The sequence below is a fragment of the Aythya marila genome (assembly GCF_965140915.1).
Source record: "Aythya marila genome assembly, chromosome: 2".
NCBI lineage: Eukaryota > Metazoa > Chordata > Aves > Anseriformes > Anatidae > Aythya > Aythya marila.
The window spans coordinates 107317205-107442627 of NC_139043.1; the positions used below are offsets into that span (position 1 = coordinate 107317205).

At 41.8% G+C, this 125423-nt stretch overlaps 1 protein-coding gene across 2 annotated transcripts; it reads left to right on the plus strand.

Annotated features, from left to right (window-relative positions):
• Positions 1–14612: 14612 nt before the first annotated feature.
• COLEC12 (collectin subfamily member 12) lies at positions 14613–112826 on the plus strand. Of its 2 annotated transcripts, none has more exons than XM_082753110.1 (10): positions 14613–14803; positions 25144–25194; positions 91514–91636; positions 97663–97761; positions 100293–101339; positions 102737–103225; positions 103669–103805; positions 104596–104705; positions 106404–106549; positions 107743–112826. In XM_082753110.1, exons 1-10 carry the CDS (start codon positions 14791–14793, stop codon positions 107760–107762), a joined length of 2235 nt encoding a protein of 744 aa, XP_082609236.1. In that variant the 5' UTR covers positions 14613–14790; the 3' UTR covers positions 107763–112826. The 2 variants fall into 2 exon arrangements, with proteins under 2 accessions (XP_082609236.1, XP_082609237.1); XM_082753111.1 differs by having other exon boundaries at positions 14613–14797.
• The last annotated feature ends 12597 nt before the right edge of the window (positions 112827–125423 follow it).

The following is a 125423-nucleotide window of genomic DNA, read 5'->3' on the forward strand; positions in this document are numbered from 1 at the left end:
AGACTTTTTTCCAATTCAAGTTACCTTTTGCTAAGAAAAAACTCATTATGACAACCACCACCACCACCCTGAAAAAGCTTCCAGTGGAATAAAACGCTGCAGCCTACTTGGTTAGCAAAGCAGATCATATCCTAGTGCTGCATTCTTCACCTTTGGATCCCACCATATAAGAAATCTACTTCAACATTTCTTGTCTGGTGATCAGATCCCCACAGCTATATCAGCGGACAAATTTATCTCCAGGATAATTACCTTCTGCAGCAGTTGTGTTTCTGAGGCAACTACCAAAGTCAGCAAAGAGCTCCAAGGTGCAGAAAATGGAGGGCTCATGGGAGAGTGTCTGCTTTTAGCTGGATAGTGGAAGCTGGATCATGGCCATCCTACGTAACACAGGACTATGTATTGTAAATGGGATCAGAGTAGAGAGAATTTTCATATTTGCTAGGTCAGAAGTTGAACTGGGACAGGCATCTATTCTGAGAAGACGTAAAAGGATTACAGTCCATATAACTTATGCAAAACACATGTTCTTGATTTAGCTTTGTTCCAGCAAGTTCCTCACAGGCACCTACTCTGCAGAGCAAGTGCATTTAAATCAGTTGAAACTGGGCTATCACTGACTTCCTTTCTAAATGCATAACTCTTCCCACTCAAATAAATACCTCAAATGCTATAACAAGATGATTTGTTTTGAATAAATGGCAAAGAGGGGCTTTACTGTAACTATTATTTTTAAAAAAAAAACTACTTCGGAACTAAGATGTTAAGGAAGTGGGTACATGAGCAAGCCCAGATAAGCACCCAAATGTATGGCTAAAAAACTGGCATTCTGGTCTTGTTGCTACTTGGGACATTTGTCAAGGCAGGGAAGTGCTGTTTTCTGAATGCTTATACACATTTAGAGCCTGGCCGTCTGTTAGTTCATCACCATTGTCACTTCTTCTGGAAGATGTTGAACATTTTTCCTAAATTGGAGGTTGTAATTCCATGTCCCTTTCCTTCTCCCCAAGAATACAAAAGGTCAAAGGCATCAGGAAGAGTTACCAGAAAGCATTGTAAGTCATAAGGAGCTCACTCCCTCCAGGAGGAGGAAATGAGAGATGGCTACAGTTACGTCCAAGGATCACTTAGCTGACTGTACTTGCTGGCAGCAGCTCAGTTCCTCTCAGGCAAGCTAATGTTTGTTTCCATAGCCAGCAAATACAACCAGTTCTCACCCTCATCCCCAGAGGCAATGAGCTGCTGTTGAAGCAAGGCTCCACAAAGACAAATGAGCCAAAAGGGAAGGGGCAGGGAAGCAGAGACAGCTTACGTTCATAAGATGAGAAACACAGAGAAAAATTACAAAAAGGACAAAATCCATATGCACATTGGAAGGTTCTTCCATCAGCAGAGCCTGGGAAGTCTTTTCCTACCAAGTAAGTCCTCATATCTCATCCAAGCCCCAAATTTCTCTCTGGGAATGAGCATGGATGGGGCTTTTATTTCCCCGTGGTTAGTTTTGAATGACTCAAAACTTTTCCCTCCCTTTTCCCGTGGGACTGAAGGGCTACATCAACCACCAGCAAAACTTTGCATTCTGTGTTTCATTTCTGTGAAAGAAGAGGCATCTGGACCAACATGACATGGCTTACAAGGCTCAGCTTTCTTTAATTGCAAACACAAATGCTATCAATATGTAAAACAACACAATGACATAAAGTTAAGCCCTTTGGTTAGGTTGAAGGAGGCTTGCAGGGGAAAACAGAAATGCATGGTTTCATAGTAGATTCACTCTGTGCTGCCTTCACTACAGCATGTATATACTATTGCTTCTATGAGCTGGGCCAAAGCAAACTGCCTCAAAGCACCCTTTCTGAATTGCCACAAATGTCCTATACCTAATGTACATTAACATGGGCATATCTATAGTGAGTTCTTTTTTGGACATGGCTGGTAAGGTCAAGGGAGAGAAGACCACTGTCAGGAGCACCTGACAGTCTCCAAGCTGGACCCACAGCTGCATGTAGATGAGTCAATAGTAGCACATGCAATTAAGGCCAAGGAATGCCTTCTTCTTTACTAAGAAGGTTTCCCAGGCCTTTGAACCTAGCAGGTCAGGAAAATAAATAAATAAATAAACAAATAAACAAATAAAACTCTCAAAAGTGGCAAACAATTGAGTCAGTAGTCTCTTGGGAAACCTAGATGCATTCAAGCCCATGGAAGCAGATAGGGTTTCTCCAAGGGTCCCAAAGGAGATTGTCATGATGTTTCGTTGCACATCATCTTTACCATTTTTGAAAGGTCATGGAGGTAAGGAAGTACCCAATGGATGGAGAAAGACAGATGTTTCATCCAACTGTAAAAAAGGTAAGAAGGACAATCTGAGAAACTACAGGCTTGAAAGCCTTTTTCTGATCTCTGAGAAAATCCTTTAGCAAGTCTTGTTGGCTTCTGGGCAGCTAAAAGAGGGGAAGGTGACTGGGGACAAAGGATAAATCATGCCTGACCTCAGTGCCTTATGATGAAATGACCATACCTGAGGATGAGGAAGCAGCAGTGGATGTCATTTACCTCAATTTTAGCAATGCTTTTGACATGGTCTCCCACAGCGTACTTATTTTAAAGTTAAGATGCTGTGGTCAAAGTGGGTGGACTGCTTAGATGGGTGAAATACTGGCTAGATATCCAGCTCAAAGAGTAGTGGTTAATGGTTCCAGCCCCTGTCTAGACATCACTTAAAAGTGAAGTCTATCCTATTTTATACATTTATCACTGACCTGGAGGAGGTGATGGGGTGTAATTTCATAAAGTCTCCAGATGAAACCAAACTGTCTAATCACTGTGCACAGGAGCAGTGCTGGGTCCTAGGCAGATTGGAGGAATGGCTCAACCAAAATGTTTGGAAATTCAAGAACAAGTAGAATATTCTGCACATGAGATGGACTAACCCACTGCAATGGGGTGGGAACTGGTTTTCCAGGGAGCAGTTCTATGGGAAGGGCCCTGGAGGTTGTGGAGGACAGCAAGCTGAAGAGTTGCCCGCAGTGTGCTCTGGCAGCAAGAAAGGTTGTAGTGTCTTCCTGGGCTACATTAACAGGAGGACAGGCAGCAGATCAAAAGGTGCGATTTTCCTCTTTATTTGGCACTCATTAGATCATATCTGGACTACTGCAACCAGTTTGGAGCACTTTGGTACAAGAAAAGAAAGTCAACTAGAGCAGTTCCAGTGGAGGGCCATCAGGATGGTCAGAATGGCCAGTCCCCTCCAACCGAAATGATTCTGTGTTCGAATTTTGTCATACAAGTGAATTTTGTTCTTTGATACTTCTTTAAAACATTTCTGTGTATATTTCAAAATTTGTTTCTTGGCAAGTACTTTGACAAGATCAATTTACTGAATAGAAAAATGGGGCTTTATTGCACAGGTAAGTATCTCAAAGGGAAAAAAAAGAACATTGCAATCAAACCAGCTGCCGGTTACCAATTTTAAAGTACATTATAGAAAGTAATACAACACAAAAAGAGTAACCTTAAATTCAGAATATTAAATGGCAACACAAGAACCAAACTCCCCTGTACTTGAACCTGTAAATTGGCTCCAGGAACAGGAGTCAGGTGGTGCCTCTGGTGCCTTGTCTTGTTTTCATTGCCTGGGAAATGTTTATTGCTTGCACTGCGAATGGCACATGGGCTGAACACTGTCTGCTGCTGCTTCGTGCTTCACACTCCTCCCTATTCTTGTGGTTCACCATTGACCAGAAACCCCAGAGATCTCCAGATCATAAAGGAAAAGATTGAATGAACAGGTGTTCACATACTTGTTCTGCAGTTCATGCTGATTTTGGCAGGTTTTGACCAAAAATTGCTCTGTCAAGGAGTATACCTGTTCTCTTTCAGTGAAGAAAACAGTATTACAAATGGCAGAATGCAACCTCTGCCCTTAATTATTTTTTTTTATTTTATCAATGCATACCAGAACTCTTCTCTCTCTATCACAACTATCCCTGCAGTAACAACAGAGCTGGTGAGTAATAGGGAGCCAGCAGAGGCTTTGCTCTTGTGTCTGTGCTTTTGCCTCTCTGAGATCACTCCTAAGTTCACATCCTATAGCTTTATCCCAGGCCATCCATCAGAACTGCTTGCTCAGAAAACAGTCCCTGCCAACTATAGCCACTTAAGGTTGATCTCCATCTGCTTTGGGGCTTTCTCCCAGGTCACCCAATTTCACAAGCTCTGTGCATCAGCCAGGCTGGAAAGGGGCCTGCAGTGGGCAGAGAGCTCAAGTCCTCAATGTGCTCCCTGAACAGCTGCAGATGTGTTGCCAGATCATAAGGGAATTATTTTCAATCCCAGTACTCCACTGGAGCACCTGCATTGAAACGGGCTAATAACAGTGCTTGTTTGCTGAACATTAAACCAAAACGCATGGAATATCCTGTCCACATATATATGAGACTTTGCAAACCAGCTGTATGTTGAGAAGTCATCTTCCAAGTAGAGAAAAGGATGGTCTATCTTCTGTCCTGGTAGGTATGGATGGCTAACGTAAGACCAGCTGCCAAGAAAGGTGGTGTCATCTGTCATAAAGCAGTGGGTAAATAAGAGACTGGGGAGGACATGACTGGGGACCAGGAATTTCAGGGCTGCCTGTGACCAGCTGTGTCCTTAAACACTGTGACTCAAAAACAGCTCATGCAGATAATCTTTTGCTCAGGTAGGCTTGTGGGTAAGTTTAAGTGGATTTCAGAAAGATATGAGTGCACGTATGTCATTTCTCATATACTTCTCAAGTAGATGAAGCTCACTTCTCTGCTGGGGACATAGTTTTGTTGGCCTTTCAGAAAACCTGACAGCCTGGAGTGACAAGAGAAAGGTAAAAGTCAGTTTGTTCCCTCATGTCCTTTCCACAGATATCTCCAAACACATTTTGGGCTCTATCTTACCATTACAGGACTGCATGATAGATGGAAGATTAAAATCTCTGTCCACCATGGTCATTCTTTCTTCATTCCTCAACTGTTTTTGGCCTATTACTGAAAGTTACCCAATACTTTCCATTATAAGGGCCTTAGAGCTTTGCCAAAGTTCAGTCATTCTAGCTGTAATTTCTTCTGCTGGCTGGATGCCTCTGGCTGATTTTGTTTGGACCTCTTTTGATAATTTTTTTTTGGAAATTTTTCAGTCATTTCCAAGAAAGAACCTAGGGGAAAATGTATATATTGTTGCCTATGTCAAAAACTAACAGACATTTTCTCTTAAAAACTCTTATTTCCCAGGCTTTGGAGCACAGTCCTGAAATTTGGTGAGTAGGTGATCTTTGCATCTGGAATGGCCTTTCCTCTTTCCCAGTGGAAGTCTGCAGAGCGTAGAGGCAAGATGCAAACCACAGAGTTGTATAGCAAAGAAAACGTTGAGTCTTTAAGAGCTCTGAGTCACTTGTTTTAAAGGTCGAAGAGTGTGTATGAGGGATGAGGGAGAAAAGGCAGGGGAAAAAAGAAATTATTGTTTTCAAAGTTGGTGTCTTCAGTGCTAGAGAACAAGACTGACTCTGCCAGAGGGTTCCTGTGTGTTCCCCGGAGAGTCACTGTGTGAGTGACTGTGTGGGGTCTGCTTGGGATGGAGTTCATTTTCTTCACAGTAGCTCATGCAGTGCTGTGCTTTAAATCTGTGACCAAAACAGTGTTGATAACACCAAGGTTTTAGCAAAAGCCGAGCAGTGCTTGCACAGTGTCAAGGCCACCTCTGTTTTCCACACTGCCCCTTCAACAAGTAGGCTGGGGGTGGGCAAGAGACACAGCCAGGGCAGCTGACCCCAAATAACCAAAGAGATATTCCACACCATATGGCATCATGCTCAGCAAGAAAACAGGAAGGTTTTTTTTCCAAAGCAGTTGCTGCTCAGAGACTGACATTAGTCTGCTGGTGGGTGGTGGTGAGTGATTGCCTTTGCATCATGTTTTTTTTCTTCTTTTCTTTTTTTTTTTTTTTTTATTTTTCCCCTTCACTTACTAGACTGTCTTTATCTCAACCCACAGAGTTTTCTCACTTTTTCCCTTCCAATTCTCTCCCCCATTCCTCTGGGTGGGAGCAAGCAAGCAACTGGGTGGGTGCGGAGCTGCTGGTTGGGGTCAAGCCACCACAGCAACTCACCAACAACCAGCTCATCCTAGCTTGTCACTACCCATGTTTTTCTCTACAGTCCTGGCAGGAGTCCTATGGTGTTGTTTGTAAGTACTCACTCCTGCCATGGAAGTCAATGGGATCTAGCCTGCAAACCTGTGAAATACCATATATGACAGTAGCTGGATTGCAGAGTTTGTGTCATCTGCAGCACACAAATGTCCCAATCTCTCCATCATCCACACGTGAGACTTGGCTCAGAGTATGTCAGGATTGCTTTCTGTAGGTTTCACAAACATGGAAAGCAAGGTGAGGAAGGGCAGAAGCAACATTATGTGTAGCTGAGTTTCATGGATTCTCATGGAGTTGTGATTAGGGCTTTTAGACAGCCTTGCCAAGTGGAAGGTGGAAGGTGCCCTTGGGTCCATAGCTTAAACATTGATTGTAACCCTGAGTACCCTGAGAAATCAAAGAGTTTCACATGAGGCACTACCTATAAGAGGACAAATTTTAATTTTAATCTTACTGTGGTTCAGTCCTATAAAATTGAGGTAATAATGCTCCTTATTGCTTGGAAAGACATTTGCAAAGTGTAATTAACATTTGTGAAACATACAAATGCTACATTGATGATAGACATGGAGGAAATCAGTAAATTTATCTTCAGAGCAGAGCCCGAATATTAAAGTGAATGGGACCCAGAGGAACAATGAAGAGAAGATAAAATACTGAATGGGTGTTCACTAAATGGGTTTAGTCCCTTCTCTGTACTGAATAAAAGTGAGTACACTAAAGTAACCTAACATCCATATCAATACTTTTTATCAGTAGGAATAAATATGTCTTGTCAATAATCCCAAACACATTCAGGTAAATTAAGGTCACATGGGCAATCTTTCTTCTGACATTTGCTAGCTGCTGAGTGCTTGATTTCACAATCTCGGAAATGTTCTTTGACAGTAATTCTTTGTGTATGGTATTTATGAAGTTTGACAAAATGAAAAAGATATGGGATGTCTCCAAAGCTGTAATTAATAATTCAAGTGAATATCTAATGCCATGTAATCTATCTGAAATGAGACAGAAATACTTCATAGGAAGCAATTGTTGATAACACAATCTCAGAAGCTATTTATCATTACCTATCATTTGATTAATCTGTTCTCTTTGAAGACTGTTTAGCCTAAAATACAAGACCAACATAAATGCGGGGAAAAAAAAAATACTTATTAGAGTGGCTATGATTTATTGTCATTTGGTGATCATTATACCCCAACAAGCAAAACGTCAAAGGTTCAACAGTCTCTATAAAAAGTAATTTACATACATTACAGATGTGTTCTACATAGTAAGCAAAATACTTTACATTTGGAATCATGGTATTCCCAGATTTTCAAAGGTTTTTTTTTTTCTGTTCTTTTTGAGCTAAACTCAGAGATGAGGAGTTGTAATTCAATATTCCCTTGGACCTACTTACACCCACTTGTTGAAGCGTCAGGGAGTCCTGGTGGGTGTAACTCACATGCTGAAGAGCCAAAATACGTTGCAATAACATTAACTTAGTGGAGGGAGGATACACTGCCTTTTGATTTGCTTTTCTTGCTGTGTTCATCTCCTGTGGCCAAGCAGTGTACAAGGCATACACACTTAGCATCTGTGTGACTCTGAGGCCTGAGGAGAGAGGTTAGGAAGACCATAAAATTAGATGTGCTATGTGGCATTGGCATAACCAGTAAACTTTGGGAGAGGACACACAATGCAGTGTCACATTGGGGTCTGATAAAAAACTAGACTACACCAGCTCCCACTCTCTGTAGTGTCAGATGGCTTTACAAAGACACCTCTGCACATCACCCTACATTTAGGAGAACTTGCACAGCTGTACAGGAGCATGCAGAACATGCCCACCCATCTGTGAACTATAGATAAAATGCATGGCGTGTAACCAGAACTGTAGGATGCTCCTCTGGGCTGAAAGAGCCAAATTCTGAGGATATTGCTGCTTGCAGGCTCCCACTGAAGATAACTAGAAGTGGAATGTCATTGGCATTTGAAGAGCCTCAAAAAAAGACAAGATCTTTACCTCCTTCCGTCAACATGAGTCAAACCATGGCCAGTATTATTTTGATATACTCCAGCGAAAGAACTGATACAAACAGACCTTGGGCAGTGAGAAACTATTTCTGAGGAAATCAGAATTATTTTACTTTGTGTGTTGAAATAAATCAACACTATGAACAAAAAAAACTGTTATTATTAATCTATAAAAAGCTACTTCTGCAAGCATCCTAATAAAATCTAGCACTAATTATTTGATCTTGCGTTTGCTGTCTTCAACAGTTAAGTATTCTAGCAGTAATGGAATTACTTTTTATTATATGAAATCTTGGTGCACAAAAATCAATTTTTATTGGCTTAAGTATTAAGCAGATGCAATAGCTACAGTTGTTTTCAGTAATTTTGACAAAATACTGTGCAAGGAAATTGGTCTATAAATTGCCAGAATATAATTTCCCAAACTTTCTGACCTGGAATGAATCACCCTTCATTCAAAATGCAAAACAAGAAAAACAAAAACATAATGATGGTGTGTTTCATCAAATATAAAAAAATATGAAAAATAGTGGTCCATAAATATTGTCTGCAGGTAATAGTCATAACTGTACTTTTCTTTGCATTCCAGCAGTTTGTTTTTCTTTAAATGTAGGGCAATGTAACCATCTAGTCCATTTTAGAGCCCTGTCATGTTATTCCTCCAGGAATTTCAGCTTCTAAAAGAAAAAGATCACAGAAATCAACAGAATAAATAAATGAATAAATGAAATGGCATGTGGGCCTTCACAAGATCAACATTCAAACCATACCTAGAACACATACCTAGAGCAAAAGTCTGTCTCTCTGAGTAACTTTGGCATACTTAAAAGATAACCAGGTGTTTTGTTGCTTTCAGAATTTTCTTCAGCTTCCCAATTAATCAAAACAGTAAAGGAAAACAAACAAACAAACAAAAAGAAACCACTTCACTTGTCAGAGGCAAGTCTAGATAAATAAATACTTTCAAATTATGATGCTAATTACCCAGAATAAGAAAAGGCTCATTTTGTGGATTTAACAAAATTATTAGTAAATAACTTCAGCATTTGTTCAGTATCATTTACAAACTCATCACCCAGATCCAAGGATAATATCTTTGCTCTAGGCACAGATCCAAAATGGTCATTAACAACAATATGAAACTGTTGTGGAGAAAAAGATTTATCATTAAAATATGTTATAATACTCAACTCTTACTTTTCAAATGCACATTTTGTATTGAGCCCAAATGGTATTTACTTCAGACAAATGATCTCCCACATATGGTTCCTGCATTACATGCAATTCTTTTCAATGATGCAGTCAAATTTTCTTCAGATTTTTTTTATTTAATTGTTGCCCTTCACATTGCATGTGGGCTCAGGCAATTAGAAGGCTGCCATTCAAAGAGAACGGCACACATATCTTTACATGCGTGGACCACATATTCCAGCATCTCTCTAAGATGCGCCAAATAGCTTGTGGTTTGAGAAGAAAAGAGTGATTCTGAAAAAAATAAATAAATAAATAAAAAGGAACCATGTACATTTTGTTATTATATCACTTGAGCAAATTTTGCACAAATTGTTCAAAAATGTAAATAGAGAGATAAAATTTGCCTCTTTTCTTTTGAATCACCGACAAATTTGAACATGTTTTGCAGAGTAGAATAGAGTGTGAAATTGTATAAATGAACTTATTGTTATTCAAGAGAAGACTGTAGCAAGGAAAACAAGACCAGCTAACACCTGGTTGGCAAGCGCTTAAGGTCACACTATGCGACAGCAACTGTCAAGTTCTCACTTGGGTACCTCATTTCAGCATTCCATGAATACATTGTAATAGTTCTGTGTAACCGAGACATGTTAGATGGACATAAGATTTTCTAAACAAGGACAATTTGTTTAGATCCTCTAGATTCTGGCTGCAAAATGGGATCACTTTGTGACAGGCTGCCATGGCAGACTTGCAATAGCACAATTTTGTTAGTTTTTGCTATTGGATTAAAAAAACAGGTTTCATAGCTTTTGTCCTCAACTAGAGTAACAATAAGGTCCCTAGAATTAAGTATTTTTGTGAATGTAGATTTCCTAGGACACAGCCTAAATACATGTAGGTTCTTAAAAAGGAAAGAATAAGAAAATATGCTTGAAACTTTTTCTGAGATCAGTGGGTTTAACCAGAGAGGCAGTGGAATTGTGTTTGGCAAATGCCACGGCTTTGAATGAAATTTGAAAAACATAAAAAAGTATAAAAAGCTCAATATGCAGGACTGGGGACAATGCTCACAGGGCATAGGAAGAGAAAAGGAAAAGATGCCCACCAACAGGACCACCACACCATCTAGCTCTGAGCAGCCCCAGTAGTGCGATCTCGTTCCACCCAGAAGTGGTTCAAACCCTGGGACCTGTGATGCCACTTCCAACAAAATAATTCCTGGCAGGTTGGCTGCAGGAAGTGCCACAGGGACTGCTGTGTCTCTGTCAGCTTTTCCTGCTGCAGTACTGTCCTCCTGTACCTTCACTGTATCCAACCCTAGGGGACTCTAGCAGCCCTATAGAAAACTGCAGCCCATAACCCACTGCCCGAAGGTAGGATGGGGTATTTGTAGCCAAACTAAACATAAGAACTGTCCTTTGGAAGTACAGACCATCAATTTAAAGTGCTCATCCACCAAGAGCTGGACATTTGGGGTCATTTGGGGAGCTGCGTATGCAGGCAACTGAAACAAAAACAGTGGAAAGGAGACTGGAGAGCAGAGTCTATTTAGGGATAGAGACATGCTCTCGATGATTTTTAAAGCCAGTATTTCTAAGCAATGGTAGTAATTTTACACCAAAGGGCAGCTAAGAATCACCACACTGCTCTCTCACTCTCCCACCTCAAAAGGACAGGGGGAGAAAATATGATGAAAAAAGCTCATTGAGTTGAGATAAGGACAGGGAGATCACTCAACAAGTACTGTTATAGGTAAAACAGACTCAGTATAAAGGAGATTAATGTAATTTATTGCCTACTACTAACAGACTAGACCAGTCAGAAACTAAAAGCAAACTAAAACCACTTTCCCCCCATTCACCCTCTTCTATTTCCTCCCCCCAAGCAGTGCAGGGGAACAGGTTATGGGGGCTGTGGTCAGTCCCTGATGTTTTGCCTCCACCGCTTCTTCATGGTCCCTCTCTGCCCCTGTTCCACGTAGGGTCCCTCTCACATGATGCCATCCTTCACAAACTGAACCTGCAGGGACTGCCCACAGGCAGCAGCTCTTCAAGCACTGCTCCCACACGGCTCTGACCCACAGGGTCCATCCCCCAGGAGCAAACTGCTCCAGCACGGGTCTCCCACGGGTGGGCGGCAGCTCCTCCCAGATTCCTGCTCCTGCGTGGGCTCCTCTCCACGGGCTGCAGCTCCGGCCCCGGGCCTGCTCCTGCAGGGGCTCTTCATGGGCTGCAGCCTCCTCCAGGCCACATCCACCTGCTCCACCGGGGGCTCCTCCACCCATGGCGGGGCTGCAGCGTGGAGATCTGCTCCATGTGGGACCCATGGGCTGCAGGGGGACAGCCTGCTCCACCAGGGGCCTCTCCACAGGCCACAGGGGAACTGCTGCTGCCTGCCTGGAGCACCTCCTGCCCTCCTGCTGCACTGACCTTGGGGACTGCAGGGCTGCTTCTCACTCCTCTCTCCCAGCTGCTGTTGCACAGCACGCTTTTTGTTTGTTTGTTTGTTTGTTTTTCCTATCTTCAATCTGCTCTCCCAGAGTCCCACCCAGCATCGCTCCCTGGCTCAGCTCTGGCCAGCAGCAGGTCCCTTTTGGAGCTGTCTGGAGCTGGCTCTGATCTGACATGGGGCAGCTGCTGGGCTCTGCTCACAGAGGCCACCCCTGCAGTCACCCTGCTAACAAAACCTTGCAATGTAAACCCAGTACAGTCATGCCAGTTGTTTGTTTGTTTGCTTGTTTTGATCTTCCGGAATTCCCCAGTTTCTTCAAACTGTGTTTGATGAAAGAGAGTATATGCTCCATAACATCAGCAATTCATTGCCATTAGGCTTGATCAACTTCCCCATGTCCATCAACCATCAGCAATCAGGTTTCCCTTTTTTGTGGGTTCATTAACCCTAGGGTTGATAATAAGGGTTGTGACAGTGTCTAACAGCTCTACCTTCTTCTGTCAGATGAAGATGAGTCAGTAGAAAGAAGGAACACTTCAGAAAAGGAAAAATAAATGCTTGGGTTTAGAGGAAAAATTTGACACATGAACAAGAGTGAAATGCGTCAATGAAAATGAAAACAATAGAACAGTTCACAGCTCATCTGAATTTCTTTGCTAACAGAGAGTTTAAAATTTTATCAGTAGAAGATCATCAACCATTTTAATATAGAAAGTATTTATGAGAAATTTGTTATGAAATACAAGTTATATGAATAAAAGAGGATATAGAAGCATAATTTAGAAATATGAAGTTTCTCACTATGTCTGTAATTATTAATTATTTTAAAGTCACAAGAATGGAGGTAGATTTGGGACCTAATGAATCAATCATAAATTTCTATATTAATTCAAAATACTCATAATTTTTCTTTCAGCTAGTAAGGAACACATTTTCTTCAGACACAGCAGTTCACAACTCACAGACCCATAAGTCTCCGCAATATTTGGTTGCTATTGCTTCGTTCACTAAAGCTGATCTCTGAAGAGTTAAAAGTGTTATCAGTAACTGCTTTTGAGGAATTTTCTAAATTCCTGCACATTCCTGCTCCTTGTGCGTTCCATGGTATCACAGTTTTAAAGTAATGCTCCTTTTCCTTTTCCTTTTCCTTTTCCTTTTCCTTTTCCTTTTCCTTTTCTTTTTCCTTTTCCTTTTCCTTTTCCTTTTCCTTTTCCTTTTCCTTTTCCTTTTCCTTTTCCTTTTCCTTTTCCTTTTCCTGCATTCCTTCAGCACTCGGCTTTCAATTAGAAATAGTTTTCCTTCAGAAAATGGGGCTTCATTATTGGATTCATCCAGTCCATGAAAATTAATGGAAAGATTTCTACTTGGATACATATCCATGGGCTTTGGCTCAGAGTCAGGATAGTTTTGTAGTTTGTGAAACTGAACAATATTGATTCTTCAAAACAAAAACTGTAAATTAAATTAGGATCCAAAATAAAACACATAAGTGACCAAGCATTATTTGGTCCTATAAACATTCTGAGTGCTGCTGTCCTAACCCAACACTCTGCTACAGGACATCCTTAACTACCTCATGACTACATTCAGATTTAAGTGTTGTACTAACGACATGTAGCAAAAATAGATATTTCAGTCAACTGCCAGTGTGCAAACTAAAAGCTGGGTCAAGTCTCTTTGATATCTGAGCCCTGCTTTAAAGTAGCAAATGGTTACTGCAGCTGGTGCACAAGTATTTTCAGCAACACCACACTGCAAGAGAACAGGTATCACTTCAGAGACAGCAAAACTCTCTCAAGTAATTGTCAACGCAAGGTAGCAAAAAAAATGAAGGGTCTTGAATTTCTAAATCCAGGCTTTAATTTTTGCTCTACAACGGTTACTTTTTGTGATTTTAATCTTCTGCTCCTTGCTCTGGTGAGACCCTTCCTGAGAGGTTTCCAGTGCTGTTTGACCTGGTGTTAAAGTAATGTTGGGGTACTGCACCATGACTGTTGCGGTACACATCGGAAACGTAGGCTGGCTGAAAAGACTACACAGCACAAACGCTTCTTTGGGCATCCCCCCATCCAACAGGCTGTGATACCTCTAACTGCAAAGCTGAGGTGATGTTGCCTGCATCTCCTTTCTGCAGCGGGAAAGCCTCTCTGACACCTCCATGACTTTGCTCATCCCCTGAACAAAACAGTGTGCATTGGTCGAGCTCTGCTTCATCAGCACTGACGTTAATTGTTAAAGCTGGACCATAAAGTGTTATCACTGCCTTCAAAAATCAAAAAAAGAGTAAGTTTGCCGAAAATCAGTGCGCCTCCCATGCAAACAGGAGTTGGTAGATGATCTGCTATTCCTGGCAGCATCCACAACTGGAGAAATAAAAGCCGCCTGGCCTGTCTATACCCAACCCCACAAGCATTCACACCCAACCTTCAGTCCGCACCCCGCACACGACCCCATGGAGCTCAGCAGGAGCCAGCAGGAGCTCAGCACGCCCCGCAGCCCCTTCCCAAGCGATGGGCGCTGGGGTTTCACCCAAAGGTCCCCCCTGGAGAGGGGAGACACCTCCGTGCGGGGAGGGACGTGTGACACCAGGTGACACCAGAATGACCGTCGGGAGGGCAGCAAGCCCCCCCAAAGCCCAGCACAGCCCCGCCTCGGGCTCTGCACGGCCCCGGCCGCGGCCCCTTCTCCCCGGGGCGGAGGGCGGGAGGCGGGGCCGGGCCGCGGCTCGGCGGGGCCGGGCCGGGCCGCTCGGGGCTGGCGGCGAGATCGCGGTGCCGCCGGCGGCCGAGGAGCCACGGCGGGCGGCAGGGGCAGCGGCAGCGGCAGCGGCCGGGCGTGTATGAGCAGCGGCACGGCGCCGCCCGGCCCCCGGCATGGCCCGGCTGTAGGCAGCCACCCCCCGCCGCGCCCCGTCCGTCCTATGCGAGCCGCCCCGGCGCCAAGATGAAAGGTAAAGGTAGGGAAAGCAGCGGGGGGAGCGCTCCGCCGCCCACACCACACCGGGAACCCAGCACCGGGAACCCAGCACCCGGCAGCGGGCACCGGGCACCGGCACCGGGCAGCCCCCGGAGCGCGGCGTCGCGGTGTCCCCTCGCCGCCCTGCTTTTATTCCCCCCTTTCCCCACCCGCCAGGAGTTTCGTTTCTCCCTCTTGTATTTCTTTATTTCCATCTATTATTATTCATTTCTTTTTATTATTATTATTATAACTTCTTCTTGCCGGCGTTGCGCGATGTTCGCGGTGTCGCTGCTGAACATCTGGCAGTGATTAGGTGCCAGCGGAGGCTTGAGCTGGCTTGTGAAATGCATTTGGCATATTTCTCCTCGACGTCCACCGACTGGAAAATATTTGGGCTTCGCTTTGCATCTGCTAAAGCTGAAACTTCGTCTCTTTTCCTATTTCCTTCATCCTCTTCCCCCCCTCCCCTTCTCCATTTAAATGGGTGAAGTGTGCCGCTGCTGCCGGCTGACCCCATCCTAAAAAGTTGTGACTGAGGTGTAGCTGGTAACAAACACGGCAAATTGCTACATCGTAGCCTAGTCAGGATATATCGGGGAGTTGCAAGGAAGCCTTCTTTTTATGAAAATTGGTAGCCCTACGACAAAAGGCAGAGAGCCCTTGCACGCCAGGCGATAGCTACGATGAGAACATCAAAGGACGTTACGGAAAGTTTAGGAAGTGCTGGGAAGTTTGGGAGGGTTGGGTCTCGTTTTGCTTCGGAGACAAAAATAAACTGGAAGGGTGGAAGGGAAAAAACACACACACAAGAAAATTGCTTTTGGGCACCAGTGTGCCTGTGCTTGGATTGCAGGGGTTGCTTCCAGATGCCAGGAGGGCAGTAAACATCATGATAGTTACCCTGAGTTTCCAGAGCCCGGGACACCAAATGATGTGATTATTTATTCACATGCCAGAGTAGCTGCCCGAAGGGAGGAGAAGCCTTTATTTTTTTTTTTTTTTATTTTTTTTTTTGGGGGGGGGGAGCTGTTTTGGGGGTTTTTAGTTTTGCAAGCCCCCCCAACCCCCTTTAAGTTACTTCTTGCCCTGTGATGTGATCTCTCCGCAAGACATTAAAAATAATGTATTTATAATGTTCTTTATAAGGGTACTCGTGCCAAAAGTTTTGTCATCAGCTTGTCATTATCAGCATAACTGTAGTGGCAGGAACAAGCCAAAACAATGGGAATCCAGGGATATAAGACCACGGGTGTTATCACTGAAAGCCTTACTTTCTGTTTTTGCTGGGGCTGAGACCCTGCTGGTTGTGTGGGGGGAGGCAAAGGGCAGAGGACAGCAATAATGTTTTTGGGTAGCCACGTGCTGTGATGCATGGCGCCTGGGACCAGGGTTTGAATCCGCTGAAACTAGTGAGCATTTTGTTGTAGTTGTAAGCGGGTGTAGGACATGGTCTGGCACAATACAACTTCAGTTTCCTTCTGCTCTGCCTCCGGTGCTCTTTGCAAAGTGAAGTGGCGTTTGGAGGGGCGATGTCACCCCTGCTGCGAGCACGTGCTGATGCCCGTGCCCTAGCGAGAGGGAGATGCTTCATTCTGCCTGCTAGCCATTGCCAGTCAGCTTCCCCGAAAGTGACCACAGCTGTCTTATTCTTCCTCCCTCACAGAATTACAAAAATCAGTAATAAAACATGCAAAAAAGAAGGTGACTGAGCTAATAACAAGAGAAGTGTAAGCCTTCAGACAAGTCGTCAGGTCAAATGCTATTGCCGGTCTTATGGAAGCTATAGAGCCACAGCAAATTTTGACTCTGTGTTTTCCTTTTCTGGGTGCATATTTGGTTTTCACATTTTCTCTTTGAACTCAATGCTGGTGATAATTGTAGGACCTTAGAAGTCAGTGTAGCTACACATTTTTCTCAGTAACAAGATGATCTGTTGATTGCAGCTGTCTCTGTATCTACCCTCTCTGGAGAACAGAGGAATATCTAAATAATTACATCACTAAGTATCTGTAAGGAATAAATTATATTTTCCATTGCTGGGATTTGTAAAGTGTTATGTTTTAAATCAGTAAAATAAATTGAGGTTTATGCTTAATACTCTTGCAGTTTTATTTCCAGCAAACTACACTGAGCTCACAAACTTTGTGATACATTTTAATAATAATTCATCTACTTTATAAAGGGACTCGACTGCTTTAGGGTCAGATGTATCTTTACCAAGTGATAAGTTTTCTTCAAAGTTTTAGTTATGTATTGGGGTGCGAAGCGGTATTTGTCGCCTAGGAAACAAATGAAAACAGCTTCCTCGGAGTCAAATAGCACTGCACGTTCAAAAACATTGGGCCCAATTTAAGGCAGGGATACGTGTTGTTCTTTCTATATATCCATTATGTATTTTGTAATTTGTATTGTAAACCAGATCTGCAGTCAGTGCAGGCGTGGCTGCTGTGGTTTTGCCATTTGAAATGTGGGTTTTGTTTGGGCAATGACAGACTACTGATGACACAGTCAAGGTGGTCCTTTGGGGCTCTTGCTCCGGGGTGGCAGCAGTGCTCCGCGGTTCGTGGCTAAGGCAGCCCAGCTGCTTCTTTCCACTGATCCTCCTCTGACCTCTTCCTAAGAGATCAGCCCAGAGTGCTAAAACCACCGCTTATGTCTCTTAACCCAGAGCCTGGATGTAATCTGCAGGTGGAACCTCCGCTTTCGACACTTGAACGTGCACTCAAAATTCTCCTGTTCTCTCTTGACTGCCTTGAAAATTCTTAAAGTAAATAATGCCTTTAGATGATGTCTGTCTTCTTGACAGATTTTGTCTTCTGAACCGTTTTGATGCCACTGCTATTTTAAAGAATAAAGCTAAATTTTCAAATGCTGGAGAAATGTGTCTCTCTCCCTCTCTAATCTTCTTGTGTATGAAATCAAATGAATGGTTGTCTGCAAATAGGTCTTCCCTGGATAGAAACAGCAAACTGCAAATTTCAAAAAAATCCAGTCCAGAACATTTTGCAGAAGCCAGAAGGCATCTGAAAAACAAGGATTAGAAGTGGAGTGATCCAGTAACCTCTACTTACTCCAGTTATAACAGAGTTTATATGAATATAGTGACATAAACATGAAACATATGCAAAAGCTCTGAGTGGTGTGTGTTGGACATGTCACAGGACCCTACTACAGAAGTTCAAAGGCATGAGCAGTTATAATAAATGTGTGATACAACGCAGAACAAATCCCGAGCAATGCTACTATACAGCCAGTGTATCCTGAATTGGCTGGTAGCAATAGAGGATTTTAAATGTGTGTGTGAGAAAGATGATCAGGCACGCACGTGTCAAAGGATATTCTCCTTAGCCACACAGATGAAAGAAAGCAGAGTTTTAGAAGCTGTGAAAATGCAAGGGAAATCTGTTACTGCACAAGTAGAAATATGACTGTACAACAGTAATGGCTCTTAAGCAGAATTAGCATATAAGCTATTTAGTATGGGGTTATTTTTGGTAAGAAGTTGTAACTGTGCATCTTAGCTTTCAATACTCTACTTTTCCCAGACACGTAGGACCAGGAATAGCACTGGGGAGTCGATCTGAGTGAAGAAGGCAGTTGTTTAAATCTCTCGTGGCTCTTTCTTCTGCTGCTTTGGAGAAGAGGAATTTATTCTAGGCTGGTTTTGCTACAGCTGAGAGCTGAATAGAGCCCTTTTTGTCACAGCGGCTTTACGCTTGGTTTACATCCATAGCCAAAGGCCATTGTGCTCATAGGTTCAAACACCTTTGCTGGCTTGGCTAGCAGGTAGGGAGGGAAACAGTCTTGCACAGAGATACAGGGCTTGCAGAGCAAAAACAAAGTCAAAGAAAGAAAGGGAGCTGGAAGAAATGTCAAGGATGAAGGCGATTCAGCACTACGAAGGATGTGTGCCCAGTTATCTTCAGATTCACAAAACACTCCTTATCCTGAGGTTCTCTCATGTCAAAACAGAGATTTCCCCGACGGAAAGCAAAATAAAGGCGCTTTTTAGCAGGCACTGAAAGTGAACATGGTCCTCCTAATAATCTGAGTGTGGTCTGTGTGAGAGAGGGATCAGCGTAAGATGAATTGTCTTTGGAGTTTGACTGCTTCCACCTAAAATTGCAATCCCTTTTGGTGCATAAATTTGAGGTGAAGACTGGGACGTCGCTAGGAAACAAAGTGGATGACTTATGGGAGGCAATATAGAAGTATGTTGTTCAGGAATGCGTATGCTGTTTTAATGCTCTTGTTAATTGCCTCCTCCAACATGCAGACAGGGAGGCAAGAGTTTTCAGCGCACTAATGAGAACAGATCTGTTTGCCCTTAAATCATTACACTGAAATATGATATGATTTAAACCTTTAACTTCTAAGGTCAGCCCTCTGCACCGTGCAGCTGGTCCTGGCCCCAGCCGTGCAGCATTGCTCTGCAGCATTCATAGGCTAACAAGTTTTGTTCAGGAAAAAAAAAAAAACACTAATTATTCTCTTCATTTTGTGCCTAAAAAGCAAAACTAGAGCCATCATTCTTATACCTGAATCTCTTAATCTTCTCTTTTTTCCTTTTTTTTTTTTCATTCTTATTGTGAGCTCTCACATTTTTTGACCTTAGGATTTGGGGTGTATACCAAGACCATAACACTGAAATGCTCCCATTTGCCATGACTGTTTTTTGTTTGTTTGTTTTGTTTATGCATGTGTTTGGTGATGGGGGATACAATCTTAGTCTTGGACTGTAAATCTCAAGGGAAGGTCTATGATCTGCAACCTCGCCTCTTGCTTTATTGTGGTATGAACAGCGGACCAGTTCCCAGATCTGAAGGACAGGGGTTGGGAAAAGCCTCAGTCTCCTTGCCAGGATCCAGGCTGAAGCGACATCCAAAAGGATGCTTGGGGATGCGTGGAGGTGGGCTTTCTTCCAGGGCTGCCTCAGCTGAACCTCTGCCTTAGCTTCTCCAAAGACCTACTGGAGCCGGCTGCTCTGCAGATGCCGAATATATATAACCCCCGTCCGAAGGAGCTCTCCCAGAGAGGAGGCAAAGGACTGGATGGAAAACATTGGTGCTGAGCTCAGAGCCAGCCATGGCAACGTGTTGGCTTGGGACTGCATCAGCAGGGAAGGGTTTTCAACATGGGTTGGGTTTTTATGAGGGAAAGCTTGTCAAAATGGAAGCAAAGAGGGAAAGATTTGAATATGAAAAGCATCCGTAAGGAAAAGGGAATGGAGAAAATCATAAGAAGAAGACAAGTGAAGTGAAGCATCTGTGAAGACAGAGAGGTTACATCCCGTTAGCAAAAGTAGGAGACTGTCCAGAGTAAAAGCTATGAAAACCAGTGCAAACCAATTAGGCTGATGAAGTCATCAACATCTGAAGGCTGCAGCTGTTTGCCGTGCTTCTGCTGGCTCAGTTTCACCTCTAGGTCAGCACTTTGAATGTAGGCTCCATTAATAGTGACCAGAAATGCATATAAATCTGGTCACTGCTCAAAAAGCTTTTGAAATGTGATATGAGAAAGATATTGGTGCTCACTGTGCTCTTCTGTCTGAACACATGTTAATATTACAGAAACCTCACAAGTGGACAAGCCTAGTGAGAGGGCTGAGATGGAGAAGGTGAGCAGAAACAGCTTTAGGATGCTCCAGAAAGTCTCTCCGGCCACCCTTTTTGCACGCATCTGAGCAGCGTTCTGCATTGATGCTGGTTTATGGGATAAAGAGAGGAATATCATAATTTTCAACTACTGGGCATGGTGTCTTTCCAAATGGAAGGAGAGGAGAGGAGAGGAGAGGAGAGGAGAGGAGAGGAGAGGAGAGGAGAGGAGAGGAGAGGAGAGGAGAGGAGAGGAGAGGAGAGGAGAGGAGAGGAGAGGAGAGGAGAGGAGAGGAGAGGAGAGGGAACGGAAAGGAAAGGGAACGGAAAGGAACGGAAAGGAAAGGAAAGGAAAGGAAAGGAAAGGAAAGGAAAGGAAAGGAAAGGAAAGGAAAGGAAAGGAAAGGAAAGGAAAGGAAAGGAAAGGAAAGGAAAGGAAAGGAAAGGAAAGGAAAGGAAAGGAAAGGAAAGGAAAGGAAAGGAAAGGAAAGGAAAGGAAAGGAAGTCTTCTTGATAATATTACGAATTTTACAGAGTTGCACTGGTATATAGCTATACAGCTCCCATTAAGCTGGTGGGAAATGCAGCACCCTTAACGATTAAAGCTCTTTGAGAACACACATTATAGAGAGATTTATTTTAAAGGAAACTCTTATACTGGATGTCATTGTTGCTGCAAATTAGTCTCACAGTCCCGAGTTCCCAGCATGGTACTTAGGGGTAAGTTGTAATGCGCTGTAAATCCAGTTTTCAGGGGGTTATAAATTAGCTTCTAAAATCTGAGGTGAAACTTGGCTCAACGATTTTCAGCCTGGATGCCTTCTTCTCTCCTGAAATATATTTCCATGGATTTTGAAATTTAGCGTGGAACATTTGTGCCTTTCCTTAATTAAAGACTTGAAACAAAGGTTCCTTTTTAAACCCGTGTTTACCACACAGAAAAGTTGTAGGAATAGATGAATACTATATGTCTGTAGCCAGCACACGACCCAGCATCTCTATAGTTCTGAGGTCCACTGAAGTTCAACATGGCTAAGTGCTGGTTCCTGCACTTTGACCACAACAACCCCATGTAGCACTACAGGTTTTGGGGCAGAGAAACACTACAGGATCTGGGGCAGAGTGGCTGGAAAGCTGTGTAGAGGAAAAGGATCTGGGGGTGCTGGTCGATGCTCGCCTGAAAATGAACCAGCAGTGTGCCCAGGTAGCCAAGAAGGCCAACGGCATCCTGGCTTCTATCAGGAATAGTGTAGCCAGTAGGACCAGGGAGGTGATCATCCCCCTGTACTCTGCTCTGGTGAGGCCGCGCCTCAAATACTGTGTTTAGCTTTGGGCACCTCACTACAAGAAGGACGTTGAGGCCCTTCGAGGCACCTTGAAGATGTCCAGAGAAGGGCTATGAAGCTGGTGAAGGGCCTGGAAGTCCGATGAGGAGCATTTGAGGGAACTGGGGTTGTTTAGTCTGAAGAAGAGGAGGCTCAGGGAGACCTTGTTGCTCTCTAAAAGTACCTGAAAGGAAGGTGTGGGGAGCTGGGGGTCAGCCTCTTCTTGCAGATAACTAGTGATAGGACAAGAAGGAATGGCCTCAAGTTGCACCAGGGGAGGTTCAGGATGGAAATGAGGAGACATTTCTTCTCAGAAAGAGTGGTCAGGCATTGGAAAGGGTAGCCCAGGGAGGTGGTGGAGTTACCATCCATGGAGGGGGTGTTTAAGGAAAGGCTGGATGTGATATTTAGGGACATGGTTTAGTGGGTGATATTGGTGGTAGGGGGATGGTTGGACCAGATGATCTTGGAGGTCCTTTCCAACCTTAATTATTCTATGATTCTATGATTCTATAAGTTAATTATCTTGAAATGGCTGAGCAGGGTGTGCTGTTAGAAGGTGACAGCTGGACATGTACATTAGCAGCTTTGCAAAACACCTCCCATATGCCAAAAAGGCACCCATTAAAGGAAAGGGATAAAATGAAAACATTTTCCCTAAAATCACACTGCACCAAAGACTCCTCAGGTCCTGTGCTGCTCCAGAAGGAGTGAGCAGTGCAGTGGTTATAGGACCTGGGTAGTCCCAGGGCCGATTTAGCATCCTTTTTGGCTCCAGGCCAGCTCTCTCTTACTTGACCTCAGCGCTGACTCAGAAGTGGCCCGTGATTAATTTATTTAAGATTTAAGAACAAGAACCAGAAATTACACAGTTCTAGTCAACAGATTTTTGCTTCGCCTCTAGCAAATTAATCAAATGAGAGTCCAATTTGTTTTAGATTAAATGAATTCCCTCTGTTCGCTGTGTTAATCCCCAGTTGAACTGCCTTCTTATAATTTCCACTCCCTTGAAGCATTGTACTGTAACTTATTTAACTCTACAACTGTATTTATTAGAGGTGTTGCAGTAATAATTTATAACTGGGAGGCAAGCAGTATTTGGCATTTGTACTCGGTGTAGCGTGGATATTGCCAAAATATCTCAAAGCCTTTTTTAGAGGGGATCAGAGCTCTTGCTTTGTGCTGACTACCTACAATATTTGAGGTACTCCTGCTCAGCTACAGGTAGATAGCCACTTACTTCCAGCAGTTTGCTGTAAACTCCAGGTGACAATCTGTTGTAGGCCTCCAAGGAGACTCTTGTAAACCTGAGGGAACAGGAGGTCTCCAGTGGTCCTTCTCCTGTGCGGTTAAATACAGTTGGCTGTTTACATGCATTTCAGTTTCGCCCAAAGTTCACTTTTTTTAATGGGCTTCATTCTGCCAGAGCTTAGCAGAAGTCAGTGGAATAAGAAATTGCATTTTAACCAGCTTTTCTTTTTTCTTGTACTTTCCTGGTCTAGATTCTCTCTCTTTCAGCTTGCAACTCTTTACAGCAGCCTATTCCTAAACTATGGCTGGTCTTTCCAGCACCAAGGAGTAAATTCTTCTACCTGGGACATGAAAACAGATACTGCTTCATTAACTGCTTCAAAGAGGAGTCTGCCCTTCAGATTTTTCACCCAGGGAGATATTCCTTGCCTGTATATAAATCTAAATCTATGTCGCAAAATGTTGCATTCATTCCAATCCTCTTTGGAACCAAGAAGGGTTAATTTAAAATCAAGTAAATTATTTCAAACTTAACCACTTTTGCTATGTCAAACAAAACTCTTACAGCAGTTGCAACTGTAAGTTGCCCATGCAACTGTATGGGCAGCACTGATGTAAAAAGCAAAATTTTTTGGTTTTTAATACCAGCCACAGTTGCTCACAATTCATGTATTTCTTCCACTCTGATCTCTGATACTGTCTTTAAAATCAGAAGTCACAGGCGCTTGGGGTGGAGGCACTTGATGATAGCCCAGGAGGAAAATCTTGGAGCTGTGGTGTGGGGTGAAGCCACAGGATCTAAGCACAGCCTGGCTGCATAAGTCAGATGTGGATTAGATAAACCACGTTGCCCTCCAGAGAAACAGGAGGTGATTGTGTTAGCAAGGGAAGGCAGGAAGCTGAGGGCTCTGGTGCTGTTATCTTTTTTTGTGCAGCTTTTATCTTTTGTGCAAGAAGGGAAGATTTTTACTGAGTAATTCACTGTGGGGATGAGAGGCTTGCTTGTTGGCTGTTAATAGTTGCTTGGTTTGTCAGGATTTGTCATGTTTTTTCAGGTGACTGTGTCTTCAGATAAGGTTTAGTATGATTGTGAGGTGTTGGGTTTTTTTCAAAACCAATCCTGATCAAAATGAGGATTTTGACCCTCATTTTGATCCTAAGGAGCTTCCACTGGTTCTTGCATTTCTTAAATGTACATCTGAAATGAGGGTCCAGCTGAAGACAGACAAGAGCACCTCTGACAGCGAGTGAAATGTGTAATTTCTGGTGAAGAACACAAGTTTTGAGCTGTTTTGTCAAAAGTGCTGTCTGAGCAAAGGGTGACGTTGTGTGAAATGATGCAACATCTTTCTTGGACTGCAACATGTCAGAGGGAGGCGTGGGTCAGATTTGTTCCTGGTCATACACCCAAAAATTTAGATTTTGCTGAGCCTGGATGAGGACCGTATATTTTCTTCACCTATCCTTCCAAGGCTGCAATGCAAGTGAAAGCATGGGTGCAGACGGATTTTGGAGGGCAGGGCTTGCTGTCAGCCCCTGGCATTTTCCGCAGCATCGAGGCAGGCTGGCACCCCTTGAGAAGCAATGCCCTAGGTGTTGATTTAAGAGGGCCCTGGAGGCTTCCCCACTACATGAATAGGTGCATGCAGGAAGGGGAATGTTCTCTTCTTCTTCCCCCTAGAAATCAGGAATCTGAGGGCAACCTGGGCTTGGGTAGAACCTGGTTCAGGGAGCAGGCAGAGCTCTCACTTCCCTCTGCCTCAGCAGAAGGAAGGGTCAGGTTAGTAGAAGGAGGTTGAATGCACAAACACAAACATCCTTTTTATTAAAAAAAAAAAAAAAAAAAAAGTTGTGAGTGTATTTTTTCTGCTGATGCCAGCTTTTTCCTTTGTGTAATTGCTGCTGGAAGGAAGCGAAGAGAAATCGAGCTTCCGACAAAATACATTTGTGATTATTAGCATTTTACAGCTTGGTAGCTGGTGAAGATGAGAACAAAAAGGCTGAAACAGTTTTTATATTTGTCATCTGTTTGAGTTTGTCAGCTCTGTGTCCCGCCATTTAGGGGATCTTGCCTCTTTGGGCAAAGCTAGTGCACCTGTAACAAACCCTTCCCATCTTTTTCCAGTCGTAGTAGTAACCTGGTGCTGTATATTTCTTTCTTTCTCCAGACGATTTTGCAGAAGAGGAGGAGGTGCAGTCCTTTGGCTACAAGAGGTTTGGTAAGTGACAGCAGATCTTTCAGCTCACCATTGCTGAGTGCTTATGTTAAGTGAAGCAACTGCTATTAAAATCTCCCTTAGTGTCAGCATGAAAACATAGAGGTACAGGCCCATCATCAATGCCCATTCAGTCTGATGTCTGCCTAGCAGCAGGTGTGATGAGAAACAAACCAATTAATTACTGGATCATTGCATGAAGTAGTGTTATGAAAAGCATGTTCACACTTCAACAGAGAAGTGTGCTGGCTGTAAAAAAAGAGTCTGAGCCTCTGAAACATCATCTGTGCCTTCCTTAGGCCCCAGACCGATGCACAGCATGGTCTGTAGGTATCTCCAGAGCAGTTGTATGGGACCTTCTGCACGCTCTCCAAAGTCATCATGACAGCTGAGCCAGGAACTATTCCAGTACTATTCGTGACAGCTGATCTCAAAAAAAAAAGGAAGCAAAAGCATACAGTATAAATGCATTCTGATATCAAAATACAGTCCTGGTAACAAGAATCCCTTACCACAGCTCTATCTGCCCCTGATCTGAGGGATATGATGATCTGGGTGTGTTTGATTTAACCAAAACCTGGTTAAACTCTCCCATGTGGTGTTCAGGGATTGAGCATGTTCTTTGTTGTGCCTCTGTTGATGTAAGGGAACTTTTTTGCCTGTATTAACCTTTGAATGAACCCAAAGGTTGGACTTAATACGCTGCAGAATAATGTTTTATACACTACACTTTAAGCTAAAAAATTCCATATAGATAAAATCTTAAAGCAATGTTGATCAATATTTTTTTTTTCCCAATGCTTGTTCATTGAAAATGGCCTTGTTGTGGGAAGAAAGCAGGGCCATGTGTCTCTGAACAGGGATCAGCATCCTTCGAGACTGGAGCAGGAGTCACTTTCAGCAACCCCATTTGGCAAACAGATAGGAAAAGCAGGCTGAATTTAAAAAGAAAAAAGAAAAAATGTCAACAATTCCCTCCAGCCCAAGAGGAGCAGGGGGAGACACACTTGTGGCATAAGGAGTTGCAGTGGCTGGGAGGTGGGGATCACATTCGCATGACCTCTTCTACCCCCTGAACTACTCCACCACTCCCTGCTGTTGAGCTTTATTTTGGATAGGTCAGCCAACCACAGAGCCAGCATCTGTGGCTTGGAAAGTCCTGCCATACGGCTGCACATAGTTTGTTTCTTGCCTTTTTTTTTTTTTTTTTTTTTCTGGATTAGGCCCCGGAACAGCAAAAAAAAAATCTTGAGAAATGGGAAAAAGAATTTATCTGTTCATTTCTGTCACCTCCAGCTGAGGAGAATAAGAAATATTAGGGTTCATTAGCACCTATAAAAACAGCTTCCCTCTGTGTTGCCCACTAACTAACAGCCCCGTGTCAGCATGCTCTTGCAGTGAACTGCGAGAGGTTTCAGCAAGGAGTGTGTGTCCCACTATCCTCACAGTAAGAGTAATAGTTGTTGTGACCTGATGGGGTTTCTGGGTCTTGACTTGCTTTCCTCCCTTTCTTTTTCTTTTGCCCTGGGTAACATAGTGCTGCCCACAAGAGGTAGGTCAGATTTATCTGCACTTGTCCAGGAGTGCTGTTGCTCTTCCTAGGGCAGAGGGCAGGAGGAGAATGCCAGCATTTGTGGAGGTACCCACAGGGCACAGCCCACCTACAGGGTTATTTTCCCTCCCTTAGAAATCCTGATTTGATGCATTCCCATTTCTACAGTGACTGCTGCATCTCCAGCCACCCTCCAGGCTACATCTGGGGGGAACAGGAGCCATATGCCCTCAGCAGTGTTGGCTCCTCCATTCAGGAAGGTGACATGCACATCTTTTGGAAACCTGAAATATGCTAACCATCAGAAAGGCATTTCATGTGGAGCACCACAGGTTGCTATTGGGCATGAAATACAGCCAAGTAGTTTAAGACCAGTAGGAAGTGTTATGCCTGCTGTCCCAGCTTGTGTTCCTTCTTGGCCCTGTGTCCTCATTTGTAATACCAGGTAATATTGGGAGCATTCAGGTAATTAAAGATATTATTAAGGATAAAAGGAGAAGGATAAAGGAGAAACACACTATTACTAATGCTGGGGAAGAGGAAGGATGAAATATGCCTTTCATACCATTGAGAGGTTTTACATATCGCACTAAGGGATGTGGCTTGGTGATGGGACTTGGTGGGTCAGGTTGACACTTGGACTTGATCTTGAAGATCTTTTCCCACTCCCATGATTCTATGATTCTATGTTTGGAGAAGCCCAAGGCAAGAACCACGCTTTGTTATGCAAGCCTTTGACAGAAGGTCATTTTGAAAGGAGGCCTGTCCTGTCTGCTGGGTGGTGCTGTAGAAATCTCAGCACTTGTCGTATATAGCCACTGGAGTGAGCTAACAGCCGTAGCTATTTTGTTTCAGGAGCCATCACATAGCAGTTATACGAATATATTGTGACCAGAGGAGTCCCTGTCCACCCTGTTAGCACAAGACAGGGTAGGAAGACTGTGACTCAGGTGCCTTTGACTCCATCTTTTGTAAGAGGGAGGCTTTGTCTGAAGCAAAATGTGTTCCGAGAGGGAGATGGCTAAAGCACAACTTGTTCATAAAGAACATGGCTTGTGGTGAGTCACTGCTGGCAGCTGGGAACATGTGTTGGTCAGCATCTGGCACGCAAAGCCTTGACCAAACTGCTTTCCTCGAGTTCAGCTGAGGAGTTATTATTAGCTGCCTTGTTGCTGGAGCCTGTAGTTTGGTTCAAGGAAGGAAGAGATCTGTGAAGGGCAGGAAGCACTCTCAAGCAATACTCATTTTAGGGAAGAAGCTTTTGAAAAGCAGAGTGAATACTCACCATCCTGCCAGCACGCACCGCTTCCCCTTTCTCTGAACCTTTCTGTCCCTCCTCCTCAGATAAGCTGATTTGAGAGAATTTATCATGCAACTCTTTAGTCCACTGAACTCTAACTGGTTATATTAATCCAAACACACTAAGCACAACACAGTAACACATTAAATAACAATCAGCACACGTGTAGACAGCCTCGAGATCCTAGGAAAATACACACCAGCATTTTTTCGCTTTTGAGTACAGGACAAATTCACTGCAGGGGGTCAGGGAGGTGGAGGAAAACGCTCTTTCCAGCTGACTGAGGCTGTTTGCTTCTTCTCAATGGATGCTCCAGATGTGCAGGGATGCTGCCAGAAGAGCGCTGGCTGGTGGCTCGGCTGCCCATGGCTTCGGGTTGCTGCACTGAGAAAACTATGAAGCATGTTTCTTATCACTGTTACTTCATCATCAGTCACTGCTGAGGCTGCTTTGAAGTTATCTGCTCCAGATAACCAGCTGTGCCTCTCCACTGGCAAACCTCTACTGGACTGCCAGATTGCCACCAATGTTAACCTTTCCTTCAATCAGAGTTTTACACGCTCTACCCCCTCTTTGGGAAGGAATGAATGAAGAGAGGTCAAAACTTGCTCTTCCGAATTACACATTTTTGGGATGCTCAGGCTTGAGAGCTCATTTTCTAGATGGTAGGTATCAGGATGAAATCTCTTTATGTTCGGGTTTTGACTCTCTCCTCCGAGATTCTAGCTCTGATCTTAGTTGCAGGCAACGGAATTAAAGGGAACTAATGGACTTTGAGGTGGCAGGTCTGATCTTCCCAACTTCCAGCATTCCCAGATAAAAGACATATAGACAACAGTGAATTTTGTTCCTTTATGTTAATGTTTTAGAACTTAAATCCTACACTTAGAGTAATTACTGTATGAATTTCAATGTGAAGTTATTCATCAAATGTACATTGAGTAGTTTGGAGCTGTACCACAATATGAAATAAACAAAACCAAAGGGAATGGCCTTTGATCTGGTGCAAGCCCAGTTTTCATGTTCCAGAAAACAGACGTTCAAGAAATGAACTGAAAGTCCTGATGATGATGAGAAACCTCCCAAGGAAAAAAAAGATAGGGCCAGTACGCTGCAGATAAGCAGAAGACTAAACAGTTCAAGTGAGATAATTAGCCTTTGCCCTCAAAAAACAAAGCCTGAATTGGAGGCCATAAGCCTGTCCTAAATATTAGGGCCCATCTCGTCACCTGTGCTCAGGACAACGTGTCAGGACCCTTCACCTTCCATGGGGGATGCAAGCGATGACTGAGTGGTGGTGTCCATTCCATGCAGTTACAACAAAGCTCCTGACCATCATTCCAGCTCTGAGAATTAAATCTTAGGGATTCCTGGGCCAAGAAAGGACAAATCATCTTGCCACACATTGATGAAATCTGCTATACTAAAACGAGGCTGGAAAAAAAAAACAAAAAAAAACAAAAAAAAAACAGGTTCTAAAACATAGCTAGAAAATATATTTTTTTCCCCCTATGATTGTCTTAGGGACAGCTGAACTTGATCCATGTAATAACCATTTTCTCACTTTATATTATTTATAATATTTTACACAGAGAGAAGCTGTATATCATTTGGTGTGTATTCCTTTGATAGGATACAACTGGGGAGTTTTTTAAAGAGTTTAAGGAGTTTAACTGCTGATGAAAGCCTTATGAACAGTTTACAGTGAAAAAAAATGAAAACTTTGAGATAGAAGACTTTTTCAGAAAATGATTTAAACTAATACATTTTTTTCCTGTCTATAAATAACAATTCAAACACGATCATGGTAAGCTTTTTTTAAAACTCGTGACTTGGATTTCTGTGATAGTTCAGAAATAACATTTATTCATTAACACTGCACAGACAGAATAATTTTAGTCTTTATCCCTGGATAAATCCAGGCCATTGTTCACATCTATAATAACATGCACAGAAAAATGTCTGGCATCAGTCTGGTGGTGAGCTATATCCACACAAACCTTAAGCCCCTGACGTGAAGAATAAATAAATAAATAAAAATCTAAGCTTTAGGAATTTGTCAACTTCTCTTTATGGTTTGTAAACGACCAGCAAGGGATTTCAGGTGCCACAAGCCACATACCTCTCTGGGCATTCTTCCACGTGTCTGCCTGCAGCGTGCAATTGTGTGGCTTAATAAAAAGTCAGGGGTCACCGTTACTCAGAAAGCCAGAGGAAAGCCTGGCGTGTCGCTTCCAGGTCAGCAATCTGGCCATGTGTATCAGATGAGAGGATTTTGTCTGCATGTGTCCTGGGGTAATTAAACCCACACTGTGTGGTGGTGTCGGCGTGGCTGTTCATTTTAGGCAAAAATATTTCATTTGGAGCCTCTGTTCCCATTGCAATGTCTCCTCAGGTGAGCCCAGCATCACCAGCTGCCCTGGGGCTGATGCTGGGGGCTGAGGAGTACACAGGCACTGTGTGTGCAGGAGTTTCTTTGTTTTTCTTTTCATTTTCAGGATGTATCCAGAGTACTGGGGCAGTTAGCAGGGAATTGAGCTCTAGATAAAAAAATAAAAAATAAAGAGGAACGTATGCAGGGAGCTGTTGTCAAGGTGCCTGCATACCTCTGGCTGTGTCCCTCCTCTGTCAGCAGCTTCTGTCTCTTACCATGTAGAAGGCACAGCTGATAAATAGATTGTCATTGATATATCCCAACTGCAAATACAAAACTGCCAAATCTTTCTGTGCTGGTAAAGACGGAAAGCAGTTGGCGCATCCTGACAAATCCATCAGCGTCAGGCAGTAATAGTGAGATCCAAAATGTTGACAGAGCTGTGTGTCCCAGGCTGACGTAGCCTGGAGCTGTAAGAGCTGTTGGGGTTGATGGGCATGGAGCTGCCCTTCTCCAACCTGTCCTGCTGTGCCTGGCTGAAGGCACTTCTCCTAATCCAAGCCCCTAAAGAGGCCTCTTAGCAGCAGAGTGGGTGACCAAAGTCATTCCAGCTGTGTGCTGGTCTGTAGGCAATCTAGTTTTTCTTTGTTATGGGTTTTTCCCAATCGAGTGCAATTAAAATTCTTGACGTGTTTCTTCCTATATTGCCTTTGCATGCCTGGAGTCATACCTGCTAAGTCAATCTCTGCCTTTCCCAGAGATGCATTGGAAGGTGGCATGGTCACCATTATGTGTAAATTTTGCTTTCTATTTTTCATTAGGGCTATAAAATAGGTGTGTGGGCTGAGCAGAGTGTTGTATTTACAAACAGAATGAAAGATGCTGGCTACACTGTAAGCAACACCTGGGGCTTTTGTATTTATTTTCCTGTAAACTAGCTGGACAAATAATGAAGCACTTTGCATCAGGTTGCTGCCAAAACACCTAGGCTGCATTTTGGACTGTTTAAGCTTCATAAGTAATTACCTGTGAGATTAATGTCATGGAAGGAAACTAAGAATTGTATTTTTGGCACCCAGTACTGTTTCCATGGAAAAAAGCAACACAGAAAAACTATGGAAGAAACGAAAATTTAAGATAAGAAGCCATGATAAGGAGGAAGGGGGAGATAAAATAGTTGGAGATGCCTGCTGGTGGGTTCTCCCAGTGTTGCCCTGTAGCTGTAGCACACATCAGCATTACTAATGTCCCTGGTGAACTTCCCTTGAGCTTTATTTAGAATACAAGTCTGCCTCTGTAGCCAGCAGCCGCCATACTTTGCTCTTTACAGCCCGCTGCTAACTATAAGGCTGCAAGTGCTCAGATCTGCCTAACTGATCCAAGGCTTTTCTGTACCTGCTTCAGAGCCATCCCACACCAGGAAGCTGCAGTGCTGTGCTTACTGCTGGTGTCACAGGTTTGGAGGAGGCACACTGGTGTACACTATGGCAGGGGATGAAGTTTTGCCTGGAGGATATGTTGTTAGATATACCTAGCAGCACTCAAACATAAAACCCCTACCTGTCAGGTGCTGCCTGCATTTGTGTCCCAGACGCCTTTTATTTCTTGGGATTTTCATCAAAATGTCCAGGAGGTCTAACACTGACATGCCAAACCTGATCCAGCAGGGCACTGAGCTCTTGGCAGACTCTCTTCAGCATCCCAGTGCGTCCTCAGAGCTGCAGTCGGTGTGAAGCAGTCCTGCTGCCATGACTTTGTCAGCAACTTGTGAACAGCAAGCATGCTAACAGCAAAGAGCTGGATGTTTTACTTAGCAGCTACCGAGATGAATAGTCGGCACAACTCAGCTTGACAGACGTGTCGCTAGACACGCGCACTGCCTGATTCAACAAGCTCCTAGCTGTCAGATTAGGAACAAAGGTGCCACAGAGTTTTGACATAAAATGCCATCTAATATTACGCCAAGCTTCTCTTGGACCCAGACCTGGTGGTCTCTGCCCTCTCCCACCCTCACACTCAGCAGCCCTGAGCCTGGCCAGCATCCTGGGATCGGTGACACCACCCATGCAATATGTCATGTTGTTGTACTTGGCAAATTCCATGATGATTTCAGGGAGAAAATCTTATGTGCGAGGATTGACTTCCATACAAAAACTTAATTTAGGGGATAGGCTGGGATTAATTCCACCTGCTTGGGAGCCTTTAAAGACACCCAGCCTTCAAATGGCAGTGGGAAGGAGAGACAGAGGCTATGTGAAGGGAGATCTGTGCTGAGCCAGAGCTTCTCATTCCTTGCCATTTTGAGTGACTGTACAGATCCTCATCTCCAGGTCTCTGTTTTACATGCAGAAATGCTGGGGAAAGCATACAAATGCTTCAGGAACAAAGCCCGTGAGAGATAAAATGGATAGTGCAAATAGACTCAAAAAGCTTTTCGGGCTGTTTTTGCCTGTTGCAGACATTAACAAGGAACAGCACGCTGCTTCGCGAGGTTAAAAACTAAATCAAACTCCACTCTGCTGCAGCGCAACAGCTCAGCCAAAGGAAAGCTGGAATACAATATCCCCCAGTCTCAATTAATCTTCTGCATATGGGTAAACCTAAGCAGAGCAGGCAGAGAGCCGACAAATTTCCGCTGGTCCCGCTTCGGCCCGGGAAGCGGGTGATGGGAGGGAGGCGCAAGCGGGAAGAGGCCTTGTTGGGTGCGTGGAGCCAACGGGGAGGCCTTGCGCAACAGGGAGCAGAGAGCTTCGTGTCCTGCTGATGCTCTTCAGCTCAGTCAGGAATGCATCTGGAAAATCCACCCGGCCAGAGCGAGAGATGGATGCCTTACGTAAATAAAACGTGCCTGGGTTTTCCATGGCGCGGCTAGTGGCTCTTAGTGGAGGCACCTGGAGGTTTTGTGGGAGCTCAAGTGCAAGACCAAAGGGGTCCACTTCTCTTCAGCCTGGCTAGGGCTCATTAGGAGATTTTGTTTTAACAGTCTTATCCAGACGTTTAGGTCCAGCTTAACTCAACCTAGGAGCAACTGATTTTTTCTGCAAGCCATCCTGTGATGCCACAAACAGGCAAGGCAGGCAGGTTTTCTTTTAAGGACGTGAGGGCACTAGGATCTGCTCAGCAGGGCTTCACCACATATGTTTCAAAACACGGCGTTTTAAAAGTTTGGAAAATGCCTATTGATTTTCTTCACATAGGGTATTTCTGCGTGCTTGTTACCAGGGTCTTGGCCAGGAGCACGGAAAATTCCACCAAGTTTTATATTCTGAGTTAGCCTGGGAATGGGCATGCAAGCTTTCACTTGCCAGGCTTGTTAAGGTCAGTGGAGTCTACTCGGTCGTGTTCAAAGGCAGAAAAAACACTAGCCTTGTATATTTTGTTAAGAGGCTAAGGCATGATTTCAGACCATCTGTGTGTATAGGGACAACTGGTAACTGGAAGATTTCTTATATACATTTCTGCTTTATTGTTTAACAAAGAGCAATCTCGTTACAAAAACTTAAGTAATACACGGAGCCAAGGGATATTTTTCTTCCTTCCTCCCTTCTCCCTGGAAGTTAATTGCTTTGGGTGGAAATACGACATATAATGCCCCATGTAACTAATGATTTCATTTTAAATCTGGCCTGGAAGACTCAAGTTTGGAGGGGAAGAGCTCTTGTCCTTAATTAACATTTTGCACAGGCTGAAGCCAGAGTAATCTGAACACCCACTGTCAAGTTTCAATGTAGCATCTGTGCACAGCTAAAGTCACTTCTCCCCAGAAGTTATTGCATATCACCGTTTGTGTGCACGGATGTTTATATTTAAATGTATGTGCTCAGTTTCGTATGAATACATCCAGATTGGATTTGGGTCATTGTGTTGGACTACCTGGCAGCACAACTTCAAATATACAAAACCCAGACCCGCGGACATTTAGCTGTCGTGTAGGTTCCATCTGGAAACGTGTTCCGAGTGTGTTTCTGGGCGTGCTGTTCCCATGGTCAGGAAGGCCAAAAACCTGAGAGGTTGGTTCTCCTTCTCACCCTGTTCCAAGACCCCAGTTGAGAGTTTAGAAATCATCTTGCCACGCCAAAAAATGATGCTGCATGTATGCATTCCTAAAATGGGCCAGCTAAGCATTGCTCCATAACTTATTTGTCTCCTTCGGAAAACAGGTTTCTGCTTGATTAATGGTACTATGTGTTTAACCTCTTTCACAGATGTGTAAAAATGACCATATGTGTATTTTGGTGCTAGGGGAAGTTTCTTTATTAAGTGGACTAAAGGATATACAGCATGGCTCACTTCTAAGGAAAGGAGAAGCAAACAAACCAACATCTGGTTCTTCTGCTTATTGCAGAGGATTTGAAAAATCTTTCCTGACTATTAAAATATCTAAAACTGGTGCATTTTTTAAATAGTTGGTCACCGTTAGCTAAAATTAGGAGAACACTTTAAGGTGTCAAAATAATGACTTGAATGTGTGTGAGGACTTGAACCAACCAAAATAGCGGAGGAAACAGAGGAGGAACAGACACGTCTGTCTGGGTCATCAAACAGAACCAAATACAGACCATTTTTCAGGGGTCTGTAATTCAGCCCCTCTTTGTTCCATCCCTGCTGGTCTTTCCTCTGTCACGGATCACCCTCCATGCAGGTTCCAAATCTGCACGTGAAACCATCTCTGGGGGAGATCCCTTCATTTCTGTGGCATTCACAGCTCAAGGTGTGGTGCTTTGCAGAGATGCTGCTCTGGGGTGCCAAAAGGGAACCCCACATTCTGCTGTTTCTTCTCTAGCCACAGCAGGAGCAGAGCAGAGGTGACTCCTGTCCTTCTGCTCTGCCCATGGCCTGGAGTAGGCCAGCAGAAAGTAGAAAGCAGATCTCAGCCCTAGGCTCAGTGCTGAGCCCACCAAGACGATGCAGCAGGGAAATTTGGTAGCAGGAGGAAATGCCTGCCAGTGTCAGAGTAGCCTGAAAAACCCATAAACTTCACAGCTGGCCTCTTGCTTGAGCAGACCCTGACTCTGGGCTGGGATCGGAGAAGGGAGCTCAAGTTTTAACCCCTCTGCCCAGCACGTTTCTGCTCCACTCACTGCCACGTGGGATGGGGGCAGTTAGCCGGTGTTTTGCCTTTGCAGCAGTGGCCACATCTGTGGCTCTGCTGCAGCTTTGCATCCCAGCTCCTGAGCAGCTCGTATTCGTGGCAGATGGCTTTGGGAAAAGCGGCGTTGTGGGGCTGTATTTTGTTCTCAGCCATCTATGCGAGAGGTTACTGTGAGCGGTTCTGTGATTTATTAGAGAGAAACGGGGCTGTGTTCACCACAACAAACCCTTTCTATTGCACTTGGTTTGAATAGCAATTGAGCTTCTAATCATGTCTCCAATGGAAAGAGGACTCCTTGTGAAGTCCGTCATTTATTGCAAAGAAAGAAATTTCACATGCCTGAAACCAGATGACCTAAAAAAAAAAATAAATCAAAATTCAGAATAATCATAAGAGCTTCAAGAATAAGTATTTGTCCAGCAGGAGTTCAAGGTGGCCTAGGAGAGATTTAGGGGAAGTCTCTTTGTAAAGGGAAGCAGAAGAGCTGACAGTGAAATTAAAAGGCAGCCTATGTCAAAGCAGTACTTACGTCACTGCAGTTCTCTCGATTTGGAGCTTGCTGGTTGCGCTGATGTGGCACTATAATTTAATCACTTTATTTTATTTTTCCCCCTTCTGGGAGGTTTCTAAAACACTCTTTTAGAAAGAAAAATAAATAATCTCTAATGTCTTTTCAGTTGTTCTTCTGGGAAGACTTGTGGTGAGTTAAAAGAAAATACTCAGTGAAGCTGTGAATGGGAGACATTTCCAGGGTGGGTGTGTTTTGAGGTTTGTTTGGGTTTTCATAATACTCTACTCCTATGTCTTTTCTTTTTTTTTTTTTTTTTTTTTTTTTTTAATAGCTTTCAGATGCTTTTAATACAGTGGAAATTCAATTAAGAAACTCCTCCAAATTCCACAAGTTATGGGAGCTTTGTGGAGCGACGTGTTATAGGACCATCTCAGCCACTGCAGATACGCCCTGAGGACAGTTCTCTGGTCCTGCAGCCTTTACTTGGGTGAATTCACAGCAAGGAGTTCTTTTGCGGACATTTTCTTCTCCTTTTGCTTACAGATCCATATTCAAAATGGATTTGTAATCTCAAAATTGTCGTAGGCAATTGGACACTGGAGTTAGGAAAGCTGAATGGGGTCAGATTGGGTCTCTCTCCTGCCCTGTGCTGAAGCGCGGTGCTGACAGCAGCAAAGAACAGAGGAAGATGCTGCAATGTGTGTGAGATGCTCTGGGACTGCAGTATCCATCGTGAGAGTGTATCCACAATTTTTTGGATGCCACTCAGCACAGTTCATATTTCCGAGCCCATTCATCCAAAGCAATGCAAATTGCTCCAACTGCTCCCGCACTGCTTGGAATTGCTTTTATTTTACATGCTGTGCTTTACTTCATCAGCGCAGGGCAGGCACGCTGCAGGACGGGGTTAAAAACATCTGCAGCTTGGAAACCAGCGGCGTTCCCGGGAGAAGGCGTGAAGCTTGGGCAGTGCTGACCTGTTTCCTGCTTTTGTTATTATTTCTGCTCCGTAACCGAATCTCAGCCGGAGCTGGCACGGACGGGTGTGAGCCCGGTGCAGCTGTGTCAGCAGGGCAAGGGCCGCCGCCGCCGCTCATGTCTGTGGGGCCAGCCACCCAAATCCCAGCAGAGAGTTTGCTCATTTGCAGGTCATGCCACCTAAATCGGTGGGTGCTGGCTGCCCTTGCTTGCAAGCTCCAGGGAGCAGCACAGCAAGTAGGAGAGTGGGTAGCGAGGGTCAGCTGCAGCTGTCCCCATCCAGAAGGGATGTACAGGGCTATAAACATAACTCCTTGCTGCTTATATAGCTCCCAGCACAGCCCTTTAGGAAAATCCCATAGCAAATACGTATGGCATTTAAAACACTGGGTGGGGATGCTTTTTTTCCGCGTTGAACTCCAAAGCTGTTAATAGGCTTTGTGTTCCCAAAGAGAAAAAGCACATTACCCACACATTTCCATACCACACAGTCTGCGTGGCATCACAAGCTCAAGTGAATAAAACGGCATGTGGGGGACGGGGAGATGTGTAGCATTTGCTCAGTGCTCACCCCTGGCACAGCCCCGTGCCTCTCCCGGGCAGCATCACCTTTCCAGGTGCATCTGCTGTGATGCCCTCTGGCTTTTTTCCTCATCTCCCCAGCTCACCAGGGCCACAAAAAGTCATCTTCACTTTCTGTTTGTTTTTTCTTCTTCCTTGTGAGACTGATGCGAGCTGGTCCTGCCGTCGGGTCAGTGTTTGATCTTTTTTCTAGCGCGGGCTGTGTGTTTTTCAAAGGGTTTTGCTGCCAGAGCTGACCACTACTAAGAGAGAGGGAAAGCAGTCAGCAAACTTCCTCGTTTACAAATGTGCTGCTTGAAAGATTTGCAGATTACATTGCTTGTTTTTCAAACCAACTCACAAGGATGTTGCCAGCAGATTTCCAGTAAACTAGACATTTAAGTCAGAGTGGCTTCTTTGAAATATTTGAATAGTGGTGTATGGAAAGTTATGGTGAAAAAAAAGAACACAAGGGAGAGGAACTGCAATCTATATGCAGCTCTTCCTAGGGCAGATAAACAAACCGTCGTTCTCTTCAGCTTGTCATCTGTTATGAGGATTTTGCATTTTCCGCACAGATTACCCAGGCCTTAAAATACAGATTAGGCAGTTCAGCTGTAGTACACTAGGCAGAGAACGGGTTCTCTAGGGGATTTCTTGCTTCAAACTCTTTTGGAAATTCATGGGAGCTGTCTATAACACAATTTTCTCATAATCATTTTAAATGACTTTTAGGAACGTGTGGAGAGTCTTCTGACTAGTCCTCATGAGCTACCTGCTTAGGTCACAGGTAAATCTACTGTAAATAGGTAGGGCTCCACTGACTGAAGTAGCGTGGTCCCTACCGGTGTCTAAGTGTGAAATGATTTGTTTGGATTCATGTCATCCTGATCTGTGGTACAGGGAGTTAAATGATGTTCATGCAGAAAGGTCTAAATAAGTACGTTGCTTTAAATCACAGTAAGATTGATCGTATACTTTCATGGTATTTTGTGAGATGGGGTCAGGCTCTCAGTGAACAGGACTCATTTCATCTACGACAGCATATGCCATGCTGTCCATTAGCACCTGTCAGGGGAGTCTCCTGGTTCCTCCTGCAGAAAATAAGGTGTTGAAGTATGTTTTAAGATCCTAAATATCCATGTGGATCTGTACCTGGCCATGACTGAGCACTAGCACAGGTTGCCCAAAGAGGTTGTGCAGTCTCCTCCATGGAGATCTTCAAAAGCTGCCTGGACGTGGTCCTGGGCACCCTGCTCTGGGTGGCTCTGCTTGAGCAGGGGTTGGACCAGATGACCTCCACAAGTCCTTTCACACCTCAGCTACCTTGTGATCCTGTGATTTTAATTTTGCACCTTTATATTTTGTTATACGTATTGTAAAAATGAGCATAGCTTAACATAATTATGATATCTAGTACATAACATAGGGTTCTCTCTCCCCATCCCCAGTTCAAGAACATTATATGAATAAATAAACAAGTGTTTGATAAGACTGGTATAGTGTCAAAATATTTTTGTGTCTCACTGTGAATGTATTAGAGTTTTGCAATAGTAAAGTTATTCCTATAGGATTTACTAAAAATAAATAACATTTTTAAAAAAAATCCAGTTCTAGATCTTCTCACTGAGCAATAGTAATATTTCCTTTTATTTATTTTGAGATTTACTACAAGCTGTTTCGAGGTGGATGTTCCTACATCCACATTGCTGTTTCAGTAATTTTTAATGAGTAAAAGAGGTGCTGAATGTGGCCCTAGATGACTGGGTGATAAAATGGCCAGCAGTTGAACTTGGTTTTAGGACATTTTATGCTTCAAAACTGTATCAATCTTCATCTCTATTTGTTAATATGTATTATCCCACTTTGTATGTTTCTGATATTTTTTGAGCTTTTACTGGGGAAAAGGTTAAAAGAAACCAGATGGATAACTGGAGAGTTTACCACCTTGCAGCTCTGTTCTCTATCTGCATTTCTTGCTGTGCATAGAAGAACCATATTAGTTACTTCTAGTTACACTCCAGCTTTCTTTCAAATACATGCTGAAGGAGAAGTAGCAAGGACCAGGCTTATCTGGCTTGATCTATTTTGCTCCAAAAAGCATCAATATTCTCTCAGCTCCCTTGAGGCAGTCCTCTGCATTTAATCCTCTAGATTTAAGAGGGGAGTTTGGTGCTACTTTAACATAGCTATTCCTCCAGGCCACGTGCATGTCCCTGCTCAGTCCATGACCTGAGAGAGCCTTGCTTTTAAGACAAAACATGGTTATGAGCATGAGCAGCATCATGATCTCATCCGAGCTCATGCTTCCAGCCGTTCACTAGATGGCATCTCCACTGCAACTGCAGGGAGTGTGCTGGGAAGAGGCCATAGGAGAGAGCACCTGCTTTGTTCTCGTTGCTGCTCGTTGCAGGATCAGCGTGATCTGGGCTAACCAGCACTGACAGCAATTAAGAGTAATTGAGGTTGTCTTTCTAACTCAGTGATTTCCCCGTAGCTTTTAATAAGGAGAAATCAGAAGGAAAAACAAATGCTGTTGTTCCCTAAGCTCTCACGAGCCATTTCTGATTGTCTCGGGATTCAGCAACTCATTAGATGGAGAATTGGCAGTGTTCAGATTGAGTAACACCAGTTTTCTGCATGTCTCTATGATGACATTTTTGTTTACATTCTTTCAACATGTGGAATGTTAATTGTTTTTTTTTCTTTCTTTCTTTTTTTTTTTTTCCTTGGTACAGGGCTCTGGGGTTATTTTGAGTCTGAGCTTGTTTTCCTCCATTATGTAAGAATTCAAGATAATAGGAAGTGTGATGTGCTTTCCTCTCATGATACTGCACTTAAAGGAACTGCAGAGGCAGGGCTGGCCAAACAGGATCCTTGTCACAATAAATCACTGGCTTGGAAAACATAGCACTAATAAGATTTTTTTCATGGGGGGGTAGGGATTAGAGTATTATCTGTGTTTAGCGTGATGAGGACAAATAAATACCATATAGACTACAAAGGGGAACCATGCTTGTGGTGGTGACAGCCCTGGCTGCCTCACCTGCAGCTTTTGCACTGGGCAGTCTCCTCTGGGACAGTGTCTGAAATACCAGACCTGTGAGCAGTGGCCGGTGGCTGCCAATGAAAAGAAAAAATGTCTAGAGAAATATTTCTGTTTTATCCCCCTGTCCCAAAACGTGTTGCTTTTTTTTTTTTTTTTTTCTTCCCATTTATTTTGGCCTAACTTCAGGACCCCAGAGCAAGGATCACAAATGGTTGGTGAGATGGGGAAAATAAGGAGCCATGTCAACTGCTTGTCCTGCTGCCCATGCAGTGGGGAGCCCCTCATGCCCCCCAGGCAGAGGATGCCCTTGTCACCCCATACCTGTAGGCGGATTTTCATATTCATGCATATCTAAGAATGTGGGTCTTCAATAGCCTCTCTTCAGAGAGCACAACCAAAATAATGAATTCTCTGCCATGTTCTCCTCTTATACACAAGACGTCTTTTACAATAAAGCCATTCCAACATTGCTTGGCATCAGTGATAAGCTGTGGTGGACTGATAAGCCTCAAAGGGGAAGATTGTTGGGAAAATTTTACTTGTAAATGCATAGGCTTTTTCAGATACAAGGAGGCAGATGCTGATAAATTCTTCTAGTTTACTACAGTTTCTCCTAGAAAATTTGCATTTTTCGCTTTCTGGACATCAAGACTTCGCAAAAAAGGCTTACAGGCTGGGTACTCCTTTAGGTACCCACCAGGTAACTCAGATATTATTTTGGAGACTCTATCCTCTCAGTCTATCTGTAAACAAAAAACATATGTATTTATCACATCATAGAAGAAGCAAAGAGAATGAAATGCCTTAATCTCTGCTTAGCTACAACTTTGAAAATACTTTTTCAAAACACAGTTTCCATGTTTAAATAACAAACTGACATGTTCTTCCTTCTTATGCACCAGCTGCCTCGCCCAGATGTTCGTGTGCAGTACTCCTGTCATCTGTGCAGAAGCAGTCATATTCAAGTTTGCTTTTCCAAAGCCTGATTAAACCAGGTCCATAGACCAGAGCCTTTGCCATCAAGGGCAGAATCCTTTTGTTGGCTGTGGCTGTCACCGGTGGCACTGCAAAAAGGTGTGAGGAACTTTGCACTGGCAAAACATCAAATAACTTGCCCCTTCTTTGGGCTTCTGTGACTTAGAGGATGGCCTTCATGCAAAAGGATGAAGATCCAGAATTTCACCCTGGTTGTTACAATAAACACTTTTATATGTCACCACTTTTAGGAGTGAATCTGGGAGCTTAATGAAAGACAGGATAGAAAATATATTTTTTCTGTCTGTTTTCGGCATGGTTAATGGCTCATGTATTTCACAGAATCACAGAATTTTCTAGGTTGGAAGAGACCTCAAGGTCATCGAGTCCAACCTCCAACCTAACGCTAACAGCCCTCCACTAAACCATATCCCTAAGCTCTACATCTAAACGTCTTTTGAAGACTTCCAGGGATGGTGACTCCACCACTTCCCTGGGCAGCCTGTTCCAGTGCCTCACAACCCTTTCAGTGAAGAAGTTCTTCCTAACATCTAACCTAAAACTCCCCTGGCTCAACTTAAGCCCATTCCCCCTCGTCCTGTCACCAGGCACGTGGGAGAACAGGCCAACCCCCACCTCGCTACAGCCTCCCTTGAGGTACCTAAAAAGAGCGATAAGGTCACCCCTGAGCCTCCTCTTCTCCAGGCTGAACAAGCCCAGCTCCCTCAGCCGCTCCTCGTAGGACTTGTTCTCCAGGCCCCTCACCAGCTTCGTTGCCCTTCTCTGCACCCGCTCAAGCACCTCGATGTCCTTCTTGTAGCGAGGGGCCCAAAACTGAACACAGTACTCGAGGTGCGGCCTCACCAGAGCTGAGTACAGGGGGACGATCACCTCCCTAGCCCTGCTGGTCACACTGTTCCTGATACAAGCCAGGATGCCGTTGGCCTTCTTGGCCACCTGAGCACACTGCTGGCTCATATTCAGCCGACTATCCACCATCACTCCCAGGTCCTTCTCTGCCTGGCAGCTTTCCAACCATTCCTCTCCCAGCCTGTAGCTCTGCTTGGGGTTATTGCGCCCCAGGTGCAGGACCCGGCACTTGGCCTTGTTAAACTTCATGCAGTTGACCTCAGCCCATCAGTGCAGCCTATCCAGATCCTCCTGCAGAGCTTTCCTACCCTCAAGCAGATCGACACACGCACCTAACTTGGTGTCATCTGCGAACTTACTGAGGGTGCACTCGATGCCCTCGTCCAGATCATCGATGAAGATATTAAAGAGGACCGGCCCCAGCACCGAGCCCTGTGGAAGTTTCTAAGCACCAGCTACCTCTACCATTCAGGTCTCATTTTTGGGGTAACATACAACAAATGTGATTGCATTGCACACAGCTGAAATTTGTTTTGAATTCCAAGTATATTCATTTGTTTTTATATCCAAATACTTCTGTTCAAAGAGAATGCGGTGTTGGCATATTGCTCCAAAACTAGACTTTGCCAAAAACTTTGATTCTTTTGTCAAAAACTTTGATTCTTTTGTCATAGAAAAAAACTCTGTTATTTTAATGTTTTTTATTGCTGCCCTGAGTAAAGACAACATAATTTGCTCCCTCTTCTCCCACCAACACGGGGCAGCTGTAGAAGGGATCATCTAGGAAGATCCCAGAATGCTTTATTTCAAAGTCTTCAATTGAACTGAAATTTCAAAATTTCTGAACTACTGAGCTATTCCACTTTATTTTGCTTTGGTATTAAATTCTGTTTCTTTGTTTCATGGGGAAAATGGATTAGATGAACTATGTCTCAGTTTTCACCAGGAGGCTGGGCTCCTCAGCCAGAGATGCATGGAGTCTCGCAGCGATTTAGTAAGAAATCCTGTCCAACTGTTTCCCTTTTTCGTCACCTCAAAATAAACACATTTCAATTCAGTAAACCAATTTTTCGGTTTTACAGAATGTTTTGATGCTTGTTCATTGTAATTGCTTTCTCCAGAAATCTAAACACGGACAGCTTATTCTAGCTTTCCTAAAAGATTTGAAAATGTTTGTAAAATTAAATCTTTTGAAGTGGAACTGCCTTATTCCATCGACACAATATTCTACTGCAAACTTCCACTGGGTTTAGTTTCCAAAAAAAGGTGTCACATTCTTCACTACGGTTTAATCAGCAGCACACTGCTCTAAAAATATTGCAGCCTGCTGCTCCATTTGTAGAAACTATACATTGCATATGTGCAGAAAAGCTGAGAAGTGGCTAAAACACTTCATGCTTGCAGTGAACAACTGTTCATTTCCTGGTGTCTAAATGATGGGCTCTTGCTTTTACTAATGGTGCTGGTTTTGGTAGTATCTGTTGCTGAGTAAACCTTATGCTAAGAACTGTGCAGGTAGCAAAGTGCTTGTGGTCTCAGGAGCTGGGATAGCAAATAGTGGGTAATAACCTGTGGGCCAAGGGGATGATGTGGCAGCATTGGTCAGCACAGTAGATCTGCAGGCTTCCAAGCTGGAGGCCTAAATGGAGTAGAAGTAGAGGACCGAAGGGTGCAAGTGGACACTGAGGCAGCATTTTGTGAGCATCTGTGATTCCAGAGAGCCTCCCCACTACTTGAGGGCTGAGTCCTCAAGTCTGAAGAAGTAGTAAATAAAGGAGTTTTTCTGTTCACTCTCATACAAAAACAATGGTGCCCAGTGATGTAACAAGAGGTGACGGGCACAAACTGAAACACAAGGGTCCCCATGAACATCAGGAAGCACTTCCTTGCTGTGCAAGTGGTGGAGCACTGACACAAGCTCCCCAGAGAGGTTGTGGAGTATGCTCCTTGGAGATTTTCAAAAGACACCTGCACAGGGTCCTGGGCACCCTGCTCTGGGTGGCCCTGCTTGAGCAGGGGTTGGAGCAGGTGACCTCCAGAGGTCCCTTCCCACCTCAGTCATTCTGCAATTCTGTGATAGTGTTTTCCACAAACATTATTTTGAACAGCCAACTGCTTCTAGATCTGTTTGTAAACATCTAATAAACAGAAGGTCGAAGTATTAACCAAGAAAATTCATAAAGTTTTTGTTGTTTTTTTTTTTACCTTTTGAGGTTCTGTTTCATCTAACACATCTACATCTGTTGCTGCAGGCCAAGGAGAGTCTTTATATGTTGGTCATCTTCATCTCATACAAACTTTGTAACCTGGAACCCACACAGGGACTTTTTTTTTTTTTCTGAGAGGTTTCTGGTCACTTCTTTATATATATATATATATATTTATATATATATTTATTTATTATATATTTTTGGAGTGACAGTTTTTTATATCAGAATATAATGTGAGTCTGTTGTGCACAGTCAAAAATCCCTGAGAGGATATCTAGTAGAGCTCAAAGTAGTTCCTGGTTGCAGCCAAGGTATGCCTTAGAAAATAAATAACTCTAAAACTTGAAGGAGAGGACATGGGAGTGGACGATGGGGAGACGTGTAGCGTTCCCATTTCTTCTGATCAGATCAGCAACTGTTTAGCATCAAGCACTCTGGTTGTGGCTGCAAAACTGCTGAGCTTCCCACACAGATCATGGCTGCATTGGCCCTGAGCACTGTGTGCTGTAAGAGAACTTGTTGACAGCCTCCTTGCTGCAGCAGCATCACAGACAGTATTACAGCTAATTCAGCCTCTCTGGCAGGGGTGAGGCAAGTTTGAGGCTTCTGCGGTGTCCCTTTGCTTCCACATCAGTGTTTCTGAGAGCTTACTCAACTCCTTGTAAGCAAATATAAACAAACTAGTTCAAGTTGTACAAATTCCAGAGGTGGTACCAGGGCTCGCAGCTGTGGCAAAGCAGGAGCGTAACCTGTCCTGAACAGTGGGATAGTGTTTTTCCTGAAAGCCTCTCAAAGCAGAAATGGAACCTGCTGAAAACATATTTTTACTCCGATGAAAAATCAACTGTTAAGTTAGTGGATTTTCTGATATTTAACTTTTTCTGTTCGCCACCTGAGAGGATGGCAGAGGCCGCTTATTATTTCTGTAGAATATTTTCCTAACAAAGAACCAAATTTCATGTGGTTAGACCATTTTCAGCAAAAATAAACAAACTGAATTTTATTATGAAGGAAGAGAACAGCAAGAGCTGACTCTCATGCAGTTTTTTCCAGACAAAAATCTATGGCATTCAATTATATCTTTGTTTTGGGACTGTGTAAACAGACAAAGTGCCTGCTGAACCTGATGAAAGTCTTCCCTTGGATTACTCAGGCAGTCAAATCCATCAGCTCTGCCTAGTTTTTCAGCTGAATTAGGTTGAATGCAATGGAGCCAGGTATAGCAAAGCAAGCTGGACAGATCATGCTTCTGTACGATGCATAGCTTATTGTACTGAAATTCAACATTTTTTTGAAGGCTCGCAGCCCGTTCTGCTGGATGTTTGTAGGTGGATGCTGGCTGTGTTTGCCTTCTCTGAGTGACTGCCATGAAATGTTCAGCTCGCAGCGGGAGGTCAGCATTGAGGGCTCCCATGGTCTGTTATGGAGCAGTCCAGGAGCTGGCTGCAAATATTTTATGATCTGCAGCATTACAGCTGAAGTCCTCTGTGCCCTAGCTCCCAAGATGTGTAATGCAAACAAGATAAGCATTCTGTTTTTTCTGGTGAGGACTGCAAGTCTTCCTGACCTGCTATGTTTCTCTCCAAAAGGTTTTGGACAACTCACAGGAGCTAGGGAACAGCCAGGGGGTTGAGGTATTAAGTTGTGAGGAAGCTTTTTAAGGATCAGTTTCAGGTGTGCTCATTGCTGAGGGCTAGTGAAGTATAGCTGCCTTTGGCTCAGCATGCAGCAGTAAAGGAGGGGCTGACTCCCTTGTGCATCACTCTGGGTGGTGGAGGTCTTCAGGGGACAGGAGTTCTCCTGAGCTGTCTGGGCTGCTCAAACCTTTGCACCCTGTTTTCTGCCAGCTGCAGGCTTGTGCTGGTGGGGAAGAAGCCTCCATACCTGGTGTGAGCACCCTCAGCTCACTCTGGCCTCTCCCTCCCTCTCATCTCCTCCCCAGGCTGCAGTGGGCTTTTTATGGAAACTCCTGGCTCCAGTGCTCCTCAGGTGACCCTGTGACGTCTCCCTCTGTTCTCAAAGGATAATACTGAGATGTTCAGCCCGTGGGCCAATTCGATATAAATTAAACCCCTGGTGCCTTTCCATGTGGGGGATTTGGGATTGCACCATTCCTTCTTCTATTCAGAGCACTTTTGGGGTGGTCTTCATACTTCTGAGACTCGCACAGCTGTACAAAGCATATATCCCAGGCAGCGCTCAGCATGCAGGCCTCTTCTTCAGTCCACGGTCTCCATCTCTGGATGAAGCACCAACAGGGGGTCAGAGGACCAACCACCACCAGCTCACCCCCTCCCCGTGCCTGCAGTCATGCTCCTGGATGTGCCTCTGCGTTTGGCAACGGGAAGGGCTGGTTAGGCCTCAACCTGAGCTGGGAGGAGGCGTTTGGAAGAAATGCCAGCAAGCCATCAGATAGATGTGTCTCCTGGCAGCACTGACCTCTAGCCCTGTCAAACTGGGGAACTGACACTTGGTCTGTCTCACCAGTCTAACTTGTCCAGCCTCAATTTTTTTTATTTTTTTATTTTTTTCCTATTGAAAACATTTCATCATGGCTAAGTGAATTAAGGAGGCATTGGTGTGAGAGAATTTTGTGTCCTGTACCGTCCATTAACTATTGCTTACACAGGACTGTGAGCTGCAGGCTTTTTCTGCTTCTCTTCCCCCCTGTCTTCACAGGCTATTTCCATGACAAGATTAAACAGCCTTCCTCAGGATGCAGGAATTAGGGTGAAGGAAACAGTCATTTGCAGGAAGGATGGAGCAGCATGGAAAGATATGTTAACCTGGGCACTGAAATAAATTCTGGATTCTTGAAAATGTTTTGCGGGGGCCATCCCAAAGCTCATGTAGTCTCAGTAATCCATGATCTCTTCCAGCTGTTAGCATGAGCACCACAGCATAATAATCACCTCAGCGTGCATTACTCATTCTTCGTTTAATGGTATGTCTCTTTACTTATTAGATCATTGACAGAGGCAATAAGCCATCCGTTGAAGGAGACCTGGATGTAATTATGCATAGTTCAACTGGATCCTATTAGTGCTAAACAACAAAAGATGTTACACGTAATGCAAGTTAGTAAGCTACACGGAGGAGTATGGCATAGTCAGGAAGACAGGGACTGACGCTCAGCAGAGACTGCTGCTTGCAGCGATGCAGTCCCGATGAAATATTAGCCACAGTGCATGTTAGCAATGGGTCATTAATTTTGGCTTAAAATTCTCTCCAGGTATGAGAAAGAAACACTGAGATTACACAGGAGGAGTTGACTAATGACAACCAAAACCTTGCCTGGCTCAGGAGAGCAGGAGTCTTTCACAGTCTATACTGAGCATACGTCCAGGACGTGTGAAGACAGGAAACGTTTCAGGCTGGTGCCTCTGCTTTGTCACAGGAATAGGTGTGAAATGCCTGGGGAATCCTCTGACCCTCTGAAACAAACCAGTAAGAGCCAGACAGACCGCTGTCAGCCGCCCACAGCACAGACATCAGGTGGTGCAATGCAGGGACACGCAAACATGTTTGAGCATTCAGGGCCAGGGTTTCTCAATCCCTGCCGTAGGGCCTGAGCAGGCTAATTAATCCCCAGCCCTGTAAAGTACCAAGATTGTTTTCTGATTTACTTGCTTCCAATGTGCTGTTTGCACCTGGGCTCAGATCACTAGGAGATTTAAGGGACCAGTTTCAGGCTCTGGCTAGATGCTAGTCTTGCCAGTGTAATTGCGCTCAAGCACTCAGTTTTGGACAGCTTTCCTCTTAGCACTTGGAGACCCATAAATGTTTAAATGAAAAGGTTAGGGGAAAAAATCCCTCAAAAGTGAATCACTTGATTTACCACTTAATGTTCTTGGTATCAGTGCAATACTGTTGGCTGACCGTAACAGTGTTAATCCACCATAAAAATGATAAAAAGAACACAAATTTTCAGTCAATTGTGCAGGCTTTCCCTGTTGGTATAGCTGTCAAAAGAATCTTCCTGATTTTTTGATAGGAAATAAAATAGCTGCAGTGTTTAGTTTACAAGTGTTCCAACACAGTGAAATAACATCGGAGTTAGGGCCAATGGGCACAAGTGCTGAATGTAATGATGATGAAAACAATACTAGTAGAATTAGGGAAATATCCTGGTCATTATTATTTTTGTTATTATTATTTCATCAGAGGCCATTAGCCTACAATTTTTCTTTCAGAACCAGATTCCAAAACTCATGAAGGGATTTTCTTTACCCCGTCATATTTCAGGAAATATCATTCTCACAGGATATATTTACAGAGGAAGATGCTTGGTTACATCTTTCACATCAGTTTGACCTATTAAAGACATCTGAAGCAAGGAAGATGTTTACTAGCCACTCCTCCTTTTTATTAGAAAAAAAGAAATCAGTCTGTCTCCAGCACAGATCTTCTGGTTTCTCATATATCATATCATGGAAAACTGCATATTCATCAGCAAGGTGAGGAGAGATGAAGAGTTTTTATGAAAATCTTTTTTTCACCAACAGAAGGAATTCACTGCTCATCTCATAGTGATCACTAATGTTTTCAACAGGGAGGCAAGGCCTCCAAGCAGAGTTTCTTGGTTGCACCTTAAATATATTATGCAGGACAATGTATTTTAATTACATACATAATAGCTTCTCTAGTATACATCCTTTAGGAATGCCTTCCTCTTCCCCATCTGGTATTTAATCCATAATTCAGTCCCATGTCTCAGCTGATAGCACATTCAGAGGGAGCAGATGCCAGTTGTACCACTGTTCAAGACGAGTTGCATCCAGTCGGAACTGGTAGGAATCCAAGCTCAGTTGCATTGCAGGAAGGAGAGATCAGATCTCAATTTTAGATCAAGTTTGACTTTGTGATCTTTGTTATGAAGTGGTTTCATATCTGGGAGAGATCTGTAGTTTGCACAAAGTTCAGACCTTAAAATGCTATTTTTTCTAAAGAGGTTTCTGCCATTCAAAATAAGCATAATGTTTTGTTACATTCAAACAAGAGCCTAATATATTTTCCCATGTACCAAGCTCTCTGATCATCTGTGGTAGCTGTGTTTGTCTCAGGTGAAGGAATTTTTCAACTGCAGGAACCGAGCATTGTCCAGTTTTCTGTTTTTGTTTTTAAATGAAACTGCAGAAGTACTGCATGTCCTGTACTGACTACAAAAAGTCATTAAAGAAATCACCTGAGAGAACTTTGCTGTTGTTTTCAGAAAATCCATGACACCATTTTCAGGTAAGACATTAAACTGGAGAAAATAAATACAAACCTCCCAAGTCCTACATTTGACAGGTATCATCCAGATTACACATCTGTGAAAAGACAGACTTTTAGACCCACAGACTTTGTCCCGGATTTGTGTGTTGTTTCACTTGTAGATGGAGACAACTGGTGGTCCACCAAGGCCCTCTGTTTTGTTTCCAAGCCATGTTGTAGTAGGCAAGTGAGCGCTTGTAGAGACTGAGTTAGGAGCAGCTCTCAGCTGGCATTAGTACTTGCTGACAGGCAGAAAATTTCATTTGCATAGGTTTTATCAACACTATTTTTACACAGAACTTTTGGTAACAATAACAGTAGCATATCTTCTTGTTTACTGCAACGCTGAGTTATTGACACACCACTTTCCCTCCTAACCATCAAGCAACGCAGGGATTTGGAGAGGTGGCTGAGTTCAGTGGAGTCAAGCAGGCTTTTTTTGAACTGCACACTTACTGTAACTATGGGAGAGACAGAAACAAAGTTTGGTAACCCATCTTGAAGACCACCAGTTTGTTCTGTACCCCAGTGTCTAGAATCACTAGAGTGTGGGTCTCAAGATCAGTGGAACAAGCCAGCTGCCAGGTGTATACTAGCAGTAGTATGGAAAAGTAGTCACTTGAGGCAGCAAGTAAAGTGCAACTCTTCTACTGCTGAGAGAATGGAAAGTAAAATCGGTCTTTAGACTGGCAAGGATGATATCCAAGCTCTTTGGCTCCCCTTTGACAAGGGTAATCCCCTTGTTTGTTAGCATGTATGACTCTCCTTGACCCTCAAGAAGTAAAAAGAAACTTTGGAGGAGTATTTCATCAGATGCTTGCTGAGCAGGCTGAGCAACATTTCTCATTTTTTGAGATCAAGATATATCTTAGCATTTCATGAATTGCTGAAAAAAATCCCTTACTGACATTCAGCCAGGGTAGCCGTAGAAAGGCAGCATGGCTTGAATGTCTGTTGTAATTCCTAAAGTCACTTTAAGTACCCTGTGCTACTGTGGGAGAAGTAACTCCTGAAACAATGCGGCTCCTTCATGGCCATGTAATCTGTGCTGCAAGATGGTTTGGTGGCTACATTTCTGCAGGACAGGACCCTACTATGGTCTGCCAAGGCTTGGAGCTGCAGTTAGCTACATGGCAATCACTTCATGCAATGCCAACAGTGTGATGAAGCTCTCTGTCGTCTTCTTCAAACTGAGATGCCCAGAGCAGAGTTCCTGGTTACACAATAAAATAATAAAAATGCTAGTTTAAATTTTGAATTAGTAAAGGACTATTTTTGGCTTTCTCAGAGACAGCATCTGTAAATAATCAGGCAGAAGCCTTTCCATAAAACAACACAGAAAAACCTCAAAGAGCATTTAGATTCTGCAACATTTAAACAAGATTTTTAACCCATGGGGAAGCCAAAATCAACACAATGCTTCCTGCACATAAAAGCATGGAATTTCTTAGCAGTGTGGGGGCAATAAATGACTATCACATTTCCCTCCTTTCTAAAAACTAAATATTTTTCAATGGAAATAGTAATATCGATGGAAAAAGAAAAGAGGGCTATGAGTTATGTAAGAATTGATTTAAGGTCTGAACCCCCATACATTGCAGACTGGAGGCTAGTTAAAGAAAAACTTAAGCTGCTCAGTTTTGCTCTAATTGTCCTCCAAACTCAAGAGATCAAATATGCTAGCTGAGATCCTTCTTGTAATCATCCAAATTCATGACCCAAGTTTCAAGTTCATTCCTGCTGCTCCCAGCCAAGTCCATCTGTAATGCAAACAAAAGAAGTGAATAATATACTCTTAATTATGTTCCCTACAAAGAGGGGGGAGCATGATGACTAACAGCTCTACATATGTATGCTCCTAGCAACCCCTGACCACAGCACTTGCCCACAGTGTGTGTGAAATCAGAAATTTGACCATAACCAAGTGCATATGGATGGGTTATTTGCTAAGGAAAAATGTAAACGTTGTCCAGTGTAAAAAAATAATACTTTATGCAAGATGCTGATACCTTGATTTCCTGGCTCTTGCAGGAGGAATGCTGTTGGCTTAAGGGGCTACTGAATCAAGCTCTTGTGTGTTGAGTAGAAAATTGTTTATTTCTGTATAATTTCAGTAGACTGGCTACATTTCTGGTCATTAGGTTGACCTGACTAAAACCTATATATCTTCAAGCTGTGGATGAATCAACATGTAAATATGATTTTTGGGGGTACAACTGGTGCAGGCAAACAAAAATGATACATTTTATGATTTAATACAGCTTCGTGAGCAAGTTGTGTGGTTCCATGAACCATCCCTGGTTTGTGAACTGCTGCTAAAGAAGGGCTGAATTAAAAATTTATTTCAGCTGTGTGAAACTGAGTAAAGAAGCAAAAATCACAGCCTTGCGATTCCTGTTTACCAGTCTGGTTAGTTTTTAGCTCTAGTTCATAAGTTGTCATTTAGAGTGACTAATTGTGTAGCTTCCCACAAACAGTGGATTTGTGTCTTTTCCCAGATGAGGCGTAGTTATGAGAAGTTATATAGTACAAGAGTCAAGCTAATGGCATGGCCAAAGTGTGCCTAAATCTGTTTTTCTCTGCTAAATGATTTTGCTCATTTTGATATTCCAAGAGATGCCAAGGCAATTCCAAAAACAAACAAAAGAAAGCAGTGTTTTGCCTCATCAGCAGCTTTCAGACTTAAAAAAAAAAAAAAAAAAAAAAAAAAAAAAGTTGTGGCTCAGACATAGGAAAAGATCATCACAGAGATATTGAGTTACCAAAGCACATCCACTGTAATAAATCCCCAGAGCCCTCAGTAATGTGTCATGCACAGTGGGTGAGACCTGGGAGCCCAGCACAGCCATAACTCTTGGCAGAACCGTGTCTCCTGGCCATCTCCTGCTTTTTGGCTCCTCTGGGCACGTAGTGCTGGAGCACAAGGAGCTGTGCCCCTTCCCAGCTCATGGGTGGTCTCTGGACTTGACGCTGATATTTTCAAAGGGACAAAGAGCATCTAAACTGATCCACACCTTTGAAAATACTGATGGACTAGTTGGGCCTACCACATCACAAAAATGCTTTGATTAAAACACAACATGAATGATGAGAAACTTCATCTTTTGGAGACAGAAAGGTTTTACTCTGTCGCACAATGTCGTGCCCTAAGTATTGCCTGTACATTAGTTTGCTTGCTTGTTAACGCAAGTTGTGGCTTTATACATTTCTTTTTGACTATAGCACTTAATGATTTATGGAAGATACAGCGTAATTGGAAAGCATGCTGAACAAAGGAACTAGCACAAGAGTTAACTAACAAAGTAGGGCAAGCCTTCAAGTGCAATAAGAAAATGTCACCTGTAATATGGGTGATGGAAAGGTTTTTTAACTTGTTCAACATACATGTCTTTGATATACAATTATTCCGGTTGTATAAGCCAATGAGAATAGATTTTTAGTACCAAAATTACCAAGACATAAGAAGCAGACATATTTCCCTCTAACTTGACCACAATGGTCTTACACTGCTACATTTTAATACAGGCATTCAAACTTTTTCACATTAAATGCAGAGCCTAGGCTCTGCCCAGGCACAGTTGTGCCCAGGCACAACTTTTCACAGTGCTTTTCATGAGTATGAAAAGTCAAGGTAGGAACAGAGTTGAGGAAGTCTTGTAAATAAAAAAAAAAAAAAAAAAAAAAAAAAAAAAACACCAATATCGTACTATTCAGGTATTATGAAACATTTTTCACTCTCAACTCAATAGTTAATATGTGCAGCATGATAAACACAGAAGTAATAGTGCACAATATGGTTTTGAGTTTTTTTTTTCATATCTTACTCATTCAGGCTCTTCATACCATGCGGGTAGCAAACAGATGTATTACATTACACTACATTAAATCCTGTGGAGGCAATAGTCTTAAGTGCTGCGTCAAATATTTATAATGTGGAATTATTTTAGGACAGGAGCCAAGTGCAATATGGCATCCTTCATAGCGTCTCTCTTGTTTTTGTAAGAACCGGAAGCTTAGCTACTGCCTTACAATCATGCTTCTTCTCTGACTTCCAACATCCCTTTTCATTTGTCACCATCTGAATGTGTTTTAATTATTATCATTTACTAGCGCCTCTATTGTTTCATAAGCTTTCTCACTTAATCTGGGAAAAGCCAAGTTTTCAGGAGTTCCATCCTAGCCCTAACACTCAACTGGGTGGGCAAGACCCCGCTCTCTCGTGTCTGTAAGACACATCCTGTGCCTACAGCTACAGGTGAGGTGCTCATGTATCATCTGTGTGGTTGGGTGCAGGGTGACCCACGCCATAGCCCTGGCCACAACAGGGGTCCTAGGACACATTTGGCGCTTCTGGTGGCCCAGGGGAGATGAGTAAGGGCAAATAAGCTTGGTACATCCAGCCAGCTGTGTTACGATTGAGTCGCTCAAAAGAAGCTACATGGTGGCTTTTCAAGACTGTATTCTCTTTTGTTCATGAGACAATAATAATTTCAATAGAGTAATTTCCACCCTTAAATATATGTTATCTGCAGAGTGTTGCATTTCTAGGTGTCATCTTACTTTTCTTTTACTTTGCAAAAATTAAGATCCTAACCACAGGAGCCTATTCTGAAAACACGCAACATATCTTTAGCTATTCTCTCATTAGAAAATTGGCGTGTTAAAGGAGTTTGTTGTTCATCTATGGCCATGTGTCTTCTATTTATGAGTCTATTTAAATGCCAACATTTTGCATGCTTCTTTTCCTTCCCTTTGACTTCCAAGTTTAGCCAAATCACCTTTTTATGGAATTAATTTACATGTCAAGTTAGTCATTAGAAATTCTTTACTCAAAATTTTTGGTAATATGTTCATTCTTTACTCAGTTATTTCTTTCCAAATGCCTTTGTTGCACAACTAGCCATAGGACTGACTTCATAAATGAACTGTTCAATTCCATTGATCATTTTAATAATTTACCCACAAATACAGGTTCCCACCTCCCAGCTTCACAGCAGGTGAACTTCCCTTTGTTTTTAGATGACTTTCTGAAGACTTTGAATGTCCTTTTGTCATGCACATGATAGTTTTGGAGCATGATCTGTGCCTGCTGCCAGCCTAGCACCCCAGCTGGCCTTGGTTGGGCTCTGGCAGCTGTAGGGTGAGGGTGCACCTCAGGTAGGTCCCCCCAAAGCCCAGGTGCTCAGGATTAGATGCTGATCAGCATGGTCCCACAGATTTCACATAGAGTCTACAAGAAGCCCACAGACTAAAGCCTGTGGGGGGCAAGTGCAGCCTGCCTTACTCACACACAGTTTTCTTTGCCGTAAAGATGCAGCTTCATGTAACCTAAGTTACACAAGGCTGGTTTGTCTCCCTCTTACCTCCTCTTTGTGGTTAGAATATTTAACATATTGGCAGATGCATGAGAGCCTGTGGGTCAAAGCTGCCAGAACAAGAACATTGCTCTTCATAGTGTGCTGCCTGAGCCTGCTGGAAGGATTGGTCTTTCCCTCTGTGTGTGGCTAACGTAGCATGGAGGATGCCTGCACATTTCCACAGGGTTATAGTGTACCGCCTCAGTCTCACGAGGGGATACATAAACAGGACTCCTGGCTATCGCCTGAAGTAAGCCTTTACACTGATCAGCCGTTGCAATACATGGCATGCTGCCCCCACCACCCACCCCACAAAAATGTGATCAGATAGGGAGCATGCAGAGCTGAGCAAAGAGATATGTGGCTTTGTCTTCTACAACAAATGTTTGGCCTCTCCCAGCTTTTGTCTAAGCAGAACCAGTGCTTAAATCTGCAAAAGAGGACATGCATTCCTTTCAATGCTATCAGTCTGTTGGGCATTTTTCTCCACATTTGAGAATTTGGAGAATGTATTCAACTATGTAGTGGTGTTTTATTGATATTTGCTTGCCTTAGAGCTTATTTCCAAACTAAAATCAATACCTTCTTTATTCTAATGCTTACTGTGGTATGAAGAGGGGCAGCTATGAGCAAGTATATAGCAGGGAAAATGAGGACAGCCTCCAAGTTTCTCTCTTTGTCAGGGCCCTCTTTCAATACTTCCAATCCCAAATCCTAATGTGAAAGCACCATAATTCTTATCATGGCATCTTGACAACATTAATCCTTTTTTGCTGGCACAGGCTGTAACTCACTCTTCAACCCCTTTCTCCTGTTTGAAAATGTCTCCAAGGAAAATGGAAACCACTATCTGCTGTTACTTTAAAAAAAGCAATTGAAACATAAATATCTTGCCACAGAAGTCCAAGTCAATCTATTTTTTAGTTTCTCAAATTCAGCACAGAATTTTCTCATTTCATCAGAAAGGAACATTGTCTGAGGTTTCCAGTTCCTCTGGGTGGGCTCATGAGGCAGTGAAATGGAGGGGTGGTTTTTTACCAAACTTGGCTCAGTTTTGTGCGGCAGCTCGTAAATACAGTGATTTGCATAACCTCTCCAGCATCTGAGGGAAAGAGGCTGTCAGTCAACACTTCTGGTATGTCAGGGTCATTCTTAACAGATTCGATCTGAAAGAGCACCACCAGGGTGAACTTCATGTCTTCCCACTGATGTGACCCACATACTATCTGAGACGGGGAATGATACCTTCAGTCAAGTCAAAATGAAGATGATTACCTGATGAGACCATTCAATCTCTGAGCCTTTTATCAGTCAAATTTCCTATGTGATATTCTTGAAACTATCTAAATTTGAGGTCTCATTGAGACATAAAATACCCCGAGTGTCAGTCTGGTTTTCATTTGCACTCCTTCCAGATATGATGTAATTGAGAGCAGACCTAATACAGTTTATCTATAGCTTCCATATAACTCTTTTAGGCCTGTTTGATTCCTGGTTTCATACAGGTTCTGCAAGCATGGCAATGAAAAATAACTTCAAGAAAAGAATAGAAAGTGTACAGAATGTATTTTGCACTGACTATTTGACTAGATGATCCTGAAAAAAATGTATATTTTTAATTCATGCTTGACTTCAATGTAACAAGGTGATATTTTTTGCTTGTCTTCTAAGGCCTCTTTGATTTCAGGAGGATTTAATTGTTAAGGCACTTTTGAAAGTTACAGAAGGTTTGTATTGGCATCTTTAGGTGATACTGTGCTTGTAAGATGTTATGCCTGTGTGATTTACTCTGAGGCCCAGTGGAAACTAATGGAAGGACATTGTTCTGTACCATCATGTGTGATGTACAAGAGGACAACAAGGAAAATTTAAATTAAATTACTTTTTTTTTTTTTTTTTAATTAAGGCAAATGGCTTTGTGAAAATGGCTACATCTGGGTCTGAATCCTTCCTTAAACCGTCCATCATTTCCTAGGACAAGTAAGAGGAGTTGCAATCCTTGACTATCTGGAAGTCTTGCTTTCACACTGTGCAGGTAGTTAAGTGCTATTCCTCTCCCCCTCTGAGCAGGCTTGGAAGAGGGAATTCTTTTAGTCAGGACTTCTGAAGGCTTATCCACTGCCCTATTAATCGCCTGTTATGGCAAACTAATCAGCTTCATTCTTCACATATTTCCTCAACATTTGCTTGGAGCTGTTCATTAGTTGTTGTTTTTTTTTGTTGTTTGTTTTGTTTTGTTTTGTTTTTGTTTTTGTTTTTGTTTTTCTGTTTCACTTTAGATATAAAGAGTTGTTGGATGTTCTGGTATATGGTGGTATGCCTTCCTCCTAAAGTCCACTTATTGGCTAATATTTTTCTGAAGTAAATATTTTAAAAGCAGTCAGACTCTGCATATATCTGTGATAGCTTTCCATCTTTTACATCCAAGTATGATGATAAAAATAATACCTGAGTTGTAGATTTGTACGTTGTTCTTTTGGCATTAGATGTTTCTGACCACATATTGCTTAAAGTGGTAAATGCAGCTGTTGTCTTCCTAATTTGTGGCCTCATCTCCTTTTCTCCATGTCCAGGGGAACTGTATCTTATTATCAAGGTATGAAAATTAATTGTGTGCATTGATTCTTCCTTCCAAGTAATATTTATACTGGCCTCAGGGTTCTCATTCAATTTTTCTTTGGGGGGTAGGGGGGGAGGAATTGGGGCGGAGATGACAAACTAGTCATAATTTATTTTTGTGATGCTGAATGCTACTTAGATATTTGAATTTTGTCTGGGTTGTCACTTAAAAGAGCAGAGCTATCAGCAAAACATAGCTTACTGTTGATAAACTCAGTGATAACTGTATTGTAGACTGCTACACGTTTTTCCCCAAAAGTGAAGTGCTAGTCAACTAATAGAGCTGGATGTGGGGATATTACTATGGTGTGGGAAGCATACGGTTAGTATGAGTAAAAGAACCTGGGAAGAAATATAATTTTTGAAAATATAATTTTTGAAAATAATAGTAAAATAAAAATATATTTTTTGAAATTTGACAGACTGGTGAATTCAAACCATAAAAGTGTCTTTGGAATTTTTCTAGATTTTTTTTATAGAGAGAGATATTTTTTATCTCAGGGAGATCTTAGCTGGGAGTTTTTGAACTTATTCAGGATGACAACTATAAGTACCTTCTTTTATGTAGAGAGACTAATGAACAAATGTTTTCCCACTCAGTTTCCACAAAAAGGGATTTGGATTTATTTTTACCAAAATGAAAAATCTATAAACTGTCAATGAACATAGGAATTAGCCTGTTTCAAAGTTAAAAATCAACTTTGCTCTCGTGAGCCGAGTACACGGGAGAACAGCAATGCATTCTGTTTTGATTTTCAGCCATGAGCCTTGTAGGCTCTGAGGAGCCAGAGAAATTGGAGAACATGGAGGAGCTCTTCCTTGATAAGCTGGTGGTTTACTGGGCTGACACAGTCTCTTTTGGGCATTGGAAATGCCTCAGGAATGGGTTTGGGAAAGTTAGGGAGGGTGTGCACCCTTGGGGTAGCACCATGTGGTACTGAAAGCATGAATTCATCATGATTTTATTGGAGCAAAATGGTTACCCCAAAACATTTAGCATGATTAATAAAAAACATTGTATTGGATGTAAGGAGAAGAATGTGCTTATAAAATTAAAGACAGATCCTCCTTACAGTCTATTATAATGCCTGCCTTTTGTAGACCTGACTATTAATCAACTTTAAAAAGGGACCGAAACATCATCATGCTGAACCTCATTTGAAGAGTAACAGTTAAAGTAGAAGGGAATTCAGATGGAGATCCTTCTTCTTCTTCATTTTAAATAACTTATTTTGAATAAGGTCCAAATGCAAAATCAGAGTAGTTTTCTGATGCTTTTTGTCAATTGATTTTACTTCTTTTTGACAGATTCATCCCTGTGCAAATGTCAAATATGAACTCCCCGTGGAGTCTAGAGTTTGAAATAATTCAAGCTTTGTCTGAAAATCTTTTTCCAAGCACCAGTACTGCCATCGTTTGTGTATATATGAAGTGCAAGCCTTTTTGTTACATGAAAATGATTGAAAGAATTTTTTTCTTAACTGAAGACTGGTTGAGTAATGTTTAATGCATTTAATTCCAAACAGTCAGTTCCACGTGTTATTATAAAATGCTTTGCTCTGCAAAAAAAGTAATGTCTTCATTACAATTTTATAATGCCAATACATCCTTCTTTCTCATGAGTCTACTAAGAGTGCTATAAAAAGATCCACTTATACAATATGCTTGTTTCTGCATGTACAAACACATAAAACATACATGAGCATTACACAAGTCTGTGTAAGTAGTATCATATAGAGCTGCAGGTTTATCTTTTGCCACATTTATGTTGTTTAAGATGATGGTAAGTTTCCAATCATATTTTGCATATGTTACACTGAGAAACAATGAGAGCTTTCCAAAATAGTTTGGATGCCATATAATTATTTTAGCAGCTGTGGTTTCAGTTACCTTTAATTAGTTCCCCCTGCAGCTCTAAATAAAGAGAGGCTTCTGTTAAATGCAGTTACTTTCTTCTGCAGATGGCGTGGTAAAGCGTGGCTACTCATAAAAGGAGGCTCCTGAACATTGCACAGCAAACCTGGGGGCTTTGATCAAATATGATTATTAATTAAGGACCAGTTCTATGTGGATTATTCATGATTTCCAGTAATCATGATTTAATATCAGAATGATCAGCCTAAGGTCTTATGCCAGCTGACATTGCTAAAACAGTTAGCTTAAATGCTAAAGAGCTGGTGAGACAACCCTCCACCACGTAAGCAAATGGTGTTTTGACATTGCACTGTGTTTTCCTAAATCATTTACTTGGTTCACTGACCCTGTCATTCCTAGAGAATGTGGCTCTGTCTCTATGAACACATGTTAAGCAGACGAAAAAGCCTCCTATAGAGTATTTCTTTCTCTTACATATAGGGCAAATTCTCAGATCCCACTGAGGCCAATATGGTTTTAAAATGCTTCAGATAGGAACTGTAGGACCACATTCTGTTTCCATGGGACTTAATGGTACATGCCAACTGGCATCCATAGGATCAAATGTAGGCACTACTTCCTTCCAACAAAGATTTCATACAATCCTTTCTTGTAGTGTCCTTCAGATACTTCAAGTCTGTCGACTCTATGATTCTTCAGTCATAGTTATAAACAAGACTCACATGAAACACAGTAAGGGTTGACAAAAGCACAACTTGAGATTTAAGAATTATTGTTTCTCAATGTTTACTTTTCTTTTTAAGTTCTGAAGGATCAGGCCACTAAGATAAACATATCTGACTCTTATGGCTGCTGACTGACTGCACATCAGTAAAGGAGTGTCTGCCATAAACATTATCATTTCACTGAGCAACTCTAGCTAGCTTCAGCCAGGAATTCTCAGAAAGATGAACTGTCAGAATACATAAGTATTTCTATTCAAGTACTATCACTCTGCAGGGGGATGCAGATTTGGGATGGATATGCCTGTTAGGTGTGTAGTGCTGGTCATAACTACGGCAGCTTGTGGGGGCACATCCCAAAGAAATTTCTGTATCACATTAGCAGCATTGGTGTGATTTTGCTAATAAAATTAATCACTGTCAATAGGAAACTAGTTGTTTTGGTGGGTAAATTACAGCTCTAAGCGTGCTTGGATAAGTGAGAAAGCTGACCAGAACAGGTAAGAGTCCCATGAAGTCTCCGGTTTTCCCAAAGAGGCTGAATATGTTGTAGTCCCTTGGCACCCATAAAAGTGAAATGCAGAGAAAAAGGAGAATGGTACAAGAGTCATGACTTATTCCCTGAGCTTCAGCTGGGAAGGCACTGTAAAATTTAGTGCAGTAGGTCTCACTAAGAAGGAGAGCTCTGATGGCTTCTTGCTGTCATTTCTGGATCATCTAATTAATTAAAGAATCATTTCTGTTGCAACCACAAATGTTCCAGTTTGCACTATTACCCAGGGTCAGAACTTGCCTGACCTCCCTGGCAGAGGAAGAGAAGAGTAAGGAAATCAGAAAAAAGAGAGTAAGTAAATCTCTTCAAGGAAGCCTTGTTTCCCTCACTCTCAAACCCAGAAGAGCAGAAAAGGCTGAATTGAAAGAAAAAAGGGCTAAAACTAAGGCTGATTAAGAGAGGTCCAGCCTGAAGAAAAGGCAAAGAATGAAACAAGTAAGACAGAGAAAAATAAACTTCATTAAGAGTAAGCTTGGATGAGAGAGTCGGCTGGCAGCCAGGAGGGAGCAGCTGCAGCAGGAAGGCCCGGATCCCATTGAAACAGAAAAGAGGCCATCTCTCTGCTGGAATGAAAGGGAAACAAAAAAATAATTCACCTTTAAAGACACAAGAATGGGATTTAAGGCAAGGGGAAGGGCAGAGGGGAATGAGAACTTGTGAATGAGATGAGTTATTTTTCCGAAGAGCAGTGCAATGACTGTTAAAATCCTTCCAGAGAGCTGCGTGATGGTGCAGATAAATCAGAGTGGCCAGAACGGATAAGCCACTCTGAGCAGTTTCATGTTGCATTAGGACTTTCAAATGAATGCTAAGCATCAAGCAAATTTCCTCATTTTTACCAGGGGAGATGAGGCAGATGACATACCGTACTGATGACATCATGCCTCGTTCCAGATGTGAACAAAGAGGGAAGAAAGTGTAAGATAGATATTTCACCACAAGCCAGAGCAGTCCTCAATATTGAGGGGGAACACGAGGCTGCAAATCTCAGCACATTGAGGTTCAACAAAATAGAAGACAAGAAGAAGCAGGGTGAAACCCTGGGCGATCCTGAGAGGAAATTTCAGGTTAAGGCAACAGAGAACTTGTATCTTGAGTTAAATACTTATACCTCCTTGAAAATACACCATGCATAGTCGTAGAAGCATAGAATGGTTCGGGTTGGAAGGGACCATAAAGATCATCTAACTCCAATCCCCAGGCCATAGGCAGGGATGCCGCCCACTAGATCAGGTTGGCCAAGTTCCCATTTAGCCTGGCCTTGAACACCTCCAGGGATGGGGCATCCACAGCTTCTCTGGGCAACCTGTGCCAGTGCCTCACCGCCCTTAAAGTGAAGAATTTCCTCCTAATGTCTAGTCGAAATCTATCCCCTTTTAGTTTAAGACCATTCCCCCTTGTCCTGTCATTATCTACCCAAGAATGCTTCTCCATCTTTTTATAAGCCCCCTTTAAGTACTAGAAGGCTGCAATGAGGTCTCCCCGGAGCCTTCTCTTCTCTAGGCTGAACATCCTCAGCTCTCTCAGCCCGTCTTCACAGGAGAGGTGCTCCAGCCCTCTGATCATCCTTGAGGTCCTCCTCTGGATCTCCTCTAACAGCCCCACATCCCTGTTGTGCTAGGGACCCCAAACCTGGGCACAGTACTTCAGGTGGGGCCTCACAAGGGTAGAGCAGAGGAGTAAGCGAATGTCATCAAAGTTTCAACTGGCTGTCATTTAGAAAGACCTGGACAGGCTGGAGGAATGGAGGAACACGATTTTCAAAAAGTTCAACAGAGAAAAACACAAAGTCCTGCCTCTGAGAAGGAAGAGCATCTGGCAGTGAAACAAGCTGGGCCCTGGCTGGTTCAGGAGCAGGTGGGCAAAAGACGACCTGGGGCCCTGGTCATTAACAGGAGGACAAGCAGAAAATCAAAGGGAGTGACTTTCCTCTTTACTTGGCACTTGTTAGATCATATATGGACTACTGCAACCAGTTTTGAGCCCTTTGGTACAAGAAAAGAAAGTCAACTAGAGCAATTTCAGTGGAGGGCCATCAGGATGGTCAGGGGCCCTGGGAAGAGAGACAGTGGGACCAGGGCTGAGACAAGAGGGCATAAGGGGCTCCTATCAGCAGCCTCTGGTACCTGTGGGGAGATAATGGAGAAGATGAAGCTGGGCTTTCCATCGTGGTGCATGGTGGGAGAACAGGAGACAATGGACATGAGCTGAAACAAGAGACGTTCACGTGGGATATAAGCAGAAATGGTTTCACTCTGAGGACAGCCAGGCAGCAGCACAGGTTGCCCAGGGAGGCTGTGCAGTCCCCATCCATGAAGGCTTTCAAGACCCAGCTGGGCAAAGCCCTGAGCGACCTGGTCTGATCTCACAGCTGGTCCTGCTTGGAGCAGGAGGCTGGACCAGAGACCTCCTGAAGTCCCCTCCAACCACAATGATTCTGTGTTAGAATTTTGTTTTCAGAGTGATTTTTGTCCTCTAAGGTGAAAATAGAAAGGGTCTTGAAGATGGCTAAAAAAAATAGTGACAGATGATTGCTTTCATTTGGAAGTGACAAGATGGAAGTTCTACTCCCTAAGACACTCTTCTTAGTAAGGAACTAATTAAATTAGACACTAATATAGCTGTTCAGCTAAAACTTCTTGTAGAGATGAGATGAGGACTGAAAGAGTATGTTCAACAACCAGCTTCCTGAGGTGACTCTCCTTTTTGTTCTACATTCCTTCCTTCCCCGTTTATGAAGTGCACATAAAACTGAACATTTTTTGAAAAGTCCTACAATAAAAATAATAATAATAATAAATAAAATATAAAAAATAATAATTTTTAAAAAGCTTATTTAATTCTGGGGGAGGAATGGAAATAATTAATGCATCTGTTTTATTTTTCACTTCTTTTTCTTGATCTTATAACTTTTTTTTTATGATGGTAGAAGTTAATTAATAATGAACTGATGTGAATCTCTTGGTAGTGTGGCTGTCATCTTTGAATAGGTGATGTCTTGTGTGCCAGATACTAAAACATCTCACAACTCTACCAGAAGTAACTGTTTCCCAGCACTGCACGAATTGTCCCAGATTTATACTGATAAACTGTGCAAAGACATTCCGGAGTTTTACAATATTGCAATGCATGTTAAAGCTCTCCCGTAAACATTAGCTTAAAGAATAACCACCATTGTGGCTATTTGAATCTTTTGCAACATTTTCCCAAACTCCCAAGTACTATTGTAAACAAACAAACAAAGCCACAGGAATGATTACAATTAAGCCGTGTAAACAGGCTGCATCCAGATCAAAACAAGGGCTAGCTAAATTCAAACAGTTATGGTTGCGTTCTTATGCAAAAGAGGTTGGTCTGTAGTCCCAAGGCCCCCATCCTTGCTTATTTATATCAGTCTTTCCATTATGTTGTTTACTGCTAGAATCTGCACTTGGATGAACTGGAGGCTAGAGGACAGCCCTGAGAGGCTGTGTCTCAGCCTTGGCTCTCCAGTGTCTGGCACATCTCTCACATAACCATGGCCTAGTGCCGACCTTCCACCTTTTAAAGCTTTCAGGGGTAATTCAGTACAATCACACCCACGCTCCTGGTGGCTTCTCTGAGACGTGGTTTCTCAAGGTGAGCAATGTACATGCAGCCTGAGTTACGGATCACCCATTCCTGCTCAGTGCAATGGTGCACAACACAGCAGAGCCCAGCCCAAGCAGAGCCCCCAGCTCTGCAGGGAGGTTGGCTTGCATTTCATCCTTATCTGGCACAGGCCCAGCAAGAAGAGATGGTGGGAAGTCAAAGGGGCATTGAAAGAGCCTGAGGAGGACGTCTGTGCAGAAGGAGACACAAGGATGATCCTGGACTAAACAAAGAGCAAGAGGAGAGGAGAAGGCAGAAGCAGTGAGAGCCATCTCTAGATGAGATGGGAAGATTTGGGAATCAGTGTATGTAGCAGCATACCCAAAAGCGAGATGCTGCCTAAACTTTGTGTGGATCAACCCCTGGCTGTCCAACCTAAGCAAGCTAGCTTCTTCCAGCATCTTCCCAGCATCTCAGCTATTGCAGCTTAATGCAATGTCGAACACGAGAGATGTGAATCTGTGCAGTGTGTTGAAAGAGTTGTTGTGACGTGTTGCCTGTGGTGAGCAATTCCTAGCAAGTGGGAAGCCAGTGTGAGGCAGCTGTTGCCTCTGAGTGATCCTCAGGGGTAGATCCAAGCTTGAGTACATTGCGGTTGTTACATCTTGAAGAAAAAATAAATAACTAGAAAGCTTTGGTTAACTACAGCAGGACGTGGGCCTGAAGAAAGGGTTGTAAAGCCTTCAGTGAAGTAAATCTTCCAATGATGCAAATACATGTACTCTGGCAACATAACCAAGAGGGTGGCGCCAATTCCAAATCATGAGCTTCTTACATGGAAGAAGAATGAGCAGTGGAAACAACCCCTTCCAGTCCACAACTTATCTTTCAGTCCTGTCTCTGGAGCTTCATTCCAGGCCAAGCTGAGCTTCAGCAAAAACTGTCAGCCCAAGCCCAAACCAGAAAGTGAGAAGCAAAGAAAACTGTATTGCACAGCTTTATTGAAGGCAGGTTTGACATACACATTTTGCCTCTGAATAATGTGGAAGCCACATAGCACTTGCTGAACAGGACCATTGGCGCTGGGATGGGCAAAATAAATTGCATACACATTTTTAATTTCTAGTTTGATTTCTTCAAAGTCTACTTTGTCAAACCACTGTGGAATGTTAACTAAACTTTTACTATCTCTTTATATGGCAGAACAGATATTTTGTGTATGCTTATTGTCTCTAGTTGAAGCATTTTTTTAATCCAATCCCAGGTTTCCTTGGTTTTCTCAAGATAAAGCCAGAAATGTTAATTGTTGTCAAATGTTTTACACTACTTTGGTAATAGGAACATAAGAATTTAGGCACAGTTAGACTTAGCTTCAGTTTTGACCTATCTGTACCCAACTGCTTTCTCTCTAAACTCTTCCAGTTCTCTATATTATGCTTTAAAGAACATAACTCTTGTGAGTGGATATATAAACATCCCCCCCACAGTGTGAAACGAGGCGGCGTGCAGAACGTGTGGTTGAAGTTGTCAGCTACAGATATTTCTCCACATGAAGAAATGGATATCTCAGTGACATTCAGCTGTTTTCAATCTGCTGAAGTATTTTTTTTTCTTTTGGGGTACTAATTCTTTTAGGTTTTTGGTTAAATTAAAAAGATGGCAGGCACCTTATAACTTCTCTGCAGAATTTATAGTGGATGTCTCTCTCTGTAGTTGGTACATCACACAGATATGCTGCAGTAAACAGCTTCAGATGAGATCTCATGTGCTTGCTGTAAGACTTGGAGTCTAGCACTGTAGGTCCCTTCTCTGTATGCCCTCTCACAGAGACATTCTCTGAAAGCTGTGAGAGCTACACCATCCCTGCCTGATGCTGTTATCTTTTTAAAACTTTCTTTAGCAAAATAGGACAAGGAGATGGTCTTGGGATTCTTGATGTTTCTGGATGAAAGAAAAAAAAAGGCTAGAGGTAGATCACTGCTAAAGGTATTCAAAGGACAGAAAAAAAAAAAAAAAAAAAAAAAAAAAAAAAAAAGGCTTTATCTTGACTCAAAATCATTTAAAAAAAAAAAAAAAAAGATATGGTTAGCCCTCTACAGACTTTCAAGATGGTTAGGAAAAATAATATGAAGAGATTTCCCCTCTTTGTGCAAGGACAAACTAATAGCCTTAGCCTTTTGCTCCAGAATGGCAAAAGTCTGGATTCAATGATGGGAATTTTCTTTTTGGTGTAAGGAGCAGTTACAAGTTGAATACTGGCTGTAAGACCAGACCTTTAAATGGCTTTTCTGAGTATCAAAAGTACTGAGAGCAAAGCTGCTGACCCTGCACAGTTATCACATGGCCTGAGCTAGATCTGAGGCTTTGAATGTCAGTGGAAGCTTAGCCTGGTATCAAACTTTGTGTCCCACAATGAGTAGGCTTATTCTCAGCATCCCATAGTGATATAGGTATTTGTCCTTGTGCAAAGGAATACAAGGCTCATCTGTCTATCTGAACACAAATGCCCGTGAGGGGTTTGTGTGCACAGTGTTTTGTGAGAAGCAAACTTTGGCTTCAAGAGGACATATCATCCTTTCACAGCACTAATCAATCAACATTTTTAATTTTACATATAAATGCTTTTACACAAGAACATCGGCATCTCTTCCTGGCCCCTCATTGCTTTTCATTGCAAATCACAACTGTAAAATGGCTCAGCTTTGAAGCTGGAAAGTGAAAGCCTTTCTATTCTCCCGGATAAGAGCAACCACATGAGGACCTAACTTGCTTCGATTCACGTGCAACATGCTTCATATGTCTAATTGATTTATCTTAGCTTTCCCACAAGTCCTCACACAGACATGCCTCAGTGCAGCTTGAAAGGAGGGAGTACAACCTTATGGCTGAAAAGCTGGTGGTAAGTAATTAAACCTAGCAGCAGCAAGAACCCCTGAGACAAAATCTTTAGCAGTTTTCTACACCATGTAGTGAGCTTGGGTCACCAAGGGCCTGTAAATAGCATCATAATGACTGGTTCCTCAGCAGGGATAAACATGTGCTTTGAGTTTTCTAAATGATTCAGAGGCGTGCTGTGAGATAACTACTGATAACAAGCAGATGTGAAGTTTGCTTTTCAAGACAGGGAGGCAGAGGGGGAAAGTCAAGTAGATTTTTGGCTTATGGTCCACTCAGAAAGCCTGATATTTGAACATCATTAAGGCTTTTTTTTTTTTTTTTTCCAGAAAAGCCACTCAGCTGTATCCAATGAAGGTAATGCTTCAGTTCTTGTGAGGGCTAGTGAGATAACGTAGGCAAAGCTTTCTGAGAGTCTGTACCTGAAGACAAGACTAGAACTTTATTTTGCAAGATTAGGAATTTGTATACTTTCTAAATGCATTTTACATTATGCTAGTGTCTTCCCAAAGTCTTTCTCAAAACTTATGTATGCAAAATGTTTTTTATTGGATTTTTTTTGTTTGGTTTGATTTTGTTGCTTTTTTTAACATACTTAAGCACTGAAGGATGCGTTTCATCACATCAGTCAGTGGGACGCAAAATTGTTACACCAATGTGAACAACAGATCTATGCTGGTGCACTGATGGTACTCAGCAGCATTACTTCTGTGGTGCTGTAAGCACAGGGATGGGGTCAGTGTTAATGTGGGGCTCTCAGCACTGTGTTTTGTGTTAGCAGGATAGATGTGGAAGTAGCATTCCTGTAGGATGGTGTGTTTGCAGGGTCTCAGAGGAAATCTGTTGGAGCCTCCCAAATCAAAGGCTCTTACCAACAGGTCACTTGCTGTTTCTCAGGGAGATCTGGAGTTTCACTAATAATATAAAAATGAATTAAAAGAAAGAAATTGCGTTTTGTGCATTATTAAAAAAGCTAAAGTACATGGCAATACTTTTCTCAGTTGCAAAGATCCCTGGCAAAGTGAAAGCTGGGATAAAAGCTGTTACAGGGCCCAAAAACAGAATGTGGACCATTCACTAAGAAAAGAGTCTGTTATCCACAGTGATTTTTCTGAAACATACTGAAATATTTTCAGGATAAATTTTTAAATAATCAATTTCATGTGAATTTTTTAGGATTTCCCTTCTAAATAGAGTACCCTAATGTCTTACAATACTTAAAAAAAAAAAGGTAGAATTTCCCTAAAATAGCAAATGAAGGGAAGGGTTTCCACTTGCTTGTTTGTGGTGGGAGGGGATTAGAAATGAAAAGCCTCCTGTGGGTCATCAGTTGCCTTATACCTATCTGTGTTGGCCTCTTCGGTTTCTGCTTTGTCCCAGATTTCCCAACAGAACTGTACTGACCTGTTGGGTATGGGTTTCCTACCCAGCAATGGCTCCCTGTGTACTGTGACATCAGTGCACTGTCACAGAGCCACAGAATGGTTTGGGTTGGAAGGGACCTGAAAGCTTACCCAGTTCCAACCCCCTGCCATGGGCAGGGACACCTCCTGCCACACCAGGTTGCCCAAAGCCCCATCCAGCCTGGCCTCGAACACCTCCAGGGATGGGGTATCCACAGCTATTTGAATGCTGAGCCCCACAGTGCCATGGTGATGCACAATGCCTGTGCAGGGAATCGCCCCTGGTCTGAGTGTGGAAAGAGCCAACTGGGCCTTCAGGCTGGCAGCCCTCACGCAGTGGGGTTGTGGTGACACTCAAGTCCTTTGTGTCCTGCCAATCTGAATGTGACCAGTCTGACCCACACAGCTCTTCCAGCACCAGTCCCAGCACAGTTACTACAAATGAGAGGGAGGTAGCCAGGGTCACTACTGGTGCACCAGGAAAACTGAGTTTTTATAAAAATTTCCCCCAAATGCACAAAAGGGAAGAGCATGACACAATATTAATTGTTTCCTTTCCGATCTCCTTCATCCCAAAGAAGAGTCTAGCACGGCTCAGGAGGCCTCTGGGAGTCTTTTGTACGAACATCCATGTGGCATCTGAATGTTCACTGTTTGCAGTTGAGTCCATTTCCTATATGCATTGCAGCTGGTTACTAGCTGTTGTGAGATACCCTTTTCTCCATCTAGACAGTGACTCATTTTTATAATCATATAGGCTGTTGCTATTAACTATTTTCAAGAGCTTAGAGTGCTTTAAAAATGCAAAGGCTCATAACTTTACAACCAGAGGGGACCATTATGACCATGTCATCTGACCTTTTACAGAACAGAAGACAGATTAATTGCTGAATGATGCCCATAAATTTTTTTCTGGATGTAAGGCATGTCTTTTAAAAGACATCCAGTCTTAATTTTAAAACTTAATGTGACAGAGAATCCATTAAATGTCTTTTCTACTGCTTCCCCATTGTTAATCATCATCTCTGATAAAAAAAAAAAAAAAAAAAAAAAAAAGGCTTGCGTTTGCTAGGAAAATGTTTAACTTCTCTGCCCACTACATTAGCTTTTGTTGTGACTTTGTGTACTAGAAAGCCCCGTGTTATCAGAAAGGGTTTCGTCTATGAACAACACATGAATGTCAGCTTAGCCTCATCTTTGATTAACTGTATGAAAAGAGGTTGTTCAGTCCCTCATTTTAAAGCATTTTTTTATCCTCTTTTCTCCTGTACTGTTCAAGCCATTGCTGCATTTTAGGTTTTCAATGAGTGAATGCAAAAATTACGTACATTATTCCAGAAGTGTCACCAGACACAGTTATACCAGATCTCTAAATCTTGGTTATACATCCAGCCATTGCATTTGTCCTCTCCTCAAATAATGGGTTTCCTGCTGACAGGCTCTGGTGGTTACCCCCTCTGCCACCACCCTCTTGTTGAAACACTCTCTCTCCAACCTGACTGGGTTTTTATATTTAGTTAAAAATATTTTTTTTTAAATAGCGGCCAAGTTAAATAATTTGCCCCACAGCCCAATTGCTTTGTAGATTTGTCTCGTCCATATTTTTTTAAGTTTACCTCCTCTGCTGGGGTTTCCAACCCTGACCATACATTCAAGACCCACAGGCCATGCTGATCCCTTCTGAGTGTCCTTGGCAGTTGCCAGGTATTTTATGCTGTACAGACATAATTGCCTGTATCCTCACAAGTCCTGTTAGAGGTTATATTGCCATCTGAAAGGATGAATACAGATTTTGCATCAGGCTCTTTCTGGCTTAGCACCTCTTTGATGTGTCCTATTTCAACAGCCAGGTAGGCTGCCAGCTTAATACAAAAGAAAAAGGTAATGTTCAGACAACGTGTTTCTCAATGCAGTGATAACTGTCTTTTGATACACCATCAACATATATTTATGTCACAGACGTCTTACATGAGCTGGTTCTGTGATTTTGGTAAGGCATATATTCCCCTGAGTCTTTGTTGAAGTGATGTTGCCATGGGAATAGGTGGATTATTTATCTCCTGCTCTTTTGGGGGTTGAGGGGGCAAGAGGGAAAGATGTTAGAGGGTTTGGGGCTTTGTTTTGTTTTGCTTACGAATTTTGTTCTGCAGTATTTAAAAGGCCCTCACTGTCAGGACTCCAGACAGAGTATCTATAACACTGCATTCACCAAGTCATTCATAATGCACTTGGGGTTACGCCATTCAAACTGGAACACATTCCAGGTTGACTGTAGAGCCCCTGCCCAGAATTTCTTCCAGGTTAAGCACAGGGATGTATGTGACACAAGGGAAAATTCAGAAGAAATCCAGGCCACCGACACGTGTGCAGTGCAGCCGCTGGGTCTCGATGGCACCAGGGACTCCTGCAGAGGAACAGAGAGCAGGAGGTGATGGAGCGGGGCTGGGGCTCTCCTGGTGCACAAGGACCAGGAGACAGAGAGCAGACCCAACATCTCACTGCATGTCTGCAATTTTGCAAGGGAAAGGATGAGAAGAAAGAACAGGGTTTGAGAAGAGAGACTTCAGGAGTCAGAAGATGGGTATAAATTGACCTCTGGAGCTACCAATAGGTCCATTTATGTGTTACGGAGATGGAGAATTGAAGGTGAGAAGAACAGACACATAGCAGAGGAATGCAGAAAAAGCAAAAGAGTCAGATGGAAGAAAAGGAGTTAGCAGTGCTCTGCTGGAGGAGGTCAGAAAGCAATGTAAAGAATCTGGTGTCAAGGGGATTTTAATCATTGAATCAAGAGGTGGCCAACGTGGGGTCCAAAATTTTAGTAGAAAGAATGTGGAGAAAGCATATTGTAGAAACTTCTAAAGAAATAACCTATAGGACTTAATGACAGCTTCAGCCTGAGTTAAAAACCTCAGATTTATTCACAAACCAGCAAGGAATGAGCCATTGATATGCTCCCCTTTGAAACAACATGGAAAATTAACACATTCTTGTGGATACTTATAAGGAGGGATTTCTGGCAGCTTTAATCTTGTGTTGTGCAAAGCTTTAGCTATCGCAGGGAGAGCTGAAATTCCTGAACAGAGGAGAAACATCCTGCAGAGGCAGACAGGGTACCAAAAGAAGCGGTGTGTAATATCTAGCTGTCTATGTGTTCGTACGGGGGAAATTAGCTGTGTGACAGGTACTGTCAATGGAGTGTCAGAGACCTGCAGAGCTCTCAGGATGTTTGTAAGGGAAAAGATAGGGATGTGTGAAGTAGACTGAAGTGACTATTCAGTGAATGACACCACATCAGTCACTCTGTTTTTACCTCCTCTGGCTAAAATTCAAAGTCTGGTTACAGAGGGCTAATTTATCCGAGTCCTGTTCTCATTTCTCCAGTACCTACCAAGCTGGCTAGCTAAATTAGAAGAGAGACCTGGGACTGGAGCAGCAGGAAAGCTAGGTAAGGATGGAGGGATGAAAGCTGGGATCACACTATTCCTCAGTCTCTCATAAATACTCACTTGACTGAGTGATGTGCTATTAATTGGGAAGCATTCTGAATGCAGGTCATTGCTGAAGCTGTTAAGTGAGCCTTTATATTTTTCTCATATACAACACATATAAAGGAGGAAGTACAGGAGGCATTACAATCATGCACAGTGCACAGTGACCATGTAGACAGGCTTTACTTTGCAGTAATTCTCCTAATAAAATTATTCCCTATGGCCCAGGCTAGATCTTGTGCATTTGCACAGTCCCCAGTGGTGTTGATGGAGGCACTGCCTCAACAGAGAACCAGGAAGGGCTACTGAAAGATTTGATCCTGCAAAGAGAGAAGCTGATTTTGAGCATTATTTTTGTTCTGAATCAATGGCCTTTCTTCACTTTTCAAGCCCATTTGGGCATCCCAGAAAATATCTTAAAATACACAACCAGAGCTATTGGACATGGCTTCTACAGTTTACTTCAACAAGTAATATCTTAAATACTTCAGGTGCTGTTCTGTTTTTGCTTGTACCAATTTAGATCTAGAGTTACAACTCTGGAGTCATTCTGGATTTGTGCTGATGTAAAAGAGTTGAGAATCCAGTTCAGCAGAAACAATTTGTTCAGAAAGGCAGGAATTTCCAAGAAAACCTGTGGCTATGGCTTTGCTTGTTGTACCTCTGCAGTAGAGGGACCAGATGTTTCAAACTCTACCTGCTGGGGGTCAATTTTTGTTCCTGTGCTGTTTAGGGAAGACAGTCTGTATTTAAAGTCAAAGGAGTAAATACAGAAAAGTACACTTAAAAATCCTCTATCAAATGTAGCAGAATACTGCAGACCTGATCAATGTAACATATTTTAGGGTTGAAAATTGGCTTAAGCTAAATATCTAAATTTGGGGCAAAATTTTTGTGACCAAAGTAAAGAATTTTTGGTTAGAAAAATGTTAAAATTATAGAAAAAAAAAAATAATTTCTTCTCCTTTAGTTCTTCAGTCATTGAATCATAGATTTTCCCATGAATTCATTGTCTGTACCAAGTATGTAGGTTTCTTTGTCTAGAGCTGTTGTTTTGTTCTGCCTGCTCTGCCTAAATCAGGAACTCCAGTCACTTTTAGATTGACAGAAATAAGTAAGGAAGTGGGATTAATCCATAGTCTTCAAAACAGAGACCTTGGCTATGAAGGAACTAACTAAACAGTAATAATAGACTAAATTTTAGAAGAGTGGAACCACCAGCAACTTCAGTTAACCTCCTACTCGTGTATTTAATGCTAAACTGTTTCTTTGATGAGTGGTCCCAGTTTCAGTAGGAGCTCCTAGGTAAATTTTAAATGCAGGCTGTTTCATCAGTTACTCTCAAGAGCATCCATTTTTCATATTCCAAGTAGATCTGAATGGCATGTCACACTGAAGAAATGTTTGTTTTGCTAACTAGCATGTAGAGGCAGAGGAAGATACACTTGAAAAACTGCAGTAAGGTCAGAACTAGAAAACCCACTAATTTCCACTTTCTCCTCATTTTTAACAACGATGACGTTTTATGCTAGATATCCTGAAACTCTTTATTACAAAACATCTTTAAATACTCTGTTCACTTGGCAGTCATAATACTTTAATTGTGTTATCAAACAATTGCAGAGTTAGGGACAAATTCTGTAGATTTCTGAACGCCTACAGCTGCAAGTGAGTTGGCACATCTGCAAGGCCATATGAATACCAGACTTGATTTACAAGGTGAATTTACAGTACAGAAAGTTACCCTAATTCATTATAATAATATTTTAGAGCTGAGTTTCAGCCTCTAATAGCTGCTAAACAAATTCAATCTGTTTAAAGAAATATACAATCACCAAGAAGAGTGTTGATCAAGCAAAGTGAAAATACAAATTTTAGAAGCCATATGTTTTGTAGCATTCTGTGTCCTACAAAACTGGAGGACAGTTCATCCTCTTTCAAAAAAAAAAAAAAAAAAAAAAAAAAAAAAGCTGAAAAGCAGGGAATGGACAGCAATCAGCATGCCAAATTTTGTGTTAAGTTTTATCTGTGAGATGGTAATGACTATGTGAAGCTCCAGGGAGCAAGTACAAAGAGAATTTGGCCTTGCTACTATAAGAAAGTGAAACAGATTAATCTGAGACTTAGCTTGAAGATGGAGTGAGCCAATGGGAACTGGCAATGAATCCGAAGACTAAAAGTTAATGAAAATTCAAGGCAATGTTTTCTACTTTGTAAGGTTGCCAGGTACTATTCAGATAACTTAAGAAGACACAGGCCCTTGGTATTTTGTTTTGCAACACATTAAGCAACTTTGTTGAAATGCCACTCTGTTAATTTAAGGCACCCTCAGTATTACAGTGGCATTTTATCAGTCAGTAGGTGTCAGACAAACTATATAATCCATTTGCCAGCAGTGGATGCTCAGCTTGCCACATTTGGATGCCTACTAGACCAAAATGGTGCAAAAAACAGCGGTACATCTACAGGATGCCGAAAAACTCAGCATGAATGTGAACTCCCCCAGCTGTGGCGAACACGGTGAATAATGGAAGTTGCAGCTCGAAGGGAGGCACTTTTCTTGACTGCGAAATGCTGATACACTGAGTATTCGTTACACCATGAAAAGCTGACAAGAAACCTCATCAGTCTCTGTTCTCCTTGCAAGTTGAGGGAACCATCCCAACAGAAAGTTTGCAAGAAAACAGGTTTTAATGCTTACACCTGTGTGCACAGTTGCCCGGTAGCCCTAGAAATTTTCCAGTACTCAATGTATATCATTCATTCTGCCTTCTTTGGATGTAATCAAATTGTCCTGAAATGCAGCATTGACTTTTTTTGCTGTAACTAAGGGGTGCAAATACAGCAGGCACTATGTTTAGGGTAGGGACTCTAGGGACTGGCTGGATCACAGTGTTTTCTTGTGAATACCAGGTGAACTCAATCTTAAATAGTACTTCAGTAAATAGATTCTAGAAGCCTGCAGTTAGCACTTTCCAGTTTTCCAGAGGATGCTACTGTTTCCCATCCTGGTCCTAAATCTTTACTTCCCATATTGTGCCATTCAGTAGTCACTAGCATTATCAGCAACTTTTCATTGATTTGTATAGTCATGGTACATGTGGTTTAATACTATATCTTTTCACGTTGTGTATTAATTGACTGAGACATTCTTCTTCTCTCATAATTTTCCATATACTTTGAGTGCTTTTCAAGGAAGAAGTTACACATTGATAGAAAAAGCTTCCCTCCAGAATTTGGTGAGCTACTCTGAAATAGTTCTTGCAGACTGGAAGGGCCAGCTTCAGGACTTGGATTCTGTACATTTATTTTAAAAATAAATACATGAATAAAAATAAAGAAGGAAAAAGATCAGAAATGTGTCCTTTCACCACTAGCTGAGAGATACATACTTGCTTTAGTTGTTGTCCCTCTAGTTACCTGTGTGACTGGAGATCCTGCCTGAGAATGGCCAGGTCTCATGCTGAAAAGGGTGCCCAGTCTCAGGGCAAAATAACTGGGAATGTGTTAAGAAAATGGGACCAAAAATCTCTCTCCAAAGCTCTCAACATCTTCTGGTAATATCACAGGCCCATGATTCAACATAATGGACTGTCCCCAGGGAGTTTCTCCCATTGTATTAATAGCTAAAAGGCTTTTAATTAGCTTCCAGCCTTTATTCTTTTTGATTCACATTCTTTTGTTTCTTCATCAAACAGACTTAACACATGCTTTATAAGAAAAAAAAAATAAAATGCTATGGTGTTCCAGCGTACAGAGAGCTATGCTGACCCTCATCATCTGCTCTCCCCATCCAGTGCCATAAAACATCTGGGAGAGTTATCTGCTCGCTCCCCGTTTTCATTCTGGGCTAAGTTATATGCAGGGGCACGTCTCCCTTAGGGCAGTGAGACACCTTGTCAGCACCACTGATTTCCCCTAAATACATAAGCTTTCTGTGCAGCAGGCCAAAGCAAAGACACACCTATTTCCATTTGTAGGGATTAGAGCCAAAGCACTTAACTGCTCTGACCTCTTGTGTATGATAGGCCGTACAATCATATCCAGTTACTTCTGTACTAGGTCCAATGAATTGTTTTCTGGCTAAAGCATATCTTTTAAATGAGGAGACAGGCTTGATCTAAGGACATTAAAATACAGGGAATCCCCAGTGATGGTAATTTGTTCCAGTTGTAATCACCCCCACTGCCTGAATTTTTGCTTCATTTCCAACAGGCATCTTTTAACCTCCAACTTGTAACCAGGGGTTCACGTTATGCCTTCTCTTCACAGAACTGCCCTTTAGTGCCAGTGCTTCATTAAAGCACCCAGAGACTTCAGGCAAATCCTTTTTTTTTTCTTTAAAGTGTTTTCTTCTGAGCAGAAAAGGCATTTGGATCAATTTAGGCTTCTCACTGCAAACCCTGTTCCCCTGATAAGACTCATAGCAAGGTAAGACTTTGAGACTCCATCCTATGGATGTAGTTGTCATCCATCCTATGGATGTAGGGGTCATGGGCATCCATGGCTCGATGGCAGCCCCCTCCCATATGTGCTCCCTTGGAGTTTTCAGCTCTGGAGGCTCCTGACCTCACCAGGAGCTGCCTTTGGCCACCAACTCCAGCAGGCCTTTTCTTATGGCCTATGCACAACGTACCTGGCCCACAGCCACCAAAGCTGTCCAGGCTGCAGATGTTGTCTCCAGCAGGAGAAGCCTGGAGAGCTGCAGCGATGGGTCAGATTTTTTGGGTCCCTGTGTCAAGCTGGCTGTCCATCAGTGACGTGTTCCCCAAAGCCTGTCCAACTTCCAGCTCCTTGCAGCAGGCCAGAAAGCTGGATCTGCCCTCTTTTGTACTAACGTTGTGGTGGGAACCCTTTGTTAGTCTTCTTGTCTTCTCACCTGTCGTTATCCTTCTTGGAGCCACTGCTCTTCAAGCACACACAGCACGCAAGGCTTATACTTTTTTTTCCTAACATGCTTTAGCCATGCAGACAGTCATTTTCTGTAAGTGGTCCCAGCTTATCCCGCAGTTCAGCTAGCTTGAATGGCTGCCCTGTATGGCTCATTAGTTACATGTTAAGTTTTGTGGTCCTTTGGAAACCTTACCAAGTTTGTGTCCACAGCCGAGAGAGGCCAAAGAAGGATCTCCCACAAAGCTGGATGCTGTTTTCAGACAGTGCAAAACATTACGGAGCAGCTAAGCAGTTTAGTAACTAATGAAATAATGATTAAAAATAAAGTACTCTTCTGTCCTCTGGCTTCTGTCCATGTACAGCAAAATTCTGACCTGAGGTTGCTCATGCACCTTGGCAAAAGACCTAGAGGAAATTTCTGTAAGTGCCTTTAACTTGTGCTTAATAAAGCTCTCGATAAAACTAGGAGTGGAAGAGAGAAGAACCTGCCTAATAAATTGTACTACCCTTAAAATTTCTACAGGATTGCAGTGCCTTCACTGGGTGTATCCTCTCTTATCTTTTGACACAAGAGCTACCAGGATATTTATCAAGCAGTTTAATCTGTTATATTTGCATTGTGTGTGCAACCGTGAGCTCTAATTACACTGCATTCATCTTGTAAAACTGTAGAGACTTTACCTTTGATCTTGCCAGTAAGCAACAGTATTCACGTGGCAGGATATGAAGGAGCTGGATCCATTCATTCACCTTAATAGTTTTAAAAGTTTGTTTTCAAGCATTAAAGAAAGTCTTACTTAAGCTATTTAAAGAGGAATGCATCTTTCAAGTGAGCAAACAGGATGCTGTCTTTTCTTGTGGATCAGGCCAGTAGTGCAGAACAAGAGCAAGCAGAGTGGTAAAAACCATTATACCCTTGTGTGGCAAGGCTACATCTTCTGTGTACAAATATTGCTTCTTTGTGGAGGCTTGAGTAAGATTGTCAGAGTACAAGGAGGTGATGTGGGACACATGCTTAGCAAACAAAATGCGGCTTTCATCAAATTCACGCTAATGGTTCTGCTCACACTGAAAGCTCTGCTTTTCATGATCTTGTCTGTGACGTGAGCCTTTAGCTATAGTTTATGGCTTTCAACATTTCCAGCTCTGCTTTTCAGGAGTATATAGTTCAACCATGGAAAAATTAATATTGGGCTGGAACTTGGCATACAAAGAACCAGCCAAGAAGTAAATGCTCAAAGTCAAATAAAACTGCTGAGAAACAGATATTTTTAGAAATACTTTCACTTTTAAACATGAAAATTATTTTTCAGCCTATTATTTAGAAGGCTTAGAGCAGTACAGGGACTTTTTGTCTGTGGGCTCTGAAGACACAAGGAAGAGTTAAAGTTCATCAGACTTTTCTTAAATAGGTTATAGTGCTATGTGTTGTTTTTTTTTTATTCCAAAGTTTCCACTGAGTTGCCAGTCTGGCAGCTTCACCTGCTCTTCTTGGTCTATGCTTTTAGCTTGGTGTGGAAGAAAAGCCATTTTCCAGCTCCCTGGTTTGAGTAATGCACCTGCACTGCTATAAATTGTGTGCAACTCTGTGGAAGCAAGAGAGGTTACACTTGTGTAAGTGCAACCATGATAAGAAACAAGAGTGTTTAGTGCAGTGATCTACTGAAAACATTTGACACTTGCATTGAGCAAATAAATTATAGTATCTCCCCACTTAGGTTGAAAGAGTGTGGGTCAAGGGTGCAATGTATTTCTCTGTTGGAGTTCCAAAGAGCAGCTGCAGAGTATGGCATAAATAACAGCAGATATTGACTTCTTTTGGAGTGAAAAAGCAGGATGTATTGACCCTGAAGTTAGATATTGACCCCAGATTTGCTTCAGTCTGTTTTTGCTTGAAGGAACAATAAATCTTGGAGTTTGGCAAAAAAATAAGAGTTGAAAAACAAATTCAGGCTTGACATAGTTGTGTACAAATTTGATACCTTTCCAAGTATAGAAAGGGTCCATTTCCCTTCTATTTCCAGTGGTATATCACATCAAAATAAGGAAACTTGATTATTGCAACAATTATTTGAAGACTACAACATTTTTTAACAAGGTAAAACGTATGATTTAAAAATGCTGGAAACCAATGAGTAAGTTATAAGGCAGACATTTAGGTTTGCAGTCTAAAACACTTTGGCACTAGCTTCAGGAAGAATATTTTTTCAAAATCAAAAAACGTACACATCTCATCATTCTCAGTTCACTCCGTTCCTTTTCTCCTTCTTGCCTGAACTGTTTCCTTCCAAAGAAGTAAACGTTCCTTTCACTTGCCTTTGGCTTGCTTTCACAGAAGCACAGGCTAAGATTTGGGTTTTTATTTTGTTGTTGTTGTTTTCTACTTTAATGTATAGGATTATACATTTCTCAAGAACTTATATATTTGCAAATTAGCTGAGAAAAAAAAAAATCAGGTCTTACAAATTCAACTCTAATTAAAGCACATACAGTTGGTAGCAAAATCTGATTTCTGTATTTGTCCTTCTGAATAAGAAAAACATTTGGTTCAGTTTAAGCCTTTCTCCATAAGTCTCAATTCCCTGATTCCTCAGCAATGAGCCTGAAACGCCTGGTTAACACCTGAGGCCTCTGCCTGCAGATGTGGGAGTCACAGGAGTCCATGGCTGCTCCCCTACATGCTGCTCTGAAGCCAGAGACCCTAAAATTCCCTGGCTCCATTCAGAATATTTTGCAAATACTTAGTTTTCCATGATTTCATAAGGTCCCTAGCAAAGGATTAAAGATGTTCTTTTTAGCAAATTCAGCAAGGGGTATATGTTTCAGGAAGATTATTATTATTGCAGGCATTATTATTGCTATTATAATTGTTACTGTAGCAACACGTCTACTAGTTTGTTAGGGGGTGGTCTAACAAATTTCCCATGATACCTAAAAATGGCAGGTTGTTACAAGGCAGGCATGTACAGAACAGATTTAGTAGGTTAATGCTTCTGATGGGTTTGTCATCTTTTGTGTTTCTGTGTTTGCAGTAGAGTTTTCATCTCTTTAATGTGGTGACTGCATTGGCATTAGGAAGACGGTAGATTGGTGCTACATGGATGGGTAGTATGTTCCTTATACTCCTGGCTAACCACTTACCTTGTCTGTGACAAGTGCTCTGGATGCCATTTGGCATAGCTTTTCCTCACTTGGAATGAGCAAATTTAATTATTCTATTTTCAGTGACTGTCAAGACAGTGTAAATTTGCTTGTTTCTTTATTTGGAGGGAAAACCAGAACTGCATTTATCAGCCATGCTAATCCTGCACTACCTTTGTGCAGGAAGTTATAGTAATGTATGGAAGAATAAATTTTCCTCTCTAAATACAGAGAAGAACACTAAGCAGGGAAAAATCACAGGAACTGTGATGGTATTAGGTGGAAACACCCCATTTATCAGGGCTGTTGCTCCTTACATTGCACAGCCATTGCACATTGGCTCAACTGTGAAAAATGTTCTGATCACATCAGGAATTCACTCTTAGTCTGCTTTTTATCCAGGAAATTGGATGCTGGTGAAATTGAATGAGCCGGGACACGGGGAGAGCTCAGGAGCTGGAGACAGTGCAGGGCATGGAGAAGAGAGGAGAGGGGGGAGAAAGGGGGAAGTGAATGAGAAAACTGAAAGGTGGTAGCTGAAATGGGTCACAGTCCTTTCTTTTAGCCCAGAAATCTAGCTTTATGGAGAAAAACACATCTTTGGAAAATATAAGATTCAGGAAAAGGATATAGAGACTGAGGTTGGTTGGGGGAGGTTGGTTAGGTTGAAGATGGAAACAGGGGTTTTTTTTGACTCTACTATCAAGACCACAATATTTCTGAAGAAAAAGCCATACCTTAGGTGGCTTTATAAGAACAGTAAGGTGAAAAATAAGTCCTACCCCTGTCAGCCTTTGGAGGTGATATAACACCTTGTTCTCCATTCAGATGAGAGGAGTAAGGCAGCACCATTCCAGAGGAATACTGTGCCTGGATATATTCTCACTCCTGTAATTGAACATGTAGCCTTAGGAGATGAGGTATGAATTTACAGTCATTGGATTTGTGACCTCAAGCTGTGTTCATTGCAGTGCCTGCGTTCTTCTCCATTCAGGTACTTCAGCCATGCAGTCTTGATATTTTCATGGAAAAGGTCAGTCAGAAGTGGCAATTCACATTCACAGCCATAATTAAATAAACCAGTAGAGCATGCCTCCATAAATGTGCTGTTTTCTGCACCCGCATTCCTCTATGAGGTCCTACTGTGTTCTTCCTCATGACCCTCTCTGTCTTTGGGACCCAAATTCAGTTGCTTGGTCATGTTCCACTCAGGAGCCTGTTTCACTGTCAAGCACCCAGCACCAGTAGGAACAACTTCACCTCATTTTTTACACATATAAGTCTTCCAAATAATGTCCTCAGACACACTTTTTAGTTGGAAAGAGGCAATTCCTGTACTAGAGGATGCTTCTTAATGAAGGCAAAAGAAGCCTTGCCACTAGGTCCAGTGAAGGCTGGATAAAGGCCTGCATTTCAGCTTGAGACATTTGATTAACTTTTTTCAGTTCTGTTCATGTCAGTTGTTCATCACAAAATTCCAGTTGGAACATGTAACAACATGTAAATTTGTAGATAAAGATATATCTGCAATTTAGTGCTAACTAATTACAGTCTTTATAACTTTTTCAAACTTTTGCTTTTCTGCATGAAGTTGGATATACTTGCTCATAGCCTGCAGGCAATTATTTTTTTCCTCCTGAAAGCCTCATCAAAAGCAGCTCTGTATTTTCCATAACGGAAAAAGAGAAATACATTTTTATGACATCAAGTATCGTTGAAAGTCTATTTTGTTCTGCTCCAGCAGGTAGTGGAGAAGAGAAAAAAGCTTGATGAATGAGAAGGGCATCCAGCATGCTTCTTCCTGCCTAGTGAAAATTGGTTTAGATTCATATGTGTTGCAGGAGTTTAAAAGCACTTTACAGAGACACATGGGATTTTATAATACGCTTGAATGAACGACCTGCCGCGACGGCATTAGAAGTGCACATGTGCACATGCACACGCTCGTAGAAACTTTCACAGAACAGATGGGCTCCAAGTATTCCCATTTGACTTGTGCAGGCACATAAAAAAGTTTAATTTCTGTAGATAGCTGGAATAGTGTGTGTGGCAGCATCAGTGAATACAGAGCTGTTGCCTCGTCACCTATGACTGGAGTGTTCATTTGGAGAAGGCAAGCTCTTCTTTGGACTGTAAAACAGTGATCTGACCTATCACTCCTCAGCATTGTCCTCAAAATGATGATAAAATTTGCAGAAGAAGTTAGTAAAACCAACAGTGGGAGCTTCCTGCAAAGAGAATGTGTTTTGCACCTGTGCCCTGGCTGACTTCACCACAAACTGACAAGCCACATTTGCAGCCCCAACTGAGATTGTGTTGCCCTCTTAAAGAAATGTATCTTAACATCCAGAAATCACAGAGTTGTTATTTTTTTCTACCTACCAGTTAATGTAACATCATTACTACAGTTCCTACACCTAAATGTTGTGTTATAAAAATATAGAATATTAGGGAAAATAGATACTTAGAGTCAGTTACCTTGTTTCCTTCTTTCAGTCTAATGTAATTTGAATTAAGGCTAAAAACTATGTACATTAATCATCAAATTATACCACGTTAATTAAGAGCTAAGTTTCATAAGGAAGCTTGCTTAGTTAAGAACAGAGGGCCCAGATGTAGACAGAAATGGCATTACTTTGCCATCTGGCTAAATGCTGTAACTCTGAAGGACACATCCCTTCTGTGATTTTGCTAAGGCTTTGTTCAATCTAGTTTTAATTAACTCATTGGATGGAATATCCTCAGATTGTCTTAGGAGACTATTAAACAAGCCAAAGATCTGGCTTTGATCTCCCTATAGCTCTGGCTGTATATCTTTTTGCGAGTCAATCTAAAACTCTCTTGTTTGGGCTACACCTTGAGAAGGGCTTTTTGCTGTGATGTATTGTGGCTGTCTTCCTGTCATTGAACAGGTCTTTAATTCACACATGATTTTTATCTTCTTTTAACTGTGATATTTTTTCTATAATTTTCTGAAAAGCTTAATTAGATTTTTGGGGTTAGATCCAGAGGCATGCACTGAGTGATCTCCTGCTTGATTTTCATTAACCAAGGGCAGACACATCTCTCTTGTTCCAGACAGTTATTTAAAAATAAAATCACTTACTGTTTTTTGTTCTGGTTTGAGTTAAGCTCTAGATGTGTCTTTAAATCTAATAGTCTATGGGATGTTGGACTCTTTGGTAGTGTGATATCTTTACCACATTGCTATGGCTGGACCTTAAACTACTGCAAATCTGTGATTGTTCTTAAACTCTACTACACTAGTTCTTTAGTTCTGCTCATAATATTTGCATAACATACAGTTCAGATATTCAGCAGTCTTTGTTCACTCTGTGTTGTGGTTGGGCTTTTTGTATCCTTTCAATTAAGATATTTGGTGTTTAATCACAGTAGGACATTGTTTAGTAATGGTATATAATTAAATGGTGATGGTTGTTGAAGTGTATAATTAGGATTTTTGACAATTCATTGTGAATCTCTGGTCTGCTGTGAAGAGGAACAAAGCCAGAGAGAAATGCTGGCTGGGTTATATAAATAAGTGGGAGATGATGGTCAGGCTGAAAATGAGGGTTCTCCCCTCCTGTAATGAAAGGCTTTGTGTACATTACATAGAATAAAGTATTTCTTAGGCTGAAAGCTTTCCAGAGATAACAGTGTTGGCCCTCTGAGACTCTTTATTATGTCAGATGTGGGATTATGGATTTACGGGAAGTGGCTGCTACCTCTGACAGACTTGGTCTCATGGAGGAGACTTTGTCTCTCCTGCCTGCAGAATTTCAGGCTGCAACCTGCACATCATCACAGCTGGGGGCTTTCCAAGTCCTCCAAGAGAAGAAAACCCCTCTCCACTGAAATACCCCAGGCTTTTTGGGCAAACTGCCATCTCATGTCTGCCTCCAGTTTCAGGGGACAAGGGACATGGATGGTGAGCTCTGCTGGCCCCAGCCCAAGCATTGTGCCCACAGTGGTGACGATGGCTCTTTGAGGGCAAGATTATGAAAAAGCCCTGTCAATGGTGGATTCTTTTATTGTCTTCTGGCCTTCAGCCTTATGGAAAGACTTCTTTTCTTTTCTTTTCTTTTTTTTTTTTTTTAAGAGTCTGAGAACATGCTGTTCTAAAATGCAATCTGAAAGCCTCTCATCACTATATAGCTGCAAGAAAGGGATATTCAGGTGAAAAAGAAAATACCCCAGTGTGAAGCTCATGATAAAATCAGAGGAACCAACATGACTGTCCCCAGGAGGAATTGCACAGTTCTTTCAAGAAATGAACCCCCATTCACAGAGCAGGCTTTGGAGGTGTGCTTTTTTCCCTCCAGAGGTTATTCATGCAATCAGGTTGTGCGAGACCCTGTAGAAACCTGTAAGGACAGAGTGGTTTGGGTTTGGTCTGTTGATTTATTAATTTAAGAAGAAAGAGGCACTGTGTCTTGCAGTGTTTACTTGAAATATCAAGTGGCTGTTTCAGCCACGGCCTTGCTGCCATATTTCATGATTTTCCACCTGGCACAGGAAAGCTGGCACAAGTGAAGTGAGTACATACCCACTGCTTAGGTTTCAAGTTTAGCTGCTTTAAGTGCTTCCTAGTAAATAACCACAAACCTTTCCAAAATAAACAAAGCTTTCTTTTATCCCTATTTGATTAGAAAAACAGAAGCGAAACTACTGAATTCCAGAACAAATGACAGCATGTTTGTGCTTAGTATTTTTACCAATAGCACAGTAAAAATCTGAGCATGGAGTCAAGCAGGTCGTTCCCATTCACCTAGCCATAAGCCAGCATCGCACCCCCTGGGCTAGCAGGACCACTGTGATCATGAAGACTGTAGATGTGGGAGGAAGGCTGGCACCCATGGGCCCCTCAGGGTCTAGCAGAAAGGAAATTGTGGCAAGAGACTGAGCAAGGAGTGAAGCAGAGGGTAGCAGCTGGGACAATTTGGTAAACTCACTACTCTTCTATTAGGTCTAACAAACTGAGAGTCTTGGTTTTGCTGGCTGATAGCTCTCTTCAGCAAAGCCCCAGAGATGGGTTTGTAACTTAAGGACTCCTGCAGACCTGTCCTGCAATAACCACAAAGTTTGCTCATTCACCTACACGTAGCCCTAGGATGGGGTTGTCAGGAAGCATTTAGGTCACAGAGAGGGGCAGTGGCACCATGCGGTCAAGGGGCAGCTGCTCGGAGAATCCTCAATCCATGCTGTGCTTACCAGGGCAGCAGACTCATACTAAACTCTCCCCATCCCATAACCTGGTGTTGCATGGCCTTACGTATGGGGTTGGACCATCAGTAAGGGGGAAAAAGAGTGTTTATTTGCTTTTAGCTCAAGTTACAGCCTTTATAGTGCAAGGACATACTCCAAACTAAGGGAAGGAGATTTTTACTCAGGTAAAAAAAAGGGAGGGGGGGAGGGGAATGGGGGAGAAGGAAAGAAAAAAAAAAAAAAAAAAAAAAAGTATGAACCAGTCTGAGCTTTTGCCGTTTATAACCATTATAAAGAATGATTGCTTTCTGAGGTAAGTTAGTCATATGGAGCCATCAAATCATCCGTTTTGCTGACTGCAGCTAAACCATTCATGGAGGATCACAGGAATTGTTTCCACGAAGAGTAGGTTAATAACCTGTAAAACCACACAGAAAAGAAGACAAAAACTTCAGTTTGAGTTTTGTGGCTGGCTGGATCCAGTAATCTCAAAGCTACATGAGGTTTATTGTTGGCAAAGATGTATCTGCTTTTCATTTGAGTGTGCTAAAGTAGTATGCTGAGTTTGTGTCTGTACAAAAGCTTATTTCTAAAAAACATATACATACACAAATATGTATATATGTGAACATAAGAATGTGTAAGTATATATACTTATGTAATATATATGTGTGTATGTATGTGTTCATTCACATGACAGAATTTTAAAATCCTCTCAGTCCTGTAAGACAGGTTTCCTTTCCTAATGCCTAATCATGTTTATTTGTATAAACAACAACAACAAAAACTGCTTTTGCACTTAGGTATGTGAATTTAAACACTTAGAGTTTTTAAAGGGTTTTAGTTATCTAAACCTAGAGATAGATTCTTCCTGGGATCATCTACTTTTACTAGTGAGTTCAGCACCCACTGGGAGCTTGTTTAGTGCCTCTCAGTATTTGGTTCCTACCTACATGTTGCATGTACTCAATAGTTTATTCAGGCCCCTTTAAATATAGCTGTTAGATCTACTGCTCATCAGTTTTGAGAACATTATGCTGGAGAAATTTATCATCTGAAGGCTGCAAACCAGGCTTGAAGTCTTCCTTCCGAACTGCAATGGATGTTATCTCTTCACAATGAATCACACTGGGGAAAACCCCTCCTAACTAATGTACGTATTTTCGTTTCCTGTGCTATATTTCTTCAATCATCTTATCAGCACATTTTTTGTCAGGATTGCAAAGGGAACCTTGCATCTTTGTCAAAACTAATCTGCTAGCAGAAATATTATGGGGCCACCTAAGATCCTGCAGCAAGAGCCAAGAAAAGAACACAGAGGAAAAGACTTCTAAAAGAATTATTCAGCAAGAAAATGTGTGTGCATAATCATCCTCAAGTGTTCAGAGATGTGCTCCTGAAGCACAATATAGTTGAGGAGTTAGGTATTTTATAAGGTAGCTGCTGCATGTCAAAGAGCAAAGATATTTGGTCTGCCATTAAAAAACACAGAACAACAATGAAAAAAAATAAAAGCAAACAAACAAAAAGCTCCTCCCCCAGCAAAATCTCTGCTTATCTGGAGCCCAAAAGGCATCTGCAGATGTATACCCCCTGCGTGAGAACAAAGTCTTCAGTCACTGGAATGCAATGCTATAAAAACAAATACTACAAAGCCTGGTAACAGGGGGATGTCTCACTTGCATATTTTTTTGTGACCATCTTGGTTTGCAGAGAAGGGGGTCCCCAAAGCATGTGAGCCAGCAGGATCTCTTTGTACTGGGTCGCTGTCTGTTTGGCCAGATGTCTTCCCAACAGTGAGATAGAAAAACCAGAGATCTTATTAAAATAAGTCAGGGAAGGGAATGGAAAAAAGCATGTGTCCAGCGAAACAAGGCACATCATGTCCCATCTGATATTTATTAAACGTTGATCAAATCAGCAGTGAGAAATGCACATTGTGCGGAAGTGACCTTGGCTCCCTGGGTTTTGAAGTTAGTGACAAATGTCTGGGAGCAGACCAGCATTAAAACCATGTGTACAGGACATAGAGAGGAGTATGCTGGGCTAGAAGCAATGACAAGGAACCAAGAAGAGCGACTGGAGCTGAGAACCCAGTTTTGGAGGTTTTATGTATGTTCTACCAATGGAATGGGCATGCATAATCTCCCTGTACATTTACTATATGGCTTTCTGTATGAGCTGTTACACATCTCCTGGAAGAACACAACATTATGTGTGAGCCATGAAAACAAGCAGTCAAGTGGGTAAAAGTGCAATTGATTCCAGTGGAAGTTTTGTCAAATTAAAGCCCAAGAGTGGCTTGCTTCAAGACTTGGCTCTGAGCTGTTGTGATAAACCTGTAGGCTTTTATGCCAACCTGCTGGCTGTTGTGTAATCACAGTGAACATTTCAAACCACCTTCTATCTGTTCTTGCATAATGTTTTGGCTATCGTGTCTTTTCAGAGCAGCCCTTCAATAAATAAATGAGTGTCCTGAGAGTGTGGACTAAATGTTTCTCCTGAACCAGAACAATCTTATTTGGGATTGGTCCTAAAACAGGGAACAGGGAAGAACAATAGGGCAAGTTGAAGCCAGGTTCCTTGCTTGGTGAGGCTATAGAGCCCTGATTACGTTATAATTCATCCCTATACTGAGAAGGTTGCACTCCTGGCTTTTACCTTTACTCATAGTCTCTTTTGTTTAACTGCACAAAAAGACATCAGAAAGAGTCTTCCAAAACTTTTCTTCGAGGTACCTCTATCTTCAGTAATTTTTAAATGTTTAGTAAGCTACAGAAGCAACTGGGATTAGCAGCAGAGGACTATGCATTTGCAATAAAGAATACCTGTGATGGCTCTAGATGCCTTTACTGTGTCCATCTCTAGTGAAGGGAAAACAACAGAGCCTGTCAGAGCTCCCTGGCTTTTCACTGCAGCCCTGGACCTGGGGCACATTAGATGAGGGTTGGGGGGTTTGCTGACAGTCAAACACAGTTTTAAGCTGACAGGCAGAAAGCACCAGCAGGCACTGCTATACGCTGTTCCAGCCCCGGTTAGTTAATGGAATTGCTCTAGCCTGTGCTATCGCTTTAGTACACGGTGTTTATGTTATTAATACCAACAGCGCCAGATTGCTAAGGGATGGAAAGATCTGGCTTTTGTTGGGGTGCTGTTCTGCCGTCTGTTTGAAATACACTGAAAGTAAAAGTTCCAAAAAGCCAAAGTGCTCTTTTATTGAACCAGCGATAGAGAGGACTGAGACAAGTGAAACGAGATCTTTATGGTGCACTGGAGCATGCACGATACTAGGTGTGGGACTGCGATATATCCAATGACATCAGCACTGCTTCAGCTCCTTACACTACCCAGGAAGTTGGAGTACAGTGACAGAAAGCAGGTCAAGTCATAAAATGAGTAATCTTAATATGAGACTGCCATCAAGTGCAACTTTTCTACGTGTAGTCGCTGTCAAAGGTTTTGTTTTGATTTCTGCCTCTCTCTGGGCTTTGTACCTCTGCAGTCTATCAGTCTTCCCGGTTATGGATTTGATCCTGCTTCCATTAACATGGAAATAATGAGGATCAAGCTTTCTGTTATCTGTACAGCTTAGAAGGTGAGTCTGATGTGCTTTGTGCTGCAGGCTTCCAGTGTTTTTTGACATGTGGGATGTTCAAAGTGTTAGAAATGGCTCAGTCTTCAAAATAGGATTAAATAAAAAATTAGGATTTATTAAAAGAATAGAGGTAAGCAAACAGCACTGGGTGCACCAGGAGTCTCCACTTAAAGACTTAAAGTTTGGGAATATGAATTTTAAACCCTTCAGAGGAGGAACCTTGCATTCAGCACACAGTACACAGCCCTCAATGAGCCCATCAGTACCATCTAACAGCAAAATGGTGCTCCTTTACTTTGTTTACTGCAAAACTTTAGAAAATTGTTCTTTCCTTCTTCAGCTTTTTCAGCAAGCAGAGCTTCCCCACTTGCAAACTCCTTCAGACTATCAACCGGACAAAGAAAACCAGCTCACACACCAGAACCCATAAGCAAACTTGACTATCAAATTATGGACTCCTCACTTTTCTTTTTCAGGAGTTACCAGTCTTCCAAGTCCAAGCACCGATAAATGGGCTCTCCAACTGCCCATGTGGGCACCAGCTCCTCTCCTTCTCAGCCTCACAGGGAGGAGTGAAGCTTTTCTCCTCCAGTTTCTCTTCTGTGGCTTTGTCTTACTTTTCCCTACCATTCCTGACAGAACCACTTGTTCCCAACTGGCCTTATGCTGAAACCTCAAGTATCCCAAATCTATGACATCGCATTCATCACATGGCAGAAGAACGCATCGTCACAGATGAAAGGTTTAGGAAACATGAGATAACGTAATGTGGAAAGCAGGCTGACCTGTGAGAGAGGCATTTCTGCCTTGTCCATGGTTTGTATATGTGCAAAGGGAATTGAGAAAAATGCCTAGTCAAATAAACTGTGTGCAAACCCTCCTCCTGAGTTGCTCCAGTTTGTTCATTCCTCCTTCACATACCGTAGGCCCAAGGAAGTCAGTAGACATTATTCTTTGAGAGAAGTACAGTTGACTTAACATGCTGTGTTGGTCACCAGTCCTCAGTGACCCCAGGGGAAGAGGCCTGTGCTTTTTTCTTAAGAAACACAAAATAAAAACAGCTCTGCAGAGGGGCATCAGCTGGGAAAAGTAAAATCAGCTGTGGGCCAGGCCTCAGGGGAAATGTAAGTTACTCATAAAAAGCTACAGAGCAAGTCTTGATTAGTTAAGTAATCTGGTACACAGAATTTATTAGAACTTAAAGCTTTCCTGTGGGACTCCCCTAATAGTTCACAAATAGAGTAAAATATCAAAGAGATGCATATTTTGACAGACACAGAGAGCTGCATTTATCCTGGCCTATTAATGCATGTCATAAGGAGGAATAAATCCAACCCTTTCATTTCAGTGCATTTTGCATGTTTTTACACATTCATGTTTCTCCCAAATTTCTTGGTAACTTAATGCCTCCAAAACTCTCAACCTGTTCCTGAGGAATACATTAAGAAAAGAGAAGTAATAGCTCCATGATATACTTAAAAATATCAAAACATTCTGCAAAAAAAGCTCGAATTTAGAATAGTGAGGGTTTGTTTTCTGTCATTGGTTTGAGGCCCTTTTTCTTAATCATGTCTACAAGGGAAAATTCACCAGCATTCTTCTGCTGGTATGGATCTGCCACTAGCTTTACCAGCGTAACAGCCCTTGTTCTCTTTGGAAATAGCACTCTCCAAAGATAAAATAAAAGTGAAAATAAAAATATAAAATTAAAAATAAAAGTAAAAATAAAAAATAAAATAAATCTCTCCCATTATGGAAAGAAAGTGTTCACACAGCAGGCATTAGTGGTAATGGTTGCAAGGCAGGGCCTGTACCCCTATCATACTTCCAAAATGCTATTTTATTTCTGTGTTTTCCTTCTGCCAGAGCATCTACTGTCTCATGTTGCTTCTGTCGGTTGACTGAATGCTGAGAAAAAGCTGCCGTGGTGTGATGTCTGACAGAGGATATGCTGATAAACATCTGACTTCCAAAGCTCATCACAGTCTTGTTAGCAGAGTTGAAAAATAGTCTGGTGTCCCAGGAAAGCTCCAGTTTTTCCAGCAAAGAACCTACTTCTTTTCCACAGCCTAAAACCCAAAGTGACTGTATCACAGAGCTGATGCTTTAACCACTGTGGAGGTTATCCTGGAAGGATAGGCAGAGAGACACCCACTTATCATCTGCTTGTATAAGTATTTTGTTTGTTAGAACACAGAGGAAAGGAAAAGGGAAGATAAAACCAGCAAAGTGTCCTTTTCCCTTGTTTTAAAATTCTTTAAATCTTCTTTTGCAGGTATTCAGGAGGGGACTCAATGTACCAAGTGTAAAAATAACTGGGCACTGAAGTTTTCCATCATCTTATTATATATTTTATGTGCCCTGTTAACAATTACAGTAGCCATTCTGGGATATAAAGGTATGTATGAATTGAGTGCAACACTTCTCTTTCAGTCAAACATCCAAGAGCATTTCCATGTACCTGATAAGCAATTTATCACACTCTCACCTTGAACATTCACCTTTGGCAATGTGGTTTGTTGTACACACATGGCAACGAACCTCAGCCTTATATTTTCATTTTCAAACAATTGTGATGTTTTCAAATTAGATTAGAAATTTGAAAAGAGGAAAAAGCTTAGAACAAATTGGTCGTCCTTCTACCTTGAAGGAGTAGCTGGAAGACTCAAAGCTCTGCAGTATTTGCTATGCCTTAATTTCACTGACTTAATTTCACCGTTTTACATGTATCAGCACCTTTCCAGAACAAATGCCCTTCTTAGTGGGAGAGCCAGGAATAGTCTTATTAAGATAATTATAATATTTATCACAGCAATAAAGTGTAGGATCAATATTACTTTGAAAAATCTGGAAGAAGGATTGAAGCGAGAGATGCCAATTTATTGAGTTGCCTACAATTATTTTGAGAAGCTTTTGACAGTAATTTCAAAGATTCCAACAGTTTGGCAACCCAGTAATGAAGGAAAGTTCATATTTACAAGTCCACAGTAGGGCACATTGGAAAGCACAGCTTAAAATTCCCATACCTAAAGGGGACTAGTGAATTGTAGCAACGTAGACATTCTTATGAATGAATCAATGTAAATGTTTGCTTCTTGTGTAGTCACAGCTATAATAAGTTAAATAAATTAGATGTGAAGTCCTTGAAAGAAAAAGAAAGTGAATAACATGATTTTGAGCATTATAGTAGGACACTGAAGCATGTTGTGGAGAAAACTAGGCTAGCTCTAATCTAGCTGCTTCAATACAACTCTCAGTTATAGTTTCAAAACCCCTCCAAGAAGCTGGGTCAAATATTCATGTGATTAGCATGCAGTGTGTCCTGTGCCGCCAACAGCTGTGCTCGTAGCATAACTGACATCATCTCTGGTCCTTTGCCAGCAAAAGAAAAGGAAATTGTAGAAATAGAAAGGGATAAATACTTATTTGAGAGGATTCACTGGAGTTTTGAGTGGGAAAAAAATGAAAACTGCTTGCTTTAGGTGCAAAATTTAACAAGGGAGATGAGAGAATGTGAAGGACAAATATTCTAACAGGATATATATATTCTTTTTTTACTATAAAGCAGACAGAATGTGGTAAATTAAAATAAATTGTAAAGAAAAGCAGTATAGTTGCTCAGGTATTCTCCTGAAGAATGTGTAAGTGGTTTCTGAAAGTAAGATTCTGAGGATAAAGATTCTTCAGGATTCGAGAAATTGTTCTTGATCTGTGAGGATAAGATTGGTATACTGACTAGGGGAGGACAAACTTAGGCCTTTTGCAGGTATAAATCTGCAGAGCTCTGCTTCCAGTGAGTAAGGATGTGATCTTTCCAGGCTATAACCCAGACACTAAACGCCTGGGATTTAGTGGAATTTTCCTCAAGAGCGTTTTATTACATGGTTGTCAGTTCTGGGGCTTACTAGGAGAATCAGACCTCACTTGGCATCAGAAACAGCACATCAGGTTGCAGGGACCATTGCTCTGCATCTTGCTTTGGCAAGCATTTGCTCCTATATATGTAGGAAGCAATAGCAATAAAGAAACTGTCCAAAAAAAAATCTCTTTGGGAGTTTCTCTTCCTCATTTCAGTCGACAGCTTTCCAGCTTCTTTCTCCATGGGCCTGCAGCACAGTCTTTTCCACAAGCCTTGCTCTCATCTTGAGGCCCCTTCCTTGCTACACTCAGTTCTGGACTTGCTTCTTGCTCTGACTAGTTATTTGTGCCTGACCAGGGACTAGTCTTTCTGTTACAGCCACATTTATTCAGGGTAAGGACAAAATAATTTCCTTGCCCATAGAAATGGGAAAAAGAGTACTGGAACAGGGATAATGCACATCTACACTGACCCTAAGACATCTTGGTAACTGCTCCACCTGAATTCCAAGAGAAAGGCATGCATTGAAAAAAAAGTCCTTTTTGGTCCAAAGAATCCCTTCAGAACCTCCGAAGCAGCAAGCAGACGTATGTCAGGTATTAATTTCACCCTTTGTACCTTGCAGTTTAAGAGCTTTGTGGCCACAGTGCCTAAAGCGCTAATTTGCAGGGAAAACATGAGTTAGACAAAGCCCCAGCTGATGGTATGTATTCAAAGGAATTGCTGCAATATTTTTCTTAGTTGGAAAGGAATTAGGCCTTAAAGGAAGAACAAAACTCAAAATAAAATTTTGTAAAGCTCTTGAACTCTCCCCTCTGCATCAGAGTTTGGCTTGTCTCTTTTATTGCAGTATTACACTGAGAGAAGGAATTCTGCTGGCATCAGGGATTCTTGCAGTCTCTTAGCTAAGTTTCCATTAAATTTGCCTCCCACACTTATGTTTATAAAGCCCCAAACTACTTTTAAAACTTTCATTTCCTACATAGTATTTAGATATCCTTTGTGATTTAAAATGTTAAAACTACTAATCAGTGGATTAAATATGGCAGACAAAAAATAACTCAATGGGAGGCAAAGTCAACATAGAACAAACCTCCAAATTGGTGGTAAAAATTACATAGTAGGTTGGAGAAACCTGAAACCAAAACATGAATTAAATACCCAGGTCTTGAAGGAATAAAAAAAAAAAAAAAAAGAGTTTACTATTCGTTTGGTTTGGAAGAAATATTAAATTATTGTTTTAAAACATTAATAAAGGAATCTGTAATTTTTTAACATACTTTCTTAAATTAAATGTGAAAATACAAAGCTATAATTTTTCTGGCATCAGGCAGTGTCAGGTTAAGGTGAATGGTTTTTCTGTGACTCACTCCATTAAGGGAAGCTACCATGCTCTCAGTTTGAATGTCTGGTAGCTTTCAGTCACTGGTCAGCTTGGTGGTTGGAGGTAATGCCAGGCAGGAAAGGCATTCCCAATAATAGGATGCCCGTCCATGCTACTGCTTTTGAATGCAAGAACACCAAAAGCAGCTTTGACCATGGGCCTGTACTCATTCTCTCCACAGGGCAGTAGCAGGAAGGGCTGCAAGAAGGTAAATAAGCCACAACTTATGCTTGGGGAGAGAGTGTGGGCAGGAGACAGGTCAAGACCCCCAGGACCACAATTTGCTTGACAGTGGAAGCTAAGATCCTGCCCCTGTGCAAAGCAAATACATACAGACTTGCCCTCTGAGGGGAAACAATTAAAATAAATGAAACGGTTTGCCTGATAAAAGCTAATTCTGTACTCAATATCAGTTAATCTGGGTAAGAAATCAGCAGCCTCATGTCATGTAGACAAAAATCACCACCTTGTGAGCAGCCTTCTCTTTGCAGCCTCTCTAAACTAACATCTTCCTGCTAAGCATCATGTCAGCCCCTCCTGCTGCCTGGTCGCCAGATACACAGCAGAATTAAAAGCCCCTACCTTCTGCAAGGTGCTGGGGACTGAAAAACCCTTTAACAGTGATCCTTTGTGGTCTTAGACAAAGTCCAGGCACGGTCTTCCACACATGCTACAGCCAGTTGTCAACAATACCAGTAAGGCGTCTGATTGAATTGCTGCTTCAACAAAATTTGGGGCTGTTTTACACAAAGAACATTCATGCTACAGAACACCTTCAGTCTTTTTAGTGTGGGCTTTTTTTCTTTCTTTTTTTTTTTTTGGCAATGCAAATACCATATGCTGTTGTATCTGCAATTCCATCCACTCTCACCACCTGCCAGTGCAGGCTACTACATATTGATAGGATTTCTACTACTCTCATTTACTTTGGGCTCTTCAGGGGAATACTTTAATGTAAGTTTCCAGTGTTAGATTTCATTCAGCCATGACAACATTCTTGTTGTTATAGGACGGCATAAAGCCTCTGGTTTACAAACTTTAGATCTGAAATACAGGCTGTCACTCACTTGAACTGCAAAAGGAAGTAACTATATTTTCCTGTCATTGCTGTTACATATATTCATTTGCCATCTCCAAGTGTACTGCATAACTGGAGCAAACAGGTGAGTATTACACTGAATTTAATTAACATAGGCAGTCTGACATCGGTAGTCAAGGCAAAGATTCAGCAAAAACATTTGGAGTGGCACTGCTTTTTAAATCCAGATGCTTTCACTGGGTTCTTTGTAAGTGCCCAGAGTGAGCCATGTCCTTCACAGTGACTATCCATAAACAAAGCAGAACATCACAGACTGAACAAGGAGTTGCCTAGAGCTGGCCAGAAAGAAACACTAAGTATGGTCCACGCACTCATCATACATCTATATGATGCACAGGTGCATATGTGCATCAGTGGAGCAGGAGAAGCAACTGAAGGACCTCTGCTGATCTGAGCTCCAGCCTGTAAGACAGTCAGGTAGAACAAAGAGAGGACCAGCTCTGGCTTCATTTAGGAAAAATGGCACAGAGTAATTTGAAAAGTGCCTTTAACAGGCAGAAGAACAGGTGAAACTTTAGTGCTATACTGGGAGGAAAAATTCTTTCTAAAGCAGATGGTATTGAGCAATCATCCCCCTGAAAAAGCAAACCATTATTGTAGCCTGATGGTTAGCAGGACAGCTGCCATCACCTCAAAGACTGAAATCTTCACCTTGACTGTATGTTAGTGCACACATAGAGCTGCTCTTTTACCGGGTGTTGTTAGCAGTATAGAAAGGAGAAGGAAGGTAATTCACTGTAGGATGTTTGGTCACTGAAAATCTTGAGACTTTTTCTCAATCTCAACTCCAATTACCTCAGTAGAGTTACACCAGAGATAATCTTGGTCTGCTGTTTGTCCTGTTGGTTTGGGGAAGCATTAGAAGCCTGCTGTGTATCTGTGGTACCCATAGTCAGAAAAACAAGGGCAAAAGTTAATGAAGAAGGAGCCTATTGAAATGATCCTATTTCATGGCTGCAGATTACCTCACAAACAGAAAGAGTTAGTGGAATCCCCCACCCCACACAGGCCTACAGAATTGGTTTTGCTAAATAAAAATGTGGGAGACACATTCCTTCTGTCTGAAGGGAGGGCTGGCACAATACTGCATGCAGCCTCTCCCAGGGTTGGTACAGATTCGTTCTGCTCCCAGTGTAACCAAAGCGCCAAATAATCAGGGGATGAGAAGTTTCTTCTCTGGTTGTGGTTTGAATGCAAAAGCATGTTAGCATAGGTTTGGTGTGGAAGCTGAAGGGAGCTCCTAGCCTTACAAACACTTCACTACATACTTTTCATCACTAGAAGCCACTCCATTTTTATTTGTTGTATTTGCTCTTTATTTGTTTTTCTTTTCCCATTTCTATATCAATTCCATCAGATCATCAGATTGTCTCAGTGACAAGAAAATGACTCAGACATTACAAAATAAAGAGCTCATCGGCGGAAGCCATAAATCTGCACTTGCTGACTGGCCACCATTTCAATCTTAATGAGTCAGAATGGTTTCAAGACCATTTTGAGTGATCCGTACCATTATCAAGATGTTTAAAAGTTTGTCCCAGCAGTACTTAATAATTATGTCTTCCAACTGCTATCTCAGACCAGAGTTTGCTAGCCAGGAGGCAATTCTTAATGATTAAAAGGCTCAGGAAAGAAAAAAAAAAAAAAAAGTCTCTTCATAGAGAGATGGCTCATAACAAAATAAAAGGAAGCCTTTTCGCATGTCTAAGCCTTTAGCAACCAGTCTATGTTTACCACACAACACTGTGCTTGTAAACATGGAAATACCGTAAAAAGACTTGGTTCATGAGAAAAACTCATGAAGAGGGATTTTCTCATTCATAAGGAAGATTGCTCCTCAGCAAACAAATGCATGGTGACTGTCGTCAGAGTGAAGAACTGGAGGACTGCTGGGTTCCACCAGCAGACAGGAGTTCATCTTCCAGCATTTCACAGAACAGCAGAAGTGTAGTGGCAAGCAAATCAATTTTGAGGCTTTTATTGTGTTTGATGTTAGTGGTGTTCTTCTGGTTTGCTTTATAGTTTACTAGACTTTTTCATAATTGTACTTCTTTCCTTAACATACTGTTCTCTTTTCCCTAGTTGTAGAAAAAATGGACAATGTGACAGGTGGCCTGGAAACATCCCACAGAAGATATACAGAAAAGCTCACAGAGGTGGAGAGTGGTCTGAAGAAATTAGGTAATCTACATGCTATCAAAGCCCCTTTGTATTCTGTCTTTGAGGTGGTCTGCTGGAAGATTGTGGCCAGAAATTTGTCAGAAAAAAACTCTGGCTATGACAAGATACAGCACTTCTATTCCAATTTCTCAAGTACTTGGGAAAACACTTAATAAAATTAAGACCACCTCTACCCAGGACATCATTTTAAGAATACTTTAATATTTATAGTTCCCACTGAAATCACTCTGAAATCATCTATACTTAAATACACACTTAAAAGTTGTCCTCAGGAGAGAGTCTTCTCTGAGTTAGAAATGCAAAATCTAGCAGAAGCTGTTCCACAAAACAAGACATTCTGCATAAAATGAGTATGTTACCTAATTATCTTGATGCTGTTTTAGCCCTTAAGATTCAAAACTCATGGCCATTGTAAGGGGTGCACAAATAGTCATCTATTCAAAAATCTTATGTCTGAGGCAAGTTGATAACTTCCATAAAGTGTGTCTTAATCATCTCAGGGAATTCAAAACACAAAATTGTTATGAGTTCATGTCTCTCAAATGTTACTACAGTTCTCAAATTTCAGGAAGATGGAAAAAGATCATGAGTAAGGATTCTACTCAATATATTTACATTTCTACCTTTCTTATTTGTCTAGAAAAGCAGCAGAGCTGTTTATTAACAACTTATAGGTACATAGAGTTTATAAAATTAGTTTTTATATAAATATTGATATGCACACACGTGTGTGCTTATGGAAATAATTTTTGTTTAGCTTCATAAACCATATATTGAGATATGTAGCTCTTCTAAAATTGACTAACTTGCAGCTTGATTATAATTTTTACATCTTTTTTTCTCAAAAAATAAAATAAAAAAAAAAGCCTGTATTCTGAAGTGCTGTATTCACACTGCATTTACTTCAAAGACACGGGATAATTCAGTGGCATGTAGTTTTGCTGATACATAGAAGTAAACGTTACACCTTAAAGCACATGAAACCTTTTGTGTTTTTTCTTCTGATTAAATTAATCTCAACTTGGAGCACCTTTGATTCAGTTCATCCCAGACATTTTTACACACTGCTGGATGGATGGCCAGTGAGATGTTCAGGACAGTCAGTTCCCAAATAAGTGGACTTGCTATTGAGGAAATTAAAAAAGTTACAGGGCAGTTTTGTGGGTGGCATAAAGGTAAGAGAACTGTAGTAGGGTTAAAGGGATACCAGCATGTGGTAAATGAAAGACAGGCCTTCAGGGATTAGCTGTATGTGGACCTGGCAGTTGTCAGATCTGTGTGAGGAACACGATATAATTTGAGCTGCAACTGAGAGGTAAACATAGAGTCAGAGCTGAGAAGATCCTGGAGCGAGACAAATGGCAGGGAGAGGAACTGTGCTTGGGAACATGTCCATCCATGAAAGGCTCCATAAACACTTCAGACTGAAGTCTCTCTCACAAGTCACCGTTTACTGTTAGCCATCAGGACTCTCACAAACACAGAAGAAAGCTCCATACAGAGCCATATTCATAGTTTATGAAAACCATCCTACCCGCTCTTGGAGACATCGGAAATGACAAACTTCAGGCTGTAATTCATAAATATAGCTATACTTAGATGGGACAAAAATATATGGTCTGTGTGTAGCAGAGGGAAGTGATTGAGGTCAAGAAAGGGAATCTTCCCTCAAAGTGAGTGTTGACTGCTTATTTCTTTGGTTTCTGTGTCCTGGATGATGAGCTGTGCAGCCTCAAAAGCTTAATCACATTCAGACAAGCTCCCAGAAGAATACTGTAGAGCACTGCAAGCAAGAGCTGAGATGTTCCTCAGTGATTAGAGTTTTGCCTTCCTGAAACACAGAACATGAGGAAACAATAACAGCAAAAGAAATGTCATTAGAAGCAATAGTGGTATGTTTGAGAGAGAAAAAAAAAAGGAAATCTATCATATCCTGTCATGTCTGGAGTACCCTGCTGGCAAAGCTTTTGTTTCTAGCCAGACTGTTTTAAAATAGGTATTAGAACTATTTTAAAACTAAACCCAAAATTAAAAAAAAAAAGAAATATATGTACTAAATCACTATGAAGATGCTTCACCTGGCAGAAAAAGGAGGAAGAAAATATGAAGTGCTCGAATTTACTTGTGAGGTTTCAGCAAAAGCCATCTGTGACTTCAAAATATAAACCTTCTGATCCCTCTTTAGTATTTTGAATTCTTTTTACCATTCAGTTTTCATTCAAAATGCAAGCACTGTTTGACTGTATATATTCATCATAGTTTCTAACAGTAGGTTTTCCCATATATGACAATAGAATTGTCATTTTGCTCTCCTCAGCAAGACACAAGGTCTTCGTCTATTTGACTTCTACTCTGTCTAATGACAAAACTTTGTTTAGTGTTTTTTCTTGTCTGGAAAATGTATTGTAGAAGTTCTATTGACAGAACATTGGATAGCCCTACCGTACTTAAAATATATTGTAATTCTTAATACTGTGTTGTAAAAAAATCATCCTAAAGCTTTTTTTTTTTTTTTTTCCCCTGTACAACAGATGACCAAGCTGGACAAAAAGCCATGAATACTAACACTGAACTGTCTAGCTTCAGATCTGACATTCTGGCTCTTCGTCAGCAGCTGCATGACATTGCAGAGAAAACTACCAGAAACAAAGATACACTGGAGAAGCTGCAAGAGTCTGGAAATGTTCTAGATGATAGACAGAGCCAAATGAGAAGTGCCTTAGATAGTAACTCTTTCATGATCATCAGTGTCAATAAGACTCTTCAGGCATATACTGGCTATATCAACAATCTTCAACAAGACACAAGTGATATCCAAACAAATTTGCAAAACCAAGTGCATTCTCATAATGTGGTCATCATGAACCTCAACAACTTAAACCTGACACAAATACAGCAAAGAAATCTTATCAGTGTCCTTCAGAAGTCAATGGAAGATACGAGTTTGGCTATTCTAAGAATAAAGAATGACTTTCAAAATCTACAGCAGGTTGTCCTTCAGGCCCGGAAGGACAATGACTGGCTTAAGGAAAAAATACAAAATTTACAGACTTTGGCTGCCAACAACTCAGCATTGGCAAAAGCTAACAATGATACACTTGAAGACATGAACAATCAGCTCAGCTCTTTTAGTGGACAAATGGAAAACATCACCACAATTGCCCAAGCCAACGAACAAAATCTGAAGGATCTCCAGGAACAGCATAAAGAATATGAAAACAGAACTGCTGCCAAATTCAACCAGCTAGAAGAGAGGCTCCAGGTCTTTGAGACTGACATAGTTAGCATCATTAGTAACATCAGCTACACTGCTCACCATCTACGGACACTGACTAGCAATCTCAATGAGGTCAGGACAACTTGTACAGACACCTTAAGTAAACATTCAGATGAGCTGATTTTTATGAACAGCACACTAGCCAATATTCGTTTAGACTCTGCATCTCTGAAGATGCAACAGGATTTGATGAGGTCAAGGTTAGATATTGAAGTTGCCAATTTGTCGGTAATCATGGAAGAAATGAAGCTGGTAGATTCCAAACACGGCCAGCTCATCAAGAACTTCACTATCCTACAAGGTATGCAGGTTCTCTAGTGATGCCCATAACAGTCTTTGATGAATTCCTATTTGCAATACAGTAGTTCTGTGGAAGTTAGTGCATGTTGGTACACAGTCCTGGGGTTTTCCATTGTCTAATACTAAATTTTGGAAATGTATATGTAGCCTGAATTTTCCTTACTAATTTTCCTATGACTTCTTTACATGCCTAGAATGGGGATGTTATGAAAGAAGGTTCTGACTTAGCAAAATTTTTTTCTGACTGACTACATGGATCTGCTTTTCATTTAGTTTCTAAAATAAGCTAGTGAAGGTGTGGAACCTCAAAAAACCAATCCCTGCTAAGGAGGAAATGGCTTAAAAATATATATTGGACTATTCCCAGAAAGGTCCACCCTTACTGAAAAACAAGTTGCTATTTTACTTTAAGCCAGTTTTTAGTCTGCCAGAAAACATCCTACTTTGCTTAGTTTTTAATCCTGGGATACTTTATTTTCTTCAGAAAGAAATAGCATCAAGTTTAGGAGGTTTCTCCCAGCTAAATGAAAAGATTGCTCATATTGCCAACCTGATGGGAACCAGCCAGGCTTAAAATTCTAATCATAAACAAAAATTTGTTGTTCCAAATAGACTACGCCTGAATTAGAGCCAAGATTGCAAGTTAGTAACCTTAAGCTTTTTCATTTAAACCAGGTCTAAATGACTCTAGTTGAAGAATTTTGAATCTTTTTAAATGATGTTGAAAATATGTATATATATGCAAAGTATTTACTCATCCATGAATAGAATCCAGAATTATTGTTTATAAATGAAAAACTGCCACAATATTACTATTTCCTACCATGTATTGTTCTGTTTCCTGTTATAACCTAACACCTAATGAATTGTACTGGCCTTTCCCATAGTTGTCCTATTGCACACTTTCCACCTTTTTTGTCTCTTTTTGACAACCCATTATTGACAGAGTAAGAAAGAAGGCATTACAGGAGTGATGTTGTAGTCCTGTAGTCTAAGAGAAGAATGAGGAAAAAGGAGTGTAGAGGAATGGGAGAATGGGAGCATCAACACACAGTACTGCATGAATAACCAGCACAGACCATGTGTTGTAGGGATTGGTACCTCAGCTGGTCACCTGGGGCATCATGGCACTGTCCAGTTCACAGGACAAGGTGCATCAGATGATTTTCCTCTGAATCTTGTATTTCATGTAGGCTTAGGAAAGAGAAATTGCGTATAATGCCTGAGAAGCAGATGTATTTTTACAACTACTGTTCAAAGTAGATGTTAGCATAGTTTTCACAGTGCTGCATGTCCAGTGTTGCTGGTCTGAGGTATTATATCAAACAAGGCCCCCGAATGGTGTTTTTGTTTTGTTGTCTGTTTGTATCCCCACTTTGACTGCTTACATTATTTCAGGCCCTCCTGGTCCAAGGGGACCTAAAGGTGACAGAGGCCCACAAGGTCCTCTTGGCCCTGCTGGCCTAAAAGGACAAAAAGGAGAAAAAGGAGAGCCTGGACCACCAGGACCTGCAGGTGAAAAGGGTCCACCTGGGCCAATTGGGCCACCAGGAGAAAAAGGAGGGAAAGGTTCAAGAGGATCACCGGGCTCCAAAGGTCAGAGAGGTTCTCCTGGCAAGACGGGTCTGCCTGGACCAAGCGGGGACCCAGGACCACCAGGACCACAAGGCAAAGATGGTCCACCTGGGCCACAAGGCCCACCAGGATTTCAAGGCCTCCAAGGAACTGTGGGAGAGCCAGGAGTACCAGGACCTCGAGGACTACCTGGGCTACCTGGAGTCCCTGGGCTGCCTGGTCCAAAGGGCCCACCTGGCCCACCAGGGCCACCAGGTCCTGGGATGCCAATGGCACTACAGAGTGAACCTACATCGGTGCCTGAGGCTAATGGTAAGCTATCGAAACACTGCATGCATATTTTACTGAGATCCGAATATATCTAGCAGAGGGTGGACACCAGAGTTAGTGGTTCAAATAACCTCTGCTACATTAGACTTAATCTTTGAGATTCATCATAAGGAGCCCTGTCAAATGAAGCTATGCTTGTTGATCTTCATAGGCGTGACCTGAATCTGATTTAAGTTAATATTTACAGCTAAAGAAAAATCAGTTGTATGAGTAATAAATAATTGCCTTGGCCACACAGTTTAACCTTGATTTCACAGTGTCAGGACCTTGTTAAATAAATTCTCAAATGATATCTAAGTATTTTATATGGCAGCACATTGTAGATGGGTGTGGGATCCTCCATTTATTATCGGCCAAATGCAGAAAATTACCACTGGCTCATTGATTTCAGTAACTGGTTTAACACAGAAAAATTCACATCATAGGTTGTTCTCCTCATTGGAAGAACTATACAGAAAAGTGCTACTACATTTCAAATGAAAGAGAAATCTTCGAAGAGGCAAAGTTATTCTGTGAAGAGAGGGCATCACACTTGGTTATTATAAACAACAAAGAAGAACAGGTAACTAGGTTTTGGTTTTGTTTCTCGAGGAGAGTCTGAGATTTAACAGGTGGAAGCCACAGGGCAAGTGGGAAGCTGAAAGTGTCATGAATTCATATAGTGAAGGAGACGCGGTGGTTGACTCCAGTTAGCATTTTATCCACCTTCTGCCTGCTCAGCAGCTATTCCATGTACAGGACAGCATGAGCAGAGCAACTCATGCTGATGGTTGTGGGCACAGAGCACACAGAAAGGCTGGTGAGAATTGGAGTTTTGAACCTTTGGAGATGCAGTCCAGTTTGGCTTGCGTATTATCCAAAATTGGGGGGTAAGGTCTGCAGTGTTGAAAATCATTTATTTTTAAATTTCCTTTAAATATATGCAGCCTAAGACTTCTGTGACACAAGTGTTTTAACTATATAAATCTAGCTGTACTTTTAGTACCGTTCAACATAATTATTCAGTGGTTATGTGGCAGTGGGAATGTCAAGATACAATTGCTTACTGTCTGGGGTTTTTGGTGTTTTTGTTTGTTTTTTTTTTTTTTTTCAATTTATAGCCATAAGAAGTTGGCTGTGACTTTATGTCAATCTAATTTTGATGACTAGCCCTCTCTACTGCACCTGCAGGTAGCAGTATGGATTCTAGGCAGGGGGTCACAAGGCAAACTCCTAAAACCTATCTTCAGCTTATAAAAATTCCTCTGGCCATTCCTTGTCTGACAGCAAAGATGCTCATGAAGCCAGAGTATCTTACTAGCTCCAAAGACTGTTGTGTTTGCATGTTATGGACTAAGATCTTCCTTCCACAGCAATGGATAAAAAGGCAGATTGCAGGGAAAGGCAGCTTCTGGATTGGACTTACAGATTCAGAGAAGGAAAATGAATGGAGATGGGTGGATGGATCCTTACCAGATTACACGTACGTAAATAAAAACAATAGTGTTTATTTTCTGCAGATGCTACCACTCTTGCTGACACTTCTGAAAACAGCATCTAGAAATTATCCAATGGATCCAGAGTTTTGTAGATGCCAATGAAATAATTCTTCACTGAGGGTGCTGTTGAACTGTTTTTTTTTTCTCTCTGCCTTCTTCATGCACACAGCTTTATTTCCTTGCCAGGAGGAAAACTGAACACTGAATGAAAGAATCACATAACTACACACACAGTGTTTCTTGCCAAAACATTTGCTCCTGACTTTTATTACAAAGTTGAGATGGAAAGCACAGACTTTTTTCTGTCTTGGTTTGATTTTTCCTTATTTGCATTACAACTGGCTATAAATAGAGTGCTCGTTCTGATAAAAAATGACCAGCTTTCAGATAAAGCCCAAATCCAAGTGGAAAGCATTAAACATAAGGAAAATGCATGAAATTAGGGTGTCTAAGCTTTGGCCAGCTGAGGACTGAATTGGCAGCTCTCCAGGAATCCTAGGGCTACACCTAATTTGTCCTAAATGGAACAGATTGCAACCACCCAAATTTTTAATACCGAGGAGCGGACTGAAGAGTTTACAGATCTGAGCATGCTGTGCAGCAGAAAAACAGGCTCAGTCAGTCAGATGTTACGAAATGATTAGCTGTGATTTCATTGGTGTTCATTTTGATGAGAAACATGGAAAAAGTCAGATGCATTTCAAATGAGACATAATATTTTTCCCTTTTTCTCCCTCCCTGTTTTCATTTTTCTTCCTCTTTATGGCAGCACTGTGCCCAATTTCCACTTCAGCCACTGCTTTCAACAGATTTCCACCACCCCATGGTTTTAGGTGCCCTGTAATAAACTCAGAGCTGTCAGTTACTGATTTTCAAAGTATTTCATTATTTCTGGAAAGCCATGTGTCCTCCCAGGTGCCTGGTAAGACACTGTGTGTCAGGCAGGCGTGTTTTCTAGCTGAGCATGGACCATATCAGCCAGCAATCACAAGCTCCAGTCAATAACCTGTTCCTTCAGGAAAATGGAGTTTTTAAGTCCCAAGGCTGGAAGTGTTTCTCACTTGTCAAACAAAAACAGGATGAGGAAACACTTGCTGTAAGCTCTTTACATGCTGAGTTAAGTTTCACCATCAAGGCTAATAATCTCAAAAGACATGTGGATACATATTTTGTACATTCCTTATAGGCTCAAAAGTTCACTTCCTGTCGAAACACCAATCCGTAAAACAAATAAACTCTAGCTGTGCCTTCTGAGAGGCCCGTCTCGGTGTAGACATTGAAGAAGGCACTGTGCTGCCATGGTTTGCAGTGCTAGCAAGCTGCCGGCTCGTCGCAGTACCGTCTGCTGGCAGGAATGAAGTGCACAGACTTTGCAGGTTTGGAACGATGCACACGGAGCACAGAGCACACTCCCACTGTATGTGCATGTACATTCAGAAACTAAAATAAAGTTCATCAGTCTAATTTTAGGTCTTTGAGTTTTGGCAGCCCGAGGCCGAATAGATTCCCTTCTCTGTTATACATCTGTTTTCCATTTCCAACAAGAGCCATGTATTGTTTGTCTCAACGTGTATTTCCCGTTCGGAACAGATCTCATGATGTTTTTGTTAATTTCTTGTGGTTGAAAAACTGTCATGTGTGCTGCGTTGTGCAATAATATCTATTGCTTTTTTTGTTGAAAGAAACTGGAAAAATGGGCAACCTGATAACTGGAGCCATGGGCATGGGCCAGGGGAAGATTGTGCCGGGTTAATCTATGCTGGGCTCTGGAATGACTTCTACTGTGAAGATGTTAACAATTTCATTTGTGAAAAAGACATGGACAAAGGTAAGTCAGGCACTTGGTTTGGTTATTTCACCCTACTGACAGCCGAATTCAAGTAAATTTTGCACAGGTAGTGGGGACATGATCCAGCCATAAAGCTAGTTGCAATGGCAGTGCTAAGACTTTGTGTAAAATGGATGATGGATTGATCACACTCTGGAAAAGCAGCCTCCAGACTGAGCGCAGGCATGACATGTTCTATATCTTGGCCATCTCCTGCAGACTTGAAATGTGCCTAAAATTTCAGGCATGATTTGGCACATGTGTTCCAGACCCTGGCCACAATGGGAGCTGTTTTTATAAACTCAGCAGCTAAGCAGGGGGGAAAGCTGGCCATTAGGGTGGCCCAGAAACCAGCCTTCAAAAAACAAATAGACTCTGTTTTGAGAGTTTGTGCAATACAAGGCACTTGGTGACTGCTAAGGAGGTCTTAAAATTCCCACCAGCAATGCTGCCAAGAGATGTCCTATAGTGCAAGGAGGCTGGGTCCATTTGCCATGCAACTGCTCTGTTGCAAATAATGGCAGTTGAAGTGGAGGGCTCATAAACGGACAACATGTCCAAGCAGTCACCCAGGTGGTTTCCACAGGGGTTCTCTTTCTGGGTGTGCAGGCACTTCTGCAAACGGCAGAGTGCAGGTGGTTCACGTGGCTTCTTAGAGCCCAGCCCTGCCATCACAGAGCAAGGTGGTAGCCGTGTTCATGGTGGTGCTCTGCTTAGATGTTATCGCCTACATACAGCCTGGTGTAGCATTGCTTTGCCAAGAGTGCCTGGCTGCTCTGGTTGCAAACGTGTAGGCTGAATTTCAGAGAAGGTAGATGGAAATGTCAGCTACTGCCAAAAATACATCCCATCTACAAAAACATCCCCTTAAAGCAAAGCAAAACAAAACAAAGTGCTGAACAAGCTTTGTCTGTGTATAACCCTGTTCTAGTGTCCAGAGTGAAGGACTGTATGTAAGTGACAACATAATGTGCCCTCATCTTCCTACATACATTTGTTATTTTAGCAAAGCTTCATAGTTTACAAATATTTATCCACCAGGATTTACATATACTGCATATGAATCCACTTAAATTTTTAACATACCTTGATCTCAGTAAGCTTTCTTTTTGGAAATGTGTTTAATCTTCACAAGCCTTTTATGTGATGATTTTCTTTTTCTGTTTGTTTTTCTTTTTTCTCTCATCCTGTAGGGCAAATAGTTGGAGTGTAACAGGCTGTGACTTTACAGATACCTACATATTATGGAAATTTACTTCAAGAAAAAGAAAATCCGGGGAGAGAGCAACATTGCCTACAAAAATTCAAAACAAAAAAAAAAACAAACAAAAGCAAGCACTGAAAACTGGTTTAAATGCATAAAGGAATTCAGCAGCAACTCTTCTTCAGCATCCTACAATTGTTTGAGGCCTTTCTACCCACAGCATCAGGAAATACTGTTGGACTAATATTGTTCTAGATTTTCTTCCCAACCAGTAACCACATACATAAGCAACTTTTGTCTTCTGGAAGAAGACATTCTGTCAATCTGAGTAAGACTGTTGGCCACTCATCTATAGAAAAAAACATAAAACAACTGTGTACACAGTGTGTTTCATTTGCTAAAATCCCAAATGTAGGAAAATTATACAGATACACGAATATATAGATTTATATAAATATATATATATAGTCCAACTCTTATCAATAATATGGAATATACTTTTAAGAGCTTTTAAAACTTTGTATTTTTGTACAAAATATTTGCTTTTTACAATTGTTCTCTTTTTTACTGACTTTTTTTTTTTTTAATAAATATAGTGCACAGGGGCCAAAGAAAAAAAAAAATAAGGTACTAATAAATCATTAAGGTTTGCTACCAGGCCTAGTTCAGCTATAGAGAAATATTTTTCCAGTTAGAAATATTTGTACTTTCCCAGATGACTTGTTCTGGATAAATAACTTTTTAAACAGATTTTAGGTAGTGTTTTTCTTATTTTACGCAATCTAGTCTGCGTGTGTAACAATTGAGTTGACTAAGGACTAGATACTCATTGTAGCTCTGATTTCAGCCAGTGTTCCATCAGGGTTCTCCGCAAAGACCATGTTAATAAAAGTTTTTTCCTTCCTTCTTTCTTGCCTTCCTGCCTAGCTGTCAGCCTTCTTCCACTCATGAGGAAATGCCACAGAAGTTGAAATGTTTTCATTCCTTCTTCCTGTTTGTGAGGAATCCTGCCCTAATAGGTGCTACCCACATTGTAAGTCAAGCCCAGGGGACAGATTCTATGGAAACAGAAACAAAAGAGCTGCACATACTAAATCAAATATGTTTCTTTTCAAGACAGATTTCAAAATTTGGTAATAAAAACATGCCATACTCAGAGAAGTCTTGCATTTCTCCAAAATACTTTGTAAAGTGATCTCTCTATTTTCTTGGACCAGTACTTCTCTCCCAAACAAACTGGAAAATAAAATATGCTACAAACAGAAAGCAGTGTGGCTAAATGAGATGATATCATCAACCAGACAGTTTCCTCCACAGTCCCATGAGCCGTTGTCTAGGCAGCAGTGCTGCTTATCAGGAATTAAACAAATTAGCGACCCGTTGAAGTTCATTAGCAGAAACCCTGGTTTTGGTTCACAGTTTTTATACTCTTCATATGGCCACACTCTGTACCACAAGGGAAGTTGTTTTGGCTTCTTCTGCTGGAGAGCTGTTTTTCCTTTGCCTCCTGACCTGCCATTTACCTTGGCTGAATGCAGATGAGGTTGTTGAAATACTCCAGCTCTGTTGGAAAGAGACAAGGTTTTGTACTTCAGATTTTCAAATATTGCTCCTAAGAACATCCAATTAAAGGTTGCTGCTTTCCGAAATCCCACACTCCCTCCAGTGTTCATTTTTTGGGGGATGAGGGTGGGGAGAGAATGACTTTTAAAGTACAATTTACTTAAAGAAAATGCACAAAATATTACATTTGGGAATCTGTCCTGTGGCATATGCTAGATGTGAGACAGGAACAAAATGAAAATTGCACATATTTAATTAAAAGCGAAAGGTCTTTGTATTGCAGCTACACAGACCATGTGTCTCCATCTTGGAGGCAGAGCCTTTCTTGAGATGCACTGCTTTTCCTGAGGCTTTTCTGTTGGCTTTCTCATCACATTTCATGCCAAACGCCCTGTCATGTTGGCCCTAGGAGCTGTATGTAGATGCATGCTGTAGTGTTTACCTATATATTGTACATTGTCTATGGAGATTATGTTAAGCTGCTATTTTTGGATAACGAGGTACAAAACTATTGCTTTGCATGCTCAGATAGCTTCACAAACCATGGGGAATGAAGCTTTCCAGAGCAACACTGGATTAGAGGAGCACCTCCATCTTCATTATGGATGTCAGTGTATTTAGGTAAAATAAGCCCATCTGAGCATCTACCATATTAGATAAAGCTCTTTATGCTTTTTGCTGATGTGATGAACCTATATCCACCCAAGAAGTTCACAACAAACCTCTGTGTAAGTCCCAGATACACTGTTTTCTCGCCCTGATACCATCCTTCTCTTCCTTGAGCAATAGGGGTGATGGTACATTTCAAGGTAGGGTAATCCAAGAGTCAGCTTGTGCCCTCCACTCCCTCTAAAGCGGTTTTCCGTGCAGTGACGATCAACACTGTAAGGTTACAGGAATGGCTGTTCATCAGCCAGAGCTGCTTAGCTAGTTGAAATCTAGCACAGCAGCTAAGCTAAATCACAGGCAGTTGGGTGGTCTTAGCATGGAAATACCCATTGAACTAGGACAATTTAAAGATGCAACATGTTTATAAATTAAATACTTATTTCAAAGTGAATTTCAATGCTGGGTTGTAATTATCTGTAATAATGCTCTAATTACCCACCTCTAACTGAGAAACAAAATGTGCCTGCTCTAAACCCTCTGTGTATTTGAAGCAAAGACTGTAGCTGTTAGTCAAAACTGGCTGGAGATGGATGCCACATTTGCATGCCTAGTGTATTCAGTCATCCTTAAAATCTGGCTTGAGCAGCCAGGAGGGCTGAGACAGACCATCCTTCTGACCTGGTGATCCTGCAAGGGGGAAATGGAGGTGTCAAATGGCAATGAAGGCTGAAATCACTGGGAGAACTGGGAGAGCGTTAAGGCAGCTCAAGAACCTGTCACAGACAGAAGAGATTGGCAAGGATGCAAGCAGGACACTAGAAAGGGCCAAGAAATTGTCATGAAAGTCAGAGCTGCCACATGGGGTCTGGAAAACATCCCTGTTAAATCTGCTTTCTGTATGGTCTGAGTGATAGCGCAGGTTGTATGGAAAGTTTTAAGTGATAGGAAATCATTTTGTCCCAGCTAGAGTTTTGGCTTTCCTCCTTAGGTGCGAGTACTGTAACTTGGCATACTGAGTACACATTTCCATCGTTCTTTTTCTCATTTTACATCGAACTAAATGCAAGTTCATATCCCCTGGCAAGCACTCTGAGCGTTGCAGGAAAGGGAGAGGAAGGCAGAGGGGGTGCAAAATCATTTGTGATTTACATCCAGTGCTGGATCTCTTAAGTCCATTCCTGACATTTCATTAATTTATTTTGAATCACCTTCAGCTGATTGGAGCTTATACATCTCGGAATTTTCATCCTCTTCGATGTCTATAAATAACACCTGCAGTTGTTCCAATAAAGAAAGCACTGAGTGGAAATGTAGAACCGAATGTTGTTTACTCCTGCACGTGCTTTTGTAACCAAGAGACACATGGAGAGCTGTGTCTACAAACAGCCAGAAGCATTCATAGGCATTAAAAATCAAATTGGTGACCATTATTCGAATTAAAGCCTTTCTTCTCACTTACACCTTCCTGGTTCCAAGCATGACTGTGGCTATTTTATCCTTTAGTTGCAGTTTTAGTGCATTGCTCCTGCAGTACATTAGATGCTAAAGACTTGGTTTTGAAGCTGAACAAGGCAAAATGCATCTAAGCTCCCTCTGGCTGTTCCCTGTCCTGATGGAAGAAGGCAACAAGAAGGGCCCCTTGTCCTTGATCGAGCAGGATCAGACCGTAGATGAGCCATTATCGGGTCTGCTTTAAACAGGCTGTTTGTAACAGCTAATCTGATCCTGCTACTTCCCTCTCTCTCAAGCGGCTGACCTCCTCTTTTAATTTTCTGTTCTTGGCAGATGGCTCCTCTGTTTTTAGCAAGTAGCAGGAATTGGTTTCTGCTCACTGGCAAGGAGAGGAGCTGGTTGGAGCGCGGATGCTGGCTGTCAAAGGAAACAGCTCCGCAGCCAGTAGGGGAAAGGCTGCTGAGGAGGCTGAGCTGATCCTCTTGTGAGAAAACAAAACCGCTTTTCCCCAGAGCAGCTTCCTTGGTTAGAAGCACAGCATCTCAGGCAGATGCAGGATCCAAAGGGAACAAAATGTCTCCGGCCCCAGCCTCCAGATTTTCTTTGCTTTTCTTCCCACCCCCATTCTGCTGAGGTCTCCGTGCACCTGGGGATGTTTGCTCCTCTGTGGACACCAGGCTGCACCAGGAGCAGGATGTGTCAGCATCCAAGCTTACTCCTAATCTGCTGGTAAGGAGCAGCAGTGGGACACAGCCACCTTCACCTGGCACTGCCTCAAGGCCAGGATATACAACAGCCCAGGCTGGAAGGGACCTGTCCAACCACATCTTGAAAACCTCCAGTGATGGGGACTCTACCACATCCCTGGAGAGGTTGTTCCAGTGATTGATTGTTCTCTCTGGGAAAAAAATCTTTTTTATATCAAGAAACCTCTCCAACTTGTACTCTTCATGTGGCTCCTTGAGAGGAAAGGGCCTCCATCCCCTTTCTAGCCACTCTTTGAGTACTGGAAAACCATGGTGGGGTCACTGCTGAGCCTTCACAGAAAGAGAATAACAGTGGGACAACTCGCTTCACCCATGGCCCAGCTAGGAGTGAGACAAGGAGGCAGTCATACAGCTCCTGGTGTGTACCCAATGTTCACTCAAAGGTCATTTGGGTGTTTATAGGCCAAAAAGCGTTGTGCCTGACAGACAGGATCCTTGTTCCCTAGAAACTAGGCCTTCCTAAAGCCAGAGTCTATTTGTTCATTTATCATCTCCACCTCCTTTTTTTTCCATGTTGTTTAATAAATAAAGAAATAAATAAAATACTTGGCTAAATTTTTTTGAAAGTTCTCATGTGTTTCCTTTCTTAGGATGGAATACATTTGTTTGTTCTTTCCATCTGGCTCAGAGATGAAAAAAAAAACATTCTTTGATTTCTTTTTCAAAATAAACTCTGTGTAGTGCTCCAAAATTTGTGTCAAGATTTTTTTTTTCTTTTTTAATATCAGAACAATAAGGATGAATCACTAGGCAAATAATGCTCTTTCTGGAGAATATTTTGCATGTGGATAGGATTTTCTTATCCAAAGGGCTTCCCAGAGGCATGTAAGTATTGCCACCCTTGTTCTGTGACCGAGGGAAGAAGATTTTCAAGCAGTCAATTCATTTTGATATCTTGGTTTGGGGAGTCTGTTTCCATATGCTGGGGAGGTGATTTCTAAAGGCAATTTCTCCGATGAAACCAATATGGGCATAGAGCACATTAATTTTCACACACCTCAATTGAGAGGAAGGGGTTTAATGCTAAATTAGTCAAAGAGGCATCGCTCCCACATCACCATGCATATGGGAGGCTTCCGTTTCTGCTCTTGTTTTGGAGAGCAGACCTCAGTGTGATCCCAGCAGAGCAGCATCAGCCCAGCAGAGAGCAATGCCTTGCAGGGATAAGATGGCTCTAAATTACCAAGAGACCCCTTGATCACAGGAAAGCAGGTTAAGGGACTGCTGAGACTACTGACTCCTCTGCAGACCAACATCAATAACTCATCCAGAAAATGTGACAAGTCCTATTTTAAAAATAATTGGGGGGTGAGGTTTTTCTTTGCCCCTCTAATACTTTTGGCTGCTCTTCAAAAGCTTTATTAGGAACCTTCTTTTAATAGCCAGCGTGAATGCAATTATGTCCAGTTTAGACACATTTGTTCTTGTTCCAGCGTTGTCCTTTAACTTAAATAGCTTCTCTCCTGGGACTACCATGCAATTGTAGTGGTCAGTCTGGAGCCATTCATCTTGGGATGCAGCAAGGGGTGGTTGGGAACGAACACGTCCTCCTGAGCAACCCGGGAGCCCTGATGACAGAACCTGGCGCTGATTCCACCACCCAGACCCAAGAGGGATTATCTGAGGACATGTCACACTTCTCACTGAGGGGTGGAAGTTTTCGTGCTCTTGTCTTGTTGGTAATGCTAGAGGATAGAGAGCAGCAAAATGGGAGCAGGGGATGGTCTCCTGCTGAACTGGAGCAGATTAGAAGTACCCGTGTTTTGTTTTGTTTTGTTTTTAACAAGATAATGACATTTTATAAAGCGTTTGAAAAATTTATCAGTCTGAGCTTCAGAGCACTTACTCTGGTTATACACCAGAGCAGAATTCAGGTTTAGGTCATACTTTGGCCCTTGATGTTAAAGGGATTAAAATCTCCAGTTGAGAGTTTAACAGGATTCTCCTGGTTAGCTTCTCTGATCTATCTGTCTTGCCGAGGCACAAATCCGAGGCTCAGACATCTGCGTGGTTCCAGGCAGCGAGAGTTGCTTCCAAACGCCCTGCGTTTGCAGTCATGCTCTTGCCAGCCTTGCCAGAGGTCCTACTGGTGGAAGCTGCACATCTGAAATGCGACTTTGGAAGAAGTTTGTTCGGGAATCCCTCTCATTCAGAAGTCTGGGCATATTGCAGATGACATTTCCTTAATTCCAGCTCTATTACCCACATTCATATAAAACAGATGATGAATTATTGTTCTGAATAGTAACAATGTATTTCTGTCCTTTTTTTTTTTTTTTTTTTTTTTTTTGTGTGTGTGTGTGTGTGTGTCAGAATAAAAGCCTGGAGGTGGAAATTGGACAAAACATCTTTGGCATTGCAGTGTCCCACTGCAGCAAGCAAATAATGTTCCTGGATTAATGCCTGTGAGAACAGCACGAACAGCAGGGAACATCTGAACAGCAGACAGCTTAGTGCTATCTGCTCATGGAAGCAAACTTAACTCCAGGTACAGCCTTATTGCAAAAATAAAACTGCCAGAGATGAGGGAAAAAAGTTAAAGAGAGAAGAGTTAAAGACAGAAACGGAACAGAGGAAAACAGAAAGAGACAGAAAAGAGAAATAGCTGGAGAATGACTGAGGCATAAAACAAACCCAAATGTTCTCATAGTGGTTTCTAGTAAGATCAACCACAGAGGAGTTCTCTTCTCAGAAACAATATAACCGGGCATTGTCATGGTTCTCATAATTCCCATTCTCGGCTGGGAAAAGAAAACACCCTTGCCTTGCGAGAGAAGCATGTCATTCAGTTGGTGCCCGAAGTCATGCACTACTTTCCCAGCACAAACAAAAATTCCTGTTGGCTCCAAGTCCCCAAGGAGCTGGGTTGGGACTTTTGTTTTGGTGGTTGGTTGTTTTTTTCCTACGCGTCCTTTTTCCTCCTACACTAGTTTTGAAACACAGACTATTTTCTAGTTTTCCAGCTGAATTAGAAGTATAGAGCTAGGCTTTGGAAGAAAGATTAAAGCAAGAATATACAGCAGGTCTCCAAGCAACAAAACAATGTGTGCAGTGGGAAATAGGTCCACAATGGTATTTGGACCCATAACTCCTATTTTAGTACCAAACTCTCATTGGTATCTGCATTTGAACAGGTGCATTTAATGAACAGTCAAACATGCGTCTTTAATAATGGTAATAAACAGCAGTATAAATGCACAGATGTTGAAAAAGGGGAATTACTGAAACATAAAGAAGGTACTTTGGCTTTGAAAAACAGATAGCTGATTGTTGAATGGAAAAGCAGGGACAGTTCAACTTGAAATGTCCGAAAGCTTTTCTTGGGTAAGGATTTTAAGTGTGTCATTTTTAAATGAGCGACCACCAGCTTTTCCCAATTTCTAATTTCAAGGAGCAAAACTTGGAGCCCTCAGGTGAGTCTCAGCAGTCACCAGCTGGTGATATCAAGCAAAAAGCTAATGCCAAATGCAGCTAAGACCTGTGTATTGCATTTTATCTAGCTTAGCCATGTTAGGAGTGGAAAGTTGGTCAAAAGTCCTGATCAGAGCTGTTGAACAGCTGAAATCAACTCTTTCTTTCTGTGTGTTGTGCAACGTTAAATCAGGGAGAAAACATTTTAAGCATTGTTCCACTCAAGTATCACTGGGAGCACTTTATTTATTTTGCAGACATCACCACGAGGTTTCCCAGTCTGCATTTATCTGGCATTTTACATATGAGAAGTCTAAAAATAAAATAAAACAAGAAAAGAAAAGAAAAAAAAAAACACAGGCAGAACAGCTGTTGTTCTATCCAGACAATGCTCTGAATGAAAGCCATTATGATGGAGCAGACTCTGCAATTGAAAATCCATTTACATTTTCAAGTCTGATTCCAACTGTAAATCTTAGGTTATATATATGACAGATTAAAAGACTCTGGCCCCACTACACTTCTCCCTGGCAAGAGAAAAACCATCTGCACAGCATCACTCGTGGTTGCTTCAACTCTGTAGGTACACATTTTTAAATGACATGGTGGTATATTTTTTCATTTCCTTTCCCTTCATTTTCACATGCAGCAAAATCATGTGCGCTGCATTTTCCTCAGCTCTGTGGTAGTTGGCACTCTGGCTAAGGAGACTGATGTGTGTTTTGATTTGCTTTTTTCCCCTCAATTTGAGGGGCTACTGCACTATTTCCTTTGTAATCACACAAGCCAGGGTGAAAACACTGAATGAACATATGGCTGTGAAACTGGGCAAAAAAAGCCAAGAATATTGCTCACTTTTCAAGCACAGAGAGAGAAAAAAAAAAGATTGTAGACCATGTAACAGGCTACACAAACCCATCTGGAGCTGACTCCTCAACACTCTGATCAGACGCTGGGCTCTGAGCTCCTTGAGCCATGGGTAATGGGTGAGGGATGACTCCATTGCTCTTCTCCTCAGCAAGGGATGGCACATCCAAGGAGTCACAGTGGTGTAAAACTTGAGGGGGAGAGAAGAATCAGACACTTTTTCAAACATATTTTGTTTAAAGGAGAGTTCTGCCTGAGAGACCAAACCCAGAAAGGAAGGGATTTGTTCAGGCAGTTACTCATAGGTGCTGACTGCTCAGGGCCATCGTCTCCAGCTGCCAGTTCAAAAGGTCTTGGTCTCAAGCTGTGTCATATACACCACCCCTGTATGAACATCTCAGATACCCAGGGAAGTTCTGCACCTACAATTTGGTGACATCAGAGGGTGCCTGGCACACACCACAAATGCCGTGGAGCACCAGAAACCACCTTGGTCTGGTTTAGTGTGGTTCATAACATAATGAGATAAAAAGGCACAACACTGCAGCTCTTGAATTTGCTGGAGAAGCTGTTGTTTTTAGGGGTGCTCACGCAGTGACTGGGAGGTGGGCATTGCACTTTGTAGGGCAGAGCCTTGGCTGCCACAGACAAAAAAACTTGCCAAGAACATTTGCTTCATTGGTCCTTCTCATTACCACTTATGTGTGTTTTTTTTCCTACCAAACTACCGTAGAACAATCTTGCATTAAACATAGACTTTAATTGAACTAAATATTGATTTTAAAACAGGCTGTACCATGTCTAAAAGGGATTTGCTGAATGTTACTGCATTCACTGTAGAATTAGGGGCAGGCAACAGAATCAAGAGATATGTTAATATTCATCACCTTTTAGAAAACCAGGCAAAATTCACCTGTTAATTTAAAAATTGTACAGCTTGACAATAGAGGATTTACCCAGAAGACATCCATCCCCCCTACTTCACAGAATCCCCTCAAACACACTCAGTCTATAGGATCCTTCCTTCATAGGAGTGAGCGAGACTGAGTGTCATCTTGTAATGTTGTCACAGAAGCTTTCCATGTGTAGCAGTCTGCCACAAAACCAGCTCATTTTCTTCCCAATTTATCTGAATTTCATACTAAATTAAACAGTAGTTTCCTATAATAATTAAAGCCTGAGCCTGGCAAAGCTATAGGATCTACAGGTGCTACCATTAATTTTCTGGATGACATTTGGCAAAGATTTGAAGGCCTGGTGTGGTAAATCACTTAAACTTGTGCTTGGCTTTAAACATATCACCGAACCTATTGATCAATGTCTAAACGACTCTTCACCCCGGTTTTGCTGGCTATTCACTACAGATGTTGATGAAATACGCCTGCCAAAGAAAGGTTTTGTGAGTTCCTGCAGAACACCTGCAAATGACCTTAGGAAAGGTGACTGGAAGATGGACTAGACATTAAAAAAAAAAAAAAAAAACTGAAAAATTCCTCTAGTTCACCAGATATTTATAATCAAATGACTCTTTGCCTCATTTACCCAATCGATAGCAGCTGACTAAAGCAGTTACATATTTTCCTTAGATAAGGCAACGAATGAAAAGCCCACCCTGAGCAGGCAGACAGAAGTTTTGAGGCTGGATTTAGAAGAAGGGCTATTTGAGGTAGGTCCTACCCCTCCTTTTGCAAATGCAGAAAAAATAAACATATAAATAATTAAAAAATAAAACCTATGTTATCTACAGAGGAAAAACTGAGAAAATTACAAACTCTCAATATTGCTATACATATACTGTAGAATTAAGGCCAGCTCTACTAGCCTGTACCTTCTGGCTATGTGAAGGAGGCACAGGAGCAGTGAGGCTACAGCAGCCTTGACTGGCTGCAAAAAGCATCCCACTGTTCTGGGAAGGACAATGATCTCTCACCAGCACCTCTTGAGTTCCCTTGTGCCAAAAATGCTCAAAAAGCTCTAATAATATGTGTGTTCTGTTTGCTCTGCTTCAAATTGTGCAGTGCCCCTCTCCCTCACTTACTTTTTCCTCATGAAGAAAAGACCAAGATCTTAAAACACGTTCACATGCAGAATTGCAGCAAGAGGTTGGTTCCACTGGCTGCTGCTGAAATAGAAATTCCTCTTCCAGTTCTGGATCTGAACGAAAGGCCCCCTGGGGCTATATTTAGTCAATTCAGAGTCTAATAGATAGCTGAATAATCTTGGGAACCTTCAGGTGAATGCTTTGAAAATGTTATTAATGTTCCCTTGGGTACCCCAGAAAAGTCATTTGCATGTGAAATTTAAGTTGGCAAGTTCTATATAACAAGAAAAGATGTGATTGGTAGAAAGCTGTAGCCAGATTTTATTTTGTTGTTGTTTAGATATTTTTTCTTCGAGGTAGAAACTACACTGTTATCACTGCTGTTGTGAAGCATGGGGGCACCTCACTTTATTAATCATACTTTAAAGAAATTAGACAAACATGTTTTTTTGCTTTTCTTCAGTTGAATTACTTTGCACGTTTGTCAGCTTTTTGCTTGTCTTTCTCCTTGTAACAAGTTCCCCATTTTCTACTCCCACCTGCCCTGAAGTGAGAGAAAAACAACTTGAAAACAAGGAAAAATATGCCACAAATTCATTGAAATTGACAGAGTCAAGGGCAAGTAAAGTGCTTGCACTTGTTTTGTGCATCTTCCCCCCCAGTTTTGTATGTTTTAACTTGCCCATCTCCCAGGAGCTAGAGAAACCCTTTCAGGTGCTAGCAAATGCTCCCCTTCAGCTGCTTTCCCCAGTCCAGCAAAGCACAGAATTGCCTATGAATGGTTTTTTGGACCTACCTGCTTGGTTCAGATGGTGCTTAAATGTTTGCTGCTTTGGGAGCTTCAGAGTCTTAGCTGGGGGCTTTAGCTTTTCAGCTTATTCAGTGTATTTCAAGTTAAGCAAAAAACAGTAGACTTTGTGTTATTAACAGTGACCTAGTGAAACCTTGTTTCTGAATAGCTGTTATGAATTTGTTGCTGTTACAGCCCCAAGCACAAGCTCAAATGACTGGTCTAAAATCCAAAACCATAGCTTAGTGGCTCGGTTTGTTATGCCACCATACAAACACTCTCATTTTAGTTACTCAATTGACAAATTCCTCCACAATAAAAAAGCCAGTGGTTGGTAGCTATTCCCAAATAAGAGAATGGTTAGAGGACCTAAGTGTCATCATGAAGAAGAATACAATTAATACAATTAATAACAAATGCGAGGAAACTGAAATTCTGAATGATATGATAATGAATGAATACAGAAAGAACCCAAGGCTGTAAGAGAGGCTGGGGAACCTTCTAAGCAAGGAGACAAATCACAACACTCCAAGTGCTACAGAGTTAGATATATTCTCATTACATGCTGTTTACTGTCAGTTTTCCTAAGAAATTCTATGTCTTGAGACCATGACCAAGCCCCAGAAGAAGTGGGTAGGCTGATCAGATTTTTCTTTAGTTTTGTAAGAAGCTGTCTAGAAAAGAGGCAGACGTGATTGTGTCTTGAGCAAGTCTGTTTAGCTGCTATTCCTAGGCTACAGCCTGAAGGAGGGGTGGATGTGTGCAATGAATTAAACTGTCGTGCCAGTAAGCTGGTCTACTCCCATTGCTGGCTAGAAATATGGCACAAAAGGAACTGGGGAGATCTTTAACTTATTTCTGTCATTCACATCCATCCCATCCAATTTATGGCACTCAACAAAGTGCGTAAGAGAGAAACCTACTTGCCCTAAGTTCTCTGCATAGACAATGAGCCACCATAGTATCACTCATCTCAACCAAAACCTAAATCACCCTTGGTTTTATCAGAAGAGATGCTCAGGAAGGCTGCGATCTTAACTTAGGCCCCAGATGACAGGGATCTTGGCCTTACTGAAGGAATTGGGCTGGCTACAAGGCGTACATGTAAGTAGAAATTAGTAGGTCTTTTACCCCTTACTTTCTTCTTGGTCTGTCTGGAGCTGCCATTCACACAACTTTTGTAGGAGGGATGCGCAAGAGCTTATCTTCTAGGCTCTTTATCTAAGAGGGACACCAGAGGAAAACAACTTCTTTCCCAGTCTGCCCCAGTAATGAGTAGGGAGATCATTAAAGAAGTCTTGGAGCCAAAGAGAGCTCTGCAATCAGCCAGTGCCAGTTTGCCATTGTGGGTCTTAGCACTCACTTTGGTCATTTGTTACCACTTAGCCAGATTCACCGGATGGGAGACAAGGGAGAATTTTCCACAACAGTGTCCCAACGATTGTGTCATGTCATAGGGACTGTGAGGAACACCATCCCTTGGAAAGGGCTCGGGTTGCACCACCACAGTGGGTTGTACAATTGCAGTAATACCTGATCTTCTGGGCCTGCACGTTTCTCTACATCTAGAGGGCATTGTGTATCTGTGATAGAGAGAAAGAGTAAACAGCTTTAGGTTTGCTACCATTTTCAGTGCCAAAGGACAGAGGGTTGTGTGAGCTTTCTCCGGTAATGCGTGACATGTAAGGCTGCCTGGAAAAAGACTTGTGCTGGCAGCAAGCACTTTGAGATAACTGACAAAAATGTAAATACTGTCCTGCTTCCAAGTTTGTTCAGACACTCTCTGACTGCACAGGCTATGCTTCCAAATGCTCCTCCATGCTGCAGTAGGTGAACTGTGCTTTAGTAGTTAGAGAGACATTTGAATAAAGACAACAATCAAAAGAGGAAATCCTCTCTCCATTTCATGGAGAGGCATGTTGCTGTTGCAGGGATTTTAATATGATTGGATTCTCTGAAGCAAATACGAGTGACTAATTTCCCATTCAGTGAATCCGCATATGTTCGGCTTTCGTGTACTGAAAGGCAGCCAAAGCAACATTCTTTCAGGCTTTAGGTTGATATAAATAAAGTATAGCAGAAAGTCCCGATAGCAAAGTTTATCAACGATACATGCCTTAGTTAGAATTTACACGTGGACAGGGCTGGGTTTTCTACTTTGTCTTTAACTGGCTCTTAATGAATGTCACCAGTTGCCATAATGAGGCAGTTTCCAGCTATGATCAGCCTGAGAGGGTGAAACGAGAGCTACGTGCACAGATGATCTAGAATGACATTTAGACAGCAGCAGGCCGAGGTGAAATGCAGGTCCAGAAAGTGCAAGGTACTTCACAGACTTCATTTTGGGCACTGATACCTTACGGTCTTCAATATAAAAATAAATAAATAAGATATGGTAGAAAGGGATGTTGTAGTGAAGTGAGCCGGGAGATGCAACACACACAGTCTGCTAATTCCCCTTCTGGCCCTATGTTTTTTTGTGCATCTTAATAAAATTGTTAGCTATAGACCTTACCTATTTTAACACATTTAACTGAATCTCATTACAGTTTTTAGCACCTTTTTTTTTTTTTTCGTGTTCTTTTTTCTCTTCATTCTTCACTAAGGAAACCAACACATGTGAGCAGTCCATAGAGATGATGCAGCATCCAGGCAAGGGTATCCCTTCTCCTAAAATGTGTCATGTTCTTAAGCATCTTCTTCTGATCTCAAGACTTTTCCCAGAAAGTTTGTCTTGGTTTGGGGAGATTTTTGCATGGATTTCTGCCATAAAGCCTAAGCAGAGCTTTTTCTGACTGTATCTCTGTAGCTTGAACTATGAGAGCTGATTCCTTCTTTCCCTCTTTTTTATGCATATAACAGTGAGAGGTTATTTGGACTGGATGAATCTCTGGGTAGGGACAATTTCCTCATTACCCAGGCTCCCACACAGAGTTGCCAAAGAACAAACATTTGCAGCATGGTGGATTTCTTCCACTTCTGGGCAAGGAAGACTGATTGCTTGCACTAAGATCAAGTGCATTTAGCTTCTCTTTTATTCCTCCAAGAGCCTATTCTCCCCTTCCCCATGGGGCCAACCTCTTCCTCCAGATCTTCAAGGTTCTGATTCTGCTTCCTCACATCTTACTAGCTCCCATTCTCTTTCTCAATAGTTTTTTGGGATTCTCACTTTCCTGTCTTCTACCATCTCCACCCCAAGGCTGTTGTGCCAAGCAGTTTTGTTTTCTAACTACAAATTCATCCTCAAAGAAAAGTTCATTGGCAAAATCTTATAATCAGCATTAGTAGCTTACTTCTGCCATGTTTTTTTTTTTTAGTCTTGGGTTTTTTAATGTTTTTGTTTGAACTAGACTTCTCAGAGCAGAGCTGTGTTTAACTAAATACTGGCAAGAACTGTCAAAAAGAGGATGACAAGAGAGAGGGAATGAGTTTCAGTAGTGCAATCCACAGGATCTGAATCTGCAAAAATAGTATCACTTTTCAGCTGCACAATCACAAAACAACATGGTATTTCAGAATTTATACCAACAACATGTAAAAGAAGTAACTCTAGGCACATGTGGTACAGAAACATAGGTAAGTGGTCTAGAAAATGCCTTCCTGCATTCTTTCATAACTGAGGCTGAAATTATGAGGCACTTATGAATAAAATTAAAAAGGTCCATACCAGAGTATGCTCAAAATGAGACAGATTTTCCAAGGAAATTCTAGCTACAAAAGTCAGGCTAGTCCAAGTCCTCTGCTGAACTTACAGTAGTTTTATTAGGTTATAATCCAAAAGATATTACTGACTGAGGGAACGAGCTGCTGATACCACGATTATTGTGAATAGCAGCCAGATGTGTGACACCTTGCTTTTGAAAAAAGCCAGATTTCTGTAGTATTAGTGGCACAGAGATATAAAGTTCAGTAAATTCTTTTGGCAACAAAAAATGACACACATTCTCTGCACTGAAATATAAATATACAGAAACCACTTTTGCAAACTGAGACTCAAGACACACAGATGATGATGATAAATAAGCCAAATTCAAGGAAGACTATTAAAGATAGCAAACAATACGACTTGAAAACATTTAATGGACATTTATTTTGAAGACTAATAATTATGTAAAAAAAAAAAAAAAAAAAAAAAAAGTATGTTAATAATTATTATGATGAAAATAAAATGTAGAGAAATAGTTTTAGAAACAGACCAAACACTAGTCAACAAGAATAAATTCCTCTCTGTTTTCCTATCTTACCATGCAGAATGAGTGACAAACAAGAGTGCAATTCAGCTCCAGTTTGGGGGGCAATTGCAAGTATCTAGCTACCGTGAGTTGTCCAGTCGTCATCTCTGGTTAGAACGGGACAGTTTATTTGTATCGGGGTCAATGCAGATGTTGGACTCAAGTTTGGGCAGAACCTACCCACAAGCACCTTTAGCATGCTGCAGGAGCATCACTCCATGCTGTCAGCTTTCCCTGACTCCCATTTTTATTCTACTGTAAGGTCAAACCCTAGTCTTGAGCATTAAGGCCGTTAATGGGTCAGCTCACTTCCATTTGTGACCATATTTCACCTACATACAGAGTGGCAGTATTCTTGGACAACTGTGCTAGTAAGTCCCATGTCCCAGATGAAAGACATGGGTGAAACACTAAAACAGAAGGTTCATGTGTGGAACAGACTTCTAGGTGAGTTCAGATAAATGAAGCCTTTCTAGATACCCTGAACAAGTTATTTGAAAAGTGCTATCAAAGTATATCAGTGAATTTTTTGTGCTGTAACTAGGATGATAGAATAGGGTCAAATGGCATATATTCTCCAGCGATTTATTCAGGAAATCGTGTAGAAAAATAGAAAGAATTACACGCAGTGGAATATTATCACGAGATTTAGAAATATAAAAGTTGTGTGTATGCTCTGGAGAAAATTATTGCATACTAATAAAATGTAGAAAGATTCTCTGCTAAGCACTTTTTAAAAATGTAACTTAAATTTTCCTGAGGGGCTATTTTCTTTTTTGTTTCTCCCTCATCCGTCTATTAGTTGTATCTCAGTCAGTAACAAACTAAAGTGGCTGGCAGGATGCCACCTAAAAACTAACTACCCAAGGTAATACAGCTTGTGTATTCTGGTGTTCATTCATTGCTTTAAAGACAAAAGGTTCTGTCTTGTGCAACTTCCCATGACTGGTTCAGGAATACCAGGTAAGCTACTTAAACCAGGCTAATAAGGGAATGTATCCATTTTTCATGCTGATCCTTGTGCACTGGATGTTGGGTGTTCTTGTCCAGGGAATAAAAGTGTTGAAAAGAAGAGCTCCTTGAGCACAAGGAAGGGCAACCAAGGAGGGAGAACTAAGCACCGAGCACTACTGCCACCAGAGACAGAGTCTTCAGAGGCTTCCGAGTATGTTGTTCTGCAGGAATGTTGGCAGAAATTAAAATAAAAACCCATTTTGGTCTTAGAAAAGGATTGTATCCAGAAAGATAGTGTCTGGTTTAGGTGAAGCTTTTTGTAATTCCAACTACACAACCTATTGACATAAGGTAATGTGATATCTGTTCTATCAATTGCCCTCTGAGCACAGAGATGTTCTGAGATACTGGTTTTGTTAATTGCTTTCATCCAACTGGACTTTCAGCTGGAAATAGTTTTTAATTCTGGGCTGAAAACTGATTTGGCTTGCACTAGTTTTAAAGAAAGTAGTGTTAACTCTTTTCTTCCCCCCTTAGCTTTCTACCTAGTACATACCAGAAGACAGCCTACATGATGGTGTACATTTCTAACATATTGCTAGTCAATTTAGGACGTTGACTCCTCTTCATGTTTTAATTTGTTACTGCCTTTACTGCTCCACTGAGTTTCTGATCCCCAAAGCAGAGCAATTTTGTCTGCCAGCCCAGGGCATTGTTTGGCATCTGTGCTTAAATGGTGGAAGATGCCTTTAAACCATCAGTTGTCAGTGTCTGTGCTATGGCAAAGCCAAGTGACAAGCAGAAATGTCATGCTGTTGACTTTGCTGTGGAAAGAGTAGTCTCTCTCAGGGATGCACAACTGCTGGAGCACAAACATCTTCAATCACAGCAGCCAGCTTGCTGGACTCTTGTCAATAGCCCAACACGAGTACTAACAGCTCAGCATCAGTGCCCACTCTGCATAAGATCTATAGGAAAGTGACA

Excerpts from the sequence above, each read along its gene's own strand:
- COLEC12 (XM_082753110.1), top strand. Across the intron at positions 104,706-106,403 it reads GGATCCTTACCAGATTACAC|AAACTGGAAAAATGGGCAAC; the intron begins GTACGTAAATAA and ends TTTTGTTGAAAG. Across the intron at positions 106,550-107,742 it reads TGAAAAAGACATGGACAAAG|GGCAAATAGTTGGAGTGTAA; the intron begins GTAAGTCAGGCA and ends CTCATCCTGTAG.